Below are 104,249 nucleotides of genomic sequence, written 5' to 3' on the forward strand. Positions count from 1 at the left end.
CAGACGGACGTCCCCCAGGGCTCCCCTTGGACCCCTCCTCTTCTCCCTCTACACCAAATCTCTGGGTAACATTATCACGTCTCATGCCTTCTTGTATCACTGCTATGCTGATTATACTCAACTCTTCCTCTCCTTTCCTCCCTCAGAGATCCATGTCTCTGAGCGGATCTCGGCCTGCCTCTCCGACATCTCCGCCTGGATGATGACCAACCACCTCAAACTGAACCTAAACAAAACAGAGTTGCTTCACCCGCCAGCCAAATCCTCCCCGCTGACCAACCTTTCCATCACAGTGGAGAATGTAGCTGTGGCTTCGTCCCCGACTACCAAGAACCTAGGTGTAGTCCTCGATGACTGGCTGAACTTCTCTGCTCACATCGCAGCAATAACCAGAACCTGCACATTCCTCCTAAGCAACATCAGAAGGATCCGCCCCTTCCAGACAAAAGAAGCCACTCAATTCCTCGTGCAATCAAGTCATGTCTCACCTCGACTACTGCAATGCACTCCTTGCTGGTCTACTGACCACCGCCACCAAGCCACTTCACCTCATTCAGAACGCAGCGGCCTGCCTGATCTCCAACCTACCAAAGTCAGCCCATGTTACCCCACTTCCAGAGCTGCACTGGCTCCCCATCGCCACACAAAAACGCTTCAAGGTCCTTGACCTGGCATATCGTGCATCGAAGGGAACAGCTCCCACCTACCTCCAGTCAATCAAACACCCTCAAGATCCCTCCGCTCTACATCTTCTGGCCGCCTCAGACCCACTCCTATCCGAGCTCCGGGAGTCATCAAAGAGAAGCCGGCTATTCTCGGTCCTTCCTCCACAATGGTGAAATAAACTTCCCACCACAGTTAGGACAGCCAACCAACCTGACCAATCTTTCGCTGTCAACTAAAAACACACTTCTTATCATCAATCCATATCTTAAATGAAGGAGAAAAGAAGAAAAAATAAACTAACCTTCGTATGGTCTTATACTATCATGCACTTTTCCACAAAATAATCTTCGTTGCCTGCCTATATTACTACCTACTATAGTAATATGACTCTACTACTTTGCACTCAACACTGTTTGATGAACATTGTTACTCAGCTGAAAGAGTTGTACCCTTCCTGCTGACTTGTCATACAGAACTTGTAAGTCGCTTTGGATAAAAGCGTCAGCTAAATGACCAAATGTAAATGTGTAAGGACAGTAACATAGTGGTAAGGTACATAATAGTAAACGTTATTTTCGGTGGTGGAAGATTTAGCAGGTTTCAGCTGTCCTGAAGTTCGTTCCACCATTGTGGAGCCAGGACAGAAAATAGCCTGCTTCACTTTGATGACCCCCCAGGAGCTTGGATAGGAGTGGGTCTGAGGTGGCCAGAAGATGCAGAGCACAGAGGTCTTGAGGGTGTGTAGTTAGAGACCATTGGTGGGAGGGAGCCGTTCCCCTCGCTGCACGGTACGCCAGGTCAAAAACCTTGAAGCGGAGTCTTGCATCTGACTCACAGTAGTAAAGCAGTATGATAAAAGCGCCTAGTTGAATCCTGCTGCTAGTATGTGGTCCAGTTATGCTGAATCTGATTATGTCATCTTTATCATCTCATTATTTTCTTCAAAGTAACTCAATTTAGTAGCAGATGATGTTCAGATAAATGTAGTGGAATAAAAGTAGTTTCCTCAAATACAAATATTTTTCCACCACTGCAGGTAAAACGGCATGAATCTTCACCAAAACTGTGCTGTAATGAGGTATCATGGTGCTGCCACCGCCTCTAGCTGAGCAGAGTGTTTGCAGAACAACCGCAGCCAAGAACCAGTTAGGTAGCCTGTGGGCCTGGCAATCAGTTGAGTCACATCTCAAGTTTCAAGTCAAGGTGGGAGGATCTTTTCCTTATTTCTGAACACCCCAAACTGTATGACATAACGTCCATCCTTTATAAAGACAGAAATAAAAAGGATTGGGCTTGGAGGAATATGAGCTTTGAACTCCTAGTAAATATCAATGATATCATTGCTGAAGTGTAAGCATGTCTCCTCACCTACACAAAGCAGTTGGATTAAGGAGGTCCTACAGGCTCTACAACTAGAAGAAATAAGGAAAGGATCTCTAGCCAGGTTTGAGAGAACTTGGAGACCCTTTATTACCCACAGACCCTGATACTTGCAGAGGAGTGCTGTTGGCCTGAGCTACAGCTACCCTTTTTCTTTTTTAATTTGTTTGTTTTCTTGTGCTATAATATTGCTTATTTTTTCATTCCCAAAGTTGTTTTCTTTGTGTTTTGGCGATGTGCGGGAGGTGGGTCTCCTGGGATTTGGGGGTGGGTAGGAGATCTTGGGTTTATAAACATATATATTTAAAAGCTAATAGATTTATAAAAAGATATATATATATATATAACTGATATCATAGGTACACATTTCTATGGATTTGTGATGTCTGTAAAGAAACGTCCCAACCATCTGAACATGATAACCGCTGTGCAGAAGTTGCACCGTATCAGTATAGTCCGTGGTTTGCTGCATTCTGTGTGCATGTGACTTTAGCCGTGAGTTAATGAGCAAAATGTCAATGAGATTATAGGTAAGACACACCCAATGGATGGCAGAATCCGATTTTGTTTTGTTTTTTTAACTTAAATTTTTATTTGCAAAGGCAGAATCAGATTTTTAATGGTGTCACTGACTAACAGATCAAATCTTTTCATTATCATTATTATGATTATTTTTTTTAGAACAGTTGGATTCAAACTTCATAGAAAATAAGTTGCTCTGGTACGTGGTTTCATGTACACAGGCGTTGGTCCTCAGCCTCAGTCATCTTCAGTCTGAACAGATCTCCAGCAGCTGCCTCGATGTCCAAACAGTTTCATGAGAGAGAGTTAAAATGTCTGATGGCGGGGGGCGTATTTTGGTATTGGGGAAAGGATCCTGGCTGGAACACTGACTGTAGGTCATTAGATGGGGTCATCCCTCTACGATCCTACGTAGTATAGTACCCAGACCTCCCTTGGCCATCTGCAGGGGAGTCTTCTCCTCCTTGTTCTCGATGTAGATGCTGGCTCCGCGTTCCACCAGCAACTTGGCCGCCTCCACACGTTCTTCGTCACAGGCCAGGTGTCTGGTGAGAACACACAGGGGATATTGTGAAGACAAAAGACAACTTTCCTTTATTGTTCTCAATGAAAGCCGGACTGTGCCCTTGGTAGACACCCCCATGATTCCTCTTTCAACATCCCCAGGTGTGATGCATTCACTCACCACAACCTACCATACTATTATGCTCTTCTACACATGCCAGAGTGAGTGGGTGCCGACAGTTCTCAACCATAAAAGACCATTTCACACCTACACCTCAAGTTCAAGTTCAAGTTCTTTAATAGTTGTCATACAGAAGTACAGAATACTTTCATACCTATCACAATACCTCATCCTAGGGATGCACCGATCCAACTTTTTCAGTCACAATAACAATACCGTTACCTGGGCTTTAGGTATCGGCCGATACAGAGTACCGATCTGTTAGTAAAGACTTGGACCGTCATTTTGGGGTCATTGGACAAAAATGATTGAGATATAATAAATTGTTCTCCATGAGAGAGTTAACGTGTAAAAAAAATTCAGCAAATGAAGTCCATTTAGCATTAATTTCTGGCATGTTAGATGTGTTTCTTGGTTTCGGATTTCAGTATCGGGGGAAATTCTCCGATACTGATATTTTATTTTGGCCTGGTAGTATTGATAATACCAGTATTGATCGGTGCATCCTTACCTCTTCCCCCTCGCCTACCCCCAGGCACACACACACACACACAAACTTACAGCGCTGTGTTTCCCTGTGTGTCCTGGATGTTAGTGGATGCACTCTGTTCAAGGAGCAACTGGATGAGGCGGTAGTTTCCCTTTGCTGAGGCTCTGTGTAGAGGAGTGGACTCCAGCTTGTCTGTGGCGTTGGGGTCTGCCCCATTCTCCAGCAACAGCAGGGCTATCTATGAAGGACAAGATGCATTACAGACCAGTGTTACGATAGGTATGCAGGGCTTTCCCCAGGATTTTCAAACAAGGTGGTGCTGAGTCACAAGCTTTTAAATTGGCCGCAAGCTTTATTTATTTATTTAATTTTAAACTTATGGTGGCACTGATAGGCCCTGTATTACAACTCTAATGGCGGAACCTATTCGTATAGGAAGTGAAGTGTCACGTGACTGATTTGGAGGCGGGACCGGGGGACCTACTGTATACGCTTGATGGACGCCTTGATGGTTTCTGGTTGTTTCAGTTTGGAATTTTGTCAGAGGGTGGGTCAAAACATCAGTTCTCAGACACAAGGCTTACTTTCACATTATGTGGTCTATAATTCACATTTATAGGACCGTGTAATTCAAATGATTGGATGGGTATTTCTAATCATTTTCAGAGATCATATTGGGGGGAAAAAACCACCATCCTACATAATAGTATCTAAACCAATTTAGATTTTGTGCAAAATCAAATCAAGATTTGCAATTCACATGGATTGATTGTTTAACACGCCAACATTATGGTTTATGGGAAATGTGCTTACTGTCTTATACCAATTTCCTCTCTGTGTGTTCAGTAGAAAGTTATCCAGCTGCAAGCTAGCTTAGCGCAAATGAATGGAAGCGGATACGGACCACTAGCCTAGCTTAAAACTCCGGGAGAGATGTTTTTGGTCAATAGCTAGGCCAGCTGGTCTGAATGAATGAATGAAAACTTTATTTAACAGATTGCAGAATGGGTACAATACAGTACGGCTCAATACATACAATTGTTAAGGGGATGCAGACCTGAGAAAGACGTTTGTCTTGTTTCCATCAGGGTCCCCCATTTTCAATTCATATAGACATTTATGACATACACAACATACATGACATTTATGGCATAGGGACATATAGGTATTTAGTACTGATACATTTGTGACATAGGCGGTATTCAAATATACAGTACTGTTACCCCTAGATCCTGACAGAGTATATACATATGATGGGGAGGGGACTGTACATTAGGAGGGGGTGGGTGGGTGGGAGGGAAATATACATACGGCGGGGAGGGAATATATACATGCGGTGGGGAGGAGACTGTCTATTAGGAGGTGGTGGGGGTTTTGGGCATTTACGGTGGCCAGTTTCGAATTGCAGCCTCCCGTAGGTGCTCTTTAAGGGCGGTTTTGAATGTGGGCAGGGATTCACATTCCTTTACAGCTTTGGGTAGGGCGTTCCACATTGTTGTGGCATAATTGCGAAACGTGTTTAGTCCCTTGTTTGAGCCGAATCTGGGTTTAACATGATTTGTTGAGCTTCCTCTGGTGTAGTGGTTGTGGTATTCACTGACCTTTGGGAAGTATTTTGACATGTACATGGGCACCCCGGTCGTATAGTGTATCTTGTAGACCAGGCCCATTGCAAGTTGCTGTACTCTGTCGTCTACTCTAAGCCATCCTAGGTTGGCAAAGTGGGCAGGGGTGAGGTGGGTTCTGAGGTTCAGGTCAAGTAGTAGTCTGACCAGTTTGTTTTGTGATGTTTGTAATTTTGTTTTAAGCGCCTTTGAGGTGCTTTGGTACCATGAGGTGCACGCATAGTCATAGTACCCTTGAATGAGTGCTCCTGCCAGAGTCTTCAGGGTATTCTTGTTTACCAGAGAGGAGATCCGGTACAAGAATCTAGTTCGTTGGTTGACTTTTTTTATTACATTGGATGCCATTTTGTCACAGGAAAGATTTGCCTCTAGGATGGAACCCAGGTAGGTAATTTCGTCTTTCCTTGTGACAATATTGTCACCCACTGTAACTGAGAAGCCGTCGGTCTTGCTGAGTTTGTTATTTGAACCGAAGAGAATGGACTCTGTTTTGCCCATGTGTAATGATAGTTTGTTATCAGCGAGCCATATGCAGATTTTGCCTAGTTCCGTGCTGAGGGTTTTTTCAACCTGCAATTTGTTCTTGTCAGAGACCAGCAGGGCTGAGTCGTCCGCAAACAGGAACAAGTTGCAGTCACAGGCTGACGACATGTCATTTGCATAAATTAGGAAGAGTAGCGGTCCTAGTATGCTTCCTTGTGGAACACCACAGCTCACTGTGAGGGGGGGGGATAGAGTACCGTTTACCTCTACCATCTGTTCTCTCCCCTCCAGGTAGGATTGCATCCAGCTCACTGATAGGCTATCAAAACCAATTGCTTTTAGCTTGTCCATTAGAATGGAGTGATTGACAGTGTCGAAGGCCTTTTGTAGGTCCAGCATGACCATGCCGCAGTATTTGCCAGCGTCCACCTCTTGTTTGATGTGGTCGTTCAAATAGAGGAGGCATGTGTCAGTGGAGTGGGACGTTCTGAAGCCAGATTGGAATTCGTAGATTAGGTTTTTTTCCGCCAGGTACTTTTCGACCTGTTCGTAGACTATTTTCTCCATGACTTTCGAGATGGAGGTAAGAATAGAAACAGGGCGGTAGTTGCCTGGGTCTAATTTGCTGCCCTTTTTGTGTAGAGGGGTCACTCTCGCAATTTTGAAGTCCTTGGGGACGTGCCCCTGTCTTATAGAGAGGTTTATTATGTGTGTGATGACTGGGGTGATGGCGGCTGCTGCGTCTCTGAGGAATTTGGAGGGGATGTTGTCATGGCCAGTGGCCTTGTTAGGTTGGAGGGCGCTCAATTTTTTGAGTACCTCATCGGTTGTTACCATTTCAAGTTTGAAGTCGTCTTTGTGGACCCCTAGGTTTTTGTAGTATGCTACTATGTGTTCTACCCCATAATGCCCTGAGTGGGAGGGTAGTTTGTTTACCAGTGTTGTGGCTATGTTTGTGAAGAAGATGTTTAAGTAATTGGCTACATCCAGCTTGTCTGTGATGAGCGTGTTGTCCGTCTTTATGTTTATGTTTGAGAATCTGGTTTTAAGTTTTTTACTGCAGCCTAGTTGATTATTGAGTAATTTCCAAAGTTCACGGGGTTTGTTTTTGTTTTCCTCAGTTTTGTCGTTGATGAAATTTCTTTTTGCGGTTCTGATCATGGTGTTTACGTCATTTCTTAGTCTGTTTCTTTGGATTTTTAGTTCAACCACGTGGGCTTGGAGTTCACTGTTTGAGCTTTTGGAAAGCTTTGTCTGACTTTTATGAAGTTCAGAGAATTTTTTGTCTCTGGTTTTCATAGCGGCCAGTATTTCAGTGTGCATCCACGCCTCAGCGCGATTTTTAACCCTGGTGGTTCTTATCGGTGCCATGTTGTTGAGTATTGCTGTGAATTTGGTTTTGAATCCAAGCCATGTTTCTTCAACCTGTGTACCACTGAGCTCATCTGACCAGTCCAAGCTCCCCAGTTCTAGGTTAAAGGCCTCTCTAGAGTACGTTTTGAGGTCTCTAGATGTGACTGTTTTGTGACAGCCGGCCTTCTGTTTTAGCTTTTTGCGGGTACAGAAAATCATATAATGATCACTTAACCCGCATGCTATCACCCCTTTACTGGAGATCATGGACTTGTCAGAGGTCAAAATGAGGTCAATGGTGGTTTGTGTCGAATCGCATACCCTTGTGGGTTGTGTGATTAGCTGGCTGAAACCGTGCAGGTCAGAAAATCTACTGAAGGCCTTGAAGACGGGTGCTGATTTACGCAGCATATCCGTGTTCCAGTCCCCAATAAGAATTTTTTCTACCCCCTCCACCCCAGCTAAACACCCATCAAGTGTGTCATAAAAGCCACTCTGTTCTGGTGGTCTATAGATTGTGCCTACTAGTACTGGTTTCGCCCTGTCTAATAAGATTTCAATCCAAACAGTTTCAATTTCATCATGGTTAAGGTCAGTACGGTTGATGTATTTGGTATCCTTGTGTATATACACACAGACGCCACCTCCATACTGGTTCCTATCCCTCCTGACTATTGAGTAGTTTTCAATTTCAATCTCTGGATCCTGTACAGATGAGTCTAATTTTGTTTCTGTGAAACACAATATGTTAGCCTTACCGTTTAAAAACAACTGTTTGATTTCAGCCAGTTTCGGTCTCAGGCTATTTGTATTTAGATGAAATATGTGAAGTCCATTTTTGCTTGTAATAAGATTGACGTCGTCACAGTTGAGGTAACTCTGTTCAATTGTGTCCTGTCTTGTGGTGGGGGGAGGGGGGGCGTTGTTGCAGCTCCATTGGGCGGGGCTAAAGTGTCCACGTTTTTTCAAATCCCAATGTTGACAGGTATGTCCTTACCTCAGATCAGATGTTCTCCAAAAAGATTATTCCAATTCCTGATCACCATTCCAAATATCGATCGCGTTTATTGATCCAATGCTGGGTACTGTAAACACACATTCTCCGCTGTTCTGCGCCTCGGCAATGACTGCAGTAGGCTCGGGTTACTTGTCTGAGAAGTAAAATGAGGAAGCAGGAATTTTTTTTCTCCATGCTTTTCATGCAATCCATTCCATACCTCTAGGAGAGACGATAGGGGGCGGTATTTTCCCAATGGAGCTCAGACATAGACCCAGTGGTAACGGGAGGCTAGATTGATGAAATATGAATGGAAATCGCTAATTAAAAAAAAAAAACGATTAAACGATGAGATTTCTCGACGTTGGCACTGAAAGTGTTAAGTAACCCAGTTTAAAAAACAGCCTATCTGGCAGAGTGGACCAGTCGCAACTCCCAAGTTAGATCATGCTTGATTGATAGCTCCCCTTCAACTCAAGTGCCACTTTATTTTTCCATTCAATCACTAATGTTTTTGCTATAAACTACCAAATCGATGCAAAAAGGGTTCAGCTCTAATTTTCAAACAAAAATAATCTGTGCAAGACCAGCGTAGACTTCAATAATTATTTTTTTGTGAATCATCTCTTTACAACGTCAAATTACTCAGTCCGCATCCGCATCCGCATCCGCTTTCATAAATGTGTGCTGAGCTAGGCTAGCTTGCAGCTGGATAGATTTCTACTGAATGCACAGAGAGGAAATTGGTATCTAACTTCTTGTCAGACTACCTTATGTAGCCTGACTCTGGCTTTATCAACCCCTGTTCATCATGGGATGGACGTTAGTCTGGCATCGTACCTTGTTTTTAAACCATATGGGCCACACAGTGCACACTATGAAGTTAAAAAGATTCTTATGACACAGATTAATATTCCCTTAGGACAAACAATTATTTTGTAGTCTATTTATGTAGGCCTATGCAACACCAAAATTAAAAAAGATACAGTGTTCCAAAGTTGACAAAGGCCTACACCGGTTATAACGCTAGGACAGATGTAGCACCATCACACATTGGGTAGCCTACATGACAATATTCTGTGTAGGTCATTTTAAATCTGAAAAATAATAATAAAGGAAACAAAATGTTTGTTTACAATAGTTGCGATTTTTGATTATCCATGTTATTTACTGTCAAGGTCAAGATCACCTGCATGGTGCATCTTTATATTTTTTTATTGCAGATAAATAAACCAGGTAATAAACCACAATATATCGCAATATTGTGATATTACAATATTGTGACATAATGATATTGTGAGTGACTCTAGTTACTATCGCGATAATATCGTATCGTGGGGCTTCTGGTGATTCCCACGCCTAGTTACATGTAGCAGTGGCTGGGATGGACAATATACACAGTCACGGAATGAGAAGGACCGTATCCATGCAAGGTTTGTGGTGGGCTAAAGGAATAAGGGTCCCTTACCTCATATTTGTCTTTAGAGGCAGCGTAGTGCAGAGGAGTGCAGCCATTCTGGTTCACAGAGTTCAGCTGGGCTTGTTTGGATATTAGAGATCTCACTATGTCCTCTCTGCCTGCTGATGCAGCAATGTGGAGGGGAGTCCAAGCAACCTGGGGAAGACAATCAATCACATCTGTGGACAACATGGTCACTTGTAAAGCATCACATTCACATCTGTTCTACAACTGACTCTTATGAGGCCTCATCGTGTCATAATCAGCTAAATAACTAAATTGACTGAGTAATTTGACGTTGTAAAGAGATGATTCACTAAAAAATAATTATTGAAGTCTACGCTGGTCTTGCACAGATTATTTTTGTTTGAAAATTAGAGCTGAACCCTTTTTGCATCGATTTGGTAGTTTATAGCAAAAACATTAGTGATTGAATGGAAAAATAAAGTGGCACTTGAGTTGAAGGGGAGCTGTCAATCAAGCATGATCTAACTTGGGAGTTGCGACTGGTCCACTCTGCCAGATAGGCTGTTTTTTAAACTGGGTTACTTAACACTTTCAGTGCCAACGTCGAGAAATCTCATCGTTTAATGTTTTTTTTTTTTTTATTCGCGATTTCCATTCATATTTCATCAATCTAGCCTCCCGTTACCACTGGGTCTATGTCTGAGCTCCATTGGGAAAATACCGCCCCCTATCGTCTCTCCTAGAGGTATGGAATGGATTGCATGAAAAGCATGGAGAAAAAAAATTCCTGCTTCCTCATTTTACTTCTCAGACAAGTAACCCGAGCCTACTGCAGTCATTGCCGAGGCGCAGAACAGCGGAGAATGTGTGTTTACAGTACCCAGCATTGGATCAATAAACGCGATCGATATTTGGAATGGTGATCAGGAATTGGAATAATCTTTTTGGAGAACATCTGATCTGAGGTAAGGACATACCTGTCAACATTGGGATTTGAAAAAACGTGGACACTTTAGCCCCGCCCAATGGAGCTGCCTCGTCGCTGCCATCTGCTGGTCAAAACCTGTATGTACCCAGCAATTCTAAAATATGGGTAAACTGTAAATGTCCTACTTTAAGTGTAAATGCTATACAGTAAATTACCTTTTATCAAAATATTAACCATTAAATAAAGGTTGTAATCTGTAAATGTATTTGATTTTACTGTAAATGTTATGATGAATTGAAAATGGGGGAAGTCCTTCTCTGGTCTGCATCCCCTTAACAATTGTGTATTGCGCCATACTGTATTGTGCCCATTCTGCAATCTGTTAAAGTTAGCAATCAATCAATGTATTACCATAGTGTCTTTATACCTTCATCACTGTAGGCTACATATTAATACTACAACTCGTTAAAGCTATAAAAAATACCTATGGTCATTAATTTAGCAGTGGGAATATCATTTTTGGAACAGTGTGTGTGTGTCTACAGAGAAAAGTGATAGAAAAAAAGCCAATGCGATTTTGTGTTTTTCCTCAATATCTCTGCAATGCCTGCAAGTTACCAGTAACTGTATTTGTCATACCATGACAATTCACGACAACTTTTAAAACGGATCAATTTATATTTATAAATCGCATTCAGGAAATTGGGCGTCAGTGAAGGCATGCTCTCCGTGGAGGAATGGGAGGAGGGGACAGGGGAGGCACAGAGCAAACGGCTGTTCACCAACACATTTACACATTCCTGCATCACATACAGTAACTTTGTATTGTTTTATCCACAGAAGATTTGCAAACCTTTTGTTCCAGAGACAAAAGCCACAGAGTGGGCAATCAAGAGACACTGGCTAAGTTGATTTGACACCCTCTGTGCATCAGTCTCTCCCCTGAGCTCTGAGCTTTATCCGGTCGCTGTTCTTATTCTTCTTCGGGTCGCAACCGTCTCGCGGTCTGACTTCCTGCGATAACGTTCTAATCTACACTGCTGCCACCTGTCGTCACGGAGGGGAATTGCAGCCATTTTGTAAAAATGTATATGTCAAAAAAACGTGGCAATTCCGTGAACCGTGAACAGGGCGGGAAGAAGGTTGAAATACAGTACAATCCCGGGAAAAACGTCAGTGTTGACAGGTATGGGTAAGGAATCTATTTTACCAGTCTTGGGATAATCAGAACTTTTTTCACCTATATATCAACGTCCGTGGGCCCTATGTGTGTGTGTGCGCTGATCAGGAAATGTGTTGTGAAGGGCCAGATTAAACCGAATATATATATTTATTTATATATATATATTTAATTGTATTTGTATATTCTCTAATATTCCCTGATATCCCTTGTATATTCCTTGTACAATATGCATTGAATATCCATTCTAGCCTACTGAACATCCCATAATAGTCTCCATTCTACTATTGGTCGAGACCTTGGTGCCAGGCTGCCATACCCCTCAGACCCAGTTCAAACGTACCGCTCGACATGTACGAACAAGTCCTAGTTCCGCGTAGGAATTTGGCTACCGCACCACTAATGGGACTATTTGTTCATAGTGCGTATATATACTGCGCTACTAAAGTAGGACTTTCTTTTCAGTCCAGTTTCTTACCCTCCAATAGAGTCACAGACGTAAAGCCTCCCCGCGACGCCACGTGTGGGAGTAAGGCCAAGTTCGCCTACCATCGGTATTGAGACATCGTGTATATTGATATTTGAATAGTCATATTTGGCACTATATCGTCGAGTTGGACGTAGTCTATTAAGCTAATAATAGTCTGTTAATATAGTGCTTCGTGCGGTGAGAATACTACCGTAGTCAGTACCCCATCGTTTCGGGCAGAGAACTGGCTGCTTACCCAGGGTGGTTGACCCTATGTGAAGCTGCACCCGAGGAGCCCCAGAGCCGACGAGCGAGTGGACCTGTATACCGGATTATTCTACCGACGACAGCCCGCCTTCCCAGGCACGGATTATGCTTTGGATACTTTGATTATTCCATGGATAAAGACCCCCGACACTGCCGTGTGTTGGAACCCCCCCCCCTGGAGAGGACGCAAGGTGAGGAGACGCTCTGCAAGACGAGGTCGCTTCACGTCTCTCCCCCGTGGACCGGAGAGAGCCGGCCCACAAAGAGTCCACCTGCTTTCATCTGTGGTCCAAGGATCGCCGGCGCATTGAACGGCACTACAGTGGGTTCACCTGGGATACCCTTGGCCGGACGAGGCAGCCGGATTCTACCCCCCCCCCCCCCTCCTACTCCTGTCGGCTTACAAGCGACCGGATTAACCCCCTCTAGTGTATCTAGTATAATCATTAAAGTATCATTGCTGTTATTCCTTAACTATTCCAGGTCGTATATTTACCACCTGCGCCTTCAGAGATTGGACATTCTCTATTGATATACCGACGAATACTCCTTGCTATAAAAGTGCATACTATTTCAATTCATAAATGTAATTAAGTGATTAAGTGCTTATTCTACACACCATCGCTGTGTAGAAATAAAGACCTGTTTCTAATTCGTACATTTGTGTTGGATCCGTTTCATCTACGTGAGAGTGTTCATGATAATATATTTATGCCGTGTACTGGGTGGCCGAATATTAAGTACAAAGGTAGTGGTAGTAAGTATCATATCTAGTAATACAGTCAGGGAATTGTACCCCTCAGTTACAATTGGTCCTTCGAGCCGGATGGTAATCAGTGTAATATTAATATAGTGTTATTAATATTGAAATGGCCTATGATGAACACTCCACGAAACGATCCTCCTAACCAACGCCCGCAGCGCGAACGACGGCTCCCTCAGTACTTAGAGGCTTACGCTGTCAGTCAACAACCTAGTCTTCTACTAACAGTAAACGCGGTAAAACTAGAAAGTAAAAGTATGTCTAACCCCAACGCCCAGACTACCCCGACCATAGAGGCCCCTACGGGCTCTAATGTAACTGACCAAGTTCACGGTGGGGACCAGTGGGAACCAGACATGACTTCACACCCCGCCAGTACTGAAGAAGTAGTCCCCGATGAGTCCCGGGAGGAATACAACGCTACCGAGAGAGAACTCGGCACGGAAGAAGACGGGGAGAGCACCGTGGAGATAGAGCTCCAAGGCTCCGCAAGGAGTACCCCGAGGGAAGGCTCCCCTATACAACCGCCTTCTCCCAGCGAGGCAGAGAGGACCCTACAGCAGGCCTTCCTCATCAGCCTGAACGCCGCTGCTGAACGCGACCGACTGCAGATCCAGCAGCGAAGCGAACACGAGCAGATACGTCTAGAAATAAGACGCATTCAGATGGAAGAGAATGTGGCCCGAGAACGAGCCGGTGCTCAACGGGACGCAGCGCGCGACAGACAGCAGTCGCAACTAATAGAACAGCTGATCAGGCGGACAACACCCTCTCCCTCCGCCAGAGGCTCCAGGAACTCATCTAGACACACCTCCAGGGCGGCATCCCCTAGCCGAGTAAACAACCCTGAACTTGACCAACAGACGAGGTCTATACCCCCCACAGACCACCTCCCCCCACCGGTCCAAGCGAGACCTAGCAACCGGGAAGGAGCAGCATATCCTGTGGAGAGGCTAAACCAGAGACTACAAGCACTGGATGACCTAACTGAAGACGAAGAGGAAGAGGAGGAGAACCACGCCCGAAGACAGCACAGTACTCTACCGGACCAGGAGGTCCGGTACAGCCCAGGCTATACTCCCGCGGAGCTGCGCTACAGACCCCCGACTCTATACACGGGTGAGCACGACGCACGACCCGCACCGAGGAACAGCACCTGGACAAGCGGGCCATGGTACACTGCCGGTACCAGCCCATACCAAGGAGCGGGAGGAGACTCGCCGAGGAGGCCTCTCCCCCAACGCTCGCCGATGTATCCACAGTCAGCGTCATACATTGGCACGCCTATGGTACCCGACTTCACCCAAGAGAACCGGGCCCAGTATACAGAACTCTGCATGTGTCTGGAGACCATGTTGGTGGATGTATTGGATGAACGCCACAAATACGCCATCCTACTGAAGCACTTAAAGGTACCCCGCGCACATAATATAGCGCTCGCCTACGCGACTTCCACCACCCCATACACAGCAGCGCTGGTAGCATTGGACCAGAGGTATGGGCGCATATGGGATTACGTGATCCAGGAGATCCGACACATCGACCGCTTACCCCCAGCAATAGACAATCGAGCACTGGACGACCTGTCCATCAGAGTGCAGTCCCTGGTAGGGATGTTGGGAGCGCAAAGAGAGAAGGGGAGGCATGAACTTTACGCCAACTCAAATGTGGAAAGGATCCTGGAGAAGCTGCCGCCCGCTCGTCAGGAGCGCTTTAGGCGGCAGAGGGACCACAGAGACCCGAATGGCCCCGAACCGAACCTCCTCGATCTAGCAGACTTCCTGGCGAGAGAAGTCAGCAGCCTACGGCTAGATACATTCGGACGGAGCACCCCTGGCTCCAGAGAAGGAACCAGACGACTAAATGATGGAAGAAGATCGGTGACTGTGATGCACCAATCGGAGTCAGTACCGAGCAGCAGGAGCCACAGTACCCCCTCCAGAACGGAGAAGTGGAAGATAGTGTGCCCCTACTGTGAGAAAGAACACTGGCTAGCGCAATGTGACTCCTTCCCCAAGCTGAACGCGGAGGAAGCAGGTCAATGGATAAAGTCCAACAAGCGCTGTTTTCGCTGTGCGCGCTCACACATGGCAGCCGAATGCCGCTTAAAGAAAAGGTGCACCAAGTGCGACGGAGCCCATCTGGACATACTTCACGACAGTAACAGACGGCGCCCTTCACCTGCACCATCCAGCCGCAAAGCGAGCGTCATGTACATCGATCCCGCCAGCAGCAGTGGAGCCCGAGTACTCCTAAAAGTAGTGCGTGTGACACTAAGCTACCAGAATAAAGTCCTGGACACTTACGCCGTCCTCGATGACGGGTCAGAGAAGACCCTGCTGCTCGCCTCCGCTGCGGCCCAGCTAGGGCTGCGGGGAAGCGAAACCCAAATGACAATTCGGACAATAAGACGAGATTTGAAGACGATAAAGGGCGAGAATGTCTCATTCTCTATCGCAGCAAGCGGCCAGCCTGAGCGACGGTACCAGATTGCAGACGCTTTCACCAGCCAAGAAATAGGACTGTCGCGGTACACATACCCCGTCGCCAAGCTGATGGAGAAATATGCACATCTGCGCAAGTTACCGATCCCGCTCATAGACAATGCTATGCCGACCCTGTTGATAGGCTCCGACCATGCAGACCTCATTGTCCCGATAGACCGGGTTCATACCGGACCCCGAGGCTGCCCTGCAGCAGTCGAGACCCGTTTGGGATGGACTCTCCAAGGCCCGCTCGCCAAATCTCTCAACCGAAGTACAGCCACTAGATGTCTCCACTCCCGAGTCACAGAGGGAGAAACCGCACTCCTGCAACACGTAGAGCGGCTATGGACCTTGGAACAAATGCCCTTTAAGAACGGAAAGAAAGAAATTCGCTCTAAAGATGACATTTACGCCATTCACCTCCTCGAGACAGGGACCAAGAGAGTCCCGGTCAACGGCGTGTTGAGATACGCCACGCCACTCCTGCGGCGAGAAGGAATGCCTACTTTCCACGCCAAGACAGACGCCACAGAACGGTACCTGCTGAACACGGAGCGGCGCTTAGCCAAGAACCCCGCCCAAGAGAGTGTATACCGCGCTGAGATTGAGAAGCTCATCACAGCGGGACACGTCACAAAGATGGACATTAAAGAGGCTGACCAGACCACTGAATCGTGGTACGTGCCCCACCACAAGGTCCATCACAACGGTAAAGACCGCATAGTATTTAACTGCAGCTACCAGATCGGATCCCAAAATCTGAATAAAGAGTTACTGCCCGGTCCCACACTCGGCCCCTCCCTACTCGGCGTTCTACTCCGCTTCCGCCAGGAAAAGGTGGCCATCAGCGGGGACATTAAAGGAATGTTCCTGCAGGTGAGATTAGTAGAGGCGGACAAGCCCCTGTTACGGTTCCTATGGAGAGAGAAGCCAGGAGATGAGCACCCAGCCATCTACCAATGGGAAGTCCTCCCCTTCGGAACGACGTGCAGCCCCTGCTGTGCGACATTTGCACTACAGAAACATGTAGCAGAGGACCCAGCAGCGGACGAAGAGGTCCGACACAGCGTAAAGAACAGCTTCTACGTAGACAACTGTCTACAAAGCCTTTCAACCCAGGAAGAAGCCGAGGCTCTCCTGATTAAACTCCGCGCCTCATTGATCAAAGGCGGCTTTGATCTCAGGCAGTGGGCCAGCAGCGATCCGCAAGTACTGCGCAGCCTCTCCTCCGAGGACAAGGCAGCCAGCAGCGAGACCTGGATGGCTACAATCCCGGGAGAAGCCCAGGAGATGACCCTGGGATTGGTGTGGCGATTCAAAACAGATTCGCTTCACTACAGACACAAGCCCCTGACTACGGAGCAGGGAAGGCCGGCGGCGGCGCCGACCACCAGACGGAGTGTGTACACAACACTCGCCCGACAATATGACCCGCTAGGATGTATTCTACCGTACACCACCAGGGCAAAAATGATTGTACGAGCATTGTGGGACAAGGACCAGGGCTGGGACGACCCCATTCCCGCACACCTTGCATCCACCTGGAGAGAGTGGGAGATGGAGCTCCACTCACTCCCAGGCGTTAATATGCGCCGAAGCTACTTCCCACCCACGGTGAGGCCAGAGACATGTAAAATGGACTTACACGTCTTCAGTGACGCCTCAGAGGTCGCATACGGATCAGTAGCCTACTTGCGGGCCCAAGACCAGGGGGGAGAGATCTACACAGCATTTGTCCTCGCCCGCTCGAGAATAGCCCCACGCAAGCAACAATCTATCCCACGTCTAGAGCTCTGCGCAGCCCTAGCCGGAGCGCACCTAGCCACGCTCATCCAACGTGAGCTCACCATACCGGTGTCTAGAACAATCCTGTGGTCAGATTCCACGACGGTACTCGCCTGGATCAAATCGGACTCATGCAAGTACAAAGTCTTCGTGGGAGTCAGAGTCACCGAGATTCAAGACTTAACCGAAGAGTTAACCGGAGAAACAGAGTGGCGCTACGTTGATACAAAACAGAACCCAGCTGACGTCATCACCCGGGGGATGCCCCTGGATGACCTCACCCGTCGCAATGTCTACAGTGACGGCCCCGCATTCCTAAGACTCCCGGAAAGACAGTGGCCCAAGCCTATCCCGAGGGAAGCAAGTCCAGAGGAGGTGGAAATTAAGAAGTCTGTGTTCTGTGGATTGAGCACCGTAGCCTCCACCGACCCTAACATAGACGATTGCACGTCCATAGAGAGTGCACAACAAAGAACATTCCTGCGGTACCACCCGGAGTGCAAGTCCCCCGCTGATATGTCAGCAGCTAACTACGAGGAAGCAGAATTGCTTCTACTGCAGCGAGCCCAGAGAGACTCGTTCCCCGATGAATTGGCCTGTCTACAGGGAGGAAAGCCCGTCCCATCCGACAGCAGATTAATTCACCTGGCCCCCGAGAGCGACGCTCATACCCTCATCAGAGTGGGTGGTCGCCTACGCAGAGCCCCCAATCTACCGGATGACATTAAATACCCGATCGTATTGAACAGCCGACACAAGGTCACAGAGCTGATTATAAAGAAATACGATGAGGATGTACATCACGCAGGAGCAGAAAGAGTCTTCGCGGAAATCAGACGTCGTTACTGGATCCTACAAGGAAGAGAGGCGGTACGACGCTTCCAGCGAACATGTCTAGACTGCCGCAAGTGGCGCGCGCAGCCCAGCATACCAAGGATGGCTGACCTTCTTCCATGTCGCCTCCGAATCGGTGACAAGCCATTCCACTCAACGGGTATGGACTGCTTTGGCCCGCTGCACATAAAGAAAGGAAGAGGAACCGAGAAGCGGTGGGGTATTGTATTCAAATGCATGACCACCAGAGCGATACACATCGAGCTTCTCCCGACCATGAGCACAGACTCATTCCTTATGGCCTTCCGTAGATTCACATCACGGAAAGGAAGACCGTCTACCCTATTGTCCGATCATGGGACAAACTTCAAAGGCGGCGAAAGAGAGCTGAGAGAGAGCTTCCAAGCTATGGGCCCAGAACTTAAGACCCACCTCGCTCCAGCACAGGTTGATTTCCAATTCAACCCCCCAAACGCACCCCACTTCGGTGGCACTTGGGAACGAGAAGTGCGCTCCATAAAGACAGCCCTGTACGCAGTACTTGGGGCCCAGACTGTGGCGGAAGAAGTCCTAATGACAGTCCTCACGGAGATTGAGGGAGTACTTAACTCGAAGCCCCTCGGATATGTCTCCAGTGATGTGGCGGATATCGACCCAGTTACCCCCAACACACTCCTGATGGGGCGGCTAGATCCTGCATTACCACAGACAATGTACCGGCCTGAAGAAGCGAACGGCCGACGAATGTGGAGGTACAGCCAAGTATTAGCCGACAAGTTTTGGAACAGTTTCCTACTGCACTACCTACCGTCTCTACAGACCCGCCAGAAGTGGGTAAAGGAGAGAGACAATTTGACAGAAGGAACAGTCGTCATGATTATTGATCAATCACTGCCCAGAGCTATGTGGCCGGCCGGCCGCGTAAGCAAAGTGATCACCGGTGCCGACGGCAAGGTCCGAGCAGCTGAAGTGCTCGTCCAGGGTCGCACTTACACCCGTCCCGTGGCAAGGCTCATAGAACTGCCTCGACTCCCAGACACAATCGATGATGACCATGACCCTACAACCCTATGACTTTGTGAAGTTGACTGACCCCTACAGCAAACCCTTATGTGTAAATAGACAACGCGATTAATCTGTCTCTGTTTAACTGATTAGGTCTGGGACCTATTCAGGGGGTGGCTGTTGTGAAGGGCCAGATTAAACCGAATATATATATTTATTTATATATATATATTTAATTGTATTTGTATATTCTCTAATATTCCCTGATATCCCTTGTATATTCCTTGTACAATATGCATTGAATATCCATTCTAGCCTACTAAACATCCCATAATAGTCTCCATTCTACTATTGGTCGAGACCTTGGTGCCAGGCTGCCATACCCCTCAGACCCAGTTCAAACGTACCGCTCGACATGTACGAACAAGTCCTAGTTCCGCGTAGGAATTTGGCTACCGCACCACTAATGGGACTATTTGTTCATAGTGCGTATATATACTGCGCTACTAAAGTAGGACTTTCTTTTCAGTCCAGTTTCTTACCCTCCAATAGAGTCACAGACGTAAAGCCTCCCCGCGACGCCACGTGTGGGAGTAAGGCCAAGTTCGCCTACCATCGGTATTGAGACATCGTGTATATTGATATTTGAATAGTCATATTTGGCACTATATCGTCGAGTTGGACGTAGTCTATTAAGCTAATAATAGTCTGTTAATATAGTGCTTCGTGCGGTGAGAATACTACCGTAGTCAGTACCCCATCGTTTCGGGCAGAGAACTGGCTGCTTACCCAGGGTGGTTGACCCTATGTGAAGCTGCACCCGAGGAGCCCCAGAGCCGACGAGCGAGTGGACCTGTATACCGGATTATTCTACCGACGACAGCCCGCCTTCCCAGGCACGGATTATGCTTTGGATACTTTGATTATTCCATGGATAAAGACCCCCGACACTGCCGTGTGTTGGAACCCCCCCCCCTGGAGAGGACGCAAGGTGAGGAGACGCTCTGCAAGACGAGGTCGCTTCACGTCTCTCCCCCGTGGACCGGAGAGAGCCGGCCCACAAAGAGTCCACCTGCTTTCATCTGTGGTCCAAGGATCGCCGGCGCATTGAACGGCACTACAGTGGGTTCACCTGGGATACCCTTGGCCGGACGAGGCAGCCGGATTCTACCCCCCCCCCCCCCCTCCTACTCCTGTCGGCTTACAAGCGACCGGATTAACCCCCTCTAGTGTATCTAGTATAATCATTAAAGTATCATTGCTGTTATTCCTTAACTATTCCAGGTCGTATATTTACCACCTGCGCCTTCAGAGATTGGACATTCTCTATTGATATACCGACGAATACTCCTTGCCATAAAAGTGCATACTATTTCAATTCATAAATGTAATTAAGTGATTAAGTGCTTATTCTACACACCATCGCTGTGTAGAAATAAAGACCTGTTTCTAATTCGTACATTTGTGTTGGATCCGTTTCATCTACATGAGAGTGTTCATGATAATATATTTATGCCGTGTACTGGGTGGCCGAATATTAAGTACAAAGGTAGTGGTAGTAAGTATCATATCTAGTAATACAGTCAGGGAATTGTACCCCTCAGTTACAAAATGTGTGCTGAAGGGTCTGCAATTAGGTAAAATTAGACCTAAAATAATCCCCCTTTAAGTTAATATGTGGGAGTTAAGTTATTATTTACCACATAATGTTACACTGCTGCCTATTGATTGCATCTCAGGTTATATGACGGTGCTGCCATCTAGTGGGCCAGAGGTGGTTTAGTGTCCCCTCGTATCTGCGTCACTTCCTCTCTATGAGCTTATTGACGTTGAACTTGACCGGACCAACGGAAGAGAGCGGACGTACACACGGCGTTGCTCTCGTTAACGTTATAGTTTGACGGTGACCAAGTATGTAAAGTGGCTTACCAAGCGGACATTATACCACCAAGAGAGAGTGAGTTTTAGTACCCAGCTAATTTGATGTTTAGTAAACGTCTGGGATTAGCATATTACAGCAGACTATAGTATTCCCCATCTATCGTTACCAGTTAGCCGAAGCTAGCTAGCTCCGCTCTAATACCTAAAGTAGCTTCGGCTCATGCTTCGATAGCTGCTCTGTACTGGACATATCAGTCGATATATAACACAGACCAGAGAACATTTAGATAAGGTCTGTGTCGCTGTAAAGGGACACAACTAGTCCTACGAAGTAGCCATAGCAGTAACCTGTGGTACAGAGGGGACCAGCGTGTCTGCAGCAGCTGTCGGCGTGCGCCGTGCAGCACCACGGAGCGGAGCGAGACACTCGGACCACCACAGCGGAGCATCTGGTCTGCAGGAGCAGACTAGTGGCGCCTATTGGACCGGGCAGCGTCTTCCCGCCCTCATCAACACGCTAGGGGTGGGAATCACCAGTTTCATCATGATACGATACGATATTGATTCTTTGGACAACGATACGATATTTGCCGATATCACAAAGTCTCTCACGATACAATACGATACGATTAGATTCAGGTGCCTGCGATCGATATGAGATGATATCATATGCCCATTTAACACAATCAGTTATGAGACTCGCCACAGGATTTTCAAAATAAGAGTATCGATATGAATCGATCTTATTACATCGCATCGATCCGATTCGATCGTTGATAATTACATCGATGTATCGATCTGGATCGATGTATCGTCCCACCCCTACAACACGCAGCGGTCTACTACTCCTCATCACCTCCATCTCTCTCATCCTGCAGAGGGAATTGTTCCTCTGTCACAGTGGTAACCGCGGCAACGTTTGGCCAGAACACTTTATTATAACTATTTGGGCGCCCATCTAAATTTAGTAATAGTATTTAATCAGGCTTTGTGTAATGTGATAACAATATTTTGTATGTATCTTTTTCCCCTTTTTTGCTTATATAAAAGCATTATGTTTCAAACAGTTTCCTCGCTCTTTCTAGTTTAGGTGACTCCATTTTAAGTTATTCACTCAGTTGTGTATTTGGTACAATTAGTTTAAGAGTTAAGGCATCCTACCACACCCCCTAAGGTGATAATTATATACAGTCCTCTAAGCTCCCGCACAATTTGGTCACTTCGAGCCGGAGTTAAACCAGATAGGATGTCACAAAAGAGCGAGGTAGGTTCAAAGGGCCCCCCCCCCCCCTTCCCTGAAGGGAAGACACGTGCTCCTAGGGAGCGTAGATTACCCTCCCGACTAGATGACTGTGTCCTGGGTACACCCAGTAGCCCTAGTTCGGAGAGCAATCAGCATATGCTAAACACATCAGCTGACCGGACAGTAGGGGACTTTACAACCCAGACGGCAGGCACACCCCAGTTAGTAGAGGGTGCTGCTGCCACACCACAGTTAGATCAGACGGCAGGCACACCCCAGCTAGTAGAGGGTGCTGCTGCCACACCGCAGTTAGATCAGACTCTGAGAACAGAGTCAGACCCGACTGACACCCCCCAGCGGCCTGAAGAGAAGAAGAGACACCAGGTGGCAGTCTCGGGTAGTAAAGACATAACTACCTTCTCGCCACTGGATACCGCCAACCAAGATGAGTATGATGAGCAAGATGAGTCTGAAGAAGAAGAGGAGAGTGACTCAGCTGAAAACGACTCGCAACCCGGAGAGGATATCAATCCCCCAGACAGAGTGGAGCTACGCGGCAGGCAGGACTTCAATCACTTCCAACCGGGAGAGTTCTTCCTAGACACTCGCAGAACTAGTAGGCCCCCCAGCAGAGCACAAAGCAGAGGGAGCGTTACAAGCCAAACAGAATTCATGTTCCAATGCATGCAACAACAACGCGAAGATGCGCTCGCAAGAGAGGCTCAACGACGCCAAGATGCGCTCGACAGAGAGAGAAGAGCCGCGGAAGCACTGGAGCGGGAGCGCGATAGAGCGGCAGCCCAGGCCTTGGAGTACACCCGGCTCGCTACCGCCCAACTGCAATCGGCCTCTGCCTCCAGGCAATCATCAAGAGCATCCACTAGGAATAACTCACCCCAGCGCCGCCAGCCTGAAAGGGAGGAGCACCCGGCTACGTATCCCCGACCCCGAAGAAGGGACAAGGCCGACTCCGAAGACCTGGAAAGGCGACTGGCTCGTCTGCAGGAGGAATATACGGCACCAGGAGAGGTGCCACCCCGCTCTCAATGTGAGCGGCTACCCGCCACACACAGAGCAACCTCCAGATCCCATCAACATTGGCCCGTAACTGCACCGGCCCCTAGGTACGACCCGCTCCCACAGCGCCCACCAGGGAGCGCCATCCCATTCTTCAAAGACAATTCTAGAAGTCAGTACCATGACATGAGGATGTGTCTGGAGTTCCTCCTGGGCGCCGCCAACCACAGCGAGCAACAGAAGTTCCTCGAGCTGTCTATGCACTGTACGCTGCCTGCGGCCAAGCTCATATGCACTGCCAACGCATACTCCCCCACCCCCTATACTTCGTCTCTCCAGGCCCTGGACGAGCGCTGGGGACGCCCGTGGGACCACATAGTGGAGGAGATCCACGAGCTGGGAGAAATGGCAGACATAAAGGACGACCACGCCCTGGACGCATACTCCTTGAAGGTACAGGCTCTGGTGAGCCTCCTGACGTTCCAAGGAGCCGCCGGCCGCACTGAGCTCTATGCAGGCTCCAACGTAGAACGCTTCGTCAGGAAGCTTCCAAAGGAAAGGGAAGAGAGGTTCCGACGGGAACACGAGCGTCTCCACCCCCAACAGCCACTGTCTACCCTGATGGAGCTCTCAGAGTTCCTGAAGTCGGAGATGAGGCACATCCGCCTCCCCAAGCGGGAAGAGCCGAGAGGCAATGGACGCAGTGGACGAGACAAGTCAGACCGAACAGGGCGGCCCGTTAGGGTGCTGACCACCGTACATGAAACCACATCAAAGGAGCACCAAGGGCCCCCGAAAGGCCAACGAGGCTTCTCCTCCCAGAAGAAAGGAGAGAAGAAGACTCCGCCGCCATGCCAGTGCTGCACAGAGGTCCACTGGCTAGACAACTGTCCCGTGTTCAAGGAGAAGACTACAGAGGAAAAGAAACAGTGGATAATAGAGAATAAGCGGTGCTGGAAGTGCGCCCGTGAGCACCGAGCAAAGGACTGCACCCTCAAGGGACCCTGCAGACAGAGCGGGTGCGGGAAGATCCACCTCACGGCCCTCCACGACCTCAACAATAGAGACGACAAGGCTAAGCCTTATGTGGCGGAAGTCCGTGATGAGCCCTCTAGAGAGCTACGCAACTACTACGTGGGCCCCGTGAGAGGCAGCACTCCCCGCGTGCTGTTGAAGATTGTGCCGGTGGTCCTGCGGAACCGCGACAAGACTCTGGAGACCTACGCGGTTATTGACGATGGCTCGGAGCGCACGCTGCTGATGCGTGAGGCTGCCATCGCCCTTGGACTCGTGGGCGACGCAGAGGAGCTGGATCTCCTCACCATCCAACCAGGGCGCACCACTATTCGAGGAGAAAGTGTGGCCCTCACCCTCACACCGGCCGGACGGCCGAAGGAAGTCTTCAAAGTGAGCCGCGTATTCACAGCTGCCGGGTTGTGCCTCTCCAGTTACGGCTACCCGATGGAGTCCCTCATGAAGAGGTACCCACATCTCCGTAATCTGGGGATCAACGCTGCAATGGAGGTGAAGCCCACCCTCCTGCTCGGCTCCGATAATGTGAACCTCACTTTACCCAAGCACATCATCCCGGGTCCACCCGGATGTCCCGTCGCCCTGGAGACTCCGCTAGGCTGGACCCTGCAGGGCCCCATCAGTCTAAGAAATCTGAACGCCCGTCAGACCCACTGCCTCTTCATTGGAGCGGGGCAAGAAGACGAGGCATTGCTGGAGAATGTTCAGAGGTTATGGCAGCTGGACATTGCTCCATACAAAAACGAGAAGATACACACTCGCTCCAAAGAAGATAAGGCGGCGATGGATCTTCTCCAAGCCAAGACCAAGCGTGTCTGCGTGCGCGGTGTCCTCAGATACGCCACACCGCTCTTGAGAAGAGAGCCCATGCCGACCTTCAAGGTTCCCCCAGGAGTAGCGAAGCCGTGTCTGCTTAGCACTGAAAGAAGACTCAGCAGAGACCCCGAGACGGCTGCCGCCTACGCCACAGAAATGAGCAAGCTCATAGAGTCTGGACTAGTCAGGAGGCTGAAGCCTGAGGAGGCGGAAAGGAGTACCGAGTCATGGTACCTTCCACACCATAACGTTAAGCACAACGGAAAGAACAGAGTGGTCTTTAATTGCAGCTTTCAAGTGCGCCAGCAGAACCTCAACCGCTATCTCCTGCCCGGTCCGACTCTGACCCCTCCTCTCCTCGGAGTCATGGTGCGCTTCCGACGACAGAAGACCGCCATCAGTGGCGACATCAAACGCATGTTCCATCAGGTGTGTTTGCTCGACGAAGATAAGCCACTCATGAGGTTCTTGTGGAGAGAAAACCCAGACGACCCGGAACCGTCCATCTATCAGTGGGAGGTGCTGCCCTTCGGGACGACCTGCAGCCCGTGTTGCGCCACCTACGCCCTGCAGCTTCATGTCGACGACGGCGCCGCACCCCCCGGAGTCTCCGATGCTGTCCACCACAGTTTCTATGTGGACAACTGCCTCCACAGCGTGGAGACCGCGGAAGAGGCCTACAAGCTGGTGCATGACATACGCACCTTCCTGGCCACCGCTGGCTTTGAGGTCCGCCAGTGGGCCACCAACAACCCTGAGGTCGTCCGAGACCTCCCAGACGAAGCGAAGGCTGACAGCAGCGAGACCTGGCTCTCCCAGTCAAGTGAGGACGCCCATGAAATGACTCTGGGTCTCCTCTGGCGTTTCAAGTCTGACACCCTGTGTTACCGGCAAAAGAAAATCGAGACTCGCCATTACGTAACCAGGAGGTCGATCTACAGTACTCTGGCGAGTCAATATGACCCGTTGGGTTACATCAACCCCTACACGACTCGTGCCAAGGCTCTGGTCAGCGAGCTGTGGACTGAGGCGAAGGGATGGGATGACCCCCTACCAGAGACACTCGGGGCGAAGTGGAAGAAGAGCTCCCCACCCTCCAACAGATCGAGTTTCCCAGGAGCTACTTTCCCTCGAGCGTCAGTCTGACCGGCAGCCAGCTCTCCCTTCATGTATTCTGTGACGCGTCTGAGAAGGCATATGGTGCAGTAGCGTACCTGCGCGCGGTGGAGCCCGACGACACAGTCCACGTCTCCTTCATTCTTGCACGCTCAAGAGTTGCACCCAAGAAGCAGCAATCCATTCCCCGGCTGGAGCTCTGCGCAGCTCTAAGTGGAGCCCAGTTGGGAAAGATGCTGAAGGAAGAGCTGCACCTCCCCCTTCACGCGGTGTCGATGTGGTCTGACTCCACAACAGTCATCCAGTGGATCCAGTCGACTTCGTGCAGATATAAAGTATTCGTAGGAACAAGGGTGACAGAGATCCAAGAGCTTGTGGGGATCAGCTGCTGGCGATACGTTTCGACAGATGTTAACCCGGCGGACGTGATCACCAGAGGTGCGACCCTCGAGGAATTGGCACGTCCCAACCTCTACCACCGTGGACCCGACTACCTACGCAAGCCAGAAGAAGACTGGCCTTCTCCTGCGAACTTGGAGAACGCAGAGGTGGAGGTGGAACTTAAGAAGTCCATCTTCTGCGGCCTCACTGGACTCCAAGACCCTTCAAATACTGACGGTCCCAAGGTTGAGGATTGCCAGACCCTAGAAGAGCTCCAAGTACGTACCTTCCACCACCGGAACCCCGGTCCCGGAGACCCGACCCCTCTCAGCGCCGACGACTACGCCGCAGCTGAGATCATGTTGCTGCAGAGGGTGCAGCGGGAGGTCTTCCAGATCGAGATGGCGTGCTTGGGACGGAAGATGGAGCTACCAAGAGACAGCAAGCTGAGGCTACTGGCCCCCGAACTGGACGAGAAAGACCTCATACGTGTCGGAGGCCGCCTACGACGGGCTCAGGGCCTCACTGAGGACAGCAAACACCCCATCCTACTCCCCTCGAAGCATCCGGTGACTAACTTGGTGATTCGTCACTATGACACCAAATTGTATCACCCTGGAGCGGAGCGGCTCTTCGCGGAGCTCAGGAGAAGGTTCTGGATACTTCGCGGCCGGGAGGCTGTGCGGCGTTACCAACGGTCATGCACAGACTGCCAGAAGCTCAGAGCCCAACCCATCATGCCACGAATGGCTGACCTCCCATCCTGCCGCCTCCGTCTCCAAGAAGCGCCCTTCCACAACACGGGCATGGACTGCTTCGGGCCCTTCACCATCAAGGCGGAGATCGGGAGAGCAACTGCTAAGAGATGGGGAATCATCTTCAAGTGCCTCACCACGAGAGCCGTCCATCTCGAGGTGTTGGCTGAAATGACAACAGACAGCTTCCTCCAGTCATTCCGTCGATTTACTGGAAGGAGAGGGCGACCCCATACCTTATGGTCTGATCACGGGACGAATTTCAAGGGAGGAGAAGCTGAACTCATCAAGAGTTACCACCAGATGAGTGAGGAGTTGAGGGACGAGCTGGCCTCCCAACAGGTCACCTTCTCCTACAACCCTCCAAATGCACCCCACTTCGGTGGAACGTGGGAGAGAGAGGTCAAGTCAGTAAAGGCTGCTCTAGCAGCCGCGCTCAGAGGACAGGTTCCGAAGGCAGAGGTCTTCAACACCGTGCTGGTGGAGATTGAAGCCATTCTGAATTCCAAGCCACTGGGGTACGTCAGTAGCGACGCGGCCGATCTCGACCCCATAACACCCAACAGCCTTTTGATGGGGCGGCGAGACGCGGCCCTTCCCTTTGCGGTCTACGCCTCCACCGAGATCATCGGCAGAAGACAATGGAGGTATAGTCAGGCTTTAGCCGACCAATTCTGGAAGAGGTTCACCACCGAATATCTCCCATCGCTGCAAGGCCGCCGCAAGTGGATCACTGAAAGAGGCAACCTAGAACCAGGAACCCCAGTCATGATCGTGGATCAGGCGCTTCCCCGAGCCCGCTGGCTCACCGGAGGGGTGAAGAGTGTGGTAAAAGGGCAAGACGGAAGAGTCCGCTCTGCTATCGTGGAGGTCGGAGGAAGAACATACCACAGACCAGTGGCTCGACTGATCCGACTACCCCCGTACTCTGACTCTGACCAGCCTGAGTGACTACTAGACATTCAGCAGACCTCAGTACTGATTAGCGCCGCAAATCAGGGGGCGGCTGTGCTGAAGGGTCTGCAATTAGGTAAAATTAGACCTAAAATAATCCCCCTTTAAGTTAATATGTGGGAGTTAAGTTATTATTTACCACATAATGTTACACTGCTGCCTATTGATTGCATCTCAGGTTATATGACGGTGCTGCCATCTAGTGGGCCAGAGGTGGTTTAGTGTCCCCTCGTATCTGCGTCACTTCCTCTCTATGAGCTTATTGACGTTGAACTTGACCGGACCAACGGAAGAGAGCGGACGTACACACGGCGTTGCTCTCGTTAACGTTATAGTTTGACGGTGACCAAGTATGTAAAGTGGCTTACCAAGCGGACATTATACCACCAAGAGAGAGTGAGTTTTAGTACCCAGCTAATTTGATGTTTAGTAAACGTCTGGGATTAGCATATTACAGCAGACTATAGTATTCCCCATCTATCGTTACCAGTTAGCCGAAGCTAGCTAGCTCGGCTCTAATACCTAAAGTAGCTTCGGCTCATGCTTCGATAGCTGCTCTGTACTGGACATATCAGTCGATATATAACACAGACCAGAGAACATTTAGATAAGGTCTGTGTCGCTGTAAAGGGACACAACTAGTCCTACGAAGTAGCCATAGCAGTAACCTGTGGTACAGAGGGGACCAGCGTGTCTGCAGCAGCTGTCGGCGTGCGCCGTGCAGCACCACGGAGCGGAGCGAGACACTCGGACCACCACAGCGGAGCATCTGGTCTGCAGGAGCAGACTAGTGGCGCCTATTGGACCGGGCAGCGTCTTCCCGCCCTCATCAACACGCAGCGGTCTACTACTCCTCATCACCTCCATCTCTCTCATCCTGCAGAGGGAATTGTTCCTCTGTCACAGTGGTAACCGCGGCAACGTTTGGCCAGAACACTTTATTATAACTATTTGGGCGCCCATCTAAATTTAGTAATAGTATTTAATCAGGCTTTGTGTAATGTGATAACAATATTTTGTATGTATCTTTTTCCCCTTTTTTGCTTATATAAAAGCATTATGTTTCAAACAGTTTCCTCGCTCTTTCTAGTTTAGGTGACTCCATTTTAAGTTATTCACTCAGTTGTGTATTTGGTACAATTAGTTTAAGAGTTAAGGCATCCTACCACACCCCCTAAGGTGATAATTATATACAGTCCTCTAAGCTCCCGCACAAAATGGATAATCGATTTTCCAGCCTGCTTCTATAGCGTGCATAAGTACACATATACTATCGATATTCTAGCGTTTATTTGAAAACTATTCATAAATAGGCCGAAAAATGACAACGTTTTTTGTGTATTCCAGTATATTCCACTAAAGGGCGATTATCACAGAAGCTTCTGAAATTTTCTGGAACTTTCATAAAACTAGGGGAAGGGGGGTTCAGAGGGAGCATGTCTATGTTCCCTGGGTCATATGTTCCCCGAGTCACATGTTCCAGCTTTGATTGATTGAAAATTTTAGACCACCAGCCCCGATTCCAAACTCTAACCTTAACCAGTTCGAAAGAGGGCCTAAGCTTAACCAGTTCGAAACAAGGCGGACATTAATAATTAATAAAAAAATAAGAATTAATAAAATTTTCAATCTATTAATCAATCAAGCGAGGAACATAGGACCCGAGGAACATAGGACCGGGGAACATAGGGATGATCCCGGTTCAGAGATGCATCACAAGCACAGGGACCAGAATTCCTTGCTACGCCCCTGGGGCCTAACTACTACTACACACATTATCCAATGTCCATACAACTTGTGTAACATTGTCTGGAATACTTTAATGTAACCTGTATAACATAATGTACATAATTATACTACAACTATGATATATATCTGATTAGCACTATTACTCAGTAGTAGTAATTTATATATTTTATATCCAGTTTAATCACCTGTACATTGTATAGTTATTTTCGTTATACTGTATTGTATATTAATGACAATACATTTGAATCTAATCTAATCCGTTTAACGTAACGTTAGTTAGCCTACATCATCCGGCAGATTCACTTCAACTCCCAGATCAAGGAGGAATTCCACGATCTTTGTGTGTCCGGCCGAGCAAGCCCAGTGTAGAGCAGTTCTCTGGTCCTGTGGGGGTCAAAGAGAGACATTTGATGAAGCAAAAAAAAACGACAGGCAGATGGCTATATGACTGGTCTCTCTCCACATACTGGTGTTCATCATACCTGGTCCGTTTTGCAGGCGAGCGTTTTGTCTGTTAAAATGCATTGCTTTAATTTGTCAAACTGCCCCGTGTAGGCGAAATTACAGACCTCCACATTTGACACAGTTCCCTCCATTATAAAGTAAAAAAACAAGCAAAAATAGTAATTTATTAATAATAAGACGCTAGTTACTCGCAGTTATTCTCTGACATGACTTGCTTGTGAACGACTGGATGACTAGTCTTTTCCCCCCTTCCGGCTTGCGGCTCTGCAGATATACCCTACTCCCTTCCGCTTTAGAATGCGGCGTTGTTGTCGTTTTGCTTCAAAATAAAGGTACCTACCGTTCAACTATTAATTTCCATCATCGAAACACTGGAACTTGTTTTTATTTTGAAGGATATCATTTGGTGACCTACGGAAGTAAAACATTCGCAACATGGTTTCCTCTTAGCTGCTGTTAGCTGTTGAAAGTTAGCTGCTAAATATTACAGTCGAGCCCTTTGAACAGAACAAACCGGGCAGAACACGTTAACCGGAATTAATATCGGCACCGGTCCAAAAAACCTTATGGCGTCAACAAGTTCAACAACAGCACTTGTGAGTTTACTTTACTGACTTAACTGTATTGTTATGCTTCAGACAACTAGTTAGCTTAACCGTTTGTGTCAAGGCTCATAAAGCAAGCATGATGTTAGCCTCTATCTGAACTAAATATCTGTAAATCTGATCTGTTATCATCACATCCTACCTCTCATCAGGACTTCAGGACCCACGTTGACCAGTATTGCAGATATTCGGAGGAATTTACAACAATCTATTATGATTGCATGGATAAGAAAAGGAGGGTGAGTGACGGTCCTGTGTATGTTGTCCCTTAAGCAAATCTATGTGGGGATACTATGTTCATATCAACATTCATAAGAGTTTGATATGTGGATGGAAAATAAGCGTTTTGGAATTTATTGGCCCATCATAAAGCAAATGTTTACAAACATTACCAAAGTGAACATACATTTTATTTTCACAGCCACAAACTACAGCAAATACAAAACTCATATTTAGTTAGGTGTATGTTATCTAGTCCTTGAATCAAGAGAGGGTCTGAATCTTTAACATACTTGCTTTTATTCAGAAAAACCCTGCCTCACATTCACAGAAGGAACCTGCCCCTATGGCCACTGGTCAGTCGTCACCCCACTGAAGCAACTGAGCGGTACCTCCAGTGGTTCTCAAAAACCTTTTCATGTCAAGGACCCTGGCGTAAATTAGACCCCAGACCCCTATTTGATACAGGTTTTGCTTTTAGATATGTTCATTATTCTATGATATACTGTAGATGAGGAGAGAGTGAAAGTGAAACCTATGACACGAATAATGTTCCTTACGGATTAAATGATAGTCAAATTAGACTATTCCTCATTTAGCTAGAGACTCTCTGGAACCCCACCAAGGACCCCTATCTCCCAGTCAAATCACCATGGTTACTGTGTCCTGGGAGTTAAATCACCACAGGTCGGTCGGTTACTGTCATAGTGTCCTGGGAGTCATTCCACTATTCAGAGCAGCTCTAAGGAAACTATAAAAAAGGAAGGGTTGTGTAGCGCGTGAACGCACATTGGTGCCAAGTGTAGAAACTTTTGGTTCGGCCGACATCAAGTTGAATGGGATCAGCATCCTCGTTTATGACCAGTGGCGTAATTTCAGTAAAAGCCAAGGTATGGCAAGGAGGGAGGGAGGGTGGGTGAAGGTGGAATTTTGTCAAATCAGTTGTGCAATAGTCACTTTTGGTGAGTTGTTTCTATACAATTCACTTATATGACATTTAGGTATGACGCAGGACTACAAAAGCATTTAGTATAGAAATGTGTCAACAGACTAAAGCAGGGAACCACAATATTTTGCATAGAAATTATGCTGAGCAGAATGTAATATCATAACTGTCTATAATTTTTCTTGCAATTGAGCCAATTTTCCTTGGTTTTGAGGTGTGTGTTCAACAGAATGTAGTATCAAAAACACGTTCACAAAAAGTATGGGTTACTGAATGCTGAACTGCACTGTTATAATCACTAAGCCATTGTAAGACCTTAGAGATGCTGTGTTTACTAGCTTTCAGCACGGCAGTTTAGGCTATTATTAGGCATTTCAATTTATTTTCTATTCTTGCGAATAGCATTGTGGACATTTTCTAATGCTCGTATAAGGAACTGTGGTCAGTCGCAGTGAGGATCTCCGTCGACTGACGCCGGCTGGCTGGCTCCGGCTGGAACCGTGGCTCGCCGGCTGTGTGGGCCGGCGCCGGCCGAGTTCGCCCCGTGCGGGGTGTGCTAGCCGGCCGGTGCTGATCAACAAAGATCCTCACTGCGACTGCCGATGGTTATGATAACTAACTAATCACGGTGAGGGTCTTTGTTGATTGACGTTGGCTGGCTGGCACACCCCGCATGGAGCGGACTCGGCCGGCACCGGCCAGTGTAGCCAGCGAGCTACGACTCTAGTCGAGGCTGGCCGGCCGACAGGGATCCTCACTGCGACTGCCGATGGCCACGACAACCGGCGCAGCGTGCCGCGGTGGCTCCTGTTGGCGCTGCGGTCGTGCCACTGATGCCCATTGCCAGCGTTCGTTGGACGAGCTATGCCGGCTCTCGTCTCAACTAGTTTGTTGTTCTTCATTCCAGAAGGTTGCTTCCGGTAAACTAGCGCAACGTCACCACTGACAGCAGCGCTGTGCTCCAATAGGAAGGCATTCGCATGCATAAATGAATAAATAATAATAAAAAAAAGTACTGTTTTTCCCCCCAAACGCCGTATAGTATCATTTCGAACACTCTAGTACCGCGGACGCGGTACTATACTAATACCGGTATACCATGCAACCCTATTGTTAACTAGCTAATGTCTGAAGGGTCTGCAGAGGCTGCAGCCATGAATTATGAATAGATATAGCGAATAAACGAAATAACTATCCCAAAAACGAGTTAACTCGTTGTTGGCGCTGAACGCATGGCGGGCAATAACGAGTTAACTCATTCTTGGCGCAGATTGTGTTAAAGGTGCTATAGATAAAAAAAATTATGTAGAGTAATCATTCAAATAAATTGAGCTTTTAGAAAGGTGCATAATAAAAGTATTGCTTTTCACCCACAAATTATGAATGAAAGAATGTATAATTTTAAAAGTTTGTGGGTCCAAAATTAAAGTTGTTTACATGTTGCAGGCATGTATCCCCTCCCTACTTCCCCACGTGGAATGCACCTGATGGATACAATTACATGCTGGTTGCTCTAGTGCGACATGTGGCTGAGATCTATCCATAGCATATTTAAGCCTGATCAAATTATGATCGTTCTTTTGTTAAAAATAAATAAACCATTAATGTCTGCAATTATTTTCTTTAAGCAGAGCTATTGAATTACCAAGCAAGCATATCTTATATTGTTTTTACTTATTTTAATATACTTTAAGTGTGCACTATGCTGCTATATTATCTAGGGCTAGGTAAATACAAATACCTGATCGGGACTCCATATTGGCAGATTCTCTACAGGATTGGGAGCAAAAGGACTTGGTCGGGACAACCCTACTAAACATTTGAATGCTAATTCTACAATAGGCCTATATCACAATATCATCTTTTGAAGGCAATGAATGACATTTTAACCAATGACGACAAGACCTTCATATAGCACACCTCTAATTATGATGTAGGGAAATATTAATTGTTACCTTAAAAGTCCCAATCAGGGATCCAAATGTAAACAAAGCCCCACCATCAAAAATGTATATGAAAAAAAAGTTTCCATTCTCTAGTTGATTGACTGAGCTCTTGATAAGAGCTCAGTCAAAGTTCAGCTAAATATGAATTTTAAATTGTATGCGTTTTGTGATTAAAAAGGTAATGTCTGTAATGTTTTACTAGAGTAAAATGGATTCTGATTTACAATGGATTAAGAAAGTTACAAATGGCTTCTTCAAGAATGTATGTCAACATACCCATCGATCAGGGGCTTTAATATTGATTGATGAATGCCTGTCAACATGTCTTGGTTTTGACCTAGAACCTGACACGACTGTACCTGGACAAAGCAACCCTAGTGTGGAATGGAAACAGGGTGTCAGGCCAGGATGCCTTGGGACAATTCTATGAGACGCTTCCGTCCAGCGAGTTCCTAGTCCAAACTCTGGACTGCCAGCCGGTTCATGGTGAGACTCCCTCTCGTTCAAAAATCAATACAATCACATTGTCCTCAACGAGGTGACGGTGGATTTGGGAGGTAGAAATGGTCATCTGGTGATCAGAAGGTTCCCAGTTAGATTCCGGCTCCTCCCCGCAGCATGTCGGAAGTGTCCAGGTTGGCTGCCTCGGCTGGTGGGTGTGTGAATGTATGAATGAGACTTAAGTTGTGAAGCGCTTTGGATAAAAACACTTATATTAATTCTGTCCATTTATAAAAAGCTTCCAACACACAAATCTCATGCTTAGACTAAATCAAAGCCAAAGTTGTGATTTGTCAAAATGTGACAGTTATTTAATTGTTATTTTTTTTCCTGAATCAAGGGTTTTACATTAATTCCTACGACCCAAAGTATGAATGCTGTGGTTTTCATCCCTGCATTCCTTGACTTTATCCTAGATTTCTTTCCTATGATTATTTCAAAGCACATTGATAAATGAAGGCCAGTCTTTAACTTAGTTACTTCTACGTCTTACATTCCTCACAATAACCATCTGCAACATGCTTACTAGAATCATACATAATTTCTTCTAGTCTAAAAATAAAAAAGGGGAATCGTGGATCTTCCCATTTCGACGACCACAAGGCAGTAAAGCAGTCTATTCTAAAACTGAAACTTTAGCCCTTGTTCAAAACATCGATCTCCCTCGTCTGTTCACAGAACAAGCGACCCAAGGCCAGACGACGTTGCTGGTGGCGACCTGCGGCACGGTGAAGTTTGAAGGAAACAAACTGCGTTTCTTCAACCAGAACTTCCTCTTGACGGCTCTGACCAGCGACCAGCCTGTTTGGAAGATCGCCAGTGACTGTTTCCGCTTCCAAGACTGGAACAACAGCTGAACCCCCTCTCCCCCCCCCCCCCCCCCTTTATTTTTTTATTTATAAATGCAACATTTCTTTTAATCTGGTAGCAGACAAACAATATACATTTTGAATTTCTTTCTCCTTTTGTAATAAAAATGAAAACAGTGGACAGCATTGAATACAAAAGGACATTTATTTATTCACCACAATGTTACGCAAAGTATGTGATCCTAACGACAGAATAAATATGTATTGGTATCACAGAAATGTCAACGAAAGAAGCACTCAAGGAGAACGTGACCTGCCACAGTCTGTTCAATGTTGTGAAGAAATTAATCTCTGTAACGATAACTTTAAACATACATTAGAAAACATTCCTGCATCAGAACAGTTTCTTTAGGTAATATTTTAGAACCAAATTTGTACATTAACCCATTGTGTTAACCGAGGTAAAATATGCACAGTATTACAGGTCTGTTATCACCGTTAGCCTAAAGAAAACTAGCATAATAGCTTAGCTCTGCATGCTTACTGATAAATAATGTTAAGGTGCCAACATGAGGACAAGAGCTTAAAGGGGCAGTTCACCCAAAATAATAATTTCAGTCGTGCTTTAGAACCCCCCCCCCAATATTCTTTCTTTGGGTGCTTTGAGCGCCACAAGCCAAGTGCCGCTCAGTTCCATTGAAGTGACACATATAATCACAAACTCTCTGGATGGATAGATGGCACTCCGGGGGAAGCTTGTTTTCAACTTTGGGTCAACTACCCCTTAGATGGTTCACTACTTGCCAATTTGATATATTAAACATTTTCCATTATAATATTCCTGAGTTATGTGGACGTTTTACACATTTGGTCTGACAGTCTCAATGTGTTTATGGACACAACAAAAATAAAAGTACAAAATAAAGCAATATCATGGCTGGCCAGGACACATGCATAAATAGAGCTGACCATCAGCAACACTTGTTTCCAAAGTTCCAAGCTAGGGAGTGTAATTCAGGGAGTAGGATTCTACAGAGACCAGTTAGCCAGCCAACTTAAAAAAACAAAGACAGTTTCTGATATTTAGTTTATAATCGAGTACCTCAGACAAAAAACCATATAAGTCTATTTTAAATTTACAAAAGAGCAATGTTTCCAAACTATTACAGTGTTATGTTCACTTCACTTATAGTTAAAGATAGAGGTTGAGTACTTTCTTGTGATGTATCACAAGATGATTTAGATTAACTTCACAACTGCAAATACATGGGCTGTCCAAAAGGTTCTAAAAAAACAGACTTATATGGTTCTTCAGTGCAAGAGTTAAATGATCAATATGTGTTTTAATCACATTTCTAACCCAATTATTCTAGTTTTACAGATTTAAATCCAAAACATCAATAAATACAGTAGTTCAATATATTTCCAAGTTATCTGGCCAACTCACTAATCCTGCTAATGTGAAACTCCTTTAGACCGTGGCCTGTCGGCATCTCAAAGAGTCGGGCTTGTTTTCCTAAGCACCTGGTAAACATGGCTGTCAAAGCAGTTTATGAAAAGAATCACTGTTTGCCTTTTGATCTAGGTGACTATCCAGGGGCTGCAGACGGAAGGCACATCACTATCCGTCACCAACAAGCAACAGAAGCCTCCTACTTTACCCCCAATATCTACATTTGTCAATACTCAATGAAAGGCGCAACAACAATGTAATGACAGAAAATACACAGATACTTGAAATACATCAGGTACAAAAACGGGTAAAAAGAGTGGATGGCAGTCAACACACAATTATGGTCTATGAACATTTCTACAGAATTAGGTGGTGCCAATTTGGTGTGATTCTACAAAAGCTCCAAGCCCCAATTTTCAAGAAATATAATTTTAAATTTGACAAAGACTTCTAAGAATAATTTATTTCCTAAGCATGATGATGAAAAGCAGTACTCCTATTTATCTACAACTTCAGCTTCTGTGTTCAAGTTGCATGTCGGACATCTAGGGCACAGACATCTCCAACAGGTACCTGAAATGCTATCTACACGTCAAAAACATTGGGATTCTGGCAGCGGGGAACTGCAGGTGGAATGTGGAATTGCTGTGGTTATTTACCTCCATACATCCTCCATGTGGTTATTTACCTCCATACATCCTCCATGTAGTTATTTACCTCCATACATCCTCTCCATGTGGTTATTTACCCCCATACATCCTCCATGTGGTTATTTACTCCATGTGGTTATTTACCCCATACATCCCCTCCATGTTATTTACCCCCATACATTCTCTCTATGTGGTGGAGATAGTGGTTCTTAAGCTCCTTCCTCTTCAGCTTGAAAGCATCGGTGACCAGGCCCGTTTCTGGGGTCCAGGGTTCTGGGCTAAGATGGACCTTCATAGGGATTTCAAACCGCTGGAGTTTGACTATATGAACAAGGAGGACAAGGGAGAAAGGGGGGGGGGGGGGGGGGGGAAGACATCAGTTATGCTCATTGAAGGTATAATATATATATATACACATATATATATTCAATCCTTTATTTATTCTCGAAATGGACAATTGAGGTCACCCTCATTTTTAATGTCGTCGAGACTGACATTTCAATGCATACATCTTTTATAATATAATAATAAATATCTATATAGCACCATTCACATATGGACCGCAGCCCAAAGTGCAGCAAGTAGCACAAAATGAACATACCGGTAGGCATAAAATCAGCACAGTTGGCAGAATAAAAACAATGTATAAAATGCAGACATAAGAAAACAAATACAGCCCGCGTGCCACTCACATCGCCATGCACGGCGACGGGGATGCCACCCCTGCAGGCCGCTTCATCTACCCCGGTCCCGGCGACCTCGCTACCACGAGGAAACCAGCGAACCCCACGACCCCTTAAGCAGACAGACACAACAGCGATAAAACGAGAAGACATGCAGCACCACGGACGATCCGAGAAGACACCTGCAGAAGCCGCAGCAAGCCCCCCATGCAAGGAATTCCCCAAAATACCAGCGAACCGAGGGAGCCCAACGATGAGAACAAACCAAAATCCATCAAAGCACATGCAATAAACCAGCACCCAACTCCGAGAAAGGTCCAGCCGAAGCCATAGGCTCCAACCAAACCCCTCCCAGAGCCGAACACCAGCGCCCGCACGCGCCCCAACCAGTCCCCACCACAGAACTCCCCCCAACCCACTGACACCCCACATGAAGAACCCACCACAACCCCCACAGCACCCCAAAGGTCCCAGTGCCATCCCAGACCACCCATAATTCTACACGACCCCCCATCCAACCACCACCATGTCCATCCGCCCGAACAACCAGAATCGCCGCCCCACCCGGCACGGCCACGTGCCATGGAGCACACGACTCGCCACCCCCCGCAGAATCCGAAAGCAAAAACATAGAACCCACTGATCCCCCTGCAATGGCAAGGCCACCAGGACCAAAGGCAACAAATCAGCCCACAGAAACAACACCCCATCACCACACACAATGACAGGCATGGTGCCACAATGGTGGCTCAATCACCGTACCCAGCAAACAATCCATGTACACTCAAACTACCCGCATGCCCCTCCAACTACGACACGCCCCCCACGAGAAACTGCATCCCAGATGAAGATGCAAGAAAAACCAATGCGCGAAACACCTGAAAAACTATACTGTTTTTAACTAATATAAGTAAGTCAAAAACAGTTACAGACGGTTGCAGGCAGGCTTGCAAATAAGCCTCTAAACTTCCCCTGCGTTATAGGTCATTTTATCTTCAGTGAGAGCTGAAGAGAGTTCCATGTAGTAGGGGCACTATAATGAAAGGCTGATTTTCCAAGTTGAGTCTGTATATGGGAAACCTCCAGTGTAAGCCAATCCTTTGAGCGTGTTATAGGGTCTAGAGTTCCAAACTAGTAGTGATCATGCGAGATAAGGAGGTAATTTCCCGTTAAAGGAAAACTCCAACATTTTGGGAAATTAGCTTATTTAACATCTTCCCTGGAGTTAGACAAGAAGATACATACCTTTTGTCTCTGTGCGTGCATTTAGCTTAGGGAACAGTCGCTCCGTTAGCGTAGCTTAGCTTCATCACTGGAAGTGGGGGGGTTTTAGAGCCTGACGTTCCCTACAGTGCCCTACAGTCACCAAATACACTCCAAAACGTTCCTGTAAACATGTTGTGACCCGTGTATTTACCACGTGGAGAAATAAAAAATAGAATTCGACAATTACGTTTTCTAAGCAGATATACTCTGAACAATTTTTTGCCGAACGACTCCTCTCTGAGCGCAGTCAGTGATTTCTACGTGGAAGCCGTGTTTGTTTACATTCTCATTCATTCAAAGGATCCGAACCGATTGAAGTTTATGGATACCATGACTTAAAATCCTCTTACCTTGACGATTAAAAGCCTGCCCAATTTAGAAAACAGTAATCCAATGGCTGGTATTGATAATATACTACTAACTACTGCACGCTCGGAGCTAACCGGAGCTAACACTAAAGCTAATATAATGACTTCCTTTCTGGGGGGTTTCAAAATAAAAGAGCGACGTCTATAGCAGCGGAATATGTTTATTTTGTACATTATCTAACGTTAACACGAACCTAAACTAACGTTACAACTAACCTAAAGTACTAGTGATTCCAGGATTTTTGCTAAGCAGGATAACTTGGAAAATTGGGACGATAATTGTTCATGTCAGTTCCGTCTCCACCTTTATGCAAAGGAGAGACACAGGCTGTTTTCCAAATACTGGGAACTAGTATTAGTACTACATAAAAAACACGTCCATTCATTGTGCAATCAATAGAAAGCTATACGGCTGCAAGCTAGCCTAGCACAAATTAATGGAAGAGGATACGAACCAGCTAGTCTAGTCTAGCTAGTTTTAAGCTAGGCTAGTGGTCCGTATTTGCTTCCATTGATTTGTGCTAAGCTAGTTTGCAGCCAGATAGCTTTCTACTGAACGTACAGGAAATTGGTATCCATCTTCTTGTCTGACTCTGGAGAAGACTGTAAGCGCATTCCCCATAATGTTGGCATGTTCCTTTAAGATATCTAGATGATGAAAAACATCCACTCTACACCTTCTTAATTAAAAAGGAGACAAAGTTGTGTCTTACTAGTGACAGCGAACTCCTTGATCTCCTTCAGAACCTCTCTCTCCATGTCAGGGTGAGTGCAGATCTCCTCCCACGCCCCTGCTATGCCTCTCTGCTTGGCCAGCTCCATCATCCTCTTCTGGTTTGGAACCACAAAGCTGATCACATAGTTCTGGTCACTGCAGAAGGTCAAGACGAGCGATTTACGAGAAGTCAAGAGTTACAAGGAACATGCGTAGTCCTTAGATGAAATAGAAAAGTTGATGCTGGTATTTCTTTCACTTTTCAGCATGAGGAATTATTTGGCATATTCATTACATTCATTTCAACTAGAAAATTCCCAGAGGGAAAGCCCTCATTTTCAATGACGTCAAGCGTACATACATACGCTTGACGTCATTGAAAATGAGGGCTTTCCCTCTGGGAATTTTCTATTAATTTTTTCTAGCTGAAAAGTGAAAGAAATACCGGCATCAACTTTTCTATTTCTATTGGCATCTAAGGAGTACAAGTACATACATAATAAATACATGATAAATACAATAAATGCAAACACAATCAATTACAAACACTGCAGATTATGGTGGAATGGTATACATGTATTCAGTATAACTAAACACTGCATGGACTCTGACGCAGGATTTTGTAGACGAATTGATCCATTGATTTAAAAAATATATATAATATGTAAAGACCCTCAAACATTTTAAATCTAGCGCTTACCAGAGATGAGTTTATCATTTGAAATATAGTGCTTACCAGAGATGAGTTGATCATTTTAGCAGGGAAGAACAAAAAAATAACAATAAAAAAAAAAACCCACCTTGTGGGTAAAAGAATTACCCAAGTTCTATGGAATATGACCAAACCGACTGACCAGTTAATGGACTAAGAGGGGAGTCAGACTCACCTGTTGGCATATGCACAGATGTTATCTATGATGGAGCAGCTCTTCAGAGCAGACTCTACCTTTCCCAGAGACACATACTCCCCAGCCTGCAGTTTGACCAAGTCTTTCTTACGGTCTGAAGAAAAAAATTATTTCCATGAATTAAATAACATGTCCTTCATGACTACAGACACATGTCAGAACTTTGTATCAGCAGACTACTTTTTGCCAAAAAGCAAGTACTTCATGCGATATCTGCCTCTGCCCACCATCTCCCCACCCTTCTCCATTTAAACAAACACACTTTAAACAAACACACTGTAGCACCCACTCCCCACACTTTATAGCATTGATTGATTGATTGAATTGATTGATTGATTGATTGATTGATTGATTGATTGATTGATTGATTGAAAAGTTTATTAACAGATTGCAGAATGGGTACAGTACAGTACATCTCAATACATACAATTGTTAAGGGGATGCAGACCAGAGAAAGACTTTCGTCTTGTTTACATCAGGGTCCCCCATTTTCAATTCATCATAACATATATGACATACATGACATACAGATAGACAGTACTGCTACATCTATACATTTATGACATATCAGATTTGCAAATACAGTACTGTTTGTGATACAAAAGTGTCCAGAAAAGGAGTGTATATACATTTGGCGTAGAAACTGTACATTGGAGGAGGTTGGTGGGGTGGGGTTGGGTGAGGGCTGTACATTGGAGGTGGGGGGGGGGTTGGGTAGGGGACACACACATTTTACACTGTACATTGGAATATTGACAAAGCCTTACTTGGTCATTTACTGTACAACTAGGTTAGGACATTTGTAGGGGCCAGTTTCGAATTGCAGTCTCACGTAGGTGTTTTTTGAGAGTGTTTTTGAAGGTGGGTAGTGATTCACATTCCTTTACAGCTTTAGGCAGGGCGTTCCACATTGATGTGGCATAATTGCGAAACGTGTTTAGTCCCTTGTTTGAGCCGAATCTGGGTTTTACATGATTTGTGGAGCTCCCTCTGGTGTTGTGATCGTGGTATTCACTGACCTTTGGGAAGTATTTTGACATGTACATGGGTACCTTGGTCGCGTAGTGTATCTTGTAGACCAGGCCCATTGCAAGTTGCTGTACTCTGTCGTCTACTCTAAGCCATCCTAGGTTGTCAAAGTGGGCAGGGGTGAGGTGGGTTCTAGGAGTCAGGTCAAGTAGTAGTCTGACTAGCTTGTTTTGAGATGTTTGTAATTTGTTTTTTAGTGCCTTTGAGGTGCTTTGGTACCATGAGGTGCAAGCATAGTCGTAGTACCCTTGAATGAGTGCTCCTGCTAGAGTCTTCAGGGTATTCTTGTTTACCAGAGAGGAGATCCGGTACAAGAATCGCGTTCGTTGGTTGACTTTTTTTATTACATTGGATGCCATTTTGTCACAGGAAAGATTAGCCTCTAGGATAGAACCCAGGTAGGTAATTTCATCTTTCCTTGTTGTTGTGAAGGGCCAGATTAAACCGAATATATATATTTATTTATATATATATATTTAATTGTATTTGTATATTCTAATATTCCTTGATATCCCTTGTATATTCCTTGTACAATATGCATTGAATATCCATTCTAGCCTACTGAACATCCCATAATAGTCTCCATTCTACTATTGGTCGAGACCTTGGTGCCAGGCTGCCATACCCCTCAGACCCAGTTCAAACGTACCGCTCCACATGTACGAACAAGTCCTAGTTCCGCGTAGGAATCTGGCTACCGCACCACTAATGGGACTATTTGTTCATAGTGCGTATATATACTGCGCTACTAAAGTAGGACTTCCTTTTCAGTCCAGTTTCTTACCCTCCAATAGAGTCACAGACGTAAAGCCTCCCCGCGACGCCACATGTGGGAGTAAGGCCAAGTTCGCCTACCATCGGTATTGAGACATCGTGTATATTAATATTTGAATAGTCATATTTGGCACTATATCGTCGAGTTGGACGTAGTCTATTAAGCTAATAATAGTCTGTTAATATATAGTGCTTTGTGCGGTGAGAATACTACCGTAGTCAGTACCCCATCGTTTCGGGCAGAGAACTGGCTGCTTATCCAGGGTGGTTGACCCCACGTGAAGCTGCACCCGAGGAGCCCCAGAGCCGACGAGCGAGTGGACCTGTATACCGGATTATTCTACCGACGACAGCCCGCCTTCCCAGGCACGGATTATGCTTTGTATACTTTGATTATTCCATGGATAAAGACCCCCGACACTGCCGTGTGTTGGAACCCCCCCCCCTGGAGAGGACGCAAGGTGAGGAGACGCTCTGCAAGACGAGGTCGCTTCACGTCTCTCCCCCGTGGACCGGAGAGAGCCGGCCCACAAAGAGTCCACCTGCTTTCATCTGTGGTCCAAGGATCGCCGGCGCATTGAACGGCACTACAGTGGGTTCACCTGGGATACCTTTGGCCGGATGAGGCAGCCGGATTCTACCCCCCCCCCTCCTACTCCTGTCGGCTTACAAGCGACCGGATTAACCCCCCTAGTGTATCCAGTATATAATCATTAAAGTATCATTGCTGTTATTCCTTAAACTATTCCAGGTCGTATATGTACCACCTGCGCCTTCAGAGATTGGACATTCTCTATTGATATACCGACGAGTACTCTTGCCATAAAAGTGCATACTAATTCCATTCATAAATGTGATTGATTTGATTAAGTGCTTGCTCTACACACCATCGCTGTGTAGAAATAAAGACCTATTTCTAATTCGTACATTTGTGTTGGATCCGTTTCATCTACGTGACAGTGTTCATCATAATATATTTATGCCGTGTACTGGGTGGCCGAATATTAAGTACAAAGGTAGTGGTAGTAAGTATCATACTAGTAATACAGTCAGGGAATTGTACCCCTCAGTTACAATTGGTCCTTCGAGCCGGAGGGTAATTAGTGTAATATTAATATAGTGTTATTAATATTGAAATGGCCTATGATGAACACTCCACGAAACGATCCTCCTAACCAACGCCCGCAGCGCGAACGACGGCTCCCTCAGTACTTAGAGGCCTACGCTGTCAGTCAACAACCTAGTCTTCTACTAACAGTAAACGCGGTAAAACTAGAAAGTAAAAGTATGTCTAACCCCAACGCCCAGACTACCCCGACCATAGAGGCCCCTACGGGCTCTAATGTAACTGACCAAGTTCACGGTGGGGACCAGTGGGAACCAGACATGACTTCACACCCCGCCAGTACTGAAGAAGTAGTCCCCGATGAGTCCCGGGAGGAATACAACGCTACCGAGAGAGAACTCGGCACGGAAGAAGACGGGGAGAGCACCGTGGAGATAGAGCTCCAAGGCTCCGCAAGGAGTACCCCGAGGGAAGGCTCCCCTATACAACCGCCTTCTCCCAGCGAGGCAGAGAGGACCCTACAGCAGGCCTTCCTCATCAGCCTGAACGCCGCTGCTGAACGCGACCGACTGCAGATCCAGCAGCGGAGCGAAGAAGAGCATATACGTCTAGAAATAAGACGCATTCAGAGAGAAGAGAATGTGGCCCGAGACCGAGCAGACAGCCAGCGAGCAGCTGCTGGTGCTCTACGGGACGCAGAGCGCGACAGACAGCAAGCGCAACTAATAGAACAGCTGATCAGACGGACAACACCCTCTCCCTCCGCCAGAGGCTCCAGGAACTCGTCTAGACACACCTCCAGGGCGGCATCCCCTAGCCGAGTAAACAACCCTGAACTTGACCGACAGACGAGGTCTATACCCCCCACAGACCACCTCCCCCCACCGGTCCAAGAGAGACCTAGCAACCGGGAAGGAGCAGCATATCCTGTGGAGAGGCTAAACCAGAGACTACAAGCACTGGATGACCTAACTGAAGACGAAGAGGAAGAGGAGGAGAACCACGCCCGACGACAGCACAGTACTCTACCGGACCAGGAGGTCCGGTACAGCCCAGGCTATACTCCCGCGGAGCTGCGCTACAGACCCCCGACTCTATACACGGGTGAGCACGACGCACGACCCGCACCGAGGAACAGCACCTGGACAAGCGGGCCATGGTACACTGCCGGTACCAGCCCATACCAAGGAGCGGGAGGAGACTCGCCTAGGAGGCCTCTCCCCCAACGCTCGCCGATGTATCCACAGTCAGCGTCATACATTGGCACGCCTATGGTACCCGACTTCACCCAAGAGAACCGGGCCCAGTATACGGAACTCCGCATGTGTCTGGAGACCATGTTGGTGGATGTATTGGATGAACGCCACAAATACGCCATCCTACTGAAGCACTTAAAAGGTACCCCGCGCACATAATATAGCGCTCGCCTACGCGACTTCCACCACCCCATACACAGCAGCGCTGGTAGCATTGGACCAGAGGTATGGGCGCATATGGGATTACGTGATCCAGGAGATCCGACACATCGACCGCTTACCCCCAGCAATAGACAATCGAGCACTGGACGACCTGTCCATCAGAGTGCAGTCCCTGGTAGGGATGTTGGGAGCGCAGAGAGAGAAGGGGAGGCATGAACTTTACGCCAACTCAAATGTGGAAAGGATCTTGGAGAAGCTGCCGCCCGCTCGACAGGAGCGTTTTAGGCGACAGAGGGACCACCGAGACCCGAATGGCCCCGAACCGAACCTCCTCGATCTAGCAGACTTCCTGGCGAGAGAAGTCAGCAGCCTACGGCTAGATACATTCGGACGGAGCACCCCTGGCTCCAGAGAAGGAACCAGACGACTAAATGATGGAAGAAGATCGGTGACTGTGATGCACCAATCGGAGTCAGTACCGAGCAGCAGGAGCCACAGTACCCCCTCCAGAACGGAGAAGTGGAAGATAGTGTGCCCCTACTGTGAGAAAGAACACTGGCTAGCGCAATGTGACTCCTTCCCCAAGCTGAACGCGGAGGAAGCAAGTCAATGGATAAAGTCCAACAAGCGCTGTTTTCGCTGTGCGCGCTCACACATGGCAGCCGAATGCCGCTTAAAGAAAAGGTGCACCAAGTGCGATGGAGCCCATCTGGACATACTTCACGACAGTAACAGACGGCGCCCTTCACCCGCACCATCCAGCCGCAAAGCGAGTGTCATGTACATCGATCCCGCCAGCAGCAGTGGAGCCCGAGTACTCCTAAAAGTAGTGCGTGTGACACTAAGCTACCAGAATAAAGTCCTGGACACTTACGCCGTCCTCGATGACGGGTCAGAGAAGACCCTGCTGCTCGCCTCCGCTGCGGTTCAGCTAGGGCTGCGGGGAAGCGAAACCCAAATGACAATTCGGACAATAAGACGAGATTTGAAGACGATAAAGGGCGAGAATGTCTCATTCTCTATCGCAGCAAGCGGCCAGCCTGAGCGACGGTACCAGATTACAGACGCTTTCACCAGCCAAGAAATAGGACTGTCGCGGTACACATACCCCGTCGCCAAGCTGATGGAGAAATATGCACATCTGCGCAAGTTACCGATCCCGCTCATAGACAATGCTATGCCGACCCCGTTGATAGGCTCCGACCATGCAGACCTCATTGTCCCGATAGACCGGGTTCATACCGGACCCCGAGGCTGTCCTGCAGCAGTCGAGACCCGTTTGGGATGGACTCTCCAAGGCCCGCTCGCCAAATCTCTCAACCGAAGTACAGCCACTAGATGTCTCCACTCCCGAGTCACAGAGGGAGAAACCGCACTCCTGCAACACGTAGAGCGGCTATGGACCTTGGAACAAATGCCCTTTAAGAACGGAAAGAAAGACATTCGCTCTAAAGATGACATTTACGCCATTCACCTCCTCGAGACAGGGACCAAGAGAGTCCCGGTCAACGGCGTGTTGAGATACGCCACGCCACTCCTGCGGCGAGAAGGAATGCCTACTTTCCACGCCAAGACAGACGCCACAGAACGGTACCTGCTGAACACGGAGCGGCGCTTAGCCAAGAACCCCGCCCAAGAGAGTGTATACCGCGCTGAGATTGAGAAGCTCATCACAGCGGGACACGTCACAAAGATGGACATTAAAGAGGCTGACCAGACCACTGAATCGTGGTACGTGCCTCACCACAAGGTCCATCACAACGGTAAAGACCGCATAGTATTTAACTGCAGCTACCAGATCGGATCCCAAAATCTGAATAAAGAGTTACTGCCCGGTCCCACACTCGGCCCCTCCCTACTCGGCGTTCTACTCCGCTTCCGCCAGGAAAAGGTGGCCATCAGCGGGGACATTAAAGGAATGTTCCTGCAGGTGAGACTAGTAGAGGCGGACAAGCCCCTGTTACGGTTCCTATGGAGAGAGAAGCCAGGAGATGAGCACCCAGCCATCTACCAATGGGAAGTCCTCCCCTTCGGAACGACGTGCAGCCCCTGCTGTGCTACATTTGCACTACAGAAACATGTAGCAGAGGACCCAGCAGCGGACGAAGAGGTCCGACACAGCGTAAAGAACAGCTTCTACGTAGACAACTGTCTACAAAGCCTTTCAACCCAAGAAGAAGCCGAGGCTCTCCTGATTAAACTCCGCGCCTCATTGATCAAAGGCGGCTTTGATCTCAGGCAGTGGGCCAGCAGCGATCCGCAAGTACTGCGCAGCCTCTCCTCCGAGGACAAGGCAGCCAGCAGCGAGACCTGGATGGCTACAATCCCGGGAGAAGCCCAGGAGATGACCCTGGGATTGGTGTGGCGATTCAAAACAGATTCGCTTCACTACAGACACAAGCCCCTGACTACGGAGCAGGGAAGGCCGGCGGCGGCGCCGACCACCAGACGGAGTGTGTACACAACACTCGCCCGACAATATGACCCGCTAGGATGTATTCTACCGTACACCACCAGGGCAAAAATGATTGTACGAGCATTGTGGGACAAGGACCAGGGCTGGGACGACCCCATTCCCGCACACCTTGCATCCACCTGGAGAGAGTGGGAGATGGAGCTCCACTCACTCCCAGGCGTTAATATGCGCCGAAGCTACTTCCCACCCACGGTGAGGCCAGAGACATGTAAAATGGACTTACACGTCTTCAGTGACGCCTCAGAGGTCGCATACGGATCAGTAGCCTACTTGCGGGCCCAAGAGAAGGGGGGAGAGATCTACACAGCATTTGTCCTCGCCCGCTCGAGAATAGCCCCACGCAAGCAACAATCTATCCCACGTCTAGAGCTCTGCGCAGCCCTAGCCGGAGCGCACCTAGCCACGCTCATCCAACGTGAGCTCACCATACCGGTGTCTAGAACAATCCTGTGGTCAGATTCCACGACAGTACTCGCCTGGATCAAATCGGACTCATGCAAGTACAAAGTCTTCGTGGGAGTCAGAGTCACCGAGATTCAAGACTTAACCGAAGAGTTAACCGGAGAAACAGAGTGGCGCTACGTTGATACAAAACAGAACCCAGCTGACGTCATCACCCGGGGGATGCCCCTGGATGACCTCACCCGTCGCAATGTCTACAGTGACGGCCCCGCATTCCTAAGACTCCCGGAAGGACAGTGGCCCATGCCTATCCCGAGGGAAGCAAGTCCAGAGGAGGTGGAAAATAAGAAGTCTGTGTTCTGTGGATTGAGCACCGTAGCCTCCACCGACCCTAACATAGACGATTGCACGTCCATAGAGAGTGCACAACAAAGAACATTCCTGCGGTACCACCCGGAGTGCAAGTCCCCCGCTGATATGTCAGCAGCTAACTACGAGGAAGCAGAATTGCTTCTACTGCAGCGAGCCCAGAGAGACTCGTTCCCCGATGAATTGGCCTGTCTACAGGGAGGAAAGCCCGTCCCATCCGACAGCAGATTAATTCATCTGGCCCCCGAGAGCGACGCTCATACCCTCATCAGAGTGGGTGGTCGCCTACGCAGAGCCCCCAATCTACCGGATGACATTAAATACCCGATCGTATTGAACAGCCGACACAAGGTCACAGAGCTGATTATAAAGAAATACGATGAGGATGTACATCACGCAGGAGCAGAAAGAGTCTTCGCGGAAATCAGACGTCGTTACTGGATCCTACAAGGAAGAGAGGCGGTACAACGCTTCCAGCGAACATGTCTAGACTGCCACAAGTGGCGCGCGCAGCCCAGCATACCAAGGATGGCTGACCTTCCTCCATGTCGCCTCCGAATCGGTGACAAGCCATTCCACTCAACGGGTATGGACTGCTTTGGCCCGCTGCACATAAAGAAAGGAAGAGGAACCGAGAAGCGGTGGGGTATTGTATTCAAATGCATGACCACCAGAGCGATACACATCGAGCTTCTCCCGACCATGAGCACAGACTCATTCCTTATGGCCTTCCGTAGATTCACATCACGGAAAGGAAGACCGTCTACCCTATTGTCCGATCATGGGACAAACTTCAAAGGCGGCGAAAGAGAGCTGAGAGAGAGCTTCCAAGCTATGGGCCCAGAACTTAAGACCCACCTCGCTCCAGCACAGGTTGATTTCCAATTCAACCCCCCAAACGCACCCCACTTCGGTGGCACTTGGGAACGAGAAGTGCGCTCCATAAAGACAGCCCTGTACGCAGTACTTGGGGCCCAGACTGTGGCGGAAGAAGTCCTAATGACAGTCCTCACGGAGATTGAGGGAGTACTTAACTCGAAGCCCCTCGGATATGTCTCCAGTGATGTGGCGGATATCGACCCAGTTACCCCCAACACACTCCTGATGGGGCGGCTAGATCCTGCATTACCCCAGACAATGTACCGGCCTGAAGAAGCGAACGGCCGACGAATGTGGAGGTACAGCCAAGTATTAGCCGACAAGTTTTGGAGCAGTTTCCTACTGCACTACCTACCGTCTCTACAGACCCGCCAGAAGTGGGTAAAGGAGAGAGACAATTTGACAGAAGGAACAGTCGTCATGATTGTTGATCAATCACTGCCCAGAGCTATGTGGCCGGCCGGCCGCGTAAGCAAAGTGATCACCGGTGCCGACGGCAAGGTCCGAGCAGCTGAAGTGCTTGTCCAGGGTCGCACTTACACCCGTCCCGTGGCGAGGCTCATAGAACTGCCCCGACTCCCAGACACAATCGATGATGACCATGACCCTATAACCCTATGACTTTGTGAAGTTGACTGACCCCTACAGCAAACCCTTATGTGTAAATAGACAACGCGATTAATCTGTCTCTGTTTAACTGATTAGGTCTGGGACCAATCAGGGGGTGGCTGTTGTGAAGGGCCAGATTAAACCGAATATATATATTTATTTATATATATTTAATTGTATTTGTATATTCTCTAATATTCCTTGATATCCCTTGTATATTCCTTGTACAATATGCATTGAATATCCATTCTAGCCTACTGAACATCCCATAATAGTCTCCATTCTACTATTGGTCGAGACCTTGGTGCCAGGCTGCCATACCCCTCAGACCCAGTTCAAACGTACCGCTCCACATGTACGAACAAGTCCTAGTTCCGCGTAGGAATCTGGCTACCGCACCACTAATGGGACTATTTGTTCATAGTGCGTATATATACTGCGCTACTAAAGTAGGACTTCCTTTTCAGTCCAGTTTCTTACCCTCCAATAGAGTCACAGACGTAAAGCCTCCCCGCGACGCCACGTGTGGGAGTAAGGCCAAGTTCGCCTACCATCGGTATTGAGACATCGTGTATATTAATATTTGAATAGTCATATTTGGCACTATATCGTCGAGTTGGACGTAGTCTATTAAGCTAATAATAGTCTGTTAATATATAGTGCTTCGTGCGGTGAGAATACTACCGTAGTCAGTACCCCATCGTTTCGGGCAGAGAACTGGCTGCTTATCCAGGGTGGTTGACCCCACGTGAAGCTGCACCCGAGGAGCCCCAGAGCCGACGAGCGAGTGGACCTGTATACCGGATTATTCTACCGACGACAGCCCGCCTTCCCAGGCACGGATTATGCTTTGTATACTTTGATTATTCCATGGATAAAGACCCCCGACACTGCCGTGTGTTGGAACCCCCCCCCCTGGAGAGGACGCAAGGTGAGGAGACGCTCTGCAAGACGAGGTCGCTTCACGTCTCTCCCCCGTGGACCGGAGAGAGCCGGCCCACAAAGAGTCCACCTGCTTTCATCTGTGGTCCAAGGATCGCCGGCGCATTGAACGGCACTACAGTGGGTTCACCTGGGATACCTTTGGCCGGATGAGGCAGCCGGATTCTACCCCCCCCCCCTCCTACTCCTGTCGGCTTACAAGCGACCGGATTAACCCCCCTAGTGTATCCAGTATATAATCATTAAAGTATCATTGCTGTTATTCCTTAAACTATTCCAGGTCGTATATGTACCACCTGCGCCTTCAGAGATTGGACATTCTCTATTGATATACCGACGAGTACTCTTGCCATAAAAGTGCATACTAATTCCATTCATAAATGTGATTGATTTGATTAAGTGCTTGCTCTACACACCATCGCTGTGTAGAAATAAAGACCTATTTCTAATTCGTACATTTGTGTTGGATCCGTTTCATCTACGTGACAGTGTTCATCATAATATATTTATGCCGTGTACTGGGTGGCCGAATATTAAGTACAAAGGTAGTGGTAGTAAGTATCATATCTAGTAATACAGTCAGGGAATTGTACCCCTCAGTTACACTTGTGATAATATTGTCACCCACTGTAACCGAGAAGCCGTCGGTCTTGCTGAGTTTGTTATTTGAACCGAAGAGAATGGACTCTGTTTTGCCCATGTGTAATGATAGTTTGTTGTCGGCGAGCCATATGCAGATTTTGCCTAGTTCCGAGCTGAGGGCTTTTTCAACCTGTAACTTGTTCTTGTCAGAGACCAGCAGGGCTGAGTCGTCCGCAAACAGGAACAAGTTGCAGTCACAAGCTGACGACATGTCATTTGCATAAATTAGGAATAGTAGCGGTCCTAGTATGCTTCCTTGTGGAACACCACAGCTCACTGTGAGGGGGGGGGATAGGGTACCGTTTACTTCCACCATCTGTTCCCTCCCCTCCAGGTAGGATTGTATCCAGCTCACTGATAAACTATCAAAACCAATTGCTTTTAGCTTGTCAATCAGAATGGTGTGATTGACAGTGTCGAAGGCCTTTTGTAGGTCCAGCATGACCATGCCGCAGTATTTGCCCGCGTCCACCTCTTGTTTGATGTGGTCGTTCAAGTAGAGAAGGCATGTGTCAGTGGAGTGGGATGTTCTGAAGCCAGATTGGAACTCACTTTAAACAAACACACTGTAGCACACACTCCCCACACTTTATATTTATTGATAAAGGATTGCACTACAACTCGTACATCTTACTGTAAATTGTACCTAAATTGTACCTCATCCCATTCTGCTTGTACTATATAGTATTGTATATTAGTACACTGCATAGTATTGTATATTATATGGTAACTCAGTTACGTCTATTCTGCATCGAACATTGTACATATGTCTATACTGAACACTGTGACCTCATTTTCTACTTCTAATTTACATGCTATACTATGTTATTTGATACTTATCTTGTCTAGCACAGTCTCTGGAGCGTAACAGTAAGAAGCATTTTGTATGAAAGTATTCTGTACTTCTGTATGACAACTATTAAAGAAACTTGAAACATTTGCCTTCTAGTTAGAGATTATTTGAGAGACACCAGGCTCTATATGTAGCTGTCCTTTCATGTCTGGAAATAACCTTTTATTTCCCCCAAATACCCATGCCAGGAACAGAAACTTTAAAATGGTCAAAAACCTCTCGTACTACATATCCTATATAATAAGATTGAGAGTACATCGATGTTTTAAAATAACATTAGCTTAAAGCCCTACATATGGTGGAATGGGTGGGCAGACCAGGCAGCGACACCCATCAGGACAAATTCACACATACCCACTATCTGCAGACAGCCGTCGGGGTGGATCTCTCCGACGTCTCCGGTGCAGAACCACCGCTGGCCCTTCTCATCCACAACGAAGTCCTGATTGTTGCCCTCACTCCTGTAGTAACCCATGGTTACATTGGGTCCACCGATCAGGATCTCCCCCCTCGGGTGAGGCTGGTCTTTGGTGGTGTAGCCACCTGAAAACATATTCAAATGTATCACCATTATACAGCACAAGTACAATGATAATAAGTTGGCATCTAACCAGAGTGCAAATATAACAGTAAATTGCAATAATAATAAACAGTAAAGTAATATACAATGTACAGGTGATTCAACTGGGTATAAAATATATAAATGAGTACTACTGAATAGTAATCAGATGTATGTGCAGAGTTGTTAATATGTACAGTGATGCAGGTATAAGACACTATGGAAGTCATACTGGCCAGCGGTATAACTACGTAATTTTCGGACTATAAGCCGCGCCTTTCCCCCCCATTTTTCGACCCTGCAGCTTATATAACGGTGCGGCTTATATGTGACTCGACGTGACCAAACCCGAAAATGTAAAAATCGAAATATTGCTTTTTTGACTGCATTGAAATGTTATTTGTCTGTTTGTCCCTTATTTGCTAAACTTAATACAACTTGTAAATGAGTTAATTCTTGTTATTTGTCCGACAGTATTGTGTCCCAATGCTGGTGGGAAGACTGTAATTAAACATTAAAACACCTGCGGCTTATAGTCCAGTGCGGCTTATATATGTACACATCATTCAATTTAGCTGCTGCGGCTTATATTCAGGTGCAGCTTATAGTGCGAAAATTACGGTAGTAAGAGTAGGTAAGGGATATGTACAGAGATAGTATCTACAGATATGTAAAAAGGATTATATGCATGATTATTATGTACAGACAGATGTGGATAGATATATATATATACACATGGTAAGACTAAATATATACGGTATGTACAGCATTATTGTACATGTTATCATAAAGTTATATAGGTAGACTAGGCCTGTCCCCGACTAAGGATTTGTATAGTCGACTTTGATTGGCCGGGATTTGCCGATAGTCGACTACCCCCCCTGAATGCAAAAAAACACTTTGAGTGCCAACAACGAGAATTCTCGTTAGTTCATGCCAACGACGAGAAATCTCATATTTTTCTTGTTTCTTTTATTAGCGATTTCCATTCATATTTCATCAATCTAGCCTCACGTTACCACTGGAACTCTCTCTGAGCTCCATTGGGAAAATACCGCCCCCCATCGTCTCTCCGGATGGTATTGCAGAAACACATGGGGAAAAAAAGAGTCCGGAATCCACATTTTACTTCTCAGGTATGCAACCCGATCCTACTGCAGTCATCACCCACCATCAGAAAAGCGGAGAATACGTGTTTCCAGTACCCAGTGTTGGATCAATAAACGCGATAGATATTTGGAATGGCGATCAGGAATTGGAATAATCTTTTTGGAGAACATCTGATCTGAGGTAAGGAATCTATTTTACCAGTCTTGGGATAATCAGAGCTATTCTCACAGATATATCAATGTGTGTGTGTGCGCGCGATCAGGAAATAAGAGAATCGATTTTTCAGCCCGCTTCTATAGCGTGCATAAGTACACATATACTATCGATAATCTAGTGTTTATTTGAAAACGATTCAAATTACAATGTGTATTGTGCATTCCAGTAAAGGGCGATTATCACAGAATCTAAATCTTTTTCTGAAACTTTCAAAAAACGAGCGTTTTTCAAAATGGTATAAAACGGAAATGAACCGATTAAAAAACAATCCGTTTCGACAATGTTGACTGCAAACAAGTCATTGATAAGCGACGGTCATATTAGACACATAGCCATAATTTAAGATATAGTTTATGCGTTCACAAATGTGAGCGTTCTGTCATTGAATAGACCGTTGGCACGCAACAGGGTTCCTAGGCACAGCACTGCTGGCACGGAAAGTGTTAATGTCTGAAGGAGTCGACTGAAGGCTTCTTGTCCTCTGCGAAAGCATGCAATTGGTCCACTGATGGATACATCTTGATATTCGTCTAGTGTGAAATCCTCTTTCAGTACCTCTGTGCAAGTTTTGGAAAGAATGATTAAAAAAGAAAAAATACTTAATTTTTTTGCATTCTACTAAGAGTTTGGCAGTCGACTACGGCTCCTTTCGATCGATTAGTCGACTATTCGAGGTCAGCCCTAAGGTAGACTAGTATGAGGTAGGTAGTTGTGATTATTACGATTACTATTGTACAGTACGATTACGTGAGGGAAAACCAGTGCCGTGCTCAGTGCTGAACGCATGCGTTGCACCGCTTCACTTGTTGAACGTGACCCTCTGCCGTACCTTCCAGCCAGTCCCTGAGTCTGACCTCACAGCAGATGAGAGGAGCCCCGACGCGCCCGGTGCTGGTGTCAGTCACTGTGAATGAAGGAAAACAGGAAATCGAGAAACCGTTGTAAATGTACAGATTCTTCCTTCCCGCCGCCTCCCTCTGCTTCCTCGGCTCAGCCTCCCGTTACCTTCCGTGATGGTGCCCGCGCCGCAGGTCTCCGTCAGCCCGTAGCCTTGGCCCACGGGGCAGAAACACACATTCATGAATCTCTGAGTGGCCGTGGACAGAGGCGCCCCTCCCGACAACATCATCCTCACTCGCCCTCCCAGCAGACTTCGCACCTTTCGGAACAACAGTCTGCGATGGACAAGAGAACAGACATCAGAATGGCCCCGCCCCAAGTACTTCTGGTGGTTAAATCCAATTGTGTGGTTGTTTGTGTAACTTTTAAGTGGAACGCGGCAGCCTCGTTATACCCAGAGGACCGGACAGGGAGGACAGAGTGCTTACGCATTGCAGAGCGGCGCATCGTAGCCCTTCTGGATCTGCTTCAGTTTATAGTTGTAGCCCAGTTTGAACAGCGTCCTCTGAATGTAGCTCAACTCCTGCATTTTGCTCATCACGTTCTTGTTGATGCGATCCATGATTTCCTGAACGGGAGCAGAAAACATTTGTTTTAAGGTTGAGGACTGAGGTAGGACTGAGGAGAGGACTTGGGTGGGACTGGGGGAGGACTGAGGAGATGACTGGGGGAGGACTGAGGAGAGGACTTGGGTAGGACTGAGGGGAGGACTGGGGGAGGGCTGAGGGGGGGACTGAGGGGAGGACTGGGGAAGGACTGAGGGAGGACTGAGGGAGGACTGAGGGAAGGACTGAGGGGGGACAGGGGGAGGACTGAGGGGGGGACTGAGGGGGGACTGAGGGGGGACTGAGGGGGGACTGAGGGGAGGACTGAGGAGGGACTGAGGGAAGGACTGAGGGGAGGACTGAGGGGAGGACTGAGGGGAGGACTGAGGGGAGGACTGAGGGGAGGACTGAGGGGAGGACTGAGGGGAGGACTGAGGGGAGGACTGAGGTAGGACTGAGGTAGGACTGAGGTAGGACTGAGGTAGGACTGAGGTAGGACTGAAAGGAGGACTCTGGTAGGACTGAGGGGAGGACTGAGGGAGGACTGAGGAGAGGACTGAGGGAGGACTGAGGGAGGACTGAGGGAGGACTGAGGGAGGACTGAGGGAGGACTGAGGGAGGACTGAGGGAGGACTGAGGAGAGGACTGAGGGAGGACTGAGGGAGGACTGAGGGAGGACTGAGGGAGGACTGAGGGGGGACTGAGGGGGGACTGAGGGGAGGACTGAGGGAGGACTGAGGGGGGACTGAGGGGAGGACTGAGGGGAGGACTGAGGAGGGACTGAGGGGAGGACTGAGGGAGGACTGAGGGGAGGACTGAGGGGAGGACTGAGGGGAGGACTGAGGGGAGGACTGAGGGGAGGACTGAGGGGAGGACTGAGGTAGGACTGAGGGGAGGACTGAGGTAGGACTGAGGGGAGGACTGAGGGGAGGACTGAGGGGAGGACTGAGGTAGGACTGAGGGGAGGACTGAGGGGAGGACTGAAAGGAGGACTCTGGTAGGACTGAGGGGAGGACTGAGGGGAGGACTGAGGTAGGACTGAGGTAGGACTGAGGTAGGACTGAGGTAGGACTGAAAGGAGGACTCTGGTAGGACTGAGGGGAGGACTGAGGGGAGGACTGAGGGGAGGACTGAGGTAGGACTGAGTTCTTACCGGCACGGCTGCCATCAGGGTGGGTTTGAGCACAGAACTGTCTCCTCTACTTCCCTTCTTTATCTTGGTGGACTACGGGAAAAAGAATAAATATGCACTCATTACCTACATACACACACAGTCCGCCACAGGGCTTCCACCAAATAGTCAGTTTTCATTGGTTGGTTGGTAGCAAAAAAAAAAGAGAAAAAAAGAAAAAGAAAATCCATTCAGGAGCTGAGCCCAGTCAAAATTAGGTCAGTATATGGCAGAACTGTGTATGAAACGCCAGAGGACTTTTAATTTGAAACAACGGACACAGGAAGTGGGTGGTGACACTGGGTCAGGGACAGACGACACATTGTCATTTACACGGCTGGTAGTAGCTAGTAGTTAAGTCGGGCAGGAAATAGCATGGGATGATTTCGAGAGGGTGAAGGACGACCCCAAGAAGCTGACACCAACTCTGCAAGCAAACATTCCAGCCTGACGTTAGCCACTTAGAATGGCCACTCCAACATTAGATAGCCTAGAAATATATTGTCACATGCACTAGTCGGCTTATCCAACTGACTATATATATATATATATATATTAGAGGTATATATAACATGCTGCGTTAACGCGAGACTAGTATCGCGCGATAATATAATTGACGCCATTAATCTATTTTTTTTTTACTTTTTTTTTTTTACCTTTATTTACCCAGGGTAGGTTCGCTGAGCACAGATGCTCTGCTTCACATTCACACTGTTCCATTCACACCTGGGAGCTGCCCAGTAGACACCATTGGCCACTGAGCAACTCCACTGGAGCAGTTGGGAGTTAAGTGCCTTGCTCAAGGGCACTTCAGCGGTTGGTGTTCCTGCCGGTCCCGGGGATCGAACCGGCAACCTTCCGGTCACAAACCCGCTTCTCTAACCTTTAGGCCACCGCTGCCCCACGGACTGAACTGAATTGAGTGACCTGACTGGTTTATGGGAGTTTAACACACATGCTGGACTGAAAATTAATAGTTTGTTTTATGAAATGTTTGCTTATGATTTGAATTGAATCAAATACATGGACATTTTGATTTTGAATTGAGCATGACTCTTGAGTGGTTTTTGAATTTATGAAAAGGGTCATTGATTGTTACATTTTAGCGAACTAACCTATGATTTAGCTTGCTCGGTAGTCTAGGCCTACTATTAATAAAATTATTTGTCTACCTTTATGTGGTACAGTCTTATGCCGGAGCTATAGGCCTAATTAACCAATCAAAAAGGTAATTTGATTTGCATTGGCAGGGTTTGGCCCTGTCTGGCACCCAACGGGAAAAATATTATAGGCACTATAAGTAGACACCACTACATAAAACAAGCTGGTCTGCCTGAGTGACTGGTGGAAGAAGGAGAAATAGAGATTGGACTGATTGAGTCAAGCCATGTCACATGTCAAGTTTGAAATGCTTCTTTCTGTTTTGCTCCCGAGAGTGTGCTAGATACTGTACTGTTCTGTACTGGTAATATAATTTATTTGTGTTAACTTCTGAATAAAACAACTTATTAAACACAAGTACATCTTATTGAACATTATTTTGATATTTCATTACCAATTATCATAGCAAAACAGCTTTTTCAAACAGTCTGTAATGCATTTTGGAAAACGGGAGATGGGCTCATGGTGTAACGGGCCACCTGGCCTGAGAAATGTAAGGAGGAAAGAAAAAGTAAGGACTTACTTCTGGTCATTATTTGGGTAGAACACACATATTTTGAATGCCTTCGGCAGATTTTTAAATTTATTTTGAGTCATTTTAATCTAGATTAAATCCAGGATTGCAGATAGATTAATCTATGCCCACCTCTAATATATATATATATATATATATATATATATTAGGGCTGACCCCTATTAGTCGACTAATCGGTCGAAAGGAGCCGTAGTCGACTGCCAACCTCTTATTTATCATTCTTTCCAAAAGCAAAGAGGCCTAGAAGCGTGGCTAACTCTAATGGCACGCATACCAGAGGCTAACTGCCTACGAAAACAGGCACAGAGGCACTGAAAGAGGATTTCACCCATCTAATGAACACACTAGACTAGACAAATATCAAGACGTATCCATCAGTGGACCAATCGCATGCTTTTGCAGAGGACAAGAAGCCTTCAGTCGACTCCTTCAGACATTAAGCACCCCCCACAGCCCAAATGAAAAAAAAAAAAAAAAAAAAAAACTATACTTTTTCTCTTATTTTTTTTAGTCGACTAATAGTAGAGTAACGGCACATTTTGGCCAATCATAGTCGACTATCCAAACCGTTAGTCGGGGACAGCCCTAATATATATACACACATTTATATATATATATATATATCCATATCTGTCTGAATATACCTGCATATAATATTTCTATATACCTACCTACTGTATATACACCTGCATATAACCCATATAAGTCTGTATGATAGCATGTACAATAATGCTATATATATCATCAGTTTGTACATGCATATAATCCTTTTTACCAATCCTGTAGATACTATATCTTTACATATCCCTTACCTACTCTTACTACTTAAGCTGTTGATAAGTATGACTTACTGCCATAGTGTCTTTATACGTGCATCGCTGTACATTAATACTACAACTCTGTACATACATCTGATTAGCACTATTACTCAGTAGTAAAAATGTATATATTGTATACTCCGTTTAATCACCTGTACGTACATTGTATATTACTACTGCACTTTACTGTTACATTTGCACTTTGGTTGGATGCCAAACTCCTTTTCGTTGTGCTGTATACATTGAAATACATTTGAATCTAATCTAATGAATTATTACTGCTTCACCAGTGTCGTTAACAGGTGGCTCGCTTTGAGTGTGTAAAATGTATATTTTAGTTTTGTATTTCTCTGTAATGTAGCAAGTGTTAAAAGAGGACCTCCAGAGTTTGCACTGAAGTTGTGAAATCTGCTTTTATCTTCAGAGCCTCAGACACCTGCAACACTTTGTTGTTACAGTATGTGCCGTGTTTTCTCTACATCGTTGCTATGTGCTGTGTTTTCTCTACATCGTTGAAAATGAGAACCTGCTCTCAAATGTGTTTTTCCCAGATTAAATAAAGGTCGACCTTTGGGGCATCAGAAAATGGTTTGAGTTCCAGAGATAACTAATTAATAAGTAACAGTGTTAAAATTCTACCCATATAACTTTGTATGATAGCATGTACAATAATGCTGTATATACCATATATTTACTGTAAATACATATTTGTCTGAACATACCTGCATATAATCCTTTTTACATACCGTTTATATTATATCTATATATATCCCTTACCTACTCTTACTAGTTACGCTGCTGGCCAGTATGGATTACTACCATAGTAGTATACTCTGGTTAGATGCCAACTTATTTTCGTCGTACTGTACTATACATTTTCAATCTAATTTAATTTAGGTATTTTTGGGATCTAAATGAATAATGGGGACAAGAATGTTTGTAATTGGTCCAGTATTGATAGATCGATTCAGCCAGCAGCTGCAAAACGGACTGCAATGTAATCATACGATAGGGGGCATTTGTGCACATCCAAGTCCAATAAAAAGGGATTTATTTTTGCCACCGACACTCAGACTGTTATAATAAGTGTCCTTGGTTGGAGAAAATACAGCACAGTGTTCTACGTGTCGGGGGCAACAGAAACTAAAAACAGATTTCCCAATTTCAGTGCAGTAGTTTGTTAAAAACAGGAAGAAAGGTGCAGTTTCAACATGTTTCAGCCGAGTTCAATTGAGGTTACCACTAACCTCCTTGAGGTAACTAGAAGTATTACTCAACCAATCAAGATAAAAATTACACCCAACAATCATTTCTACATCAGATATTGAGAGAGTAAACCCGCTATCTTGTCAATTAGCAGATGGAGGTCTATAGACCACAAGCACATCGAGTGAATTATTAGGCCCCAAATCAACCTTAACCCATTCTCCGCCGATGACGTGTTAACACGGCATTCTCCGCCATGCGTAATCTGCCAATGATGCCGTAAGGCGTCTTTGAGATCAATATTTCATATTTTCGTCATGGTATTCATATTTCACCCACGGAGTCTTGGGTGATGCTGTGGGACTCGGCACAACTCTGCAACGCTTCAATACCGCCACCTGGTGGCCGATCGGCGAGTTGTCAAACAGGAAGTTGCCCAAACCGGAAGTGGTCCGTCCCCTATTTTCGTCCGGCCACTCGGTGATCGTCCCGGGGCTCAATATAGACACCGTCGATATGAATCTTTGCCATAACTCAATAATCAACATGATTTGGACGTGTATTAGTAATATACAAACCGGAAATGGATCGCATCGATCAACATCCCATAATAGCGATCTTTTTGCTCCACTCTCATCGCCCAACCAGCGTTTCTGTTAGCCGGTAATTACCGGTATTTGACCGGCAAAATCTGTTGAAGTCCGACATATTTAATCTCTCCGGTCTTAATGTCCGGTGAAAATAATTCCCTGAGTCTAAGCACAATTAGATTATTTGAATTGTATTAAAATAGGCTAAAATTAAATAGCCTATGCCAGGGGTGGCCAACCCGCGGCTCGCGAGCCGCATGCGGCTCTTTGCCCGTCAATGTGCGGCTCTTCCATCAATAAAAAAAAATTAAAAAAAAATTAAAAAAAAAAAAAAAAAAAAGCTTTTTTTTTTTTTAATTTTTTTTTTTTTTTATGTCACTCATTCCATAAGGACGTAGAATAAACATTTACAATTTTTTTTTAAATGGTCCATTTGCATGTTCTTGGTATCTGAATCTAGGGACATATATGAATCAGTGTCAGAAATAGTGTGTCTGTTACTAGGCTTGAGTAAATTGTAATGAACCAAAGGAGAATATCAATTCTATTTAAAAAAAAAAAAATTCTTTGACTGTAAATAACACCATGCTAAAATTGACCAGACCTGAAAAATCTAAGCAAATGAATAAAGGGAAGATGATTAAACAGAAGGTTTTGTAGATACAGTACTGAATTCTGCCATCTTTTTTATAATGTAAATTTCTCCACCATTTTTCATCATATTGCAACACCGTTTTTTGCAAGACGTTCACAGAAAGGTAGAGAAACTAACTGCGTTCTGTTTTATGGCAATAACGTTCAGGTTTGTGGGAGATAATCCCAAAAAATAAGAGAAATTAAAAAGTAAATCCAGAAGTCAGATGATTGACAGGGGCTGGTGTGAGCTGGGTAGGGTAGTTTTTTGAAATTTGAAAGCCCTGAGTCTCTTCCTTCAAAAGACTACACTCACTTTTGGCTGTGCCACTTCCTCCTGTCAATATGCGCCGGTTTCCGACTCAATGCCCTGAGATTTCTATAATCTTATATTTCACTAATAACAGTTAAAATAATTGGTAAACAAACATAATGCTGAAAATATACACTTTTACTGTATATCTCGGGCTTAAGAGGTTAACCCTGTGAGGCCCAAATTAAAAAGAAATGAGCAACTTCAGAGGCCAGAGGGTGGGACATATAAACACATGTACTATCAAATAGCATTGTGAGGCTGAACAACAGGACCAATTGACTATACATGTGCTTAAAGGGGAACTATCTTATAAATGGCTTTTTTCAGTGTTTACCATTGTTTCTTAGCTATGTGGACTTATATTAATAGGATATATGTCTCTAATTCTCATATTGGCGAATTCTTCCAATTCTCCTCTCACAATATTCACCCTCACTGAACTGAGTTATCTGAAAATGTGCATATCTGTGATGTCAGAGATTTCTCAGCTGCATAATAATGTGGCAGTTGATGTGGCAGTTGGCACCAGGCCACACAGTGGTTGGAGCCCAGCCTCAAAACGGCTTAAGATCTTGAGGTAGAAAAATGCTGTTTTTAGTACTTGATTAGAAATACAAAACAATGCATTTTTTTTGAAAAAAACCTAGGTGTTCCATAGACTCACAGGAATTGTGTAAAAGTGCCCAAATAGTGAAAGAAATAGTAAAATAGTTCCCCTTTAACATTTTTTAAATAAACATTATTTTTTTAAATGGCTAAAAGTGATTTTGTAATTTTGCAACCGTGGGTCTCACAGGGTACTTTTAACCCTGTGAGGCCCAAATAAAAAAGACATTAGCAACTTCAGAGGCCAGAGGGTGAGACCTATAAACACATGAAGGGTGCCGTGACTGAAAAAAAAGGTTGAGAAACGCTGGTATATGGTGTGGCTCTTTGTGGTACCACAGTCATTTTTTTGTGGCTCTTAGTCTCTGACTGGTTGGCCACACCTGGCCTATGCGATGAACGAAACAATCATTACATTTGTTTCATCGTTGCTTCACCAAGCAGGTATAATAATGTTGTCAGCGAGAGCTTAGTGCTGGGTTTTGCGAGTGCATGTGTAGCTGCAGAGCCGGAGCAGCAGCGGCCATTACAGCGGCCATTGCAGTACTCCAATTCAGCCATTGGCAATTCAATGTTGGGTGGGGGGCGCTGCTGTGCGGTCCCCAGATAGAGCCAGAAAAGAGCCAATAACAGCTGAATCTGCTGCTCTGCATCGACATACTCTCGCAAATAAGTCGTTGGGAGGTGGAGAGAGAGAGAGTCGTCACGCAAACCCACGATAATGTTGCCGTCTCTCTCTGCCAAATTTCTCAGTTCTTCGCTTGATATAATTAATACAAATGTCCAATATAACGGAATTCGTTAGCTCATAAAAATGTGATTATAACAGACTGCTGTTTATTATTGTCGGGCGACTGCCCACAGACACCTATTTGATTTAAAGTCGGCAGCAGCATGGAGTCTCGGGACTTATTTTATTTGGAATATAATGGATTTATACGCAAAAGTAGCCTAGTTTTAAGTAAAAATATTATAAATCTACATGCCTTGATGATGTCATTCTTTTGTTTTGTTGTCATTCTTTTGCCTATCAATTGTTTTTAAGCTCAATAAACTCTGACCGGAATTTCTCTCATTTGACACTGAGGCCGGCAACAATTTTTTCTAACGGAAACCCTGCGCCCAACGCTACGAGGAGACTGGGGTGAGTTTCAGCGTTTTTCTTTACCATTTTCGATACAAACTGCTCTGATCAATATATCACCCATACTACATGAATCATTTAACGTCGGTCATTGAATTATAAACGCCCCCCCCCCCCCCCCCCCCCTCTCCGTTCACCCGCAGATGACCAGTCATGACGTTTAGGACCATGTACAGTTGACATTTTTTATATAACGTTGATCGTATCAAACTGCATTTGATCATCTAATATATGCATTTATGGCTATATCTCACGTTCTATGAAATACTGCAGAAAACGATAAAAACATATTTATACTCTAGATTGTATTTTAGTATGAATGTGTGAATGAAAAAGTAAAACCGAACGATAGATAATTGATGTTGAATGGGCCATAGTAATGTCAATTTAGCAATACAATAATTTAGCAATACAATTTAAAAAGTTATAGCCCTGCAAAGAAGGTGAACATCTCCATAGACAAATAGCGCTGGCGGAGGATGGTTTAGGATGGATATAAGCCCGGCAGAGAATGGGTTTAAGCACAAGAAACTCAAAGCATTTTGGCACAGTGATAGCATTCATGACCGTGACGGAGAAACACAACATATTTTTTATCCACTTTTTCTCCCATTTTCTATATCTTTTCCCATCCCAATTTCGTATCATCCAATTCAACCCTCCCCTATCACGAACGCTGTTTCTTGCCTCCCACAAGCCGGCTGCAATGTGGACTAAGTCATACATAGCACAAGTCCCCTCCAGTACTTGAGGTAACAGCAGTCGCATCTTTTCACCTGCGCAGCTCGATCTCTCAGTGGCGAGGAGTAATGCGTGGGAGGCTCACGCTGCCCCCGACACTTCCTGATTCTACTGCGCAGGCGCACCAACCGACCTGTAGGAGTCGCTGTCCACAACGCCCGATCCCCACCCATCAGTTTCCCACCCCCTAATACGGCCAATGTGTATTAGTATGAACGACCAGCTAAACTGAAAGCAATGTGGAGCGCTGGGCTCGAACAGGCAAGCCCAGCGTCTCAGTCATTCGTGGCGAGCGCCTTGCCCACTACGCCACGTAGCCGCCCGAGAAACACAACATCTTGTAAATAGCCACTCCAAAGTATTAATAATAATTTAATGATAATTAATAATAACAAAAAGTATATCATAAATGTGCAACGACTAGTTGACTAATCAATGGATTGAACTGATTGGTTGACTAGGACGATCTTCAGTTGGGGACAGCCCTACACAGATGAAGCTAATCTTTAGTCGAGGACAGCCCTACACACAGATGAAGCTAATCTTTAGTCGAGGACAGCCCTACACACAGATGAAGCTAATCTTTAGTCGAGGACAGCCCTACACACAGATGAAGCTAATCTTTAGTCGAGGACAGCACTACACAGATGAAGCTAATATTTAGTCGAGGACAGAATTATACACAGATGAAGCTAATCTTTAGTCGAGGACAGCATTATACACAGATGAAGCTAGAAGTATTACCTGGTCTGACAGAGTCTGAGGGGAGGAGTAGCCAATCCGGCAGCCATACGTCACACAGGAGATCTCGGCCGTCATCTCCAGGACATGAGCCAGTGGCAGGTAGGCTATGTAAGTGTCCCTGAGCCTGATGTGAGAGAGGGTCCAGTGGTTAGGTTGAGAGGCTGAAGCCTCGTCGGCGTAGACGTGTTGTCCACGCTCAGATCACAGTGACCCACACAGATGACTCACCCGAGGCCAGGGATGCGTTCACACTGGCCCGTCATTCCAGCGATGAGGTTGCTGTGGACGATCATGACTCCTTTGGGTCGACCTGTAGATCCACTCGTGTACATGACCACAGCCAGGTCCGCAGGCTGCGGCTTCGCTACCTCCCTGCTCACTGGAAAACAAAACCAATGCTCCTCATTTCAACGTCCTACATTTGCAGCTTACCAGATTCTGCCACCGTTTCCCGAAGCATAGACTTTACTTGGATGGCCCACCATGGTATGGTTTCACCCACCGCAAATTTGTTGAGTATCAAACAAGCCGATTCAATTAAGTATTGTTATACTCTCCCCCATGATACTGTATTGATACACAATGGGCAGTACTATGGTTCGACTTATTGGTTTAGCATATAGTAGGACCAAACAGGTTACACAATACAGATCAATACTTACTATTCTCAGGCAGTGCCCCCAACTCTTGTACAGCCTGCATGCTGTGGACGTTGATTCCCGATGGGTAGCTGTCTGCGTTGGTCCTCTTCTGATCCACGTAGATCACATGCTTCAGTTTAGGGATCTGTGGAAGCACACTCTGGGAAGGGAAGGGGGGGGGGGGGGGGGGGGGACGGGACGACGACAGTCATCGCAATGTTGGTACACATGACTTAACCAATGATATGTACTTGTTGACAACTTTTATTTAGAACCGGTTCTTGATACCCAACCATAATACACTGTCGGCTGATCATTCAGGTTAGAATTCTTAGTTTGTGTGTGGTGGTGGCTGGCCAGGGTGCGTTAGGTTCTTAGGTTGTGTGATGGTGGCTGGCCAGGGTGAGTTAGGTTCTTAGGTTGTGTGGTTGTGGCTGGCCAGGGTGCGTTAGGTTCTTAGGTTGTGTGATGGTGGCTGGCCAGGGTGCGTTAGGTTGTGTGATGGTGGCTGGCCAGGGTGCGTTAGGTTGTGTGATGGTGGCTGGCCAGGGTGCGTTAGTTTCTTAGGTTGTGTGATGGTGGCTGGCCAGGGTGCGTTAGGTTGTGTGATGGTGGCTGGCCAGGGTGCGTTAGGTTCTTAGGTTGTGTGGTGGTGGCTGGCCAGGGCGAGTTAGATTGTGTGATGGTGGCTGGCCAGGGTGCGTTAGGTTGTGTGATGGTGGCTGGCCAGGGTGCGTTAGGTTGTGTGATGGTGGCTGGCCAGGGTGCGTTAGTTTCTTAGGTTGTGTGATGGTGGCTGGCCAGGGTGCGTTAGGTTGTGTGATGGTGGCTGGCCAGGGTGCGTTAGGTTCTTAGGTTGTGTGATGGTGGCTGGCCAGGGCGAGTTAGGTTGTGTGATGGTGGCTGGCCAGGGCGAGTTAGATGCACATAGTTAGCAGTGGAAACCGCTGCACAAGAAGCAGTCCGTTTTTGTGACACTATTTGTGGTGGGTCTGTCTGATATTGTGGTGGGCCACCACCACACATACATCCATGTATAGGAAACAATCAAACATGCTCATATAAGTTGAAAATCTGCACTGTAATTACTGTTCAAATCCAATGTGCTGGAGTACCTAGTCAAAACAAAACATTTGAAAACTTCCTTGCTAAAAATGTGTGCGAATATTGGCCTATATATATCGGTCTTACTCCCAAATATCTGCACCAGTGACCTTTATACTTATTTCTGTATGTACACTGGACATGACTGTAAATGAGGGAAACCTCATTCGAGTTTAAATAAAGGTTTGAATATAAAAAGGTAGTCGTCAGTTCCTGTCCTGGTTATCGGTAGTTATTAGTGACATTGAGGACAGAACAACAAGGGAACAGTTTCCTTTCCAATGCAAATAAACCTGCCTACAGGATAGGAAAAGCAAGAGCAACATTCAACATGTTAAACAAGATATGGAAAACCCGAAACATCAAACTCAACACCAAGCTCAAAATCTTCAACTCCAACGTCAAATCCGTACTGCTATATGGCTCTGAAACCTGGAAAACCACCACTAAGGTCGCTTTCACACAGGGGCTGTTTGGTCCGGACTGGTCCGAAAACGTAGGTCTCGGTTCGGCTTCATCGAACCAAACGCGAACCAAATATAGGAAGTGATTATTATTACCACTGCTCGCAGCACTCACTGCAAAACAAGCACACTGCATCTAATCTCTCTATCTATCCATCTATCTAACTGTGCATCTTGGGAAGAAGGAAGAAAAAACGTGGCTTATTATTATTACCGAGGCGCACAGCATTGGATCAATGGATCAATGCCACGTCAATACTATTATTACCTTACCACTGCTCGCAGCATTCATTCACTGCAAAACAACCACACTGCATCTATCTCTCTATCTATCTATCTATCTATCTATCTGTGCATCTTGGGAAGAAGGAAGAAAAAACGCGGCTTATTATATTATTAATAAAACAGCTACTTGTGGGCACTCATAAAAACAACGTGGTCTACAAGTTGTTTAGCGAGAGGATGGTGGTAATGTGCTTCAATAGAACAATGGATCAATGCCATGTCAAAACTCGGCTCTGCTGATCTGGAGGGCTCCGCAGTCCACACACAGACACACACACACTCGCGCGCGCGCACACACACACGGGCTCGCAGCCACACACACATTTCCACTGTCCAATAGCCGAGCGCCCTTTTCGACTGCGTGACATTGTTCAGAAGGTTCGGTGCGCTGACAGATTTCTGTGTGAACGCAGGCGAACCAAATGAAGAATGCAACAATGTTGCAACTTCACCCCCAGAACCGCACAGAGTCCACCAAAACTATATGTGAAAGCGACCTAACATCATCAATAAACTGCAGACCTTTATCAACCATTGTCTGAGACGTATCCTCAGGATCTTCTGGCCAAACACAATCACCAACATCAAGCTGTGGGAATGCACCAAGCAAGAATCAGTGGAGGTCCAGCTGACCAGGAGAAAATGGAGCTGGATTGGGCACACACTTGGGCAGACACAAAACCGCAATAACCAAACAGGCATTAACCTGGAACCCACAAGGCAAGCGAGGCAGAGGAAGACCCAAAAACACCGGGAGAAGAGACACTGAGCAGGAACTCAAGACGAGGGGACTGACGTGGAAACAGCTGGAGAGGATGGCGCAAGACAGACAGGGGTGGAAACTTTTCATCAATGGCCTATGTTCCGAAAGGAATAAAAGGCCTAAGTAAGTAAGTACAGGATGTACTATGGTGAGTAATTTGCAAGTTGCTCACCCGTCAATTCACAATGTGCTGGTACAAGCTTACAGGACTGAGTAACAATTTCTGTGTTTAACGTTGTTAGTCATTGAATCAACTTCAGGTTCTCTGAACCACATTAGCCTTCAGACATGCCTTTCAGCCACCTTTGGACTGCACTCATATAGTGCTTTTTATCCAAACTTATGCCTCACATTCACCCATTCACTCACACACACCGATGGTGGAGGCAACCATACAAGGTGCCAACCTGCTCATTGGGAGCAGTTAGGGGTTAAGGGCGTTTTCTCATTAGGAACGGTTGGTCCGTTCCGTCCTCGAGAGCGATAGCCCCCCCCCTCCCACCTCTGGCCTGCTTCCACACTACAATCTCGTTTCGTTCCCAAGCACAATTGAGGAGAGCAACACTCCAATACAGCAGGTGGCGTATGCACCTAGTTGGTTTGCTATAGCTGGCGTTTCAACCCTTCTTTGCTCTCGGATAAAGCATTTCGGGACGGAGCGGCGTAAGTTTAGCGAGTTAATAATAGATGACGCAACAATAAGCGCTCCCTGCGCCCTGATGTCCGTCTGTCTGTGTCTGTCTCTCTCTCTCACACACAGTTCATATTTCATTTTATTTTACTCCACCTCTTTATTGGATTATCTGTCTGATAATGTCTGTCCGCTAATGTCGCACCGAAAACGACCAAAGCAAAAGTCCTTGTATGTGAAAACTACTTGGCAATATTTCTATATCACCGCAAATCTGCCCCTCAATTAATTTCGCCGCGGGGGGGGCATAATCCCACAGGACAATGCATTTGGGAACTTGTTTCACATGACGAGACAATATTATTGCACGGATCGGAAAACGGGCGCGCGTGTGGGAGCTTGCACAATGATATTTGCAGCAGGTTGACAGTGATATTTGCGACTGCTCTCTCTCTCTCAGACACACAGTTCATATTTCATTTTATTTCACTCCACCTATTTATTGGATTATCTGTCTGATAATGTCTGTCCGCTCTTTTCTACATTCTTCCTCTCTTTTTCTATGTCAGCAGCCTGACCAATTTGTGTGTGCGTGTCTCTGTGTGTGTTGTGTGTGTGTGTGCTGACGCATGGTTCTGTGGGAGACTAATTAATTTAGCCGCGGGGCCATAATCCCACAGGACAATGCATTGGGAACTTGTTTCGCATGACGAGACATACCCCCGTGAATATTATTGCACGGATCGGGGACGCCGATTCGCTCTCTCAAAACCACCTTTTCAAGTGGTCCCGGCATGGAGCGAATCAGCGCCCCCCGGTGACGAAACGGAGCGTTCTCATCACACTAATTTTGGGGCGATCGTGCTCGGATTCGACCCCGGATGGCTAGTGGGAAAGCCCTCCAAGTGTCTTGCTCAAGGACACTTCCGACAAGCTGCTGGGAGGAGCCTGATTCAAACCGGGAACCTTTCAATTACCAGACGACCGTTTTACCTGCTGAGCCACTGTCACTTTTATGAATACAATGCCGGTTATGAATATAAATAAAGATGGGTTGTCTAGGTACTTGCAGGGTTCACTTAAAAAGATGCTCTAGATAACATTTTTATGTAGAGTAATCATTTAAGAAAAAGAAAAAAAGAAAACATCCTCAGTGCGTTTAGAAAGGTACAGAAAGTATTGCTTTTCCCCCAATTTTCTTTTTATTAATGAATTGATAATTTGAAACATTTAGCTGGGTCCAAAATGAATCTCGTTTACATGTATGCATGTATCCCCTCCCTACTTCCCATTTCCCCACAAGGAATGCACCCAATTGAATAAATGACATGATGGTGCTCTAGATCTAGTGGCTGGATGTTATCTATAGCACCTTTAAATGGATAGCGTTGCTACTAGTGTCTTCATGCATGCCTGTTGCCATTACAACGTTAGACATTCTAACCATTTCACAGATACAGTGGTGACACCTTAATGTAAAAGTCAACATGCCTGACATCATAACAGGCTACCAAACATACAACATAGATGTTTAGATTTTGTTTACTGACCATCTAAAAGTATGTGATTTTAGGACATTTACAGGTGGGGCACAAGTGTGAACCAAGCAAAGCTGGACGCTTAATCAAGCTTTAATTTCAATTACAATTTTGGCTTCCCACGATCATGAAAACAAGATAAGAGATAAAACAATTATTGTGCCACATGACGCATTGTTCTCCGATTTGCCTTGTGTGCTCCCCCCACCCCTATTTTTGCCGTAATGGAGCAGCCCTAGAACCCAGCTAGCAAGGTTTTCCCTCTCAACTCCATTCATAGTATTCTCACGACACAGTTTGCCATACAATATGGTGCAATGCCAAAGCTCACTGACCACAGTTATTAAATGATAGTCATTAGTCACATGCCATTTGATTACAACCACCTGCTGTTCGTCACCAAGATGTCAGCAAAACACTATGAATATCAGGAGATGAGGCTAGGTCACTAAATATTTTCAAAAGTAAGCTAAAACATACCTCTTCACCTTATCCTTTTAATACACTCTGCCACTTACTCATTACATCCACACTGATTATTGTACTGTAAATAGGAGCTATTTATTGCACTACTTTTATTGTGCAAATTTTTTGTGCCTGCACTTTATGCATTGCTTTTATTCTGTAAATGTTATGCTATATGCCTATTTTATGTTCATTTATGTCTATTTTGCTGCTGTGAAGCACTTTGGGCTGTGAGTGGCAATTCTTGTATGAAAGGAGCTATACAAATAAACAAAGTTTATTGTCATTATTATGAGGGTGATCAATTGGTTCTGGCCTGGAAGAAGGTTTTAGCTGAGAATGAGCTCACCTTCAGTTTGGTCTCAAGCAGATCCACACTAGTGATGAGATGAGTGACTCCGGTCTCGTTCAGTCCATAAGCCACAGCGTCCTCGCCCAGCGTGGCATAGAAGGTCACCACTGTGGAATGAAAAACAAGACTTATTGTAAGGGGGGGGGGGGGGGGGGGTCACATGACAAAATGTGGACGCCAAGTCAAGGTCTATGAAAGCAGGACTTGCGGAGTATTAACACTTTCAGCGCCATAGCCGAGATTTCGAGTTTATGCTTTCTTGTTTTCGATTTTAATATTCTATACACTCTCACGGACCTTGGTGTTATCATTGGAACGCATTCTGAGACCCAGAGAGTGCAATGCCGGCCAAATCCTGCTAGGTGGCAGTATCGCCTACCCTTTGAAACCTTATTTCACACTGTGTGTTACATTTTATATGGTCCGGGCGGAGAATTTGGACCCAGGCAAGTGAAACGCTTCATTCGAGCACCTTGGAACGCGTCCAGCACACTTGATATTTTATATATAGATATATATATTTTGTGCCATTTCATGTCAGGGACCCAATGGACATCAATACTGGAAATCACGATCAGACGACAATTGGAATATTCATTTTGGAATAACTCCTAGCAAAGGTAAGGACTATATGACATCAATCCTACTTTGATCCTACAATGATTTCACATCGATCGCAACGATCAACATATATAGTATTCAAAACGTATGCCATTGCCGACGATCAGAGCACCACAAACCCCCCCCCCCCCCCCCCCGATACCTTCATGATGAAACATAATACCTATTATATACCTTTGATTTGGAAATAATATCGTGTCCAACGCAAACGACTTTCGCAAAATGCACATAGCGCTCCATAACTCAGCTTCCAGCAATTAGCCCGGATCACTCTGAAACTATACAATATTCACCACGGGATAACACGTGAACGTATACATGAAAAAATGTATTCTTTTTTACATGTTGGACGAGAGATAGTGACTGTCAAATGAGCCATAGTATTGTCTCCATAGCTATAATATAGAATATAGATATAGCTCTGCAAACATCGTGACGCACAGTGAAACATCTTTTAACCTCTTAACACATTGACCGCCAGCAGCAGGGGGCGCTGCTCCCCCTTCATCGCCAGGTCTTTATTCAATGGATAGTTTTAGACTGTGACATTTGCGAGTGCTTAAAATATATCTTATATTATAGCTATGGGTCTCATACACCAGTCGATTATCAGTGAGTTGCTTCCAGTCAACATGTACGAAACAGATTGTTTTTTTCATCGGTACATTTTCATTTTATACCGTTTTGAATGTGGGTATGGTGTGGGTGATTCTGAGTCATTCCAGGGAAAGATGAGAAAAAGGCATTTTAGTGTAATCCAGTCATCACGTTGTAATTCTTCGGCTGATTATCTAATCATCCTGAAATCAACGCTAGATTATCATTATTATATCTCCGCATGCATACATGAAATGGCCTTCGTAGAACTTATGTTTAAGTTCTGCTAGATTTAGGTTTCAACAAGTGTTGCAAAATCTGGTGTAATCATATTTTCCCTCTGTGACAACTGTTACCATGAAAACCTGGACTGGATCTCACGTTAATTTGATAGTCAAGAAGACCCATGACTAATACATGCAGTGGATTCATATTATTGACAAAACCTCTATTTTCAACATTCTTTCTTTAAATAGGAGCAAATTAACAAATACAACTAAAAAAGGTCTATATTCATATACATTTTGATGTATAGGTTGTGGGGGTTTGTCCAGCTGCCACCACACCAGGCTTTTGTCTCACTAGCTCCTAATCCTCCCGCTTCCTCCAGGCCAGTGTTTCCCTGAGTGACAATCCGGAAAGGTCATCTCTCAGCCCACTGACATGGTGGGGGAGACTAGAACATAGTGACATTAGATAATGTGTAGAAAATTAAATGACTAGTTGCAGTTGGTGAAATTCCTACATTGCAAACAGAACAGGCAGTTTTATGTTTATGCTCATTTTAGGTCTATTTTTACTGCATTTTACGTCTATTTTTACAGCTGTGAAGCACTTGGGGCTGCAAATCTTGTATGAAAAGTGATATACAAATCAAATGTATTATTATTATGGCCATCCACAATGGATTTGAAGGAACATCGTTGATGCACAGAACCTATTAGGTCATGCAGCGCAGTGGCTCAAAGTGTGTTGTGTGTGTGAATTAGAGAGAGAACTTAAAAGCCTGGCTTTAACCTATAGGCCTGTACATAACCTCCAACATATAGGCCTGTATACAGTATAACCTAGAAAATAGGATTTAACCTATAGGCCTGTATATAACAGATAATAATTATTTGAGATTTTAAATCAAAAGCCCATTTTCATTTAATAAAGGTACAGACCCAGAAACAGCCCTGAACAAGAAACAGGACTGAAACAGAGGGGTATGGAGGCTGCTAGCTAGAATGCATAATTAATTTTATTTTTTATTTTCAAAATACATGTTTAGGGGACCTCAAAGACCTATTTAACTTGTTGAAAATGACAAAAATATGGGACATTTAATGATTAACCTCTTAAGCCTGCGCACAATGACATCACGCCATTAATCCATCTCTACAGAATGTATGAATTAATGTTGCGTTTCCCCCCCAAATGTAGCCAAGAGTAAAGACCCTAACCCTGTCAAAGTGTATATTTTCAGCACTATGTTTGTTTACCAATGGTTAAGTGTTAGTGAAATATTAGTTATAGAAATCTAGTTGGAAAAAGGAGGGTTGACACAAGGATTTGGCGCAACCTAACTTTGAGTGTAGTCTTTTGAGAGAAGAGACCCAGGGCTTTCGATGGGCTTTCGAATAAAAAAAGAAAACTACACTTCCCAGCTCACGTCAGCCCCTGTCAATCATCAGACTTCTAGATTGACTTTTTTATTCCTCTTATTTTTCGGGATCATATCCCACAAACCTGAACGTTATTGCCATAAAACAGAATGCAGTTAGTTTCTCTACCTTTCTGTGAATGTCTAGTAAAAAAAAAACGGTGTTGCAATCTGGTGAAAATCATCTGCTTAGATCTTTTGAACACGTGATCAAGATCTCTAAATGTTCCATGCCTGTTAATTTTTTGCATGGTGTTATTCAAAAAAGAAAATATATTGAATATTCTCCTTTGTTTCATCACAATTTACTCAAGCCTAGTAACAGACACAATATGTCTGACACTGGGAATACATTCCCTGAGATCCATAGATGTCCCTAGATACCAAGAACATGCACATTTACCTTATAGAAGTGGAGCAATCTTCCATTTACAGGTATGTATTTTTAGGCAGATTTTCTAAAAATAGGGCTAGGGCATAAGAGGTTAAGCTGCACCACCTTTTTGAATAGTATGTCCTCATGAAACTAGTTGTTCAGAGTTTCCGAGACGTTGCTCCCACGGCACGTCAACTGATATTTACAGATACAATTTAAAAAGATAAATCCTGTATTTTTAACCTATGAGCCTATTTTTCAGTTGTGCTGGGTCTAAATGAATAATGGAGACAGAAATGTTTGTAATTAGTCCAGTAATGAGGAAGATTGCTTCAGCCGGCAGCCGCGAAACAGGCTGCAATGTAATCACATGGGGCAAACGGGCATGTCAAAGTAAAATAGCTTATTTTTTACACTGGACACTGTTATAATAATAATGTCTTTCACTAAAGTCTGGCTAAAACAGACGTCTCAGGAAGTGTACAGCGGAGATTTTTGTCTCCATTATTCATTATTCCACACAACGAAAGAACGGTTTTAAAATAACAAAGTTATCCTTTAGATATGGACCGTAACAACCCCTTACTTATAGAGTAAAAGCAATGGCCATAAAAAGAGCAGGCGGTAGCAGCATTACCAGTTTAGCCACAACCCAGGATCCTTACATGGGAAGTTGCGTCTGAAGCAGGCCTGGGCCGTGATCATCCACTCTGCTCTGGTCTCACAGAAGATGGCCACGGTGCTTTTAGGCTGCAGGCCCAGGGCAGCCAGTCCACTGCCGAGCTGACTCACCAGGCGGTCCACGTCCTGGTAGGACAGCCACCGATACTCCCCCAGGATCAGCTGTGGGGAAGAAGAGTCATTCACTAAATGAGACACTGTAGCAATACGTGTAAATGTGAGCGTTGCTTTAAGAGACCTCTGGGGAGAGTTTTGGGGTGTCATGTGAGAATGTTGGGAGAGTTTTCCATTCGTTTTTGGTGGAGTTCTGGAGTAACAGAAGAGAGAAGGAGAGAAGTATCCCAGCTGACGTTAAGGATATCATTACCCTGGCCGCTCGCCATTGTGATTGTGTATCGGTATGGAGGAATAAATACCCACAACCAAGTTATTATCATGGATCTCCCTTTGGCTTTCTTGTAGCTAAGCTAAGCTAATCCAGGAGTAGATAATAATGAACTTGTGTGGTTATAACACTTTTCTCCCAATTACAGCTCTGTGTAGTATGAATACATTTCAATGCGTAAAGAAATCGAATTGGGACGTCAAAATTGAAATTCGTATTGAATCTCAAATATTACAATAGTAATTCATAACAAATTTAAATAAATTGACAGTAAAAAATGAAACATGGGCATGTGTACCTTTTTGAACACTTTGCCGCTGGGTTGGGTCTCGATCTCGTCACTGAGAACATCCCTGGTGCCGAGACAGTCCGATTCTCCGAAGCGGTGCACGGCGTGCTCAAACAGCTTGTCCAGGGTGTCCTTGCCTGGAAAGTCCTCTCTGGCCAGGGAGTGGAGGTGGTCCGTGGAGCGGTAGGGCCCCTCTGCGAGGCCCGAGGTGGAGCGGGCCTTGATCCGCCCGGACATGGCCCGCCTCCGCCCGGCGCCGGTGATGAAGTACCAGGGGAGGAAGGAGAGGGCGGAGTACAGCCATACCAGGAGGTGGAGGGGGAGGAGGAGGAGGAGCTGAAGAGCCGAGTCCGACTGGAGACCCATGGGGAGGAGACGCGGGTCGGGGTGATCAAAAGAATCAAGCTGGTCCTGGAGGATGGGATGGCGCGTGATCGGAAGTCCTGTCTGTCAGGGGAAACTTAGACACAGAAGCGCGCTCTCAAGCCAAGAAGAGGATTCCAAGCTTCCAAAGAGCCAGGAGAAGACCGGTGTTAATGTTGGGATGAAGACACTCGATTGGTCACCAAATAGTCACACCGGAAAACTGGGAAGACAAGTTGAAGACAAAAATCACAGCAGGAAGACAGCATGGGGAAAGTAGAGTCTTCTGCATGTTGACTGCATGTTACTTATTAAGTCCGTCAGGAGCTAAACGTCGTCTATCTAGAGGAACATCAGTCACGTGAGAGCTGTGAGGAAGAGGAAGTGGTGTAGCCTGGCTCTAGCTGCAATGTGTTCCCTAACAGGACATGTCCAGATAAAACAGAGTAGTCAGGGTTTTCTGACTCGTAGACAAGTCATGCTAAACGTTCTCCTAGTACTCGACTCAGAACAGGCTCGACTATGACTCGTCACTCACCCAATACAATCGACTCATCAGTCTATACTCTTGGGCTGTCTGTACAACACATCCCCTCTGTATCAACTGAATTTCTATGCCGTTTTCTATGCTAGCCTCCCTAGTCTCTAGTCCAGTGGTTCCCAAAGTCGGGGTCGCGACCCAAAGGTGGGCCGCGAGCAGCCATGGGTATTTTTTTTATTTATTTTTTTTGTTTTTTATTTTTTATTTTTTTTGTCAGGCCACTGAACTTAGAAGCAGGCCAGGACAGTGTTTCTAGTTGTATTCTAAAATTCTATTCTATTGTATTCTAAAATGTGACTATATGTTTTATATTAACTTAATAAATAAACAAAAACGAAAAATCTACTTATTTCAACGAACATTTCAAACTAAATAACAGATTATGCACATAAAACGCTGAAAACAACCGAAGCAACAATAGTATTTTAATGAGACTATTATTATTATCATTATTATTTTGCAACAAGTTAGCCCTCTCATAAATAGCACATATAAATGAATAACTAACTTGAACTAACTTAATAGGATTGAAGTGATATTTGGCTTAAAAAATCGGTCGCCTGGCAAAAAAAAAAAAAAAGCCTGACGATGTGCATTGGGCCGCGGCTCTCTGACGCCTTATTTTCTGGGTCCTGGCCTGAAAAGTTTGGGAACCCCTGCTCTAGTCAACACTAGCCATGCTAGTCCCTAGTGAACACTAGCCTCGCTAGTCCATAGTCAACACTAGCTTCCCTAGTCAACACGGCAGAGTTGGCAGGATAGGAGACAGAAAAACATGTCGACATCAAAGGACAGGCTACAAGAGAGGACACACCCCCTGCTGACCAGCCGTGCCGCTGGCCGACGGCCACAGCCTCGTCAGTTAAACTGGGAAAGGACTGAGCCACATGACAGCCAATGACATCACTCTCCAAGCTCACCCCACTCAGCGGTCAAGGGAAGGAGGCCACTCTAGGGCAAGCTCAACCCACCAAACTCATAGTGCAGTGTGACTGAAGGAATGACAACCATCCGATTATAACTGGCTTAAGAACGTTGAGCCAATTTCACCCAAAATTACATTAAAAGAAAAAAAAATTGAAGAAAAAGGAATGCAACTGCGTAGCCTAATGTGTGGAGAAGCAACTATAGCAGACAGCTGTCGGACGAAAGTGTGGCCGACAGCTGCCTCTTGTGTGACGTCACGGGCTACACTACTCTGCAATAGGGCTGTGTATTGGCAAGAATCAGGCAATGCAATACATATCACAATAGAAGAGCCATGACTCAATATATTGCAATACTATAAACAATTCGATAGGCCTATATCACGACTAGAGATGTAACCAATATGATAGCACAATATTGTTGAAATGTTAACATTTTCTAAAATCTTTGAAGCACTTTTATGAAAACCAAAATATGCGCACAGTCCTCTTAGACGGCTAAGAAATCTCCAGACCTCAGTCTGCGTTGCGCCATGTTTTCATTGCAAAACAAACCCATGGCTCATGTCTGCGTCTGGGTATTAAAGAAATTTGAATAGTATTCCAACAGTCAGGGAATTTTACTGTGGGTGTCACTGTCATTAAAACCGGTAACCGTTTCATCCTTAAATCATGACACAGGGGTTACGCAATTCAATATGTGATACTATAAGCTAGGGGTGGGCGATATGACGATATTAAATAAATATTGGGTACAGCTAATGTAACGATACACTTTTTAAATGTATCGTGGACATCGTGATGTTTTGCACAAACCCTCACGTCAGTTTCTAAGCCGCCGTGGCTGAGATGAGATTCCTCTCTCATCTCTCCCTCTCAGACACACACACACCCAACTTACGTCACGTACACACACACACACACACACACCCAGAGACAGAGGCGGTGCCACAGGTTTGCTATTGTTTGGAGGATACAAGAGCGTGAGAGAAGTGAAGAGAGTTTAGCGTGTTTTAAGGCTGACCCCATTAGTCAATTAGTAGACTAATCGGTCGAAAGGAGCCGTAGTCAACTGCCAACCTCTTAGTCTAATACAAAAAAAATAGATTTATAAAAACTTTTATTTTTTATCATTCTTTCCAAAATAAAAGAGGCCTAGAAGCGTGGCTAATGCTAATGGCACGCATACCAGAGGCTAACTGCCTACGAAAACAGGCACAGAGGTACTGAAAGAGGATTTCACCCATCTAATGAACACACTAGACTAGACAAATATCAAGATGTATCCATCAGTGGACCAATTGCATGCTTTTGCAGAGGACAAGAAGCCTTCAGTCGACTCCTTCAGACATTAAGCACCCCCCACAGCCCAAATGGAATGATACAAAAAAAAAATATATATATATATATATATTTTTTTTTTAATGGAATGGAATATTGAGGCGCCGAGGCGGACGAACTGGTTCAAAATAAATAGTAGCCTCGCGTTCTAAACGTTAGCATTGCAGCTAGCATAAATGTGCTAATAAGGCACTGGTTTCATAGCCAGCTTCGAAATCCTCTATTGGGGGGGGTACTACCGAGTCAAGTAGGTAGTACCAAAGCCCTATAAAAAGAGGCACTGGGTAGTACCATGCAGACCGTGGAAAAGCAGCATAAGATAATGTGTCATGCAAATTTTCTTTATATATACATATTTAATACACATGATGCACACACACCTTTACAGCGTTTTGTTTACCAGTAGGATGTTATAACATTGCTGATAAAAAAATATTATTTTCTCAAGTAGTGCGTGTGTATTTTTGGCTAAAGTGGATAGAAAACAGTACTGTGCAAAAGTCTTAGGCACCCAAGAGTTTTTATATAAATTGTCTTAGATGTAAAAAAAAAAATCTGTATTAGCGTCAGTAAACTACTCTTAGATTTTTTTAAACTTTAGATTTAATTATTTTTGATAGCATCTTCATGGTTTAATCAATGCAGAAATTTACATTTTACATTTAGCTGACGCTTTTTTAAATCAATCATTTTAAGTGCTTTAGAGGAAATGTCAAAATATCGCTATATATCGTGCATCGTGATAGAGCCAAAAGATATTGTGATATCATTTAGAGGCCATATCGCCCAGCCCTACTATAAGCCAGGAGTCAGCAACCTTTACCATCAAAAGAGCCATTTTGCCCCCTCCTGCATGAAATAAAATGTATTTGGAGCCGCAAAACCTATTTACCCTTAAAATTAAGATAAGTGTATAAAGTTTTATATATACTTATACTGTATATATATTGAGGGATTGGAATGAATTCAAAAGCTTATTTCTAGTATGTACTGTTATATCAAGTGTCGGAGAGGAAACGGGCAGAAATGACAGCTGGCACCAAATCCATTCCAAATAAGGTCGCTTTCACACAGGGGCTGTTTGGTCCGGACTATCGGACCAGAATTCGATAGTCCGGTTTTTCGGGTTTGTGTGAATGCGCGTCGAACTCGGCCCGCGGACCAAACACACGAACTCTGGTCCGCCCAAAAACATAGGTCTCGGTTCGCTTCATCGGACCAAACGCGGACCAAATATAGGAAGTGCTTATTATTATTACCACTGCGCGCGGCATTCACTGCAAAACAAGCACACTGCATCTATCTATCTATATATCTATCTATCTATCTAACTGTGCATCTTGGGTAGAAGGAAGAAAAACGCAGCTTATTATTATTATTATTACCGAGGCGTGCGGCATTCACTGCAAAACAAGCACACTGTACACATATGGGCAGAAGACCAAATAAAACAGCTACTTGTGGGCACTCATAAAAACAACGCGGTGTACAAGTTGTTTAGCGAGAGGATGGGCTTCAATAGAACAATGGATCAATGCCATGTCAAAATAAAAAACTCCGCCTCCGCTGATCTGGAGTCAGACAGGGCTCGCCATATCTATGGGGCTCGCAGTCCACACACACACGGGCTCGCAGCCACACATACACATTTCCACTCTCTATTGTCCAATAGATGAGCGCCATTTTCAATCGCGTGACATTGTTCAGAAAGTTTTGGTGCGCCTGACAAATTGCTGTGTGAATGCAGACGAACCAAATGAAGAATGCAACAATGTTGCAACTTCACCACCAGAACCGCACAGAGTCCACCAAAACTATATGTGAAAGCGACCTAAGAGACAACGGACCCAGTACTTTGTGTTGGTGGTGTGAACCAGTTTGTGAGACTGTGGTGGGTGAACCTTGGACCCTCAAATCGACTAGAACATACATTTGAGCCATCAAAGAAATGAAGCAAAAGTGGTTAATTATTTTAAGAATATAATTTATATTTAAAAATATAATAAAGAAAAGTTAAATACCATACATACATACCATCCGAGCGAGTGTTTTTGGACTGATTGTGACCAGGCTGCATGCGCTCCCGTCTCTCTGATACCCCGGAACCATGTGAGTCAGTCTGAGACTATTTATGTTCTATGTAGGCCATCTTGTTGCAAAATAATAATAATAATAATATATAAATAACAAAAATCCAGCCCATGGGGACTTTCAGCGCCAGAGGTCGCTGTGGGCTGTGTGGTAAGAATGCCAGCGCTTTAAAGAATAGGGATACATAGGGCGGCTGAGTGGCGCAGTGGGCAAGACGCTCGCCACTAATGCAGGAGATGCTGGTATCGAGCCCATCAGCGTTGCTACCGGCTTGGCCGGCCGTCATACTAACACAATTGGCAGTGTTAGAGGGTGGGAAAGCCGGTGGGTGTGGATAGATTGATTGATTGATTGAATTGATTGAAAAGTTTATTAACAGATTGCAGAATGGGTACAGTACAGCTCAATACATACAATTGTTAAGGGGATGCAGACCAGAGAAAGACTTTCGTCTTGTTTACATCAGGGTCCCCCATTTTCAATTCATCATAACATATATGACATACATGACATACAGATAGACAGTACTGCTACATCTATGACATATCAGATTTGCAAATACAGTACTGTTTGTGATACAAAAGTGTCCAGAAAAGGAGTGTATATACATTTGGCGTAGAAACTGTACATTGGAGGAGGTTGGATGGGTGGGGTGGGGTTGGGTGAGGGCTGTACATTGGAGGTGGGGGGGGGGGGGGTTGGGTAGGGGACACACACACATTTTACATTGTACATTGGAATACTGACAAAGCCTTACTTGGTCATTTACTGTACAACTAGGTTAGGACATTTGTAGGGGCCAGTTTCGAATTGCAGTCTCACGTAGGTGTTTTTTGAGAGTGTTTTTGAAAGTGGGTAGTGATTCACATTCCTTTACAGCTTTAGGTAGGGCGTTCCACATTGATGTGGCATAATTGCGAAACGTGTTTAGTCCCTTGTTTGAGCCGAATCTGGGTTTTACATGATTTGTGGAGCTCCCTCTGGTGTTGTGATCGTGGTATTCACTGACCTTTGGGAAGTATTTTGACATGTACATGGGTACCTTGGTCGCGTAGTGTATCTTGTAGACCAGGCCCATTGCAAGTTGCTGTACTCTGTCGTCTACTCCAAGCCATCCTAGGTTGTCAAAGTGGGCAGGGGTGAGGTGGGTTCTAGGAGTCAGGTCAAGTAGTAGTCTGACTAGCTTGTTTTGAGATGTTTGTAATTTGTTTTTTAGTGCCTTTGGGGTGCTTTGGTACCATGAGGTGCAAGCATAGTCGTAGTACCCTTGAATGAGTGCTCCTGCTAGAGTCTTCAGGGTATTCTTGTTTACCAGAGAGGAGATCCGGTACAAGAATCGCGTTCGTTGGTTGACTTTTTTTATTACATTGGATGCCATTTTGTCACAGGAAAGATTAGCCTCTAGGATGGAACCCAGGTAGGTAATTTCATCTTTCCTTGTGATAATATTGTCACCCACTGTAACCGAGAAGCCGTCGGTCTTGCTGAGTTTGTTATTTGACCCGAAGAGAATGGACTCTGTTTTGCCCATGTGTAATGATAGTTTGTTGTCGGCGAGGACGTTGTGGACAGCGACTCCTACAGGTCGGTTGGGTGACACCTGTTCAGCAGAAACAGGAAGTATCGGGGGCAGCGTGAGCCTCCCACTCGTTACTCCTCGCCACTGAGAGTTCGAGCTGACTGGTGAAAAGATGCGACAGGCTGCCTCCTCGTGTACCGGAGGGGACACGTGACGTGATGCAAGGCTTCTATCCTCACTACAGCCGACCAGTGGGAGGCATAGTCTAGCAACGTTCAAGACAGGGGAGGGAAGAATTGGAAATACGAAATTGGGATGGGAGAAAAATATAAAAATAAGGAGAAAAAGTGGATAAAAAAGAGGGTGGGAAAAACCCGGCGAGGGTGGGTCCTGGTCGTTGTAAACAGCAACTCCTACAGTTCGGTTGGGGCGCCTGCACAGCGAGGGAAAGACCTGGGGGAGGTAGTGTGATCCTTCCACACGTTACACTCTCCCAGTGAGAGTCCGCGCTGCCAGGTGAAAAGAAGCGGTTGATTGGCTACACTACACATGACGTTCGGAGGAAGCATGAGATAGCCTCCACTCTCCCAGACCGACTGTAGGGGGTAGGTGCGCAATGACCAGGAAGGGGATTGGGAATTGGCATAACGACTAACATTGGGATGGGAGAAAAACAAAAAAAAGGAGGGGGAAAAAGATCAATAAAAAAATATATTAAAAAAAAACATTACTTTCCTAACTTCGTGAAGCAAAATGTAACAAATGAACACAAAAATAAATGTACTGAATCGTTTAAAAAAATAAAAATAATTTAAGCAGTTTTTTTTGTATGCCGGATCCAGCTATTTTAGTCATATAGGGGCCGATATCCGATATCAATATCGCATCCCTAGCCGTAGGCATCACAGCCATGGCAATATTCATGACATACTAAGGGGTGGACGGTATAAACGGTATACGGTATAAACGGTATGAATTTGCTCTACGGTATGGATTTTGACTATACCGTGTAACCGGTAGGGCAGCTCTAAAATAGCAATGACGTCATGTAACCACAGCGCGACTATTTCACTCGCATTTGCCCCTAAAAATAGATAGAATTAGTCATAGATAATAGATATGTGCGAACTGGAAAAAGTTATTTAGGAGGCTTCACGCAGTGGGCGTGCCAGCCCCTACCGCACGCATGTAAACACGGGTCTAGTAGTCTAGTGGGACGCGACACGGGAGGACGGCGGCGTCTCCCTGAGCTAACGTTAGCTTAGCTACCGTTACAAAATGACCCAGTCAACTATTCACTTTTAGTTTAATACATGATGAGGCATTGTCTAACCGAACGGTATCTAGTCGGCCAGCTACCGATAGCTCCTGACATCAACAAACTCTCCACAAAGTCTAGTAGAGACGTGTATGCTACCTGTTAGCTCACGTTAGCGCAAGTTAGTTCACCGTTCAAAACTAAATGTCCCATTGAACTAAATAATTCACTGAGACGTTGTATTAACGTTATATATCCGGCTAGCAGTATTTACAGATAGCTCCTGATATCAATGTCTTATAACACTGATTCGATGCGTATTCGAGCTGAGGGCTTGCGAGCACACCAATAGGGTCCAGGTGCAGCGCCGGAGAATCCTGGCCGTAGCTCTGCTCGAGGCTACTCGAGTATAGGTCCAGGTGCAGCTCCGGAGAATCCTGGCCGTAGCTGGAGGCTACTAGAGTACACACAGACAGTGGAGCTTGTTGCGTGGTGGCGATGTCTCGCAGATAATACAAGTACAAGTTTAATTATATAATATATATATTTTATAAAAAAAAAAATTATATAAAATAATTTTATTTATTTTTTATCAAAAACGATGATACCGTGATATATACCGTTACCGTCTATGCTTCAAATTATACCGTGATATAAATTTTAGACCATACCGTCCACCACTCGTTACTCCTCGCCACTGAGAGTTCGAGCTGACTGGTAAAAAGATGCGACAGGCTGCCTCCTCGTGTACCGGAGGGGACACGTGATGCAAGGCTTCTATCCTCACTACAGCCGACCAGTGGGAGGCATAGTCTAGCAACGTTCAAGACAGGGGAGGGAAGAATTGGAAATACGAAATTGGGATGGGAGAAAAATATAAAAATAAGGAGAAAAAGTGGATAAAAAAGAGGGTGGGAAAAACCCGGCGAGGGTGGGTCCTGGTCGTTGTAAACAGCAACTCCTACAGTTCGGTTGGGGCGCCTGCACAGCGAGGGAAAGACCTGGGGGAGGTAGTGTGATCCTTCCACACGTTACACTCTCCCAGTGAGAGTCCGCGCTGCCAGGTGAAAAGAAGCGGTTGATTGGCTACACATGACGTTCGGAGGAAGCATGAGATAGCCTCCACTCTCCCAGACCGACTGTAGGGGGTAGGTGCGCAATGACCAGGAAGGGGATTGGGAATTGGCATAACGACTAACATTGGGATGGGAGAAAAACAAAAAAAAGGAGGGGGAAAAAGATCAATAAAAAAATATATAAAAAAAAACATTACTTTCCTAACTTAGTGAAGCAAAATGTAACAAATGAACACAAAAATAAATGTACTGAATCGTTTAAAAAAAAAAAAACAATTTAAGCAGTTTTTTTTGTATGCCGGATCCAGCTATTTTAGTCATATCGGGGCCGATATCCGATATCAATATCGCATCCCTAGCCGTAGGCATCACAGCCATGGCAATATTCATGACATACTAAGGCTGAGCCCAAACCTTCGAACGTTCGTTCGTTACGCTGACATTCGGACTTTAATTAATGGGTTCGAACGTTCGGTGAAAAAAAAATAAAGGAGGCGCGCGGGATTGAGGCGATGTGAAGAGGCGCGTCCCCCGCGGCGCTCGGCACAACCAGTATGGTCTGCCGGGCTGTAGCTGGATACTATTGTCTCAACCAGAGCTCTCAACCAATGCAATAGAACAATTTTGATTGACAGGCGATTCTGCCAATTACGTCACACCGCTTGCACCCGCCTCTGCTGTTACCAATCGGCAAGCGTTTATTAGTTTTTTACTTCCAGCAATGCCGCCATTGATCTGCTTGCGAGAAGCACAACAGACTTACCGTACCTAATACGTTAGCTCCCCGCCGAGAACGTAGATGAGGATGACCAAACGAGGCATAATGATTTTACTGCAACGAATGTTATAATAAAACAAAGCCTTTCTATACATGTGTCTGATTGAAAACTTTATTAACAGACTGCAGAATGGGTACAACTCAGGGCTCTTTGAGCAACGGAAGGACGAGTAATGCTAGCTACTTGCTATGTTTGGGTAAATAATATGCTGATGTTATTGAACGTGTAACACTAACTATATAACGTTAATGCCACAAAACGAATGCCTTTGTTTATCTAGCCCCTTACGTGACTGCGGTGTGCAAGGGCTATTGTTTATCATAAGTAGTAACTTTGATGCAGTAGCTTGTTTATTTTCTTCAGAGTGCTTTGTTTAATTACATGTTTACATGAACAGCCACCACTGTAAACAACATGTTTTTCACCAATAGACTATGCAATGCCGCCCTCCGTAGGATCTATAATAATAAAAAATAAAAAAATGTATTATTAAAAAAAAGAAATTATATATATTTTTTTTTAAAACGAACGTTCGAACGTTCGTTCGATAAACCCTGGCGAACGTTCAAACCCTAAAAACAGGGTTCGGGGACAGCCTTATGACATACCACTGCTTCTCGTGTATTATTGCTTTTCTACAGGTTGCACCGTCGGGAAAGAAATAGGATGAATACAGACAATTCTAGGGTCTTTTATATCGATTTCAGTGAACTTGGCGTAGAAAAATAGTTCCTAAAGATGTCTCGTTGCTATGGAATTTAAAATTGAGTAGGCTATCAACAAGCTTGGCAACGCAAACTAATGACGTATTAATTAGTTAATTGCAAGTGAAAGTCGGAGAAAGTCATTAGCCCCTTTGACAGTTCCTCTTTATCTATCCACTCGTTTATGGCAAGCACTGGACAAAATTATACGTTCACACTAATAAAACAAATTGTCTATTGGCTAAGCAGCCTGGCATTCGTGTGACATAATGTTCGGAATCAACCAGGAAATAGCTAACAGCTAACAGTTGTGTCATCGAAAATTTATAATAATCACAAGATACATTCAGTGCTGGGTCTAACTAAATGGATTCATGGAGACACATTTATGGAAAGTTCAAGACCGGACCACAAAGCTTCTGGAAGGGTTAGAACGACACGCGACGGTGCTTCCAATGCGTACGGTGATGGTCTACCGGCAGCACAAGTGAGTCTCTCAGCCTCTGCGTTATGATATTATGATTTAAAGTTTTATTAATTTAACAGATTGCAGAATGGGTACAATACAGTATGGCTCAATACACACAATTGTTGATGCAGACCAGAGAAAGACTTTCGTCTTGTTTACATCAGGGTCCCCCATTTTCAATTCATAATGAATTGTAAGTAAGGGTGCAACTTGCTCCGTGCAATCCATTCTTTGTGGATCTATCTAGGTCGTCCTCGGACGGGCCCTCCATCGGTGCTTCCAGTCATCCCGATCCTCCATGCATCTGGCTAGCTCGCCGGTGCTTTCTGTTCCCACATCTCTCCTGAGTACGTCCACATAGGTTAACGTGGGACGTCCTCGTGATCGATGCCCGTGTGTTGGTTCCCACAGTACAAGTTTGCTGGTTGGCATCTCATGGTGTCTCTGGCAGTGACCTGCCAGCCTCATTCTCCTGACTGCCACTTTATCGCTCACCTTTAGCACCCCCCCATACAAGTTTGCATTAGTGACATGCTCATCCCTGTTGATGTTGAGCACCACACGCATCATTCTGGTGTAGCACCCATCCAAGGACTTCTGCAGGGTGGGCTTCAAGGTCCAGCATTCACTGCCATACAAAAGGACAGACTCAACTGTTGCATGAAAGAAGTTGAGCTTGATTTGACGGGGGATCTAGCCCTAAGTGTGTGTTCCTTATGCTTTCCTTATACTTTGAAAAACGTTTTTGTCCATCCAAAAAGTGGTCGAACCCTGACTCAAAACCATAATATGATCCGAACCGTGAGTTTTGGCATCCGTTGCACCCCTACCCACCGATCGTTAAGTCGGCAAGTCACCGGTTCGAGATATGCGAAGGAGAGGACAAACAGAGATTCCGTCCTTTGTAGTGCAGTGCCCGTTCAAAGTGTGACCTGTCGGAGCATGTGCCCGTTGGGAACGCATCCCCGCTTGGAACCGGGCGATCGCTGGCTCCCGCCAACTCTATGCTTGCAGCATTAAAACTGCACAAGATATGCAAAATTTTTGGTTATTTGCGATACCCTGTATTACACCCAATTCAAAGTTATTTGCATTTTCTTTCAAACTAATTAGAGACCTTGCATGGAATGTTTGTGTAGTTCTTTCTTCCAACATGGCTGCCTGTAACATAGCAACCACTGTTTTGTACATAGCAATGGAAGATTTATCTTTAAAAGTGGTTCCCAATGGTTACAGGCAGCCATACTAGGATAAATAGAACCACACATACAGTCCTACACGCCTACAGATTTTGGATCTCTTGGGCAGAGGTGTTTAACATGCGGTGACGTACAGGCGTAGAAATAGTTCTGCATAGGAGTGTGTTTCGCCATCCATGGCTTCGCCCATTTAACTAACCATAATAAAACCGGGTTCGTCATATAGCCTACGGGGGGGAAATACTTTGTTTGGTCATGGCTATTGTCACCTTAAACGTTGTTTATAAACATAATCCGTACCTTAATTCTAACCATAAGCATCACATTATCACCTTAACCTAAAAGAAAGTTTTTAAAAAGTATTAGTGTTATTACACATTTTCGAAATGCAAATACCTTCTAGCCAGCAGACTTTTGTTTTGTCCTGATTTATCCATGATGGTCGACCTCTCGGGCTGCTTGAGGGAAGCGGTGCACTACAGTATGTTGCATTGTGTTTAGGGATGCCCCGATCGATCGGCCACCGATCGTTATCGGCCGATAATCAGTATAAATATGCGATCGGTGATCGGTGATAATGCTTTATTTTCGCCGATCGTCACTCAAAACCGATCGAAAAACATGATCCAATTCTGAGCGGAGATCTCACTCGCCGAGTTCTGTCTCAGACACACGGAAAGAGCAGCGGCGTCTGCTCCTCCTCCTCCAGCCCCTCCCGCACCCGTGTACTGTAAACACTATTATACAACGGCATGCAAATTTCTCGATTCTGATTGGCTGAAACAGTCCATTTACACGTCTTTATTGGCAACAATCCACGGTCCTGGGCTCAGGACCCGCCCACAACCGAATCACATATCACTCCGCCGGCTCACTCCGGGAGAAAACAAGATCGCGGACAACAAATGGATATGTTGATAGCGCCATAACGACTAAATATGAAGCGATTCTGTCACTGCGAATGTGTTAGTCCTTTAAACAATGTTGGATGATGTAATTGATGGGTCTTGAGTCATTCTAGAACAAAAGAAAAATCGCGATTTGATTGATTGATTAATTTGCATTTTTTTTCAATTTCTTTTTCCTTCTCTCTGACTGTCAGCGCTAGCTCTAGTCTCCACCCACCGCCACACCCCCCCCCCCCCACACACACACACACTCCTGTCTGCAACGCGGGTCAGACTGAGAGAGAGCTGGGTGCTGCGCTGTTCTAAGTGAGCATGGCCTATTGAGTTGATTGATTGATTGAGTGCTAATTTTATTACTGTACGCTTGGTTTCCAACTGGTTAAGTTTAGGCCCTCTACAGTAGGTTTAAAAAAATTAATAAAAAAATAGGGCGAAGAAAACGTTTTTTTCCTATAGGGCAAAGAAAACTTTTTAATTTGTTTTACCTACTTTCTATAGAAGCATCTAAGAATGAAGTTCTATGGAAAGTAGGTCTGCATTCCCTTAACAATTGTGTGTATTGAGCCATACTGTATTGTACCCATTCTGCATCTGGTAATAAAATTTCCAATCAATCATTCCAATAATACACAGTTGGATGTGTTAGTTGGTTGGATGCACTTCCGATCTGCTTCCACATGGAGGCAAATTGTCTTTTTTGTAGTTGTGGGAACTACTTTTTCTGGCGGATGGTTTTCAATAAATCTTTGATTAATGTGTGTTTATTGTATAGAAATAAGGTTGGATGAATGTGGCAGTTGTATAAAAGCTTTACACCACTTGCAGTCGTGATTTGTGAACAATAAACCATGCCTAGGGGGGGTTTATTGTTCACAAACCACTCCTGCGCGTGATGTAATGCTTAAGTATAGTCTAGTGCAGGGGTCGGCAACCTGCGGCCTCGAGGCCGCATGCGACTCTTTAGCCAATCAGCTGCGGCTCCCTGGCAAAAAAAAAAAATCATTTTTTTTTTTACTTTTTTTTCTCTTATTTTGGAGATCTATGTCATACTGTGACACTGAAATAAAAAAATATTTCATCAACTAAGATATTTAGTCAACAAAAGGCTTGCCTGTATGCCTGATATGTGGTGCGAAATTTGCGAACAACGAAAAATTTACTTTTAATTTTATAGATTTTCCACAAATAAGGGAAGGACTCTAATATAGCTGCATAGTTCAGGGTTTTATTTCAAAGTAGGTCTACATATGTCAGTGTTTTTTCTCCTTTTCTGTGTTTTATTTCAAAGTAGGTCTACACGTGGTAGTCTTTTTTCAAAGTAGACTACTTTTTATTTGATAAATGTTCCACAAATAAGGGAAGGACTCAAATATACCTGAATAATTCAGGGTTTTATTTCAAAGTCGGTCTACAGACACCAGTGTTTTGTCTCCTCCTCTGTGTTTTATTAAAAAATAGGTCTACACAGCCAGTATTTTTTCTCCTCTTCATAAGAGTTTGAGGGTTTCCTTTGTTATAACAGGTAAAAACAGCAATTAAAAAGTCAACATTTTTCTTTTTGTTGCTTTATAATCCCATTAATGCAACAAACTGTGTGCTATAAGTATAAAGTATAATAAATCGCAAATTACTTTGGGTATGCAATTGTCTGGCATTTTATGCTAAATGTGGGGTATGCTTGGGGATATATAAAACGTTATACACTGTTATCTTCATTTTAAGGGTAAATAGGTTGTGCGGCTCCCTGAGCATTTTATTTTGTGGGACGGGGGAAAAGTGGCTCTTTTGATACTAAAGGTTGCTGACCCCTGGTCTAGTGGGACACTGGGACCTCCGTGAGCTAACGTTAGCTACCGTTACAAAATGACCCAGTCAACTATTCACTTTTAGTTTAATACATGATGAGGCATTGTCTAACGGTATCTAGCCGGCTAGCTACTGATAGCTCCCGATATCAACAAATGCTCCAGCAAGTCTAGTAGTGCATGATAGCTCACGTTAGCTCACTGTTCAAAACGAAACGTCCCATTAAACTAAATAGTTCACTGAGGCGTTGTCTTAACGGTATCTAGCTGGCTAGCAGTAGCTACAGATAGCTCCTGATATCAATGTCTTATAACACTGATTCGATGCGTATTCGAGCTGAAGGCATGTTGAATGTGATCAATAGGGTCCAGCTGCAGCTCCGGAGAATCCTGGCCGTAGCTGGAGGCTACTCGAGTACACACAGACAGTGAAGCTGTTTGCAGATAGCGAGCATTTTGACTTGGTGTGTGGTGGCGATGTCTCGCAGATAATACAACTACAAGTATGATTATATAATATATATATTTTATAAAAAAATTAAATAAATTATATAAAATTATTATTATTATTATTTTTTAATCAAAAACAATCGATATCGGATCGGTATCGGCCGATATGGCTCAAGGCGATCGGTGGTGGCAAAAAACGTGATCGGGGCATCCCTAATTGTGTTGATGATTGCTTGAACCTGGCTGTGATTAAGTCAAGATCACGTTTTGGTTTTTACTATTCGACTTCAGGTTATAATAAGGCACTGCTAAATCAATCTCTGCTGCTTATTAACACTTTCAATGCCCAAAACGTGATAAGACGTTTTATCAGCCCAATGCCTGAATGCCCACGACGACAATTATCGTTTTATTTTTTTATTAGCGATCTGAATTCATATTTCATCAACCGAGTCTCCCGTTGGTATGCAGCCCCTGTAGGAGCTCAGATGTGAAAAAACCACCCCCTATCATCTCCCAGATGGTAATGCACCCTTTTGGAATGGACTCAATGAAAATGGATGAGAAAAGAAAAATCCGGAATCCACATTTTACTTCTCAGGCATGTAACCCGAGCCGATCGGATTCATTGTGGAGCATCAGAACAGCGTGGAATACATACGTACAGTATGTAGCGTTGGATCAATAAAAGCAATCGATTTTTGGAGAACATCTGATCTGAGGTAAGGAATCTATTTTACAAGCCTTGGGATAATCAGAGTTGTATTCGCTGAGATCTCAGCGTTCGCCCTGTGTGTGTGTGTGTGGGCGATCGCCACACACACACACACACACACACACACACACACACACACACACACACACACACACACACACACACACACACACACACACACACACACACACACACACACACACACACACACACACACACACACACACACACACACACACACACACACACACACACACACACACACACACACACACACACACACACACACACACACACACACACACACACACACACACACACACACACACACACACACACACACACACACACACACACACACACACACACACACACACACACACACACACACACACACACACACACACACACACACACACACACACACACACACACACACACACACACACACACACACACACACACACACACACACACACACACACACACACACACACACACACACACACACACACACACACACACACACACACACACACGACTGACTTGAGAAGCGATGACAAAGCGACCAGCTACACGTTGGTACCGCTATCATGTTTAGCGATGCTAGCCGAGAGTTGATGACTGGAGACGTTAAGCCGTTTACAAATTAGCTAACCCTACGTGTCTACACGCGGATAACTGTATAATGAGATTATAGATTACAGTGTCCAACTAGCGAGTGATACCCTGCTTAACTTGCAGGCTGATATGACATTCTTACCGTGAGCAGCCGCCAAACTCGTTCAATCGCAGTCTCCCGTCCTGATGCCAAGAAAATGACCGAAAGTTACCTTTTGACGGAGAGGGGGCGAGACAAGAAACCCGGAACCACGACGTCATCTGATTCCATATTTCTAGACCAATGAGAAATCGAAACGGCGTATCTGTCGTCGTCGTCACAACTCTCTTGTTTTATGTCATATTAAAGGAAACGACGCCTCTTTCGTCCCTGTTTATCTGAGATGCTTCCAGCGAAATTGATTGATTGATTGATTGATTGATTGATTGATTGAAAACTTTATTAACAGATTGCAGAATGGGTACAATACAGTACAGCTCAATACACACAATTGTTAAGGGGATGCAGACCAGAGAAAGACTTTCGTCTTGTTTACACCAGGGTCCCCCATTTTCAATTCATCAGGACATATATGACATACATGACATACAGATAGTCAGTACTGCTACATCTATACATTTATGACATACCAGATTTGCAAATACAGTACTGTTTGTGATACAGAAGGAGTCAAGAAAAGGGAGTATATACATTTGACGTAGAAACTGTACATTGGAGGAGGTTGGGTGGGGGGGGTTGGGTACACTGGGATATTGACAACCATACTGGGTAATTTACATTGGAGGTGGGTGGGGGGGGGGGGGGGGGGGCACATTGTATAAACAAGCAAAACTGTACATTGAGGGGGGGGGGGGGGGACTCTGTACAAACAAACAAAATTGTACATTGGACTATTGACAAGACCATACTAGGTAAATGACTGTACATTGGAGGGGGTTGGGTTAGGATATTTACAGGGGCCAGTGTTGCATTGCAGTCTCCCGTAGGTGTCTCTTGAGAGAGGTTTTGAAAGTGGGTAGTGATCCACATTCCTTTACAGCTTTGGGTAGGGCGTTCCACATTGATGTGGCATAATTGCGAAACGTGTTTAGTCCCTTATTTGAGCCGAATCTGGGTTTAACATGATTTGTGGAGCTCCCTCTGGTGTTGTGATCGTGGTATTCACTGACCTTTGGGAAGTATTTTGCCATGTACATGGGTACCTTGGTCGTGTAGTGTATCTTGTAGACCAGGCCCATTGCAAGTTGCTGTACTCTGTCATCTACTCTAAGCCATCCTAGGTTGTCAAAGTGGGCAGGGGTGAGGTGGGTTCTAGGAGTAAGGTCAAGCAGTAGTCTGACCAGTTTGTTTTGAGATGTTTGTAATTTTGTTTTTAGCGCCTTTGAGGTGCTTTGGTACCATGAGGTGCAAGCATAGTCGTAGTACCCCTGAATGAGTGCTCCTGCCAGAGTCTTCAGGGTATTCTTGTTTACCAGAGAGGAGATCCGGTACAAGAATCGAGTTCGTTGGTTGACTTTTTTTATTACATTGGATGCCATTTTGTCACAGGAGAGATTAGCCTCTAGGATGGAACCCAGGTAGGTAATTTCATCTTTCCTTGTGACAATATTGTCACCCACTGTAACTGAGAAGCCGTCGGTCTTGCTGAGTTTGTTATTTGAACCGAAGAGAATGGACTCTGTTTTGCCCATGTGTAATGATAGTTTGTTATCAGCGAGCCATATGCAGATTCTGCCTAGTTCAGAGCTGAGGGTTTTTTCAACCTGTAACTTGTTCTTGTCAGAGACCAGCAGGGCTGAGTCGTCCGCAAACAGGAACAAGTTGCAGTCACAAGCTGACGACATGTCATTTGCATAAATTAGGAACAGTAATAAACAGATTGATTGATTGATTGATTGAAAATGTTATTAACAGATTGCAGAATGGGTACAATACACAGTACAGCTCAATACACACAATTGTTAAGGGGATGCAGACCAGAGAATGACTTTCGTCTTGTTTACATCAGGGTCCCCCATTTTCAATTCATCATAAATATGACATACAATACATGACATACAGATAGACAGTACTGCTACATCTATACATTTATGACATAGAAAGCTTGTTGGTTTTTCGATTGTTTGTGTCTTCGATTGAGATACATATTGTGTATACAACAAAGTGACCACTGTGCTGATATGTGATGTAAGCAATCGTTAAGGTTTGATTCCAGCGTTTCCAAATGTATAATGGTAAGCCTTGTTGTTGTTGTTGTTGTACTCATTAAACACTGGATCCTTGATGTCCCTGGTAACGATACTAGTCACGTGAATTCAAATACAACTGAATAGCCACACAGCCACCTAATCAAATATCCTCATTCAGCTTTCACATTAAGCATTTACAAAATTGCTGTATTCATTATTGTAGTTTAGACAAATGTTAAAGTGTCCCAAAATGTCATGATTTATTGCTCCGCCAACGACTGATTGATTGATTGACATTTTTATTAACAGATTGCAGAATGGGTAAAATACTACGGAAGCGTAGTATGGCTCAATACACACAATTCTTAAGGGACTGCAGACCAGAGAAAGACTTTCGTCTTGTTTATATCAGGGTCCCCCATTTTCAATTAATAATATATTTTTTTTAAAGATACATTTTTTAGCGTTTATCACTCTTTTCTTGTCAGACATGACCGACAGATGAGGTGAGGATGAAACGGGAGACAGAGCAGGGGAAGACATTCGGCAAGGGACGCCAGGTCCGGGAATCGAACCCGGGACGGCCGTTTCGCGACACAGCGCATTACATGGTGTGCTACTAGAGCGCCCCAATTCATAACATTTATGACATACACGACATACAAATACAGTACTGTTACATCCAGACATTTATGACATTATATACAAATATACTGTTTATTTACAGACAGCGTTACTAAAAGAGAATATCGTTAGCCTCATAGCATAATTGCCTAAGTAATTTTTTGGCCAAATTGATAATTCTGCCTAACTCTACTCTCCTCACACTGCTGCACCACCCTGGCTTAGTGGCTGTGTCCTCAGCCAATCAGAACCTTGTTATGTTAAAAAATCCCTTTCTGCCTAACTCACTCGTGTGACTGTGCAAAAATTAGTTTTTTCTTTTCCGAAAGTCTTGAAAAATTACTTAGGCAATTATGCTATGAGGCTAACGATATTTGAGGGGGAGGAAACTGTACATTGGGTGGGGGGGGTTTGGACATTTACCGGGGCCAGTTTCAAATTTGCAGCCTCACGTAGGTGCTCTTTTAGAGCGACACACGTGTGAAATATAAGCATGATGCAATGTGACACAGGATAATTGAGCAAAATAAATAGTTGCTAAATAGTCCCAGTAACTATCAATCTGTCCTAATCCCTAGGGCTGGGACTGCCATGGTGAACACAGTGAGCAACTTGAATGACGTCTGTTGTGGGTGGTGCGAGACGCTACGTCGCGCTTGTCTTTGTGGTTGAGCTACACATTTTTGACCAAGGAAGCTTATTTTTTTATCTACCCTTTCTCCCCCTTTTTTCCCTATTTTTCTCCCATCCCAATTTAGTCGTTATGCCAATTCCCTTCCTGGTTGTTGCGCGCATTGTCCCACTGTCGGCCTAGGGAGGGTGTAGAACTACCACATGCCTCCTCCGATACATGTGGAGTCAGCCAGCCGCTTATTTTCACCTGACAGCGAGGACTCTCACTGGGGGAATGTAACGCGTGCGGAGGTTCGCGCTATTTCCCCCCAATCCCTTCCCTGCTGAACAGGCGGCCCGACCGACCGGTAGGAACCGCAGTTTACAACGACCAGGACACATACCCCGCCGGCTTCCCACCCATTAACACTGACAATTGTGTTAGTAGGGACGACTGACCAAGCCGGAGGTACCGCTGACCGCTGGATTCGATCCCAACCTCTCTATTAAAGGATGTTTTCAGCACTATTGGTCCCAGTCTGCTTTCCATCATAAATCTCTCTTTGGTCTCTGGTCAGGTCCCCGCCTACTTCAAACAGGCAATCGTTCAGCCGCTTTTAAAAAAGCCAAGTCTGGACGCCTCGTTACCAAGTAACTATCGGCCCATCTCCAAATTATCATTTATGTCCAAGATTTTAGAAAAAAAAATTGCCAAACAGCTTATATCCATTTTAAATGAACACCACATTCTCGACAAATTCCAGTCGGGTTTTCGTAAGCAACACTCCACTCCACTAACCCTAACCCTCAGAGATTGGGTGGGTGTCACAGGGAGTGCACGAGTGGTTTGAGTCCTATCTCTCAGGTATGTTTCTCAGTCGGAGTAGGCCCCCATGTGTCTGAGTCTGTTACCCTTTCCTGTGGGTGGGGTCCCCCAGGGCTCGGTACTTGGTCCGATTTTATTTTCACTATATTTGCTCCCATTAGGACACATTATTAACGCTTTTAAAGGCATCTCCTACCACCTTTATGCGGATGATATCCAGCTGTATTGCTCTTTTAACCCTGATTGCCCTGATGATTTTAATTCTAATTTTATTGTTTTAAATGAATGTCTGTCGGCCATTAAGGCCTGGTTAGCTAGCAACTTCCTCCAGCTAAATGAGGCCAAAACCGAGGTGCTCATCGTGGCCTCTGATGGCGTTGCATCTAGGGTGGCTGGTTGCCTTGGGCCCCTAGAAACTAATGTGAGCCCCAACCTCAGGAACCTTGGGGTAAACTTTGATCAGGCCATGCACCTCGACACCCATATCAAGTCGGTGACCCGCACCTGTTTTTTCCATCTCAGGAATATTGCTAAACTCAGGTCGATGGTTTCCCACTCTGACCTAGAGTTGATCATCCATGCCTTCGTTTCTTCTCGTCTAGACTACTGCAATTCGGTTCTCACCTGCCTCAATAAATCATCCATAGACCGCCTCCAGTTCATCCAAAATACTGCTGCAAGACTGCTAACCAGATCAAGCAGAAGGTGTCACATTACTCCAGTTCTGGCCTCCTTGCACTGGCTTCCTATACATTTTAGAATTAATTTCAAAGTCCTGGTGCTCACTTTCAGAGCTCTGCACGGCCAGGCACCAGAATATTTAACTGACCTGCTTTAACCATATGTTCCCAGCAGGACCCTGAGGACAGCTGACCAGGATCTGTTGGTCATTCCGCGCACCAGGCTGATCACCAAAGGTGACAGAGCCTTTCAGTCTGTAGCGCCTAGACTCTGGAATGCCCTTCCTCGTGGCCTAAGAGCTGTATCGTCTGTTGAAATTTTAAAAAATCAGCTAAAAACATTACTGTTTAAACAGGCCTTTGGGTAATGTTTGAGCTTCTCCTTCAGGTATAGAATATGTCTTTTGTTTTGTTTTGTTTCTCTGTGATGCATTGTGTTTTGTTCTGTCTTATCTCTTGAATGGTTCTTGCTTTTTATTTTATTTAATTTCTGCTGTATGTAAAGCACTTTATGAGTTGTCTCTGTGAAAAGTGCTATATAAATAAACTTTACTTACTTACTTACTTACTTACTTACTTACTTACTTACTTACTTACTTACTTACTTACTTACTTACTTACTTACTTACTTACTTACTTACTTACTTACTTACTTACTTACTTACTTACTTACTTACTTACTTACTTACTTACTTACTTACAGTGTCTCTGCGGTGGTAGGCGAGTGCATTCTCCACTGCGCTACCCTGATAACCGTTTTGTTCAATACGAATGCCGTTAATGACAATCAAATAATCAGAAACGACCCCCCCCCTTTCATGCATTCATGATGGAACATAATAGCTATGATATAGATTTGATTTCGGGATAATATACAGACAGGAAATGGCAACGTCTATAGTAGATTATAGGGCTATAACTCAGCATTTCATGAATTACCCTAGACCGCTCTAAAACCATACTTATATTCACCACGGTATAACACAGGAACGTATGGATGGAAAATGTATTCTTTTTCACATATTGAACGATAGGTAATGTCAAATGGGCCATAGTATTGTATCCATAGCTATAATATAGAATATAGTTATAGCTCTACAAACAAGGTGACGGATCCCTATCTATCTAGTGGTGGCGTCGCTACAGACGGCTGCGGCTAATGGCTGGCACTGAAAGTGTTAACGTTTGTAATAAACCAAACCGTTTGTAAATCCGTCAAGATTTCAGCGAGTTAAGAGTATTTTTGTTTGTGCAGATCATCACCTTAAAGCAGTAGTCCACTCAAGAAAGATCTGTGAACTATGCTGGAGATTCCGCTTTGAGCCATCTAGTGTGTCACTGATTCTTGAGAGTCGGGACAAAACACTTTTTAATATTATATTTTGAGAATGCACACTATATTGATTAGAGTTGTATATTCATGTAGAGAAAGGTCTGAGCTATTTAACCATGTAAAGGTGCGGGCTCTACATAGAAAAACATTTTCAACAAATTCACATGTTTCCCTTTTAAACTTGATTTGGGTTAACTCCGTCAGACACACAAAAAAGTATATAATTCTAATTATTCCAGTCCAACAATAATCTAAAGTTCTGAAGTATGTTGTAATAGTGTTTAGTTACTCTGGTATGCAATCAAATATAATATATAAACCTCAGGTGTAATTTCACACTATTCTGAAAACCCAGATTTAGAAATATCTGCATTTTCAAACTTTGTTTTTAATTTTGATGTGATAAAAAAAAGATCATTAAGTAAATAAGACAAGAGGATGAAGATCTGATGCTCCTTTATTACTTAAACAACATAAACTGAAGAAGGAATTTGTATTTTCCCCAAAATTAACAAAAACAAACATCTGACGTGTTGACAAAGATCTGACGGTGTTGACGAGAAACTGACAGAGTTGACAAAATTGTATATGCATCTCTGATAAATGAACACATGCATTTTTTAAACAGATGGAAGTGACAATGATAAGAACTAATAACTCCTTGTCTTATACTGAACATTTTGTTAACCTAATTGTAATAACAACAAACTTTACATACACCGTTTCCACAAAATGCACTGTTTCCAACAACAAAAACAGTAATGGAGAACAGGACCCCTTCTTCTCGTCCCTGTTTTCATCTACCTCTTCTACACCACTTCCTGATCTCCACTTTCTCACCCACTTCTCCTCTTCGTTTCCTTCTGCATTTCTGATTAGTTTCACTATGATGTCTTGAACTGGGCATGCAGAAGCTTTTCTGTTGGACCATGGGGATGCAGAAATTCCACTTTCACATCTTGTTGATCAGTATCCACATCGATGGTCTCGGCTAGCCACCAGTGGTCATCATATTAGGGCGGGCCATACTTTTGTGCAAACATGAAGTTTAAAGAAGGTTTGGGGGTCCCCCACCAGGAAGATTTTTGTTACAAAGACTTAATTCCCTGCATGCTGGTGCAGGACCTTTAAAATGTTTACCCTTTAAATGCCATTGTTTGTGACGGCATCACAAATTATTGTTAAAAAAAACACACAAACATTTAAATATTTTCAATATACCAAATGCAAAGTGGATTTTTCTGGGGGGGATTATTACAGGCTAATAATTGTTATAATCATCATGTGTCAATGATTAGCAACAACACTGATTTTGATGGATTTTTTGTTTTTGTAATGTCAGACTTAACAACTCTTATCAGAAAAGTGAGAGTATTTCATTTCTAATCTGACATTACAAGAACAATGAAAAATAAAAATGGTTATCAGGACTGAAGTTGAATAAAAGATTTATGGGGGGAAAAAAGTGACAGGGAGGGGATGATGATGATGCATGGTAACGTTAGCTATGTTAGCTAGCTAGCTAGCTAGCATGTTTATTTTTATCACTGACTAACCTGGTGGTCCTGTGGTGCAAGAAAACATTTGGTAGTTCTGGCTTTCCAGATGAATTTATAGATGAGGGAAAGTCAGTAAGTAATACAAATTTGGTGGCAGAAGGATTCAACAGTTTCTTTGTTAATGTGGGGCCAAAATTGGCAGAGGAGATAACCCCGCCACAAGGGGGAGGTGTTTCTAATTATCTTGAAGAACGAAACCCAAGTTCTATCTTCTTGAGAAATACGGATACAAATGAAATTATGGATACTGTGAACATTTTTTAGAATAAAACATCAACAGATTGGAACGGTATTGACATGACCTTAATTAAGCATGTAATAATAGCCATAGCAGACCCTTTAGTGCATATTTGTAACCTCTCATTCAAACTGGGTGCCTTCCCAACCAAAATTAAAACTGCAAAAGTGATACCGATCTTCAAAGCCGGTGAGAAAAATCTTTTCACCAACTACAGGCCGGTTTCTCTCCTTTCCCAGTTCTCAAAGATAATGGAAACGGTATTTGCTGCACGATTGGACAGTTTCATTGATAAACATGCATTACTTATAGACAGTCAATATGGATTTAGATCGAATCATTCAACGTCATTGGCACTAATGGACCTAGAAGAACTGACAAGCATAATTGATGATAAGAAGTTTGCAATAGGGGTCTTCATAGATCTGAAGAAGGCGTTTGACACTATAAATCATGATATTCTGCTACTAAAATTGGAAAGGTATGGGATCAGAGGAGTAAGGCTCAAATGGTTAAAGAGTTACTTAGAACAAAGACAACAGTTTGTGCAGTTGGGAAAGTACAGGTCCACTCAGTCAAACATAATCTGTGGTGTGCCGCAAGGGTCAATTCTGGGCCCGAAACTATTCATACTGTATATAAATTATATAGGTAATGCGTCTAAGAAATTTAAAAATGTAATTTTTGCTGACGATACAAATGTCTTCTGTGAGGGAGAGAACCTCCAAATGCTTTTAAAGGATGTCGCAGCTGAGCTAACCAAGCTGAAAGTGTGGTTTGATGTAAATAAATTATCATTAAATATTAAAAACAAATTCATGATATTTGGTAAACGGGATATACAAGTAAATACACCGGTTGAACTAAGGATTGATAGTATTAAACTGGAGAGGGTATTTGAGAATACATTTCTGGGTGTGATAATAGACCACAAACTCAACTGGAAACCTCATATCAAATATGTCAGGACTAAATTGGCACGGAGTGTTGGTGTTTTATGCAAGATAAGACACATTCTAAACCAAAAAACACTGTATACACTGTACTGTACACTCTTCCTACCATATATGAGCTACTGTGCGGAGGTGTGAGGTAATACCTACAAAAGCACTCTACAGCCAATATGCACCATGCAAAAAAAAGCAATAAGAATAATCAACAATGTAGGATATTATGAACACACCAATAACTTATTTATAAAGCTACAAGCATTGAAATTTACGGACCTAGTGGATTACAAAACTGCCCTCATTGTATACAAAGCCAGATACAAGCTAATCCCAGGCAACATTAAAAAATGGTTCAGAGACAGGGAAGGTGAATATAATTTAAGAGGGAGAGGGAATCTCAAACAACCAATGGTACACACCACGCTGAAAAGCATGTGCATATCGGTGTGTGGAGTGAAGTTGTGGAATAATTTACCCGAATACATCAAAATGAGTAAACATGTGGCACAATTTAAAAAGCAGCTAAAAAAATACACATTAGAAAAATACAGAAATGAGTAGTGAGGATAAACAAAGTTATGGTATATTGTGCATGTAGTGATGTACTATATTCACTGCTGTCAAGTGAATCATGTTTTTTATTGTAAACTTTTAATATAAGTAAAAATAATATTCTATATTGTAATATACTAAATTATGTAAATTCTAGTAAAATTAATGGAAGAACAAATACAAATGTAAGGGGGTAGGGATCAATAAGCTAAGCTTCCCTCTACTCCTTTTTTTGGACATGTCTGCTAACCAAACACATTGCTCTTTTGTTTATAAAGCCTGTTTTTTTCTTTGTTCTTTTTTAAATGTTTTTTTCCTTTAAGGATTTTTTTTAATTTGTTGTTAAGATTGTTTGGTCTGACGGATAAAGACACTGTGAGTTGTTTGAAGAAATAAGAAGAATAACATGTCCAAGAAATAAACTTTTCATTCATTAATTCATTCAAATGTTGCCACATTTAGCGGCATCTCCTGCAAGGGCCTTTATTTTTATTTCTCTCTCCCTCTCTGCACCATGCTTCCTCTTTTTTTCACTGTTGAAACATTTAATTTCCAGTAATTTCCATCTGACTGTTCTGTGAAATACAAGCAGTCAGCAGCAGTATGTATTTTTCTCTCCCTCCCTCTCTGCTCCACCTTCCTCTTTTTTCCACTGTTGAAACATTTCATTTCCAGTCATTTCCATCTTGACTGTTCTGTGAAATACAAGCAGTAAGCAGTATGTATTTTTCTCTCTTTCCCTCTGTTCGACCCTTCCTCTTTTTTCACTGTCCATTTTCAAGCACAAGTTATGCTTGAATTTTTTTG

General features: G+C 45.0%; 3 protein-coding genes across 3 annotated transcripts; 1 reads left to right on the forward strand and 2 right to left on the reverse strand.

The window, feature by feature from the left end:
- Positions 1-1,162: 1,162 nt before the first annotated feature.
- On the reverse strand, positions 1,163-31,007 carry psmd10 (proteasome 26S subunit, non-ATPase 10). Its single transcript, XM_084331570.1, has 5 exons — positions 30,771-31,007; positions 30,574-30,672; positions 9,670-9,816; positions 3,815-3,981; positions 1,163-3,113 (listed from the first exon to the last, which is right to left on the reverse strand). Exons 1-5 carry the CDS (start codon positions 30,882-30,884, stop codon positions 2,960-2,962), a joined length of 681 nt encoding a protein of 226 aa, XP_084187696.1. The 5' UTR covers positions 30,885-31,007; the 3' UTR covers positions 1,163-2,959.
- A 192-nt stretch (positions 31,008-31,199) lies between these two features.
- nxt2 (nuclear transport factor 2-like export factor 2) lies at positions 31,200-37,060 on the forward strand. Its single transcript, XM_084332339.1, has 4 exons — positions 31,200-31,349; positions 31,511-31,597; positions 34,811-34,955; positions 35,649-37,060. Exons 1-4 carry the CDS (start codon positions 31,320-31,322, stop codon positions 35,825-35,827), a joined length of 441 nt encoding a protein of 146 aa, XP_084188465.1. The 5' UTR covers positions 31,200-31,319; the 3' UTR covers positions 35,828-37,060.
- A 138-nt stretch (positions 37,061-37,198) lies between these two features.
- acsl4a (acyl-CoA synthetase long chain family member 4a) lies at positions 37,199-94,090 on the reverse strand. The gene is made up of 15 exons (XM_084332338.1): positions 94,021-94,090; positions 77,123-77,699; positions 76,424-76,601; positions 72,517-72,626; positions 66,939-67,077; positions 66,505-66,655; positions 66,277-66,400; positions 57,765-57,836; positions 56,495-56,634; positions 56,172-56,341; positions 55,996-56,070; positions 53,636-53,824; positions 41,802-41,916; positions 40,913-41,070; positions 37,199-38,203 (listed from the first exon to the last, which is right to left on the reverse strand). Exons 2-15 carry the CDS (start codon positions 77,477-77,479, stop codon positions 38,046-38,048), a joined length of 2,136 nt encoding a protein of 711 aa, XP_084188464.1. The 5' UTR covers positions 77,480-77,699; positions 94,021-94,090; the 3' UTR covers positions 37,199-38,045.
- Positions 94,091-104,249: the final 10,159 nt, after the last annotated feature.

Source organism: Notolepis coatsorum (genome assembly GCF_963971535.1).
Source record: "Notolepis coatsorum genome assembly, chromosome: 16".
In the NCBI taxonomy this organism is placed as follows: domain Eukaryota; kingdom Metazoa; phylum Chordata; class Actinopteri; order Aulopiformes; family Paralepididae; genus Notolepis; species Notolepis coatsorum.

Excerpts from the sequence above, each read along its gene's own strand:
- nxt2 (XM_084332339.1), top strand. The coding sequence starts at position 31,320 with ATGGCGTCAACAAGTTCAACAACAGCACTT. Across the intron at positions 31,598-34,810 it reads GCATGGATAAGAAAAGGAGG|AACCTGACACGACTGTACCT; the intron begins GTGAGTGACGGT and ends GTTTTGACCTAG. Across the intron at positions 34,956-35,648 it reads GGACTGCCAGCCGGTTCATG|AACAAGCGACCCAAGGCCAG; the intron begins GTGAGACTCCCT and ends GTCTGTTCACAG.
- acsl4a (XM_084332338.1), bottom strand. The coding sequence starts at position 77,479 with ATGGGTCTCCAGTCGGACTCGGCTCTTCAGCTCCTCCTCCTCCTCCCC. Across the intron at positions 57,837-66,276 it reads CTCAGACTCTGTCAGACCAG|TCCACCAAGATAAAGAAGGG; the intron begins GTAATACTTCTA and ends TTTTTCCCGTAG. Across the intron at positions 41,071-41,801 it reads ATCTGTGCATATGCCAACAG|TGACCAGAACTATGTGATCA; the intron begins GTGAGTCTGACT and ends GACCTTCTGCAG.
- psmd10 (XM_084331570.1), bottom strand. The coding sequence starts at position 30,884 with ATGGAGGGAACTGTGTCAAATGTGGAGGTCTGTAATTTCGCCTACACG. Across the intron at positions 9,817-30,573 it reads AAGTGAATCTGCCGGATGAT|GTTGCTTGGACTCCCCTCCA; the intron begins GTAGGCTAACTA and ends TGTCTTCCCCAG. Across the intron at positions 3,982-9,669 it reads CCTCTAAAGACAAATATGAG|ATAGCCCTGCTGTTGCTGGA; the intron begins GTAAGGGACCCT and ends TGTCCTTCATAG.